Below are 134,682 nucleotides of genomic sequence, written 5' to 3' on the forward strand. Positions count from 1 at the left end.
TTTAAAAACAACTGGAAATACCATTAATTATTAGGGTGTTTTTTGTTTATTTTTTGAGACTAATCATATGATTGACTTCACATGTTCCCCATATTGGTGAATGTGGAAGTAATGTTGGAAATATATAGGGGAGTTCTTTTGTTTTGGTTTATTTTTAATTTGTTGTGTATCAAAATTTTTATGTAAAATACTTGAAAAACATTTAACAGTTCTTTATTTTGTCTTTGAATATTTTAGAGTAGTACGTGGTCATTATACTGTCAGTGTAGGGATGGATAAAGAAAGTTAATTTCTCTTCCCTTTTTCTATTTTCAGCCCATGTGTTCATTTTTTTTTTACAAATTAATGTGTATTCTTTCATATGTGCATATAGGATTGAGGGGCGTGTGTGTATGTGTATTAAAAATGGGCAATGCTATTGCATCAAACTCTGCAACAGGACTTTTTTTTTCTACTTAAAATCATGGATATTATTTACAGATTAATACATATATTTCTAAATGATTTTTAAACTAAATGTGTATTGTTTCATAGTACAGATGTACTTTATTTAGTCATTTCCCTGTTGATAGGAGTTTAAATTGTTGCTAGTTTTGCTCTTTTTTTTTTTTTGCTGTAAAAATGCTGCATTAAATGCATTTGAACCTGTAACCTTGTGGACTGAAACTTTTATTTCTGTAGGCTACTTCTAAGTGGGTTTCTTGGCCAAAGGGTGAATTGGATTTTTTTTAAAAAGATTTAAAAATATATACTAATTTCTTCCCTAAAATGTGGCAATTCAGACTCCTCCCACAAGCAAAGTGTATGAAAGTGTCTACTTTCACATCTCTACCTGCACATTTCAAAACTGGTCATTTATATGTCTGTATAATTTTATTTGGAAAGGAGTCTGATTCTGTATATGAAGACCATGCAGTTCTATTTTTGGCATGATGATTATATTTGATATGCATTTAGTAACCATTTAGATCTATATGTATTGGACTAGAAAAACATCCATAATTTTTTTCTTTTTTTTTTTTAATCCTCACCCGAGGACATTTTTCCATTTTTTGTTCAGATAGAGTGGGAGGGAGGGAGGGAGGGGGGGAGAGAGAGAGAGAGAGAGAGAAACACCGACGTGAAAGGGACACATCGAGTGGTTACCACCCGCATGACCCAACCAGGGCCAGGGACAAAGTGCAACCGAGGTACAACCGAGGTACATGCCCTTAGTGGGAACTTGAACCCGGTCTCTCTGGACCACAGGCCAGCGCTCTAACCGCTGAGCCAAACTGACCAGGGCCATAATTTTCTTTAAGTGGGAAAAAAAGGCACGTTGAAGCGTTTTATGCAATCAAACTCCATTTAAAAATTTTTTCTCGCCCTGGCCGGTTTGGCTCAGCAGTTAGAACATTGGCCTGCGGTACAGAGAGACCCGGGTTCGGTTCCCGCTAAGGGCACGTACCTCGGTTGCAGTTTGTCCCCGGCCCTGGTTGGTCGTGCGGGTGGCAACCACTCGATGTGTCCCTTCACATCGATGTTTCTCTCTCTCTCTCTTCCTCTCTCTCCCTCCCGCTCTGTCTGAACAAAAAATGCAAAAAAAAAAAAAAAAAAAATTTTTTTCTCACCTTAACAGTGGTATGTTTCATGTTCAAGAGTTGAGGTTGCAAAATCCTGTTACAGCAGTATTAAGCATAGTTAGTATTTAAAACAGGCCACACAACAGTTGTTGGTATTTATGCATTTAGTATACATTTCTCTTGACAGCCAGAAAATTTAAAGCCAAAGTTTACATCCACTGATAGTAAAACTGTTACCCTAATTTTTTAGTATAATTATCCTCTATCTTTCTCTAATTTTGAGCTTTTGATTTATTTTATCAGCCTACATATGTATATAACTTTAATAAGCTACCTTAAAGAAAATCGGGTCCTTTGGAATTGCCTGGGTTCAATTCAAGTTCCATCTCTGCCATTTACTAACTTTGTAACACTGGCCAAGTGTGAATTTCTCCAAACTTGTATTTATTCAGTTTTTATGTGGACATAATAATGATTTTGCAGAGTTGTGAGAATTAACTAAGAATTATGTAAGATAATCAATATAGGGGAAATTGTAGATCATCACATGGTTTACTCTCAACAAGTATTATTTTCTTTCAGAAACTTTTTTTGTAAGTAGATATGAATTATTATTTCAAGTATTATCATTTATCCATACCTATAAGTCTTGATTACAGTGCATCCTCTGAATGTAGTCATTTAATACTTGTTATTCAGAATATTAAATTAGAACCAACTGAGTGAACTGAGAAAGATTTGTGTCCCAATCTATTACTATAGAGTTTCATAGATGTACTCACAGGTACATCTCATAACTGTGGAGAAGGGATGATGTTGTTGTGGTTAGACACAATAGTCAAAACAATCTATGTTTAACATAGACTTGACCAATTAGCTGTGTGACCTGGGCATGTTACTTGCCTGTTCATTCTTTCCTCATCTGCAAAATGAGGATATTAGTCATTATTTTATAAGGGCAGTAGTAAGAATTAAATGGGATGGCATGTAAAGTATTTAGCACATTCCCTGGCGCATATATATATATATATATATATATATTTTTATCCTCACCCGAGGACATTTTTCCATTTTTTGTTCAGATAGAGCGGGAGGGAGAGAGAGGGAGAGAGAGAGAGAGAGAGAGAGAAACATCGACGTGAAGGGACACATCGAATGGCTGCCACCCGCACGACCAACCAGGGCCGGGGACAAACTGCAACCGAGGTACGTGCCCTTAGCGGGAACTGAACCCGGGTCTCTCTGTACCGCAGGCCGATGCTCCAACCGCTGAGCCAACCCGGCCAGGGCCCATGGCATATATTAAGTGCCCAGTAAGTGTTAACCATAACAGTTGTGTTTGTTATTAGTTTACAAGTTGTTCATATATTTAATGATGCCTGAATGTAGTACTCTTTTTTTCCTTAAAGAAATCAAAGGCATTAAAGGCAATCTTATATGCATGTGAACTTTATTCAAACGCTTTTTGTAAAACCTGGAAGAAAGTGCATTTTAATCATACCAGTTGTGCATAAGTTACAGAATATTACCAAGGTTTTTTAATTAGTGGAGATTGTAGTGTTGAGAGGTCAGACTCATGTTTTCAGAGCATTTGAACTAGATTACCATTTCTTACACCTTTTTTTTTTTTAACTTTTGATTAAGTGAAGCAAAGGCACCCCTTAAGTAATAAGGAAAAAATTTTATTCCCCTTTCCAAAAACCTACTTGCTAATTAAAATAAGGTGATTCTCATCGTATCACCTTAACAGTGGTATGTTTCATGTTCAGGAAATGAGGTTGGGAAATTCCTGGTTAAAGCACAATTAAATAGTTAGTATGCAATATATAGATCATATATCATAGAAATGTACACTTGAAACCTATATAATCTTATTAACCAATGTCGCCCCAATAAATATAATAAAAGAAAAATAAAAGAAGCCACTTGAATATAGTTCTGTCACAAATATATAATTTTGAGTAAATGTTATCAGTAAACTATAGGAGTATATTTATTTATTTATTTATTTTTTATAATTTTTTATTAATTTATTTTTGTTACAGATGTTTCTCCTTTTTTCCCCATTGACACACTGCTCCCCATCCCCCCCACCCCATACCTGGCTTTGTTGTTCATGTCCATCGGTTATGCGTACATGCATATAAGTTCTGTGGTTTATCTCTTCCCTCCCCCCACCACCTCCTCCTTCTGAGGGTTGTCAGTCTGTACCCCACTTCCACATCTCTGGGTCTCCCAATTCCTCAGACTGTTATGTACATTATATTTCACAAATAAGTGAGATCATGTGATATTTGTCTTTCTCTGTTTGGCTTGTTTCGCTTAGCATAATACTCTCTAGGTCCCTCCATGTCGTCTCAAAGGTTAAGAGATCTTTCTTCTTACAGCTGCATAGTACTCCATTGTGTATATGTACCACAACTTTTTTATCCATTCATCTACTGATGAACACTTTGGCTGTTTCCAGATCTTAGCTGTTGTAAATAGTGCTGCTATAAAAATGGGGATACATATATTATTTCTGATTGGTGTTTCAGGCTTCTTAGGGTATATTCCTAGAAGTGGGATCACTGGGTCAAATGGCAGTTCCATTTTTAATTTTTTGAGGTAACACCATAGTGTTTTCCATAGTGGCTGCACCAGTCTGCATTCCCACCAGCAGTGTACTAGAGTCCCCTTTTGTCCACACCCTCGCCAACACTTGTTGTTTGATGATTTGTTGATGGTGCATTCTGACAGGTGTGAGGTGATACCTCATTGTTGTTTGAATTTGCATCTCTCTGATGATTTGTGATGTTGAACATTTCTTCATGTCTCCTGGCCATACATTTCTTTGTATGTCCTGTTTGGAGAGGTGTCTATTTAGCTCCTCTGCCCTTTTTTAATTGGGTTCATTGCCTTCCTTTTGTTGAGTTGTATGAGCACTCTATATATATTGGAAATTAACTCCTTATCTGCTATATCATTGGCAATTATGCTCTCCCATACAGTGGGTTGCCTTTCCATTTTGATGATTGTATCTTTTGCTGTGCAGAAGCTTTTTAGTTTGATGTAGTCCCATGTGTTCATTTTCTCCTTTGTTTCTGTTGCCTTAGGGGATGTATCAGTGAAAATTCTGGTGCGTATGATATCTGAAATTTTGTTGCCTATAGTTTCTTCTAGGATTTTTATGGATTCATGGGTCACGTTTAAGTCTTTTATCTATTTTGAGTTTATTTTTGTGCATGGTGTAAGTTGATGGTCTAGTTTCATTTTTTTTGCATGTAGCTGTCCAATTTTCCCAACACCATTTATTAAAGAGGCTATCTTTACTCCACTGTATGCTCTTGCCACCTTTGTCAAATATTAATTGAACATATTGCCTTGGGTCCATTTCTGGGTTCTCTGTTCTGTTCCACTGGTCTATATGCCTGTTTTTGTGCCAGTACCAGGCTGTTTTGATTACAGTGGCTTTGTAGTATAACCTGAAATCTGGTAATGTGATCCCTCCAACTTTGTCCGTCTTTTTCAAGATTGCTGTGGCTATTTGAGGTCTTTTTTGGTTCCATATGAACTTTTGAAGTATTTGTTCTAGTTTTGTGAAGTATGTCATTGGTATTTTGATGGGGATTGCATTGAATCTATAGATTGCTTTGGGTAGTGTGGACATTTTAATGATGTTAATTCTTCCAATCCATGAACAAGGTATGTGCTTCCACTTTATATATCTTCCTCTATTTCTCTTTTCAATGACCTGTAGTTTTCTGCGAATAGGTCCTTTATTTCTTTGGTTAAGTTTATTCCTAGGTATCTTAATTTTTTTGTTGCAATGGTAAATGGGATTGTTTTCTTAGTTTCTCCTTCTGTGAGTTCATCATTGATGTGTAAGAATGCCATCGATTTCTTGACGTTAATTTTGTATCCTGCTACTTTGCCAAATTCATTTATTAAGTCTAGTAGATTTTTTATGGAGTCTTTAGGGTTTTCTGTGTATAATATCATGTCATCTGCAAATAATGACAGTTTCACTTCCTCCTCTTCAATTTGGATTCCTTTTATTTTTTCTTCATGTCTGATTGCTGTGGCTAAGACTTCCAGTATTATGTTAAATAAGAGTGTCAAGAGTGGTCATCCCTGTCTTGTTCCTGTTCTTAAGGGAAATTGTTTTAGTTTTTGCCCATTGAGTATGATGTTGGCTGTAGGTCTTTCATATATGGCCTTTATTATGTTGAGATATGATCCCTCTGTTCCCATATTGCTGAGCGTTTTTATCAGAAATGGGTGCTGGATATTGTCGAATGCTTTTTCAGCATCTAGTGATATGATCATGTAGTTTTTATTCTTCATTTTGTTCATGTGGTGTATCACGTTTATTGATTTGCGAATATTGTACCAGCCTTGCATCCCTGGGATGAGTCCCAGTTGGTCAGGGTTCAAAATTTTATTTGATGTATTGCTGGATCCAATTTGTATAGAAGTATATTTAAACCTAGCTAGTATCTTACCTTAGAGTAAGAAAGGGAGGATCAACCTGTTTGTTATATTCAAGGCTGCAGTGCTAGATATTTTCTGCCTTCCTTATCTACTGAAATTAGTAAATTTGAGTAGTTTTTCTTTAGCTCTGCTTTTAGAGTTTTTATTTGTAATTTTTAAGAAACTTAAAGTAGGAAATTGTATGGTGAAGTAGAGACAGGTCACTGGTATTTGACCTGAAATACTGATTACTGTCTTTTATGTGGAAATAGTGGATAGCAATTAATGCTTGGTCATTTTTAAATATATTTTCAAAATTAGTCATCTGAGTAGATATTTAATGAATGCTGTGTGATAATTAGCAAGTATATAAATTAGTATGACTAGAATTGGGTTGTAATTTCATGATTAGCCTTTAGAGCATTTCAAGTACTAATGGATATTATTAGAGGCCATAGCATCATAAAATGGAAGGAAGCAAAGTATGTACAGCTACAACTTTCAGTAAGAACAGGGAAAATAAATAGGAAAGTCAGAAGGGGAAGAACATGAGAGAAACAGTAATTTAAAGGTTACTAAATTCTTGTTTTTGCCCAAGTTTGGGGAAAGAAGAGTTAAAAATTAATTAGAAGAAAAGAGTCTGGGAGGAGTGCTAGTTAAGACGTTATAACTACTTTAAGTATTACTTTAATTGTGAGAGTTTTTTTTTTTTTTCTTATATTTGGAATCTGATTCAGAGATCTAGTGAATAATTCAGATCACTTTTTGCCTCAGGACCAAGTTCATTTTTAAATGTTTTTTTTTTTAATCCTCACCCGAGGACATTTTTTCACTTTTTGTTCAGATAGAGTAGGTGGGGCGGGGGTGGAGAGAAACATTGACATGTAAGGGACACATCGAGTAGTTGCCACCCGCACAACCCAACCAGGGCCGGGGACAAACTGCAACCGAGGTACGTGCCCTTAGCGGGAACTGAACCCATGTCTCTCTGGACCACAGGCCAATGCTCTAACCACTGAGCAACCGGCCAGGGCCATTTTTAAATCTTTTGATTCCCCAATGTCTAGAAAAAGGGAATTAGAGTGATGACTAGAAAATAAAACCCTTTCCTGAAAGGGAGTTTTCTGTGATGTCAAAGACTGATTATAAATGTGTTTCAAGTCAAGTTGGAATGGATAACAGGGTATCCACTCCTCTTGAATGTAATTCATACAACTAAGAAAGGAGGCTATATTGTGTGAAATGATTGTCCAGTAATTTGTAATTTCTCCTTCCTTGATAACAATAATTCACTTATTTTACATATGTACTTTTTCTATGGGTTATATTTTATTAGTTATATGGAAATTTTATTTGAAATATGATACATAGGAAGGTGTTAATTTCAGTAAATGAATTATTCCATTCATACCAAGTCTATAGCTTGTATAATGTGACAGTTGGCCAAAACAGTAAAAAAAAAAACACAAAAAAAAACATTTAAAAAAATTACTGGAAATCAAAATTTTTTTAATGAAAATTAAATCATATATATATAAAGAATTTTTGTCTTTGCTTAAACTGAAAACTGGTTTGAGAATAATTATATTGGAAGTTATTACCAGAATTAGAATTCACCTCTTCTCTAGCACCTAGCAATGTCTGATAAGGCATTCATTTGAAAAAAATTGGAGAGTTGTTTAAGTTATTAAAAGTAGGAGAGAAATTAGAATTCTTTAGGTTAAATCTATCTGAAGTTAAGGAGTAGGCTGTGATCTTTTGAAATATATTCTAATACATAAACTTTCAAGTTTTACAATCACAGGTAGTATTTTATGCCATTATTTCTCTCAGCTGCTAAAGTAGTACACATAGCAGACATTTGATATATTGTAAATCTTCAAATCCTACGTTTGTTTGAACCATATGAAATTACCATTGAATGACTTAAAAATTTTTTTTGTTTATTGTTTTTAAAGAGAGAGGAAAGGAGAGGGAGAGAGAGACAGAAACATCGATGAGAGAGAACATCAATTGGCCATCTCCTGCATGCCCCCCACTGGGGATTGGGCCCACAGCCTGGGCATATGCCCTGACCGCTAATTGAACCAGTGACCTCTTAGTGCATGGGCCAATGCGCAACCACTGAGTCACACCAGCCAGGCCATTGATTGACTTTAAACAACATTACGAGAATAAGAGTTTCATGTGGTTCTCTTTAAATCTGGCATTAATTTGGTTTGAAAATAATTATTGTTCTTTCTTTGGATGCTATGCTAATCATTGACTTAAGTGGAATAAAAAAGTTACATTGTGTTTGTAAGCTACTAGTTTCTTTTGCAAACACTTTCTATTGTTAAAATCAGTTTTGAACAAGTAGGCTATCAGGTCTTCACTTGACCAGTTTATAGGGATGGTACCTTAAGTGGGGAAGACTATTTATAATGACGTTTAACTCAAATTTATAAAGATTTCCTTGTTTAACATTTTCCAGAGTAATATTTGTTATTGTATATTTCTTAATATGAAATGTTGGAGTTGTTTTGATATAAATGGTTTCTTACATTTCCGTGGATAATACATGAGAATGTTAAAGCAGTGTTCATTCATGAAAATTTGTGCATTTGATCAATTTGGGAAATGCAGTTTTATTCCAGCTTAACTGTAACCAGCATTTTGTTTATAATCACTCTACTTTATTTTATATACCTTTAAAGGATAGGAGTTATCAGCTTGGATAACTTGTGTACATTTTTCTACTGAAGTAACATAGTTTTCTTTGTTTTTAGTGCCACCATGGCAACTGCACCATACAACTACTCTTACATCTTTAAATATATTATTATTGGTAAGTTCATTTCCCATACATTCTTGTTTTCCAAAGAAGGTTAATATAAAAAATACTTACATACTAATATTTGACATACCACTCCAGAAGAAGTGGATAATTATCTCAGTGCAAAATTAAAGCTCCTTTGAGAAGATTAGTTTTGCATTAACAATATACCTTTCACGCTGTGACTCTGAATACTTTTATAGAACAATGTGGGGTACCTTTGAAGTGATGTTGGTTGTTCTTAAGGGCTTCCTGAAAACTTGTTAATACTGGGAATGAAATTAATTTCCTAGGAGTGCTGATACATTACAAAAATATCATGAAAGCCCTCAGCCTCTGGATTCCAAAAATTGATAGAAATGCTGGATTCAGAATAATTACGTAATATACATAAAATATAATATTGGTAGTTTTTTCCTTAAGTTGCAAGATTTTACTCAAATTAAAAGACAATGCAGTTTATCCAAGTATAGTTGTAAGAGCACAAATGAAAAGTACATATACTTCTCAGTTAATTCTTCACATGAGAACAGTTTAGTTTAATATTGAGCTTATGTGACTATATTATAATGCTTCCTTCACCAAAGGTTAAATTACTGTAGTACAGAGATGACACTGTTCTGTTAATGATTTTCATGTAGTGTACATTCTTTTCATTTGTGGAATTATGCAAAAATAAAATATGAGATAAGATCTAGTGAATCAGGCTTCTAATACTTATTTCTGCTTGTTATATGCTGCTGCCCTATTTGTCACTCCTAGGAGTCTTTTGTTTTTATGTATGGTTAAGGGAAAAAACAATATAAAACTTTGAAACAGCTCAAAGTAAAAAACACGATTACAGCAATTTCTCTGTTGAAAAAGCACTTTGCAACTGGTGGCTATTAACATAATTTATAATCAAATTCTATTACTGCTGAAAGTTGGGAATAGTGAATTTATACATCACAGTGAAAACTGACCTGTAGTATCTTTTGAACTCATTATAAATTAGGGAAATACAGCTTTTCTAAGTGTCCCAGAAATTTGTGATATTGTAAGGGATATTGCAGTCATTGCATATAATTATAAGAGTGTGAAATTGAGAAATGTAATTGTCACTGAAAACTTTTTTTTTTTTAATAGGGGACATGGGTGTAGGAAAATCTTGCTTGCTTCATCAATTTACAGAAAAAAAATGTAAGTTTAAAATATAAGGTAAACTATTAGTAAATTTTTTATTGTCACTTTCCTATTTTTTTTTAAAGTGTCATTTTCAGTGTACTCTGTGCATTTAAACATAACCTTTCCCTATATATGCACTTCTGTGTTTAGGGAGTGATTCTGTTTTTAAATAGGTGCAGATAAAATGAAATATACCCACATATGCAGTGTTGATTTTTGTATGTCATATATAATTTGATTCACTTTAGATTTTTTGATGGTAAAACTTTTAAAAATGTATACTGTGATGTCATATTTAAATCTTTTTATTTTCTGACTTTGTATTATGGAAATTATCTCGTTAGGGGAAATTTGCTGCATGTATCATTTGTTAACTCTATAATAATGGATTGGAAATATTTAAAATGCAATCCCATCTGCATTCATGACTTAAGATTCAAAGTACAACTCTGTCTTGGGTGGTAGAGGAAGGGGCCATTTTATTTTATGCAGCTGATAGGCTAATACAGTTGAAATTGTTTCCATGTAGTTGAAAATTATTTCTATGGCTTTTTTTTTTTAGCTTAATATAATATTTTATGAAGTGTCCAGTGGTCTGTGTGTACTTGTATCAGAGAATAGTGGGTTTAGGTTTCCAGTGGCCTAACTATAAGGAAAGGACTAATACATTTGTTCTGTTGGAATAGGCATATATAACTTGCCAGTATATTGCTATAAATATATGTTAAATGTGATGATTTTCTTTAAGGTATTGATAGCATTTTCAGGATAAAAATTTGGTTGACTAATAGCTCTTGATTAATTTGTTGCATGTAAGGATTGTCAAAGGATAAAGAGTGTAACATTGGTATTAGTGGAGAGTTTATTACAATCTTATTTTTAATTAGCAGATTATTTTAGTTCAGGGGTCAGCAAACGAGCTTTTAGGCCAAATTTAGTCGCTGTTTTTGTACAGTTCTGCTGGAGCACAGTTAGTGCCCATTTTATGCATTGTTTATGGCTGCTTTTGTGTTTCAGCAACAGAGTTGAATAGTTGTGACAGACCTTTTGGCCTTCAGACTTAAAGTATTATTTGGTCCTTTACAGAAGTTTGCTGACCACTGTTCTGTGACTTCTTACTTCTGGGCTTTTTTTTTTTTTTTTAATGTGCTAGCTTTAGTCTGTTTTATAACCTATAAGCATTACTAAGTCGTTTGATTATCCAGTGGACCCTGCCACTGGCCTTCATTTGCAGCTTTTTTGAAGTTGGAATATTATATATATTTCTTTTTCTCCCTAACAGTTATGGCTGATTGTCCTCACACAATTGGTGTTGAATTTGGTACAAGAATAATTGAAGTTAGTGGCCAAAAAATCAAACTGCAGATATGGGATACAGCAGGACAGGAGAGGTTTAGGGCTGTTACACGAAGCTACTACAGAGGAGCTGCAGGAGCGCTTATGGTGTATGATATCACTAGGTAAGAGATTAATAATTTTTTAACTTTCCCACTAGAAAAAAATCTACTTTAGGCAATATGGTTTTTATTATTATTATTATTGATTTAAGCATTCCTTAGTTTGTAATTGTAAATGTGCTTATTTGGGTTTCATGATTTCTTCTCTAAATTGCTGCGTAAGACTTGACATAACGTGTTGATTTCCTTTTCTGAAAGTGGGTATGACTGAAGAAAAACTTTAGGAGATGCTGGTGGAGCTGACAGAAGAATACTTCTGAAAAGCAGCATCATTTGAATTATTTGAGGTGAAATAATATTTTATACCAGACTTTGTACTTTTCGCTTCAGTAGAAAGCAAGCAAGTCTTGAGGAATTACTCTATTCAGTCTCTAGTGTTCAAGTGTACACCTTTCAAAATAAGGCCAATCAAGAAATTTAGTTTTGCTAATCCAACATAGTAGATTATAAAAAGTTCTTAATGCTTGCATCTGAAGGTGTTTGAGTATTTAATTAAATTCTTTTTTGTCCTAAAATGGACTGAAGTGGTTTAAAGTACTTTAGGCGGTGAGATTAAATTTATTGCAACTCGATTATTTCTGGAAACTCAAAGCACTTTATACAAAGTAACAAAACTGGACCATAAATGTTTGACTTTGCAAAACATGGAAAAGTGTGCCACTTCATTAAACTCTGTTGTTTGTCTACTGTAAGTTGGAAAATGAACTGGATCACCTTTCACATTAATGCAAAGTGTCAGTCTACTAAAGCATTGTGACTCTGACTTTTGTGCAGGGTAGAAACGAGTGAGTGGGACCAAGTAATAGACTTTCAAGCATATTTCCCTTTGGGAAATGCTTTATGCTATTCCCTAGAATTGGATTATTTCGGGGTTGAAACAGAGTGAAACAGTCTTAATGCTCTTCATATAGCCAGGCAGTGATCAGTAAATAGTTTTATGGGAAGACTACTTAAAAATCTGGCCATCTGTATAGGACATCTTTTTATGAGTGATGCATTCCCGAAAACGTCACATTATTAAAAACTCCATGAATTAATAAAATATAAATATGGTGAATGTGTGCTTATAGTATAGTATAGAGTTGTAGTTTGTTTTTCCTTTTTGGTGTGTCTTTTTCTTCTTCCCAGCTTTATTGACATATAAGTAATACAACTTTGTATAAGTTTAAAGTATACAGTGTGATGATTAAACATATCTTTTAGCCCTGGCCAGTTTTATTCAGTGGTTAGAGCAGCGGTTCTCAACCCGTGGGTCGCGACCCCTTTGGGGGTCGAACGACCCTTTCACAGGGGTCGCCTAAGACCACCGGAAAACACATATTTCCGATGGTGATTCATAACAGTAGCAAAATTACAGTTATGAAGTAGCAACGAAAATAATTTTATGGTTGGGGGTCACCACATGAGAAACTGTATTAAAGGGTCACGGCATTAGGAAGGTTGAGAACCACTGGGTTAGAATACCGGCCCTTAGACCGAAGGGTCTCGGGTTCGATTTCAAGGGCACATACCTGGGTTGCAGGTTTGATTCCCTGCTTTGGTCTGGGTGCATACAGGATCCTGTGCATCTCTCTCACGTCAGTGTTTCTCTTTCTTTCCCTCTCTCCACCCCACTTCCCTCCTTTCCACTTTTTCTAAAAAAAAAAATCAGTGGAAGAAATATCCTCAGGTGAGGAATAACAACAACAACAAAAAAACATATCTTTTAAACATAGTAAATACTTTGGGTAAAATGCATCTCTGTTTAAGTTATCAGAAGTACTTCTGCTGTAAACAACCCTAATGTCCATCAAATGATGAATGGATAGATCAACAAATGTGGTATATGCATACAATGGAATAAAATTCAACCATTAAAAGGAAAGAAACATTGATACATGCTATATAGTGGCTGAACCTAGAAAACATTTTGCTAAGTGAAAGAAGCCAGAAACGAAAGGCCACATGTATGATTCCATTTGTATGAAATAACCGGAATAGGCCAATGCATAAAGACAAAGTGATTTGCCAGGGGATGGGGAATGAGTGCTAATGGATATGGGGTTTCTTTTTTTTGGTGATGAAAATGTTCTAGAATTAGAACATTGCATAGTTTTGTGGATATTCTTAAAACCACTGCATTATATGCATTAAAAAGTTGAGCTTTATATAAGTATGTTTGTTGTATCCCAATAAAACTGTTTACTGGTAAAAAGTACTTTAGGCTTTAGATAGGTGTTGTCTTGACTCAATGATAGTGACATTAATGTTGCAACCATGACACTGCCCCCCACCACCACCATTTTTTTCTATTAATCCTTGACATTTTGAAAACTTAAAAGTCCCTGTTTTAATAATGCTTTTTATTCTTGGTATTAACTCTGATTGTTACAGGGTATTTTCTTAAATTGACAGCATAGCTTATCATGGCAGTTTGTTTGGCTCTATCAATTGTTTGATATATTTAACATCCATGACAAAATTAGGGATATTTTAGCACTTCTTTTGGTTTTGTTTTTGGTTATTTTTTTAGCTCTAGTACCACCAGGTAATGAATAATTGGATAATACTGTATTTGTAGATTTGAAATTATGATGGTGAATTTTAAATATGTTTTTGTTGAATTTTTAGAGAGAGAGGAAGGGGGAAAAAGGTAGAAACATTGATGTGAGAGAGATTCATCGATCGGCTGCCTCTTGCACACCTTCTACTGGGGATCGAGCCCACAACCCGGGCATGTGCTTTGACCAGGAATCGAACCGGGAACCTCTCAGTCCACGGCACCTCTCAGTCCATGGGACAGTGCTCAATCCACTGAGCCATACCTGCCGGGCATGATGGTGAATTTTAAATTAATGAAACAGTTAGCAGAATTTATGGTACATGTAGACGATATTGTTTTCATGATCTTGACAACACAAAGGATGTGTTGATTTTTCTGTTTACTAAAGTGGTGCGAGTTTATAATTCATTCTTGCTGCCAGCTTTGACATTTTAAAATTCATCAAAATTGTATAAATAGTTTGGGATTGTGTTATTTAAGGTTTTACGCACAAAGTAAGATATATTTGTTGTGTAAAAGCAAAATATGCTGATACTACTAATACTGAGCAGTGATAAGGCTTGTACTTTTTATTTTATTTATTTATTTTTTAATCCTCATCCAAGGACATTTTTTTCCATGTTTTGTTCAGATAGAGTGGGAGGGAGAGAGAGGAAGAGAGAAACAGCGACATGAAAGGGACACATCGAGTGGCTGCTACCCGCATGACCAACCAGGGCCGGGGACAAACTGCTACTGAGGTACATGCCCTTAGCGGGAACCGAACCCGGGTCTCTCTGGACCACAGGCCGATGCTCTAACCGCTGAGCCAGACCGGCCAGGGCAGGCTTGTGCTTTTTAAAAATTATATTTGAGCCCTGGCCAGTTTGGCTCAGCAGTAGAGCGTCGGCACGGGTCAGTTGTGGGTTCGATTCCGGCCAAGGTCATGTACCTTGGTTGCGGTTCATCCCTGGCCCTGGTCGGGGTCATGTGGGAGGCAGCCAGTCCCTCTCATGTTGATGTTTCTTTCTCTCTCCCATTCTCTCTCTCCTACTCTGAAGATAAATAGAAAAATATCCTCAGGTGAGGATTAAAAATATATATATTTGAACATTGTTTACCTAAAAATTTTTAAACACTGGGAAAAGTTATTTTGATTTATGTGACTTTTTTTGACATTAAGTGTTAATTTGTGTATATGATATGGAACAGTAAAAAGAATCTGAGTAAGGAGTTCTTTTCAGTTCCCACTAGGAAAGAATTAAATATTTGGAATATTGAGTCTCATGTGAGCACTGGCAACTGGAGTTTATGGAATATACTCTTCACAAGGCTAAACTTGAAACACTTTGAGGACCCAATGTGTATCAAGGTCCTAGGCCTGGCTCTGAATTTAAACCTTTGTGGGCTTCTGTTTCCTCACGTGTTAAATAAGTAAGATGGATTAATGTTCTGTGAATCTGTACAAATCAAAAACATTTTTAGCTTTCAAAATTTTTATTTTGACCCCTTTGGTAGTGTCTGATTATTTACTCTGTATAATATTGTAAATTATTTGGGTTTGTTTGCTTCTTCAAAGCCTTCTTGGCTAGTGCAAATGAGCCTATGAGTTTTTAAATTCTTGCTTGGATAAAGTGGAGAAATAGGGCAGTTTAAATCCCAAAATGACTTAGCTGCTGATAAATAAGAGCACAAAGTCAGGATAAACTCACTCTCTCATATCTGGGGGCTTGAATTTCTAGTCACATGTATTCAGTGCCCTTTTAAAGCCAGTTTTTATGCTGTTATAATTAGCTTTCTCTTTAAGGAAAGGCGGATTTTAACTTTTTTTTTTCGATTACAGTTGACATACAATATATTAGTTTCAGGTGTACAACACAGTGATTAGAAATCATTTATATAATTTACAAAGTGATCATCTCGATAATGTCAAGTACCCATCTGACACCATACAGTTATTACAATATTATGTCTGTGTTTCCCATGCTGTATTTTATATACCGTGAATGTTTTTGTAGTTGGCAGTTTGTACATCTAATTCCTTCCCGGGAAAGGTGAATTTTATGCCAGCATATTGTAGGTAGCATGACTGTCTTTGGTTTCTAATTTGAAAAATTTAAAGACAAATGCAAAATATGTGTTTGCATTCCACAACTGTTTTCTTTAGGGTAACAGTCTAGTCAAAGCAAAAATACTTTTTTAGGATCTGTTGATTAAAATCTGTATTTTAAATATTTATTGAAGTCTCTTTTTTTCCTACTAAAATGGCAATTGTATGCAGCAGTCACAAATGTAAATTTTAATTTTTGCAGAAGAAGTACATATAACCACTTAAGCAGCTGGTTGACAGATGCAAGGAATCTCACCAATCCAAATACTGTAAGTTAAAGATATCTGTTACACAGAAAATTTAAGATCTAAGCTAACCCCAAAAGAAAAGCCATTTGCTAGTGGGAATTTTGTATGTGGGTAGTAAGAATGAGAATCTTTATTTTATTCTTAACGTAATTGAAGAAAACATTTTTTCAGTACTAATTACCCCAGGTGTCACACTTTATACTTGGTTTTTATTCATGATTGATGTTAGAAAAAAAGAAAGTTATGAATGGGTGGTGATCTCATGTCAAGTGAAGACTATGAAATCTGAAACTATCACTTTAAAAGGGATCTGCATTAGTTTAATAAAATATTACCATTGGAGGAAACTGGGCAAAGTGTATAAAGGATCTCTCAGCATTATTTTTTACAACTACATGTGAATTTACAATAAAAATTTCAATGAAAAATAAAGGGTTCTGTGTGCTTAAAACCAGATTGAGAAGATACTAAGATTTTTAAAGGCCAGCCACCATGCTAGATTCTGCAGTATACAAAGATAAATGGGTCCTTGACCCACAAAATGTTATAGTCTAGTAGGGAGGTTACCTTTGGGGATACAAATAACCATGCTGAAAAGCAGAGTGAAATACAAGTTAGAATAGAGTGACTGGTGGGGGCCCAGGATGAGCAGTGCCGCCTAGAGTAACCAGCCTTACAGAGGAGGTGGGGTGTTTGAGCTGCGACTTCAGGGGTGAGTAAGGTTTCAGTATTCCAGGGACAAGTGAGGAAAGGCACTATGAGCTTCTCAAGAATAAGGTCTGTGTCTCACTTAGCTTTGTACTCCAGTACCTAATAGAGGCCTGGTTCAGTAAATGTGTAATCGGTGCTAACATTGGCATTTATTAGGGAAGAGCAATTTAATTGAGTCAGTTAATATGGTTTGCCTATTATGACGGACACTGTGCCTAGAACTTTAATATCTATTGTCACATTAAACCCACTGTAAGTATATATACAAACCTATAGGTTGATTTAAGAATGCTCACTTTTGTTATACTACTCAACTATACTTTGCTTAAGGTTTACATTTGGGTCAAAAGTTTATTGGACACCAGTTTTTGGAAGTGGGAGGGCTGTACTTGCACATGAAAAAAAGTTAATGATGGAAATCCCTTTTAATTGAAACCATCTATTCCTACAGTATCCATATCTGGAGTAGCACATATGTTGGGAAGGGGAAGGGAGGATTTACTAGTTGGTGTCAACTAAACATATAGGCAGAGATAGTTCATCCGTAATCCCCCCTCCCCCTCCCCGCCCAATAAAAACCCTATTTCCCAAGGCTGCATCTTTTTTAAATAAGTTTTCAGAGTTGCTTTTAACTTTGGCCTAACTTCACTTGTATGTAAAATGATTCCAAAGTGGATATAGTTGTGTGATATTTTGCCTTAGATTGGAACTCACTGCATATGTGTCTCCAGCTGCCCCCCCCCCCCCCCCCCCCCCCCCACGGATACATAGACATTTGTTATTGGTTGCTACAAACTTAGTTCTGCCTAGGGATAGTGTCGGGTAGAACAGTATTTGTCTGAAGATAGTTTGGGTGTTCTACCTGGGTTCTGATATCCTCTGACCTTTGACAAATCTCTTTGTCTTATTTGAGCCTTACTTTCTTTATCTGTAGCCTGGAGTTGAATTAGTAGTTTTTAAACTTTTTGAGGGTCCCACAAACTTTCTCTTTAGGGACTATCCTTGTTTACAGTATTTTGTGCTTAATTTCAAGTGCATTCACAGATCCCCTGGAGTTTGTCTGGATCTTTAATAATCTTTTTCAGATAAATCATAGTCTTTGGCCTGGATCAGGTGTGCCTCATGGGCTGTTTTGTTTTTGAATGGCTTGCAAGCTAAGAATGTTTACACTTTTAAACAGTTAAAAAAAAGAAAGAAAGAAAAAGCAAGGAAACATATACAAAGAAACCATAACATGGGGCTCAGAAACCTGAAATATATCCTCTCTGCCCTTTACAGAAAGTTTGTGAACCCCTGGACTAGAAGATTGCTGAGATCCCTGTTAATACTAATAGCTTCATGATTCTGTAGTCCTGTCTGCTAGATAATTGCTAGTACTTGTTTTCCATTTTAGGCCCACGTGTTTTTTTTTTCTATCAAGATTTTTGGATTTCAGAATTTTTATGGTTGATTTAAGTGGTTGCTTTTGTTTTAAGATGTCTTTCTTTTGGTCACACACTAGGTAATAATTCTCATAGGAAATAAAGCAGATTTGGAGGCACAGAGAGATGTTACATATGAAGAAGCCAAACAGTTTGCTGAAGAAAACGGTGGGTTTCTTATAAGACTTTTAATGGCTGTTTGGGAAGTCACACTTAGGAGAATTTCTAAAGATTTTAATCCTGCATATTATTTGACAATTAATTTTAAATGCAAACTGCTCAAATTTTAAGGATGAGGAAATAGCAAAATGTGTTTGAGAATTTGTGTGTGTGGGGGGGGGGTACAGTTGTTCCTTCCATCTCACACTCATTCTTGCATAAAATATTGAAATTTGATGGGAAACTTTTATTCAGATGTTGCTAAAGAGAAGGCCCTTGTGAGGTCATTTGAAATGTCCTAATCATAGTCTGAATTTTATTTTTAGGTTTATTGTTCCTTGAAGCAAGTGCAAAAACGTAAGTATGGCTAAATTAGGTCATTTTCAATTACATTCAAATTTCTCAGAATAGAACCATATATATGAAACTGCATGTATATACATATACAGTTGACCCTTGAACAACATGGGTGTGAGCTGCGTGGATCCAGTCATATGAGGAGTTTTTAAATTGATCCGCATAAGTCATTTGGCCCACAGAGTTGAAACCCACCTTATCAAAGGGTCAACTCCATTACTGGGAATTCACATGTTCGGAGCAGATTTTTGACTACAGGGAAGGTCCGTCGGTGCCCTTAATCCCTGAGTTGTTCAAGGGTCTCCTGTACATAAAATGTATACTGTGTAAGTGCATAATGAGGAAAAGGAAGCAACCCTTTGCTTCCTATTTGACATTTCAAAATAATATTTTTTGTTACTTTACCTAAAAGATTATACCTTGATTATGCCCACTGCTAATCTATGTTAATAAATGAAATTGTGTAAACACATCAAGTGTTTGACTTTCACAACTGAGGTTGAGTTTGGCATTGTGGACTCAATCAAGCTTGGTCAACCTGTTTAATACTTCGGATCATGGTAAAAAGCATGACTTAAGGAAATAGTGTCTAAGAGTAATTATAGATGCATAATGAACATTTTCTCATTGTTATCCCACGTCCATTATTGAACCTCAGGACTGTCATCATAGTTCATTTATTAAGCCAAAAATTCCTTGCATTGGTAAGAAGCTAGCTCTTTTTGTTCACCTGCACTGTTAGTCCTAAGAGAATTGAGCTGAAGTGTGAACATGGCTAAGCATGAACATGTCACCATTACATGATAAAAAACAGTACAGTTCATGTTTGGCTAATCAGACTATTCAGATCTGGGAATCATGTTTGCTCTTTGGAGATTTCATTTCTGTTTGGAATATTCTGTTACTACAGAAATGGCCTATCTTAACTGCTGTATATTAATACATTAGCATTTTAATGGATAGAACACATACAGTTATCCAAATAGGGTTCGTAGAAACAGCTCAGTTTTGTGTTTATATGCTTTCCACAGAAAATATTTTCCCATGTTGTTCTCTTAGCTCAGTCTTCTGGTAATCTCTTATTAGATGACAGTGGCTAAGTTGAAGACATCATGGCAGTTGACTAAAGGTTAGCAAAAGGTCAGTGTATAATGTCTTATCTTTTGTAGAAGACTATGGTTCTCGAATAAAGTTGTCAATCGTCTCTTAGGGGAGAGAATGTAGAAGATGCTTTCCTTGAGGCTGCCAAGAAAATCTATCAGAACATCCAGGATGGAAGCCTGGATCTGAATGCTGCCGAGTCTGGTGTACAGCACAAACCTTCAGCCCCGCAGGGAGGCCGGCTAACCAGTGAACCCCAACCCCAGAGAGAAGGCTGTGGCTGCTAGTGACCTCTTTGCTGTGGCTCTCATTTGACCTTTCACCTCTGTCTGTTGGAAGCAGTACTTTTTACTGCCTCATTGTCTTCTGTACATCTTACTGGGTTTAATTAAAAAAAAAAGAAAGAAAAAAGAAAAAAACTCTGTTGTAAAAACAGTTTAACACAATACTAAACTGCTAAACAACTAGATGTAATCAGGTTATCAAAGGCAAGTAGAGTAATCTCTCCTGCATGGTAAATCTAGATTCCCCCTGCCCCCCCACTCCCCGCCTTGATTGTCCTCGTGATAGGTATGTCACCAATACATGATTTAAACTGAGCACCGACGCTGGACTTCATGATTTTTACCCCTCCCTCTTTTCGGCAAGGCTTTGTCTCACTGTACGGTTTAATTTGATATCTGAAGCCTTTCTCCCCATATCTTTAACTGTTCAAGTATGTCTGTTGTAACCAAGAAGTTTATTGCTATGAAATGGCTTCTGAAGATAGTAAAGGGGGTTCTGTAACTGCTTTTGTTTTTGTCAGATAAATTCCCTGTTGTGTGGGTGGCATTTTTCTTAAGGTTTGCTTCTGTCTTAGCCTTGCACAGGGAAACTGTCCATTTATCTTCTCTCTTGTGCTTAATTAATAGCTTTATCTTTTTTTACATCATTTTATCCTTTTCTCTTTAGCAGAAAGTAAATATGTATAAAATTTGAAGGAACTGAACTAACAATACATTCTGTGTATATTATTTTAATGAAGAAAATAAATTGATTACTGGCATTGGAACAGTATAAAATACCAGTTTGTACAGTAAGACCTATATGTGACCATGTTACTCCCTTCCATTTTACACAAGGAAATAGACACAACTGCAGTTCACAAGTAATACTGGCTCCACCCTTTGGTGCTGGCAATTTGGGGACATTATGCTGTAAAGAGCTCCTAGCGTGAGAGGATTAACACTAGCAGATTCTGTTCATCTTTGCACTGTGGCTTACCTGCTGATTTTCTTAACTGTTCTTGTGCAATTGATAATGTGCTAACCTGCTTTTCTCTTTTTGTAAACGTTTTGCATTACAGGCTGCATTTCTTGCCTTACTGTATAGAAAAAGAAAAAAGGCTGGGTTTATTATTGCACATTTTAAGCTTTTATACCTTTATCTTCTTGGAATGGCAAGATTCTGAACCAGACAGCCAGAACCATAGGTCTGCTGTTAAGGGATTTTAAATTGTGCATTTTTAACACTACAGTAAAATAATTCAAGATATCCCTTGTATTCTTAGTATGAGGCACTATTTTTGGTCATAATGCCATAAATTGTTTTGTAAAAGAGAAAGTGTTTCTAACAGTGTTTCAATGTTTGTGCTGATACAAAGTAAGTTATTACTTTGCCTGCGATGGTTTGGCCACTAAAAATACAGTATTGCAAGGGAAACAATCATTTCTTTAGACAACAAACATATTTTACGAAGTTTGCTACTTCTGTTGATTGATTTCTGAGTTTATGGTTCAGGCTGGGAATTCAGAAGTTATTGAAGTATAAGATAGGTAAACTTGAGTATATTATATAAAATGCACTCAGCTCAACTGCTGTGTTTAAAATACACATTTTTAATCCCTCTTTACAGACACTAAAGTAAAAAAATATATACCTTTCTGGGTTGTAAACATGTGGTAGTACCAGAGTATTGTATAGTCAATGTTAAATAAAAGCCAAAACTGGAATGTGCAGAAAATAGGATTTGGTTAATTTGTGGACTCATTTTTATTTTTGACTTGAACTTTTTTAAAAAGAAGATTCCTGAAGTAGATTGGTATATTCTGTTAAAGACTTACAGTGATCCATTTTGCTCACACTGTTGCACCACAAGGGACTCACCCAGGGACCATGACCTGCCGGTGTGTGTATATATTTACAAAGATAAAACAAACAAACCACCCATTGGGGGGATATATGGTAGCAATCACAAACTAAAGACTGGGGCTTGTTTAGGTGCAATACCCTGATTTCCAAAGTTAATTACAGTGGGTCTTATTGTTTTTGTGACAGGATCTATTCAGACTGCTGTACTCTTCATTTGATGTAACAAAATGCTATTAATCTAAATATTTGTAAATAAAGTACCTGTATCTAGATTAAATTAAAATCGTTTGTATTATTTTCTGAACTATAATAGGATTTAATATTTTCTTCAGGTAAGCAATTATTTGACATAAGTTGTCAGTTTTTGCAGAATTATCCTTCCTTGTTGATAGAGAAGTCTACATACATAGCACATAAATCCACATCATTCAGTAATTGAGTTTTTATCCTTGTATTTGGATCACACTTGCAGTGTTTTCAGTTAACCTTTTTCAGTGTGAGATCACTTTTGGTGCCTGATGGTGTTCTCCCTTGACTGTACTCGGGGCGATTCTGTCATGTGCATGTGTAATCCCCTATAATAAATGTGGGTGCTCAAAAATAGAGGAGCAAATTGTCATACTTTAACATTTGTGTGCCAGACACAGCAAGTGCACTTTGGAGAGAATGTGAAATTCTTTTAATTTTTAATCCATGGGAGTTTACTAGCGTGGTCACCTGCTTCTCTGGGTTACTCATTGCCCTTGAGCCTATGAGGAGGCCCTCCTGATTAGTAATTGGTGCTTTAGTACCCTTTATGCATTAGGCATTCCCCATGTTCAAGTATTTTCCATGGATAATAAAGTGTTCGATGCAATAACTTTGATTTTTTTTTTTTTTTTTTAGTTAATGATGTTCACATAAAACTAGTCAGAGGTAGTCAAGATTCTTAGGGAAAAACGTCTTTGGAACCAGGTATTTGGCTTCATACACAAATTACCTCACTTCTTGGAGAACTCTTTTGCCTACATATCCATTGTTTTAAGTATGATTTTTTTTTTTTTTTTTTGTGGTTGTGTGGTTCATTTCATTACCCTTAAACAGAAGACCTAATGATTCCTTTCCATTCCTGTTTGGGAATATAGAAAGGGTACGCGTGGCAGTTTAGAAAGATTTTACCCTCACATTCAGTATATGGATAGAACAATAAAATGTGTCCCTGAAGGACCTGGCCGGTTTGCTCAGTGGTTAGAGCGTCAGCCTGCAGTCCAGAGAGACCTAGGTTCGGTTCCCGCTAAGGGCGTGTACCTCGGTTGCAGTTTGGCCCCAGCCCTGGATGGATCGTGTGGGTGGCAGGCACTCCATGTGTCCCTTTTCATGTCAGTGTTTCTCTCCTTATTCCTCTCTCCCCCTCCCACTCTATCTGTACAAAAAATGGAAAAATGTCCTCGGGTGAGGATAAAAAAAAAGTGTCCCTGAAGGATTTCAGTAACTGAATAGGCCTGGGTTTTAAGCATTTTGCTAAGACACGAGAAAATTGAACAGAAGAATATAAATACAAAAGACATTACCAAGTCAATTCTTGTTTTGGAATTAGATGCCTTCTAGAACCCTATGTACTAGTAAATTTTGTCATTTTCATTGTAACTATATTTTTATTCCATATCTTAATGGTCCAATTGTAGCCAAACAACTTTTTAGGAATACAAACCTCAGTAAGTGGTGAAAAATTAACTGCACTGCTATTCTGTATGGTAATACGGCATACTACATGTTTTGGGTCAGAAGCCGTCTAGGTGCCTAGAAAAGATTCCTTGGGGAATATTTAAAAACCTAATCTAGTACATGTAGTTTCATACTTCACCTGTCCCGTGGGAATAATTCTGTTGCCACATATTTGTGACAAGAGTTGCTATTCTTATTTTCAGAGAAATAATATATTCACAGACCATGGGAGTTGAGCCATTAGTTACAGTAATTCAAAAAATTTAAAGTCTGAACACAATTTAATCTACACTGGTCATAGTCTCTACTTTTCTACCAAAGAATAGTTTTGGTTGAAGAAAAGCCCCTGAAATGTAGTAGTTTTATAGTAGGTATTTCCAAAGATGAAACATTCTTTGATAGGTACAACATACTTCAACCTCTAGGCAAAAGATAGAAAACCATTTGAAAGATTGTTATTTCTTAGAATTAAGGTAATATGGCAGCTTTATTGTAGATCTATGAAATGTAAAGTCAGACGACAGCCCCAAATTTATTTTACCTTTTATTTTCATATGAAAATAGATTTTAAGCAAAACCCAAAAATAACTTGACACTGAGTGAAGAAGAGCCTAAGTATATTTTTTCCTTGTAGCTACAGATTTTAACAGTTTTTAGATTCAAATTTGCAGTTACAGTCAGCATTGGTTTTATAACAGCACATTTCCAAGATACAAAATAAAAATGCTGAAATTGTACAACTATTCCCATATGTACATGAGATTTATAAAAACCCTGGCCTTAATGGTTCAAGTGACATAAGCTACAGTGGAGTTTCAGCATCTGAATTCACTGGATCTTGAAAAAAACCAAGTGGCATTCCAACTATGAAGTTAGTGAGGTAGTAGAGAAGGTCTTTCCTCATACTTATGCAAGATTATTCCTCATCTGGCTGAGCCATTTCTTTCCTACAGCAAGACAAAGTAAGAAAGGATGAATTCTTGCGATAGTAAAAACAGGTCTTAAATAATTAGGAGAACTAAGTGATACCATAATGGCTAATAGGTAAAATGCATACTTGAGTACCTCTTCAGAAAAGATGTTTTAAGATGAAAGTTAAAAGGTTACTTTTCTTGCCCTGGCCGGTTTGGCTCAGCAGTTAGAGCGTCGGCCTGTGGTCCGGAGAGCCCTGGTTCGGTTCCCGCTAAGGGCATGTACCTCGGTTGCAGTTTGTCCCCGGGTCGTGTGGGTGGCAACCACTCAATGTGTCGTGTCCCCTTCACGTCGATGTTTCTCTCTCCTTCCCACTCTATCTGAACAAAATACCAAAAAATGTCCTCGGGTGAGGATTAAAAAAAAAGGTTACTTTTCTTAAGATTATGATAAGCTAGAATTCAGGATCTTCCACATGAAAGTGCTGGTTAAAAGAACTATTTAACAGGTACCCTGTGAGCAGGAAGCTGGGAATGGCATCAATGTCGGTAACTCTCTCGTGATTTTGACAGACCTTGTAGAACTTGTTGGAAGGAGCTCTGTAAAGAAGGGAGATAAAATATTAGGCTCAGAAGGTACTCCCTAACTCTACTGTATTATCCAGAGAGCCCTGGATTACTACCCCTGACTCCAAAATAATTCTACCCATTGTGCCTCTAACCCTTCTGTTCTCCTGAATTTAGCACCTGAACTCTTCTGGCTGCCACCATGAGTTGATAACTGAACCTGGCCCCCAACTCTTATGCACTCATCTCCCACTACTGGGGGCTGTGTTGCCTCCAAAGCCACCCGACACCCTCTTCCTAAGGCATTTCCCGAGGCCCATGATGGTTTGGGCCTGTACCTGCCTTGGGTCCAACCACAGAAGGTTTTAATGTAAACATATTTAAATCTTGGCTCTGCTGCTAATGAGCTTGTGCCTATGCGACAGGCAATTTTCCTCGAATGTTCCTTGTGGCTCTCCCATGCCATATACTGCTCTGTGCTGAAGACAGATTAGCCCCTAAATCCTGGTTTTGTCTTTTGCTGTGATCTTGACATCATTTTTCATTTTATACAATTTCCTTATCTGTATAAAAGGATAATCCTACCTCCTAGGATATAAAGACTAAATGAGAAAATATATGTAAAGTGTTTAGTGCATTTACAAAGTAGGCACTCAAAAATGGTAGCTATTACCTGTCTCTGACAATAGTACTGTGTTACTATTTACCACTCCATAAGTATATTTCATGTGTCTCCTAAATGATTAACCATATCTAAGTCACACAGAAAACCTTTGTGAAATTCAGGGCTTTTTTAATAGACCCGGGGTTAAGTGGTCTGTGTTCAAACTTTTGCTGAGGAATAATAGTAGGCACAGTCAGTCACCCTTCCCCAGGACACAGGGGGACAGACAGACTAAACTAGGGCTCAAACTGGCCTCACAGGCCTAAACTCTTTATATGACCCAGGAAAGAATAAGGAAATCCAGAGGTGGGGGACATACTAGCAGAATTAAGTACATCCCTGACAGGTCATCCAGTCTCCAGGTCTGTCTATTTCCTAAGACCTCAGTTAATTCCAGTTTGCCTAGGGATCATGAAAAAAACAACAAAAAACACAAGTCTTTTTTAGGTAAGTTTCCCAGAGATTGGAAGGTGGCATTGTTTTCCTTCAGAGTCCCCTCTAGATCATGTACCCTGAAGCTCTCGGGTACTTGCCAACTATAGATCAGACCCCTCGTGAAGAGCTCCCTTTTACCTGGCTTGGTCCAAGCTGACAGTCCTCTGCGAGGGAAGACTCCAGCTGAGACACACTGGGCGACGACATGGAATCTGCAGAGGTGCTGGTGACCAGTTCCCCTAACGCATCGACTTGTCTCTTCAAGCTGTGTAAAGTGCCCTCTGTCTGCTGCTTCCCTTTGATTAACACTTCTGCTTGCTTGGACATACAGCGTCGAAGTTGGGCCTGAAAGTATTAAGGTGAAATTTAGGGTTTTATACAGAAGAAATGTACCAAAACTTAGTAGCTTCCTCACATTTAACATTTGACAGGCAAATGTGACTCTCATAAAGTAGGAATGCCTGCTGAAAATGCTCTTGTCCTAAGAAAAAAGTCTGGAGGTGCACACTGCTCTCATTGTGGGTAAACTCATACCATTCTATGTTGTCACTAACTGGGCCTTGTACTCCGTCTCTTCTCTCCACTGTAACGACACTGAGGATTCCTGCATCCCCAGCCTCCCCATTAAATTATTGCTCATCTCTCTCTTCCTTTTCTGCCCAGACTCAGATGTCTTCTACCCGATGTCTTCATGTGTCTCTCACAATGCAGTTAATCCTCAACCCCAGACTACTTTCTGGCTTTCCCAGTGCTGTACCTTTGAAATGATTCTCTCCAAGTCTACAGCAGCACTGTCCAACAGAACTTTCTGTGATGAAGGGAATGTTCTCTGTCTGTGTTGTCTAATACAGTAGCCACTAGTCACATGTGGCTATTGAGAGCTTGAAGTGTGGCAACTGAAGAACTGAATTTTTAACCTGACTCAATTATAAGTAATTTACATATAAAGAGCCACATGTGGCTGAAGGCTGTTGGAGGTCAAAGGCCTCCACTCAATATACAAAGAGCTCCCTCTCAACCCATGCTATATATACATCTCTGTTCTCCCAAGGTGCATTCTGTCCTCTCTTGTTCCACCTCACTATCATTTTTCAACTCTTAATCCCAAATCTTTAGGTCAACACTGACCACTAAGTCCTAGACTCCTATTTTCAGCTGCCCACAGATAGACATGCTTCCCTGGATGACTCACAAGGCCTTGAAACTCAACATGTACTGAGCCAGACAACTTATCTGACACCCAAGCTAACTTTTCCAGTATTCCCAGTCTTTCCCCCAACCACTGGCATGTGAGCTCCTTATTGCTTAGCATTGTATCTCTAATTCCTGTTCCAAATGCTTAGGTCCTATTAGTTGAAGAATGCTGGACTTAACACCAGAATTCATGGTTTTCAATACTGACCCTGCCGTTTACTGTGTGATGCCAACTTCCCTGAGCTCAGGCCATGTGATCTATGACACTGCTGTGAGGGCTGCAGTGGAGCCGGTGTGACAGCAGTGTGTGAGTGCGAGCACCCTCCCACCCCTCGCATGCCAAGTAACTCATGCTACATGTATGTGCTGTAAAGGGCAACCTTGAGTCGATCTTCACGGTGACGCAGTTTCTCTCGAAGTGCTTCTCCACGCCAGTGTTCATCCTTTTTCAGAGGGAATAGCAAACATCAGTCACCACACACCACTGCCAGTAACCAACCAGCCTTTCCCTCCCCCACCTCCCCACCCTCTAGTCTGTTTTTCAGTTAGTCCAGGGGAAGTGGGAACCAAATTATCCTTGTACAAAGTCCAGAGAATAGCAAGATAAACCCTTACCATTATGTGAACCTGGGAAAAATTAGGTTTTTCTTCCAAAGGTGATGGTCTCTCACTCATGGTGAATGGAAAGTTCTCTTTCAAGCTTTCCAACCCTCCGACTAGGTTTTCGTTCCTTTCCAACATAGCTTCCAGATCTGCTGGCAGTTCTGGAAGAAACTGGTTGAGACTCTTCAGGCTGGTTCTGATTTCGTCTTTAACCTCAGATTTAAGTGCCCTCATTGCTTCACTGATTTCCATTTGTCTTCTCTCCAAATCGTTTTGGTTGGCCATCTAAAGAGTGAGCGTCAAACACCAGTGGTAATGTTTAATGTGTCATGTATGTAAAGATCTACGAATGTAAAAAACTTGTGATTTTTCAACTACTTGAGTATCTATGACCTACCAACTAAATGATTTTACTGGCATTTTGGGTGGAGCAACTTCCTGTTGGAAAAGCATGGGCAGTGTTCCTTGACAGTACCTTACTCTGTAGAAGTCAGTCTCTCTGGAGTTAGACGGAGCTGGATGTCACTCTCATTGCCGATAAACATTACCATATGAGTTAGGGCAAGTTAGCTAATTTCTGAACCTGTTATGTCATTTATACATTAAGATAATAATACCTTGAATTTAAAAATGTAAGAACTAGGTGCAAATTTATATGAACTACCTTAGTGGTAACCAATAAATGGCAACTACAAGAATTAAATCCCAAAGGACAAGAGGGCCATTTACTGAAACAGGCCATAAGTGATCTAGATTATAAACGTCAATGCTGAAAGGGGCCTTAGAAATGATCTGGTCAAACGCTTTCATTTTACAGGTGAAGAATCTGGTGGTTTGCGCAGTTAGAGGTTTCCTCAGGTGTTACAGACTGTGTTGAATACCTGAGATGACCCTATGTGCTCTCCCCAGAAAGAGCTGAGTGAAGGTAATATAGTCGTGCTCACTGCTAACTGCCCTTCCAAGTTAGCAACCGCTTGGGGCCTTTAAAGAAAATATTTTTTTTCTTAAAACAAACGGAGTGTGTGGAGGTGGGTTTGGAGACACAGATGAAACCGAATGGCCATAGCAGCCCGACTAGAGGGTTCTGGGAGGCCCAGATGCTGACACTGGCTAAGGGACACCAGGGCCATGTAGGAGGAGACTCTCCAGCCTCAGTGTGAACTACTCTCACACCCATTGCAGGGATCACAGGCTCCCCTGGAGTTACTCTCTCTTGCCCGGGGGTTTGGCTCTTACAGATTCATTTCTGATAAAATCTAACATTTCAACAAACTTCTTTGGGATATGATAAAATTTTATGCTGAAGAACTTCATTTTTTTCTCAAAATGAACACAAAAAGCTTGCCGAATTTAAGGGAATTTTAAAAACATTTTGGACAAATATGTTTTTCATGTGGAAGGAAGTACATTTCTAAATTTTAAGACTAGAAAAACAAATCTGACTTAACAGACATTCTTACAGGCAGCTTTTCACAATTTCCACAAAGAAACACTCCTCTTAACGAGCTATTTGAGAAGTGAGGTCTGAGGGCACCAGTAGTGAGCCTGCCTCCCAAGGCCTCCCCGCCCCCCATGTCCCAGGCCCAGCCAGGCCTCCTGGGTGCATGCACCTGTTTCTTGAGCTCCGTGTATTCTTGCTGCATCTGGTTGAGCTCCTTCATCAGGCGCCTAGCCCGTTCGTGGTTGTCCTGGGCCACCTGCTCGATTGTTGCCATTTCCTTCTGCATGTAGCTGTTCTCCTGCTTTTGCTCCTAGCACAGGAGGAAAATGACCTTGTGGTCCAGCATATGGAGATGTCGTTGCTGGCTTACACACTCTCTAGCTCTGCAACTTCATCTCCCATCTGGGCCACAGCTTCTCTAGCTGTAAAATGGGGGTAATTCCACCTGTCTTCTTTAGTAGCTGTGGTAGAGCTAGGAATACATACACACTCAGTCTGTTAGCCCAAAGTCTGAATCCTAGATCTGCAACATTACTTTTGGCAATAAGTTACTTTCCCCTTCTGAGGCTCCATTAATTGTCTGCAAAACCATCATCATAGGGTTCCAGTTAAAATCTAGATATCTGCCTATTATCTTTACAATCATGTTACCCTATCACTAATTGTAAGAAAATTTACCACCTTTTGGGAAACACAATTTAAAGTTCCATTCACACTACGAAGTTTCATTAATTCCTTCAGAGTGTTAGATAAACCCATTCCTGTGACAGTCCCTGTTGCTGCCCCTTTGCCTCCACCCATTATAAACTGTTTTGAATCATCTGAGTATCACCTCCCAAATTTTATTTCAGAGATAAAAGCATGCTAGATTGGGCTTCCTGGTTTGGGGATGATGATCGAATAAAGCTAATGTTGACAGAAAGGGGAGGATGAGAAAAGTCTGAGTGCTGACTGCCACTGTGTAACGTCCAGATGCCTTCCTCCCCAACTCCCTGCCCCCGCCAGCGGAGCATCTGCAGCGGCTGCCAGCGGAGTGCTCTGCGCTTCGTGCCGACATGTCTGTTCACAGGACAACTTTCCAGCCAGGGCTGCAGCCCACACTCAGACATGATGTACATCAGCTTCAAGAACAAATTATACAGAAATACGCCAAAACAACAGTTGGGTTGATAGGTAATCTATTTTCTCCAGTTGAAGCAGTGTTTTAGTTTAAACATTTAAATGCATCTTTCCTCCTAAACTGCCAGGCGCCAGGTACTCACAAAGAGATTTTTCTCCAGCTGGCTCCGCTGGACCTTAAGCGCTTCCTTCAGGCTGAGAACCTGTTTCTCGGATTTCTTTCTTTCCGTCAAGAACTGGTTCCGCAGGAGGCTGAAGTCCGCCCTCATAGAGTCTGTCTCTTTCTGGAGAGCCAGCAGCTCATTTGACTTTTCCATTAATTGCTGCTCCCGTTCTGAAAGCTGTTGTTCTGAAAAGAGCATTTTTAGTACGTTCGCCAGAGGCCCTGGGCTGGCTGTGAGCACACTTTCCTTGCGCATGGCAGATTGCATAATGACAGGCCACCCACTCCTCAGTCACTAATCTTCCAAGTCCCTACTGACCCACAGCAGAGACCCAGAAAAAGGCCCAGATAAGGGTGCCTCTTGACATAATTGGTCCTGGAGGGCCTGATTCCAAAGTGACAGACAGCTACCGTCCCATTTTTGAGTAGCTGTCCTGAGGTGCAGGGAACATGGAACGGACTGCTGACGTGTTTTTTATAAACCTTGATTTTAATAAAGGGAAATACACCAGTACTTCTTCCTTCACAGGAGGCAATGCAGTGCAAAGAACACGGGACTTGGAGCAGTATGAGCCCTATTTCATAGGGAACCTACCTCCTCGTGTTCAATGGGAATCATGTATGCAAATACCTAGTACATAATGAAACTCAATAAATAATGCTTATAAATAATAGCGACATCTAAAACAATTTTTTCTGATCACCCTCTTTAGAGTAACACCCTATCCAGGTTTACTTTTTACACCTCAGGCACGGTCTCTCTCTTTTTTTAAGTTTTTGGCCAGGTTTCATTTTCAGAATGAAATGGTTGGGTCTGGTTGCATCAAGTGTTCTCGGGGTGCCATGGCCAGCACTCAGTTGGTTGGACCATCGTCCAGTGCACCAAAAGGTTGAGGAGGGTTCAGCCCCAGTCAGGGGAGGCAACTGATCACTGTTTCTCTCTCACATTGCTGTTTTTCTCTCTCTCTCCCCCTTCCTCTCTCTTTAAAATCAATAAAAACATATCCTCGGGTGAGGATTAGGAAAAGGAGTTTTCAGGGAAAAAGAAATAATCATCTTTTCAGATCCTCAAGTCCACTGAGGTCACTCAGGCAAGGGAAGAGGAGACATTTTCTGATCATTATTAAACCCTGCAGAAAAAATAATTTATTAATGTTAGAGCAATTGTTTACCCTGGATTCCCATATCAACTTCATTTATATATGGTTTAAGTAAAAATAAATAGACCCAAAGGCAAATACCTGTATTTTGGTATTTGTCAAATTTGACAGAAATTGGTCATTGTCAACTTTGGATAGAAGAACAGTTACTATTGTTTTCCCCACTGGCTGAGACGGAATGGGCCACTGCTCCCAACGCTCAGAAATGCTGTATTCATAGAAAGCCTGCAGAGCGCCTTTGGCTCGTCTTTGCCTTACTGCCCCACTTTCGTGGGACAGCATTCTCCAAGAAGACGATATGGTACAGCAAAAAGGCTTAACAGTCAGTCTCAAACGCCATTCTCCTGCAGGGCTAGGAGGATCGAATGTCTACCGTGCTTCCCACTGTGCTTCTCCTGCTTCCTTTCTGGGCTATGCTTGGGGCCTGGGTCTCCTGTACACACCTCCCAAGACTGCGGAAGAGCTGCCATGCCCCGCCCCCTCCGCCATGATACCAAGAATACATACGGGTTTGGGAGAGTGTCTTCTCCAGGGCCTCGCCCCACCTCTCCTCTTCCTGCAGCGTCCTCACACGCTCTTCTGTCACCAGCAGCTCTGTGAGCGCCTGGTCCAGTTGGCTCTTCTGGTCTGTTAACTCCTTTTCCAGCTGCTGCTGCTGCTCCTTCAGTGTCACTTTACTGGCTTCTAATTTTTTTTCTTCACTTTCTCTCTCTTTCTGGAGTCTTTCAAACATCTTAATAAAGAACAACCTTAGTCAGTCATACAATAACCAGTAGTGTCCCAGATGAGGGAAGCTTCATGGACACTACATAGATTCCAGTACAATAGAAAGTAGGAAACAGCCCACGGTGACAGAGTGAGTCCCCTTGACAGCGGTGATTAAGCAGGGACCAGAAAACAATTTGGTCAGAATGTGAGAGGGGGATTCCAGCAGCAAATGACATGTGGCCATCAAGATTCTTTATAGGACCAGTGTTCTAAGGCCTTAATGGTCCAAAACACTAATATCAAGAGAGGGTTGGTTACAATATCCCCTGGTTACACAGGCCAGTTAAGGGAAACCAGCCCCATGGGGGATACTTCTTAGCAGGTTTCTGCCAGTGGGAAAAAAGCTCACGAGTGACAAAGTTTCCTGTTATGTGAATCATAAATGTGTAGTACCATTTCTTGCTGGGCTAGTTTGGCTTTGTTTTCTTCTATCTCATTCTGGAGCACTTGAAGCTGTTGTTGTTTCATCTCCTCTTCTTTTTGGCAGTCTTCGAACTTCTTTATCCACTCACTGATGCCCTTCTGGAGGCTGGTCTGCTCACTGAGCAGTGCATCCTTACGCTTGGTGGTATGGAACAGGTCCTTTACGTGAAAGAAAACATCGAAACTACTAACAAAGCCATCTTTACTACAGGTGGCTACTGCCACTCCAGCATCCGCAAAGTCTGACAAAGTGAGACAAAATAAAAGTTCTATATCCTTTATTATCTCAACAAACTTATATAAAGGTACCCAGAACTCAATCATTGGCTTTCCTCTTATTAGTACCTAAAAAATTAAGATGACAGAAGATGTCAGAACCTCAGCAAGAGATTCAGCTCCTCTGAGCTTCAGTTATATTGTCACTGAGGTAGGAATAAACAATACAACCCTCACAGGCTTCCTAAGGAGATTAAGAAAAACTGTAAATAAGGTTAATTATTATTATTGAAAATAAACCTAAAGTCATGGTTTTGTTATCATTTGAAATACAGAGGTTAAATAAACTCAGAAAACAATAAATAATTCTTTCTTCAAATGAAGCATGTTTGAAAAAATTTCCATATTTCTAACACACAAAAATATTCATGAGAACCCATTTAAGACTTTAAAAGATAGAATACTTTGACTTTACATTTTATACATCTTAGAAACAAGAATCTTAGAAGTATAAGGAAGAGAATTTAGATGTCTAATCAAACCCCTAATTTACAAAGTGGAAACTGAGGCCCAGCACTTGCTTGAGGTTCTCTGAAACTCAAATTACCACACTATTCTCATCGGACAACAATGAATTAACTTTTAAAAAGATCATCAGGCCGGGCTGGTGTGGCTCAGTGGTTGAGTGTTGACCCATGCACCGAGAGGTCCATGGTTCAATTCCCAGTCAGGGCACATGCTCAGGTTGTGGGCCTGATCTCCAGTGGGGTGTGTAGGAGGCAGCCAATCGATGTTCTCTCTCATTGATGTTTCTATCTCTCTCTCCCTCTCCCTTCCTCTCTCCCTAAAATCAGTAAAGAAAAAAATATTTTAAAAAAGATCATCAGAAATATAAGGGTTAAGAATCCACTCTATTCAATATCTGACAAGACAGGGGCCCAGATCTGGCAGTTACTCTGCAGCTCCAAGAGTGATCAATTCTAAGCCCAACCTCTGGAGGCTTTATCTGTGCCACAGAGAAGAGATGGCCCATCTGGTCCCTGAAGCCTCTTCCACAGGGGCTGCTGAGGGGTTGGGCTCTCGTCTAGCTGCCACCTTATTTATTAACTTTGAGTAAAACGTTGTTTGAATCAAGAGTTCTGGGGCTAAAATAAATTAGAAAATCACTGCTCTGCATCAGAATTTTTATATATGATGTTTGTGTTATATTATTGGCCCTACTGGACCTGCTGATGTGCAAAGGAACTAGCCTATTTGACTGCTATTTCAACCAACTGTCTGCATGCCTTCAGGGTACCACTAGACGATTATATGTTAGGCTTACCTCTTTTGTTAAGTTCAAACGGTCTTGAACATCAGCTAGTTCTTCCTGAAGTGAGTTTAGTGCTTCTCGTTTTTCTACAGAAATAACATTTATATAAAATAAGAAATACGTATGCATTTTCCAGATTCTCATTAGCTCCCCCCCAAAAGTGGAGTGGAAGTGAATTTAAACTTATTTCTGCTAAATGTATGACTATGCCACACTATATATTTAAAGGCTGAGAGAGAGGTACATGTACAACACAGACCTGGACTTGGAGCCCAGGTTTCAAAAGACTTCCATTTTCAAATCCTAACAAAAATTTTTTTACAGATAATACCTAGTGCTGATGCAGTGCATAATTCATAATCAGGTATCTACAACACTGCTGGTAGAAATGTAAATTTGGTACAACCTTTCAGGAAGACAATTTGGGAATAAATTTTATATATATATTGGTTCTGTGTAAGGAGTTTGAGCAAGTCACTTACCTTAAGCAAGTGACAAGGAAACTAAAGTTCCCTCATTTGTAAATGGGTAAAACAATAGTTTTTATCTCATAAAAATGTTATAATAATTAAATGAGAAAATGCATATAAAATACTTGCATCATGTCTAAGACATAGTAAGTAATCAATAAGTATATTATTAGCTAGAATTACCTAGTAACTTCTCCTAAATAATCATAAATAATTATAAAGATTTGGTAATATTTGCATCTTTGTTTTTCTTTTTAAAACTATACAAACACACACACACATCCCTAGGAAAAATCTGGAAAGACATTCACCAAACTGTTAACAGTAACTATCTTTGAGGGGTGAGGTCAACAGTAATTTTTATTTCATCTTTTTGCTGTTTATAATTGTTCTTTAAGGAACAAAAATTAGTTTTCAACAGCTGTGAGATATTCATATATAGGTATTTCACCCACTTTAGTATATTCACAGTTGTATAGACATCACCACAATCTAAATTTAGAACATTTTTGTCATTTCTAAAAAATCCCCTGCCCATTAGCGCGAGTTATTTCTATAATAAGAAAATCAAACAACTAAAAGAAGAACCTAACAAAAGGCGGAAGCCCCTGCTGTGCTGCCTCATACCTCGGAGCTGCTGCTGCATGGCTGCCATGTCTTTATGCAGGGAGAGCTTATCTCGGTTTAATCGATCTAGCTCCTGCTGCAGTTTTCTGACACCCAATTCCAGCTTTTCCAAGTTCGATTGCTCCACTTGGCTATTTTCTTCTGTAGCTGCTAAAACCCTACCATCCAAGTAGAGAACAGACAGGCTGTCAAATATAAAATGTTCAAGCACATACAATAGACCACTGAGAAACAGTGTTACACTCTCACAATGTAGTTATGGAATGTAAAATCTTAAAATAAGGCTCTTCAACTCATTTTCAAAAGAAACCTTCTTTTCAGTTTTCCAAATAGGAGATTTTTTAAAAAGTAACTTACTGAATTGAAGTTTAATAAAAACTTCGCTTAGGGATAAAAACATTACTAGCACTAAGAATTCCAAAAATCTGAATGGTTAAAATGGTTTTCTAACTTCTGATAGGTGTAAAAGCAAGAAACACAACTGTTTGTATAATCGGATTTGTCCATAAACGAACATGCATGAGCATGCATTCTCTTACATAACTGACTCATACAGTATTCTTGCTTTTGTCTGGCTTTTTTCACTGAGAATAATTACTCTGAGATTCAGCCCTGTTGTTGTATCAACTCCATCCCTTTTTATTGCTGAGTAATATTTTAGAGTATGGATATAGTATAATTTGTCTATCTATTCACCAGCTAGTGGACATTTAAGTTGCTTCCAGCTTTTGGTTTTGCAAATAGAAGCTGCTATGAATGTTAGTGTATAGTCTTTGTATGGACATGTGCTTTCATGTCGCATGAGTAAATACCCAGGGGTGCAAATGTTAGATCTTCTGGTAGGTATATGTTTTGAATTTTTAAGTAACGGCCAAACTCTTTTCCAAAGTGATCTAACATTTTACACTCCCACCAATCATGTGTGAAAGTTCCTCGCTAACATTCAGTATGGTCAGTCTTTAGTTTCAGCCACAGTAATAAGTGTGTGATGGTAGGTACCTCATTGTGGTTGTAATTGCATTTTCCTACTGGTCAGTGATGCTACACATCTTTTTATGTGCTTATTTGCCACCCATGTATCTTCTTAAGTGAAATCTCTTCAAATCTTTTACCCATTTGAAAAAAAATTGTTTGTTTTCTTATTATTGAGTTTTGAGAGTTTTTAAATATATATATATACACAAACTCTGGGTACAAGTCATTTATAAGCTATGTGGTTATAATGATTTTTCTCCTGGCTGTGACATGTCTTTTCGTTATCTTAACAGTGTCTTTTGAGGAGCAGAAATTTTAAGTTTTGATGAAGTCCAATTTTATTAATTTATTATTTTATGGATGCTTTTGGTGTCACAGCTAAAAAAATTGCCTAAGTCAAAGTCACAAAGACTGCTTTCCTAGGAGTTTTATACTTAGGTTTCACATTCTGAGTTAGTTTTTATATGTGTGAGGTATGGCTTGAGTTTCCTTTTTTGGGGGGTGGGGTTTAAATATGCAATTGTTTCAGTAACATTTTTTGAAAAGACCATCTTTTGCCCTGGCTGGTTTTGCCCAGTGGTTAGAGCGTTGGCCTGCGGTCCAGAGAGACCCAGGTTCGGTTCCTGCTAAGGGCACGTACCTTGGTTGCAGTTTGTCCCCGGCCCTGGTTGAGTTGTGTGGGTGGCAGCCACTCGATGTGTCCCTTTCACATCGATGTTTCTCTTTCTCTCTCTCCCTCCTACTCTATCTGAACAAAAAATGAAAAAATGTCCTCGGGTGAGGATAAAAAAAAGAAGACCATCTTTTCTCTACTGGAAAAGATGTCTTTGCATCTTTGTCAAAATCAGCTGTTCACATATTTATGAGTTTACTTTTGGACTTTCTATTCTGTTCCTCTGATGTATTTGTCTATCTTTATACCAATACCGCAGTGTTTTGATTACCATAGCTGTATATTTATTGTCTTGAAATCAGGTAATGTTAGCCCTAAACTTTTGTTCTTCTTTTTCAAAGTTGTTTTGGTGTCATAGCTAAAAAGTTATAGACTTTATTCCAGGTTGTTTCATATGAATTTTAGAAACAGACTGTCAATTTCTATTTTAAAAGCCTAATGAGATTTTGATTGTGATTGTTTTTAATCTATTAATCTATTTGGGAAAACTGAATCGTAACAATGTTTGTTGTCTTCCTACCTACAAACAAACACAACAGGTTATTTAAGAAAATGCTTTGGGGGTAAAATGTAAAAGGAAATTTACCAAAAAAATGCTATTGGTGAATTTCATTGGGATACTGAGTTTGTGAAGTACTTTTTTTTTCCCTTTCTCTATTTGACAAATTTTTTAATCCTCACCCAAGGATCTTTTTCTATTGATTTTTCAGATAGAGTGGAAGGAAGGGAGAGAGAAAGAGAGAAAAACATCAATGTGAGAAAGACACATCGATTGGTTGCCTCCCACATGATGTCAACCAGGGCTGAGGATTGAACCTACAACCTACCAGGTGCATGCCTTTGACTGGGAATTGAATCCGAGACCCTTTGGTCCTTGGGCTGACACTCTAACCACTGAGCAAAACTGGCCAGGGCTATTTTCCAAATTTTTTAATAGAGTGTTTATAATGTTTTAGCTTTCAAGAAGTGATCTTACAAACTTATTTGTTCCCACTCTCACCGTTTGGTTTGTGCCAACTTTTTTTCCCAGCTGTCACATTTCTCTTCAAGATCTTGCTTTTCTTTGCACAAAGACTCAACACATGATTGTAACGCCCGGGTCTCAGCAGTAATTCGCTCTATTTCCCGTCTGTCCCTCTCGAGGAGCTGCTTCTGCCACTCTATTTCCCCTTTCTGTCGCAGGGCTGCCTGCTGCAAATTCTCTAACTCCAGTTTCTCCTAAATCAGATAAAGGATGACTCAAATATGCTAAAAAACAAAGACTGCAGTTTATTATGGGTAAAACAGCTTCGTTTATTACCTCCAGCACTTCAACCTGAGTCTTCTCTAACTCAGACATTTTTTGGTCATGTTGTAGCTTCAAACCTTGTAGCTCATTGTTTTCAAGGTGCAACATGTCCAGAATATTCTTTAGTTCTAATAGAAACAAAACATGATACATGCCAATAAATGAACTTGGAAACATTCATAAAATGAAACAGAAAAATATGCTATTGATTGACACAAGAAACAACAGATAAAAAATATTTGTTGTGCTGAATTAATGGAGTTAATTATATATATATATATATATATATATATATATATATATATATATATATATATTTTATAAAAAAAAATATATATATATATATATATTTTTTTTTTATCCTCACCCGAGGACATTTTTTGTTCAGATAGAGAGGGAGGGAGAGAGAGGAAGAGAGAGAGAGAGAAACATCGACGTGAAGGGACACATCGAGTGGCTGCCACCCGCACGACCAACCAGGGCCGGGGACAAACTGCAACCGAGGTACGTGCCCTTAGCGGGAACCGAACCCGGGTCTCTCGGGACCGCAGGCCGACGCTCTAACTGCTGAGCCAAACCGGCCAGGGCAATTATTTATATTTTTAATGAAAAAAGCCTTTAAAAGTATTGCTAAACATTACTTTTAACAAAACATTTTAATAAAAACATTTAACAAAGATCTAGTTCTAAAGGCATTTATACAACTTAAAAGAATTTTAGGTCAAATAGGAAAAACTTTAAAATATGTAAGTTGAGATCTATATAACTTTTTGTCCTTTGACATATAGATTTGTAAACAGTAACTCTTTTTATGATTATAAGAATATTTGCTAACTGTAGAAAATTTGAAAAAAAAAAAAAAGAAAAGAAAAAAACAAAACCCATCATTATCCCACCATCTACTGCAATAACATTTGATGCATTTCCTTCCAGAGAGTGTGCACATCCCCCCCACACATATATATTTTTAAAAATCAACCTACACTAGACTCTGTATTTAGTTTTTAATCAACATTTTCACTCTCCTCACCAGAATTTTTGCATATCACTATATTTTTAAAATATGGCTTTTAAATTAAATTGGCCATTTGTTTCCAAATTTTGTCATAAATTTTGCTGTAAGTAAACAAGTCAGGCAGCTTAATTTGTGAAACAAGAAAATGAAAATATATTTCTGTAATGTGCATAATTGCTTGCCTTCTCTAGATAACTAGAAATGGGCTAAGTGGTTCAACAGGTGTGAATTGTAAGTCTTGAAACACTGGGATAGTGTTCTGATTTATACTTTGATCAACAGCCTTCAAGTAAATACTCTGCTTTCACCACATCCGCTCAGCAATGAATATGATTATTTTGCTTTTAAATAAACTTTACCAATTTTAATAGCAGAAGATAAAATATTCCATTTATAATCTGTAAGGTTAAACTTTAAAATAAGTTTATTTGACAATTTGTTTTTTTTCCCCTGTGACTGGAATATAGACATTTCCAACCTCACACGTTATATGATTGTTTTCCTTTAAACTTACCAGTTTTATGTTTAGACATTTGCCCTAAAACTACCTGAAGATTTTCTTCTTCTTTTTCAATTTCCTGCTTTATAAGAGTAAGTTGAGTTTTTTTTTCACTAATTTGGACATTCAGTTCTCCTTTTTGAAAACTCAGTTCTTCCAAAAGAGATTTTACTTCCTGTGCAAAGGAAAAAGAAAAAACTCACTCACCTCCCCACTTCATAAAATTATGAATGGAAACTACTTTCAATTTTTTTTCTTAATTTTAGAGAGAAAGGAAGGGAGAGGGAGAGAGAGATAGAAACATCAATAAGAGAGTCTATCGATTGGCCCCCTCTTGCATGCCCCCCACTGGGGATCAGGCCCACAACCTGAGCATCTGCCCTGACCGGGGAATTGAACTGGCAACTTCTTGGTGCATGGGTCGACATTCAACCACTGAGCCACACCGGCCAAGCAAATGGAAACTACTTTAATATCAGTTTTGTTATTAACTGTCTCATTTTATAGAAATTCTAATTTGGAAACAAGCTAATTTTTGCCTTTTATGTCAAGAACAGCATTGTATTTTACACTAACATATTTCTGTAAAAGAGAAGTAAGAAAGTAACATACTATCTTCATTTAAAATGCATATGTAATATTCCCTACGTGTAAGGCAATGTGTTATAGAGAAAAAAAGGCTGATTCAGATATCTCTCCTGCCCTCCAGGGGCTTCGTGCCTTTTGGGGAAGTAAGGCTGGGAACATAAACATGATCAGGAAAGGCTAAGATGCCCTAGGGAACATGCAGAGTGCCACTACACTCAGAAGAGAAACTCCTTCCAGGGTGAAGGAAAAGTCAGGGAAGTGGCATGAACCTGGACCATGAAAAATGGGTAGGATCTGGACAGACTCAGAAAGAGAATTCATGGAAAAGGAATGGTATGGGGAAGGCACAGAGGCAGAAGACCTTGAACACGAGCAGAAAACATTATTGGGGGGGGCTATGCGTGACTGCCGCAACATGGCTATAACACACCACCACGGTGTGTTATAGGAGTCAAGATTCAGAAATTTATATTTGCATTTGGGAGGGAGCCAATAGAAATATCTCAAAATAAACCTATGGCACTGTCACAATTTCTTCAAATAAATTCTCTAACCCTTTGTATATATACACACTGGAACACTATGCAGCTGAAGAAAGAAAGCTCTCATATCCTTTGAGACGACGGACCTGTAGAGTATTCTGCTAAGTGAAATAAGCCAATCAGAGAAAGACAAATACCACATGATCTCACTTATTTGTGGAATATAATGAACAAAAAAAAGCTGATCAACAAAACAGACCCAGAGACATAGAAATGAGTACCGTTCAGACTGACAAACTTCGGAGGAGGGGGTCAGGGGGGAGGGATGAGATAAACCAAAGAACTTATATGCATGTATGCATAACCAATGGACATAGATAACAATGTTTGGGGGGGGGGGGTCGGGATCAGGAGAAGGGTGTATGGGGAGAAAAAGGAGAAACATGTAACTAGAATAAATTAATTAATTAAAAAAAAAAAAACTATATGCTATACTATCCCAGGACTCTTAAGAAAATCCCCTGGAAAACATACCCTAATGTGACTGCACTTCTCAGCTACTTCGGTTTCACCCAGTCTCAGTGCTTCCTGGAGGTCAGCTTTGGCCTGGACCATGCTTTCTTGGAGTAGATGCAGCTCCTCCTTTTTATGCCCTAACTGCCTGTCCAAGATGGCCATCTCTTGCTGCTGCGCTGTCACCTGCATTAAAGAAAAGTGAAAATACATAGTTTGACAGAGCCCACACAGCCTTCACTGCTGAGGTAGAGACTATCTGGTCCAGCTAAAGGTTGTGGGAGGAGTTAGGAGCTAACCTACTTCTAATTATCCTCACTGCAAGAGTCAGAAAGACCAGGCTGGGGGTACAGGCATGAAATGCCTAACAAAGACCTTGAGCTCACCTATGTAAAATCACTCAAATCAAAAATTTGTTTATTTTGTAAATTTAACAATTACTTACAATTTTAAAAAACATATTTGTTTACAGAAAGAGGAAAAAATGCAAACATGCAAAAGCGAGAAAATGGAAAATCCTTATAATGCCCCCCTTATCAGTTGACCACATTTCCACTTTGGTATAGACTGAAAATACAAACATAAATAAGTGTTCACAAACACATTTAACATAAACAATCAGAGTATATCCTATTCTGAGACTCACTTCTTTTACTCAATAATATATTTTACTGAGTTGGGATTAAAATTTGGGTTGGACTCTACTCTTAACCACTAGGATCTATAGCTTCATTTATGCTTTGAACTTTATTTTGCATTTTCCAGTCTTTTCTACAATCAAATGTGTATTAGTTTTTATAATCATCACACAAATGTAGGTTTCAAAGCAAAATGAACTGTTTTTCCTAGGTGTCTGTTGCCATACCTGACTTTTCAGCTTCTCCAGCTCTGCCCTCTTGGCCTGCAGGAGGGTCTCCGACTCTTTAAGGACCTGCAGGTGGTGATCCTCATTGTGTTCTGCGGTCTCAATGTCTTTTTGCAGTTTCTGCAGCCTAGAAAGCACACAGTAATAGAGCACATCCAAATGGAGACTGAATCCCAACCTGATTTCCAGCAAAAGCCCCTTGAAGAACCTACAGAGGCCATGGTACTTACTCTTCGGTCAGTTTTTCTTTCTTCTTATTTAGACACTGGAAATCTGAGTCTTTTACTGCAACAACTTGGTTTATTTCTTTCAAGATTTCTTCTTGTTCAATTTTGTGCTGCTCCAAATCCTTTGTGTCAGCCTGGATCAATCTAAAACATCACTTTATTACCCCAAGGCCCCTTAGACTTAACATGCATTATTTATCATAATGCAATTATTATCCTCTGAGAACTAAACTTTTCATTCACCTCACCGAATATATCAATGGCTGAGGGATTCCACCTACCTGAGCTGCTGGTCAGCTTTAACAAGGTTGATAGCAGTTTCCTGAGCTCTCCTTTCTAATTCTTCAGCATCTTTCTCAGTTTGCAAAAACTTTCTCTTGGCATCAGAAAACTTTTCAACAGCATTTTTTGTCTAGAAAAGAAATTGTCATTAAAGCAATTCAGTTACGGTCTTCTCTCACAGCTATTGATAGTGGAAATTGGTAAAACAAGGCAATACAGAAATACTTTTTAAAATGTTCATTCACTTTGTTCAATTTTCAGAAAAGAATTCAGAAGAACTACCACACAGAAATGGTCATTGTATATTGAAATAATATAAGAGAACAAATAATAGATTCAACAAGTGATAATGTATCAACACATAGAATACTGTGCAGCCTTTAAAACAGGATGACAATGTCACAACATTGAAGAATGTTAATATTATGCTGACTGAAAAAGATAAATTTAAAATGGTACAAGCCTGTAAGAGCAACTATGTAAAACTATATCTGTGTCAACAGAGACAGAAAGACTATGCAAAAATAAAAACAATCATTTGAGGGTGGTGAGACTGGATAATGTTATGTAAGAAATAATCTGTAATATTATTGCATGTTATTTTTTTCAATTAAAAATATCTACTTTGACCTGGCCGGTTTGGCTCAGCGGTTAGAGCGTTGGCCTGCGGTCCAGTCCCGAGAGACCCAGGCTCGGTTCCCGCTAAGGGCACGTACCTCGGTTACAGTTTGTCCCCGGCCCTGGTTGGGTCGTGCAGGTGGCAGCCACTTGATGTGTCCCTTTCACGTCGATGTTTCTCTCTCTCTCTTTCTCTCTCTCTCTTCCTCTCTCTCCCTCCCACTCTACCTGAACAAAAAAATGGAAAAATGTCCTCGGGTGAGGATAAAAAAAAACCTACCCTGCTCAGGTCAGTGTTGCTCAGTGGTTAGGGCATCAGCCTGTGGACCAAAGGGTCTCAGGTTCAATTCCTAGTCAAGAGCATGCACCTACTTGCAGGTTCAATCCCCCAACCTGGTCCGGGCATGTGTGGGAGGCAACCAGTTGATGTGTCTCTTTCACATCAATGTTTCTCCCCTCCCCCACCCTACCTTCCACTCTCTCTAAAAATCAATGGAAGAAAATATCCTAGGATGAGGATTAAAAAAGAAAAATCTACCCAATTAAGTGGAAATGAAGTAATTTTACTAATATTCCCTCCACATAGAGATTCTGGTCTACCTATTATCATGTTAAGTAAAACCTCATTAATCTGAAGATGATTTAATTATGGCTGAGAAACACAAATATTAAATACTTTTGAAGTATTTCAAAATATTCCTATACAAGATTTGGCATAAGCAGTATTTTAAAAATCAACTTGGTTTCTCTTTCTTTCTAAAATAAAAAACTTTAAACAATGTCATCAAAGGTCCCAAAACAGAGTTTGGTTTGCACTTGGTTGAGCAGTGTGACTCACCTTCAGCCAAAAAACTCAAGTTTTGTAGTTGTATTAAATCAGAGGTGTCTGTATGTTAAACTGGTCTATTAAATATCCTGTATGAGTGTAAACGGGTTGACAAGCTCCTAAAGAGCTCACTTCTTTCCATACATGGCTGGTTTCTGTCAGTTTCATCAGCAAAGCAATGGACAAAACTCACTAGCACTCCAGAATGCAACATTTCCAAGTAGTTTTTTGTCTCCTTCTATGTCAGGTTTTAACTTACCTGGCACATTCCTTACAAACTGTAGCAGTTTCTCCCTTCCTCTTCCTCCTTAGCAAGCTGCCTCCCTGAGTCATTTTGGGAGGATGAAGGGAGAGATTAGCCTCTGCCTACTACTGTTATCATCAATTTCCTTTTATTTATCAGTGATAAAATTTTTCTCTCGTCCTGCTCACACTTATTTTCTCTCACAGTAATCGAACGTGATAGAAGAAGGAATTGATCATTTGAAAAGAGATGAGGAGCCCTGGCCAGTTTGGCTCAGCGGTTGGAGCGTTGGCCTGGGACCAGAGAGTTCCAGGTTCGGTTCCCGCTAGGGGCACATACCAAAAATAAACAAATAAATAAAGGAACCTGCTGTGAGTTTTTTTTTTTTAAAAAAGAACGAAAGAAAAGAGATGAGCTGCCCTGGCCGGTTTGGCTCAGTGGTTAGAGCGTCAGCCTGCGGTCCACAGAGACCCGGGTTCGGTTCCCGCTAAGGGCATGTACCTTGGCTGCAGTTTGTCCCCGGCCCTGGTTGGGTCGTGTGGGTGGCGGCCACTCGATGTGTCCCTTTCACATCGATGTTTCTGTCTCTTCCTCTCTCTCCTTCCCACTCTGAGTAAAAAATGGAAAAATGTCCTCGGGTGAGGATAAAAAATAAATAAATAAATAAATAAATAAATAAATAACTTTAAAAAAAAAGAACAAAAGAAAAGAGATGAGGATATTTTTCCATTCTTATTAAAACAATCACTCAAAGAATTTCTTTAATTAATCCTTCATTTCAGCTCTTGGGTAATAGTTTCTATTTTTTAAATAAATCAATTTTTTAAATAACAATATAAAAGTAGTAGTTCTTGAGGCTGCTCCATGTGGATATGGGACTTTTATCCTGGAATTCTCATCAAACTAAAAAAAGCTCTCTTGGTGAGGCAGAACTTTAACTGTGTGGTGCTGGGCAAGTTACCAGCCTCTCTGAGTTACATCTGTGAACTGTGCTAACAATCATCTTACAGGGTCGCCAGGAAGGTAAAATGAGATGGTATTTATAAAATAGCAAATATGTGGTATAAAGTAGCTCCTTTTCCTCCCTAACTTCCTTCTGTATTGTAGTACCAAGAATATTGTCTCAGATCAAAAAATATTTTATTTTATACCCTTATTAATTTAGAGAACAAAGTAAGACTAGGAGTCCCTGTAAGGTCTATTGTTGCTTTATAATATAGGATTGAGCCCCGGCTGATGTGGCTCAATGATCAGAACGTCGGCCTGAGCACCAAAGGGTTGTGGGTCCAATTCCCGGTCAAGGGCACATACCTGGATTGCAGGTTCAATCCCTGGCCTCGGTCATGGTGCATACGAGAGGCAACCAATCAATGTGTCTCTCTCATCTTTCTCTGTTTCTCTCTGTCTCTCTCTTCCCTTCTCTCCCTTCCACTCTCTCTAAAAATCAAAGGAAAAAATATCCTCTGGTGAGGATTAACAACAACAACAACAACAAGAATATAAGACTGATCTATTTAAAAAAGACTGATATCTAAGTCAAATAAAAGTCTCACATAGATAAGGAAGTGGTGTGTGTTAGGACCTAATGACTTTAGGAGCTTTAAATATACTACTTCATTTAATTAATACTAAATAGCCTAGGGATTCTTGGCCGGAGTTTATGGATGAAGAAAGCAAAGCTCAGAGACTTAAGTGACTTGCCCAAATTCTCATAGCTCCTTAACTAGCAAAATCCAGCCTGGAACACGGCTGTCTGACCTGGACAACTGTACTCTTACATTTTCTTTCTAATCCTTTATGCTGACAACAGTAAGCGGTCTCACCCCAAACCACAACTAGACATACTTTCTCTTCTGTGCATGCAAGTTCACTCTCAGCTTCCGCCAGCAGTCGGTCAGCTTCCCTGAGCTCTGCTCGACGTTTCAGAAGGGTCTTCTCAATGCACTCGATTTCATCTACAATATCTTCATGGTGTTTGAGTGACTTTTCCATTTCTAGTTCATTCATAAAACTCTCCACATTGCCATCAATGAAGTCTCTAAAAATATCACATATATGCACATTCAGAAATTTAAAAAAAAATTTCTTTATTGATTTTAGAGAGAGAAGAGAGAGATAGAAACATTGATAAGAGAAAACATCAACTGGCTGCCTCCCATATGCCCCCCACTGGGGATCTGGCCCACAACCTGGGCATGTGCCCTGACCAGGAACCGAACCGGTGACCTCTTGGTGCATGGGCTGATGCTCAACCACTGAGTCACACTGGCCGGTTGCACATTCAGAGATTTCAAATGTTACAATATAGACACGTGTAGGCTGAACCAATGTTGATATTTCTATTCTTCTGTGGTATAAAAATAAAACAAACCACTACAACAATAATCATTCCCTTAAAACTATCCTTCAAGGCCCAGCTCACCAGCTGCCCCAAAGACTACCTAACTGTGTCTGTTCTGCTACAGTAAACTTATGGTGACAATATCTGACAAATCAAAAAGCATGACACAGGGTTCAGTAACTTAAGGCCATCACATCAAAATTACTTGACAGAAAGACAAAAGTAAATTCATCAACATATTAACAGATTCTCTTTAAATGAAGACATAGAGAAGATTTTTACTTTTTCCTTTGAACATTTCTGTGTTATCAAATTCCCCAAAATGATCATTTAAATGACACTTTTCGCCTGGCTGGTGTGGCTCAGTGGATTGCGCGTCATTCCACGGACTGAAAGATCCCAGTTCAATTCCTGGTCAGGACACATGTCCAGTTGCAAGCTTGATCCCCAGTAGGGGGCATATAGGAGACAGCTGATTGATGTTTCTCTCTCACATCAATGTTTCTATCTCTCTCCCTTCCCCTCTCTCTAAAAAAAAAAATCAATAAAACATATTTAAAATAATAATAATAAATAAATTACTTTTATATCTGGGAAAAGAAGAGGTTATCCCACTGCCCTGCCATCCTCCTCAAACCCCACCCCACACATATACACCTAAAAAATAACAGATGTAACCATCCCCAAATCCTCAAACATCTAGACCTAAGGCTCTTGCTTTTCCCTGCCAGATCTATTAAAAGTCAGAGGCCATCTCTCACTCACCTCTGTGTCCTTCACAGGTCCACCCCCCAACCCTGGTGCTTGGGCCAATCTGGCTTAAATGACAAAAACTGGCCCTGGCCAGTTTGGCTCAGAGGTTAGAGCATCGGCCGTCGGACCAGAGAGTCCCAGGTTCAGTTTCCGGTAAGGGCATGTACCTCAGTTGCAGTTTGTCCCTGGCACAGCTGGAGTCGGGTGGGTGGCAACCAATTGATGTGTCTCTCTCACATCAATGTTTCTCTCTCTCGCTTCCCCCCTCTCTCCCTCCCACTCTATCTGAAGATGAAGGCAAAAATGTCCTTGGGTGAGGATAAAAAAAAAAAGACAAAAACTGGGGAACTATCATAATCCATGGACTATTACAGAAGATGAGCTTCTACATAAGTGACCCTACGCCATATACTGCATTCATTCACAGACCCTACGCCAGGTGCTGCGGCACAGAGAGGGAGGCCCAGCTACTGCCCTCTTGAGCTCCTTAAAACATGGTGTGAACGGTACTATGCCCAAGGCTGCCAACCCCAAATTGTGAGCCTGAGAAAGACTGTGTAAAAGGGAACCCCTGCCCTTCATCTTGGAAGACAGGTTGGAGTTAGGCAGGGGTGTAAAGAAGCAAAGGACGGTACATGTAACAGTGGGAGGCAGAAGAAAACATGGTGCTTGGGGAAACCACAGCAAAATAAGCAGAGCCTGAACAAACTCTGTGTGCAGCAGAGCAGGAGAAAAAAGGCAGGGAGGGTTCAGATCTTGGCAGGTGAGGTATATTCTGATGGGACTGGAAAACAAAAAGGAGAGTGGCACAGTGAGATTTGTAGCCAAGTCAATGGGTAGAAGGAAAGAGACAACAGAGAAAGCCAGTATGGAAGCTACTGCAATGCCCTAGGATGAGAGTGATTAAAGGCCAGTGCAGTGGAGATGAAAGAAGGGGTCCAGTTTCAGAGTTCTTTGAGTAGAGTCAGTAGGACTTGGAGACTAGCTGGATACCTGGTAGAGTGAGGGAAAGGGAGATGTTGACGACATCTGGCATGTTTTTAGCCAGGGTAACTGAGGAGGGGAAATGGTTTTGCCATTTTCCAAGAGGGACTACAAGAAGAGCCAATTTGGATTACTGGCTAAGATAATTGAGGCTTACACTGTCTGATATAGTAATCACCATGTGGATAGTAAATTAATTTAAATTCTGTTCTTTAGTTCCATTAGCCACATTTCAAGTACTCAATAGCCACATGTAGCTTGTGGCTACTGCTTTGGACACTACAGAAGTAGAACATTTTCAAGATCATAAAAAGTTCTATTGGATAACACTGATTTAGATTATCTTAATAAACAATTATTACAATCATATAAATTATCAAAGTAAAATTACAATAATTACTTTCGCTGTTGATGCTTCTGGATGGTTCTATGTAATTCTTCTACTTCATGCTGTAAGTCCTTCTTCTCTTGCAAAAGACTATCAATATTATGATGCAGTTCTTCCATTTCCTTCTCAGACTGCTGCTTAGATACTCTCATCCATGGTTCCCATTTCTTTGATTTTAAATTCTGTATTATGTCTTCTAATCTAGAAACTTCACTCTCCTGAACAAAGAAAAAAAATGCAATACTGAAACATTACATGATATTTTCCCTCTTTCCTCCCGAAAGCTGCAATTAACTGTAGTAAAAGTAGTATGTTTGATTTGAAAATGGTGGTAGTTATTAAGGCTTCAGTATAAAAGGAAAAATTAAGACAACTTTTTCACACACCATAGATGAAATGAGTGGATTAATAAAGCTTTTAACTTTTCCATCAGTCCAACTATGGTTGATAAACTTTCACTAAGTACCTCTTGTGGACAATCTCTGCCTCCAGAGTTCAGCATCTAGCAGAAAAGGCACACAGAGAGGTCTCTCCCTCCACTAGGCACATAGGAGGGAAGCTTTGTAAGAGGCTGACCAGAGGAAAAGGTGTTCTGCCTGGGTTTTGAAGAATAAATGAGCCCTGGCCGGTTTGGCTCAGCGGTTAGAGTGTCCGCCTGCGGTCCGGAGAGACCCGGGTTCGGTTCCCGCTAAGGGCATGTACTTCGGTTGCAGTTTGTCCCCGGCCCTGGTTGGTCGTGTGGGTGGCAGCCGCTCGAAGTGTCCCTTTCACATCGATGTTTCCCTCTCTCTCTCTTCCTCTCTCTCCCTCCCACTCTGTCTGTACAAAAATTGGAAAAATGTCCTCGAATGAGGATAAAAAAAAAAAAATAAAATAAATGAAATGGGAAAGACCTAAGCTGAGGAAATAACATGTGCAAGTATAGGGAGGTATAAAAATGCACCTGGGAGCCCTGGCTCAGTTGGTTGGGCATCAACCCATGCACCAGTTCAATTCCCAATCAGGGCACATGCCCAATTGTGGCTCAATCCCTGGTAGGGGGTATGCAAGAGGCAGCTGATTAATGTTTCTCTCTCTTTCTCCCTCTCCCTTCCTCTCTCTCTAAAAATCAATAAACTATTCTTTTTTAAAAAAAAAAAAAAAGTATATCTGGAAAACTATAGAACCAGCTGGGTACTACTGGGGGGTAAAAGAACCAGTTTAAGAGATTATCAAATGCTGAACCAACAGAATTGCTATAAATCAATGTGCATTTAAAAACTGCAAGACAATGTGAATGACTATCATTTTTAACCACACGAATACACACAGTCCCTCTGAAACTGGTCTGATCTATGAAAATGGGACTGGCGGCAGTCACCCAGGTATCCTAGTCCTTTACCTTCTTCTCAATCTGCTAAGAAAAGGAAAAAATAAAGAGCTCCAGTCTTGAGTTTGAAGGAGGAGCTTGTAAAATACCTTTTGTTTTTTTTAGAACCAAAAAGTTATAAGGTAAACTAGTAATTAGAAAATCTTGGAATCTAAACTAAGAAAAGAATATAAAATACAGTAAAAACTTATACATGGTCAAGTCAACCACAGTGCTTACAAATAAATGTTGTGCAGTCATACTGTTTAAAAACATTTGTAGCCCCAGCTGGTTTAGCTCAGCGGTTAGAGCATTGGCCTGCGGTCCAGAGAGACCAGGGTTCGGTTCCCACTAAGGGCATGTACCTCGGTTGCAGTTTGCGTCTGGTCCTGGTTGGGTCGTGTGGGTGGCAACCACTCGATGTGTCCCTTTCACATTGATGTTTCTCTCTCTCTTCTTCCCACTCTATCTGAACAAAATATCAAAAAGTGTCCTCGAGCGAGGATAAAAAAATAAAAATAAAAATAAAAATAAAAACATTTGTAAAACCATGGGGGAAAATGCTTATAACATTAAGTGGGAAAAACAGATACAATTTACTGTGTACAATAAGAAAAATACTATGAAAATAAATAATAATCAATAAATCTCACCGTCCAGAGATAATCCCCATCAAAACCTTGCTGTGTACATGTGTGTATACACAGCACATACATGAGGATGCATATATGCACATATAAACATATGCATGTGTACAAGTACAGACACTAGTATATGAATATACTGACACGCATACACATTAATATAGCACTCATCAGTAGAAAAAATTATATAAGCTTTCTAAAAATGATTACTTTCTGGACTAAAAGCATTTTGGTATAAAATGGCTAAACCAGGTTTGTAGACTAGTCTGGTACCCTAACTTCTGTCCAGCATTTTAGTAAGAGAATGGATGCTCAGTTCAAACATCAGCCTTACAAATACACTTTGGGAATATAATCCATTCATAAATAGGCCAATTTATTAAGTATATAACCTTATTCAGTCTCCCATGGAAGCAGTGTGGATAGGGGATCTTGTCTTTCCACTTACTAAGTTATGGTGTTCCGGGACGTTGCAATGCAGCACACCCATAGGGATGAGGGGGATGGAGAAGTTGGGGGGTGGAGGTCCACAAACAATGGGGACTCCAGCAGGAGGCGGGCCATAAACAACAGTGCCAGGGGTGAGAGGCTGGCTATGGTTGGGCAAGGGAGGAGGTGGTGCATACAGGGCCAAGCCCTGCGGCACAGGAGAACCATCTGGAAATACGGTGTACATCATGTATCCAGGAGGAGGCACAAATGGGTGGTCCTCTGGGTCATCCGACTCACTCTCTTCCAGGCTCTCTCCTCCACTGTCTGCATCTTGAAAGAAATAAACAGAAGTGTTTTATCCCCTGTGGCTTATTAGGTAAACAATTTAGCAGAAAACATTAGCATTTAGGCCAGATACCAGAAATGTGAGAATAAAATTCTATTAAAAAGGTCAAAAGCAATTTTGAAAAGCAGATCAGCCCTGGCCAGTTTGACTCAGTGGTTGGAGCGTCAGCCTGCGGTACGGAGAGACCCGGGTTCAGTTTCCGCTAAGGCACGTACCTCGGTTGCAGTTTGTCCCTGGCCCTGGTTGGGTCATGTGGGTGGCAGCCACTAGATGTGTCCCTTTCACATTGATGTTTCTCTCTCTCTTCCTCTCTCTCCCTCCTACTCTATCTGAACAAAAAAAAAAGGAAAAATGTCCTCAGGTGAGGGTAAAAAAAAAGAAAAGCAGATCAAAACAGGGATTCAAATTATTTTCAATGGCTGATACTTGGGTTTTTCTTATGCCTATCTGTTGGTTTGAGGTTTTATTCTATCTTCATTCATTCATTCATTCAGTAACCATATAGGTGCCTGCTTCATGCGACATAAAGACCAGCAGAGATGTGCTGTGATATCCCACAGCTCTCAGCATTTACCACTATCACAATGCACAGCAGTCTCTAAGGCAGCGGTTCTCAACCTGTGGGTTACAACCCCTATGGGGGTCGAACGACCCTTTTACAGGGGTCACCTAAGACGTAACAGTAGCAAAATTACAGTTATGAAGTAGCAACAAAAATAATTTTATGGTTGGGGGTCACTACAACATGAGGAACTGTATTAAAGGGTCGCAGCATTAGGAAGGTTGAGAACCACTGCTCTGGTTTACTTACTATCTTATCTCCCCTACAAACAGGAATGATGTTTATCACTGATGAGAGAGGACCTAGCACACAGCAGGCACTCAATAAACAGGTCCTGAATGAACAAATTCTCAGAAGATCGTATACCCATTTTAAAGATGTACAGTATCAGAGTAGCTAAATAATTTGCCTAGGATCACACAGCTACTTATTGAAAGACCTAGGATTTACCCCAGGTCTCTTTCCCACAGAACTTTAGAAGACAGACCTCTAACACTTCATTTTAATCAAGTAAATTAATGCCATGATTTAAGGATATAAGCTGCCACACCCCAGGAGCACAGGCAAAGCGGTAGCTCAGTCTGCTTGGGTGAGGCAGGGTAGAGGAAGGCTCCACAAAAGGAGTGGTATTTGAGGACCTAGATGAGTAGAAATAGGTTTGGAAGAGGAAGGAAGAAAAAGGACATTCCAAACAGAGGGCTTAAAGCATGGAGGTCTGAGGAGCATGGCATGCTGTATCTTAGGAAGCTGGGCATGGGTGATGTGTGGGAGAGTGATGGGAAGTGAGACAAAGGACAAGAGGTCCAAGATCAAGTCACAGAGGGCCCTGCAGAGAAAGCTAAGGAGTTTGGACTGTGACTTATGGATTTCAGGGAACCAATAAATGGTTATTAAACAGGCAACAGAAATACAACTACCTTATGTGACTTAACTTACCTCTATTTAAAAATGATTTATGTAACCCACTCCTGATGGGAGAATAAACCCAGTATCCCGAGGCAGGTGGAGGTCCGCTGCCTTCCTTCCCAGGATGTGGTTTTCTAACAGGAGTTGAGGCGGCATACTTTAGGCCAACACCAGAGTCCTTGGTGGCCTGGGAACTATGGCTGGAAACCTAAAATAAATGACAATAGAGCACACTATTACAAATAAAAAGCTGATTGAGAGCTAAATTGAGAGCAAAACTGACATGTAGCAAAGTTGAGGGGAAAAAACATTTTTTTCATACATCACAATTCTCACTTTTCACAGACAGAAGGGAGATATGATCACATGGTTAGTAAAATGGCTGGGTGTCAACTTCTCTATTCCAGTACTTACCTTTCCTGGTTGTTTCTTCTCTTTTACCTTGTCCTTGATGGCCCAGCAACTGAGGCAAAGGACACTAGTGAACTTTCAATTAATTAATAGTGGGGATATTAATTCCCCGCTGCCCTGGGAGCTTGGCATGGCTTTAAAGTGCTCCTCTCACCCTGGCCGGTTTGGCTCAGCAGTTGGAGCATCAGCCTGCGGTCCACAGAGACCCGGGTTCGGTTCCCGCTAAGGGCATGTACCTTGGCTGCAGTTTGTCCCCGGCCCTGGTTGGGTCGTGTGGGTGGCGGCCACTCGATGTGTCCCTTTCACATCGATGTTTCTCTCTCTTCCTCTCTCTCCTTCCCGCTCTATCTGAGTAAAAAATGGAAAAATGTCCTCGGGTGAAAATAAAAAATAAAATAAAATAAAATAAAGTGCTCCTCTCCCTCTAAGGCAGGAATGGGGAACCTTTTATCTGCCAAGGGCCAACTGGATTTTATAACATCATTCTCGGGCCTCACAAAATTATCAACTTAAAAAATTAGCCTGCTATATTTGGTCAGGCTAATTTGGTGAGGTGTGTGATGTTAGCTGGTATTGATTTTGCCGGCCTTATATGGCCTGCGGGCTGGACGTTCCCCACCCCTGCTCTAAGGAGAACAGTCTATCCAGTCATGGGTTTATCCTCTAAACCCTCACCCACAATGCTTCCACCTCCAGCCCAGGTTGTGCCAAGGGTGATGTCTTCCTTTAGATTTCTGGGAGAATCTCAGATTCTGCTCTTCAGGGTTCTGATTAAGTCTACATAGCACAAGGATCCTAGCATGTCAGAGCTGCTTCTCCCTGAATGTTGCTTGTCAGCTGAATCTGGCAAGACGTCACGCAGCCACTCTGCTTTGGATGAGTGCTCCTTACAGTCCTCTCCTCACTCCCCACATTCAGGCCCCAAGCTCTGACCATTTTGTCTTCTGAACATCCCTTGATGCCACCTCTTCTGCTCCAGCTCCACTGCTCTAGCTCTGGCCTCTTCTATCCTTCACCTGAATGTGTTCAAACAGCCTCGCACAGAGTTCAGCCACCACTGGTCTAGCCTCCATACTCAGCCCAATTATTCTTCCTAAACTACATATTAGGATCATACTATATACAACCTCAGTTTCCCAAGGCCTACATAATTAAGTGCAAAGGATTTTTGAGGCCCTTTTAAGAATATCAGGACCCCAATCTACTTTTCCAGCTTCTCCTTTCACCGTTCCCATTCAACCCTCTAGCCCCACAGGCTACTTGCCATAGCTAAACCAGTTCTCTTCTTCCACAAAAGGTGTCCCTCCTTCCTAAAAGCCCAACCCTTGATGGTTGCTAAGTGTTGACTTCACAACCCTGCTTGTGAAGCCTTCCTTCCTGAACTCCCCACAAAATGAATCCTTAACACCTCTGTGTAGCTAGAGCACACAGATCAAGTCTGCTGTCACCTGCATGCCACTGGTTTGTAATTACATTGGTGTGCCTGTCTTTCCTGCCAGACCATAGCTCTTTGAGAGCAGGGGCTATATCATTCATCATGGTACCCCACCATTGCCTAGCACTAAATTTCAATAACCACTGAATAATGTTGGTTAAAATGAAATTAAATCCAGGTGCCTATTTTTCTGTCTGAGTGTCTGTACAATTCTATATCCATTTTTCAACAGGCTTTCTGTGCTCAAGTCATCTTATCCCTTACAGGATCCCTTCAGGGACCCCACAATATACCACCTAAGCATGAAAGCGCAATTGCTACATTCCTTGGGAAGGCCCTATTTTCATCTCAAATATTAAAAAAACTTAAGAACCTCAATGCATGGCTTAGCCTAGATAAGTGTTCTTGACACCTGTTCACAAATTTGGGGAAGGGAACACTGTCACACTTCTTTCAAGAAAATTCAGTATATACTCCCAGCACCACAGAGTTCCTACTTTTGATGATGATGGTGCTGGCATAAAGTACCAGTAGCCTCGTCTTTTGAAAGGATCTGCCATGCTGCTGATGTAATCGTTCTGATTAGAAACTTCACGTCGAAGTTCAGCAATTTCTTCCAAAACGTTTTCAAAGCTTCCTTTATCTGTAAAGGAAAGTCATTCTATAAAGTTGGCTATGATCATCTACTTTCTTTCTCTCTCAAAATACAAAAGTGCCATCTAAGAGTCGATGGCATTTATCAATTCCTCAAAGCTGACTTTCAGCCTGCCCTTTGATGAGAGTTTGCTGTAACATTTAAAGAGGACAGACATAGCCTTCTGTTGTTCACTTAAAAGTAAGCCAGAGAAAGAAAATAAACAAATTTGTAAACATTATTATTTTTTAAATACAAAATAAATCTCGTCTCTTTGTAATAAAATTCCATAATACTTAACTTACGTAAAATGTATTTTTTAATTCTTTGCTTTTATTTATTAAGCCAATTACCGCAGCTATGTAAATCAAGCATGAAACTGATCTGTAACAGTTAAATAAATCTACTAAAGGTCAAAAACAAACAGAATGCTTTGATTTTAGAACTCAATTCCACTACCAAAGCCCAATATTTTACCAGCCCCAGTGAGGTCTAATAAGTTCCGCAGCCTTGCAATCTCTGTCCTTTGTCTCTCCATGGTCTCATTCAGCTTCTCGATTCCCAGCGCCTGTGAGTCCGTTCCTCTGGTGCCCACATCTGCTTTCTCCATCTCAATGCGAACCTATTGAGAGATGACATACATAAAGTTCCCAACGAATATTCTTTCCCAGATGCACTTATCCTTGCCACATGATTGTAATTCTAGAATTTTTACTTATACTTTACCAATGAGGAAACCACATCACTTATAATTAAACTGTACTGTCCCTGGCACACAGTAGAAAATAAAGCAGATTGACTAACTGACTAGTAATTGCACTTCAAAATCCTTAGAGATGTCACCTCCAGTGATCAGTCTTTTAGGAACTGATAAGGGCCCAATCAGGAGGAGGTCTCAGGGTGCCAGCACTGACCTGCTCCTCTTTATCCCTGAGAAGATTCTGCAGGAGTTCGATCTCTGCTTCTGCTCTGGTTAGATCCCTGGCCGCTTGCGCTGCCTGTCTGCTGAACCTCTCCGCTTCTTGCAACTCCTGTTGGGACAGAGGTATGAGAAAGGCACCATGACTGTCACAGGTTGTCTTCTTCATTCCTTTCTTCCTCCCAGATTGATTCCTCTGCTTTCATCAGATTGCCTGCCTGGTTACCCCACATACATATGATGCCAAGTCCCACTTTCTCCTGTGCTGTTCCCATCACCTGGCAGCCTACTCCACCCCTCTATGGGGCGCAGTGAGCAAGGTGCTACATCAGAAAGAACAAGGGCTGATTTTTTTCCTTACTGTTCTATAGTCTTCCATGGCTAGTGACTATCTGGACTCTCATCATTAGTTTCTCTCCTATGATCTACTGTCTTCATCTCATTAGCATTTGCATCCTATAAAAACTGTAACAGACATTATCTCAGTCAGGAGTCATAACAGCCCAGCCCTATGAGGTAACATATTAATCATCTGACTGCACAAGATGAAAAGTCTGAGATTAAGAAGGATTACATGTTGAGCCTTTAGGACCTTTGTTTGAGTGTATATTGACAGCTACCTCCCTAAGCAGATCCCTACACTTTGAGGTAGGGATGATATGTTTCATTTGATGGTTCCTTTCAGGACTCAATAGAGTGAAGAACCCGCCTCAGGGCTATGATGGGAGAAATACAATCTTCAGGTCTGAAGGGAAATGAACAACTTTATAATAGTTTAGAAAATAGCCATAGTCTTTAAGAAGATCAATAATACAAGCTGTTATGTTTTTGACAGCAGCAGCACTGGTGGAAACTTGTTCTGTACATGTGGACTCACCTCTGCTCGCTCCTGGTTAATTTTCATAACAGTTCCATGAAGGGACTTAAGCTGGTCTTTAGCAATAGTGAGCTCAGCCGTGGCTAGCTTGTCAGAGGCGGCCACAGCTTTCTTTAGTTTCTTTAATTCTTTATCTAAACCAAGAAACTGCTCCTGAGATTTGGCATCTTCATATTTCTTCTAAAATAAAAGAAACACTAATTAAACATATGAATGATTGGGTCTCAATGAATTAATATGTAAGGTCCCATGAAGGCCGTGACTGTTCACTGCTACACGCCCCATGCCTAGAACAATACCTGGTACACAGTAGATGCTCCATAAATATTCACTAAGCGAATGGATAAATAAAACCATCTCAAAACTGTATGATGAACTAAGAATGAAATAAGTCTTCGCTTTTTTTTTTTTTCTTCAGGCAGAGTGGGAGAGAGAGAGAGAAACATCGACGTGAAAGGGACACATCGAGTGGCTGCCACCCACACGACCAACCAGGGCCGGGGACAAACTGCAACCGAGGCACGTGCCCTTAGCGGGAACTGAACCCGGGTCTCTCGGGACCGCAGGCTGACGCTCTAACCGCTGAGCCAAACTGGCCAGGGCGAAATAAGTCTTCTTAGTCAAGAATCTTAGTGATCATAAATTCATTCATTCAACGGAAAAACACCTCTTGGAATCATCACCAAGTGATGAACCAGCTGCATGGAATCGCTAAGTCAGGCAGTAGGCATATAGTGGCAAACAAAACAGACTTGGCTGCTGCCCTCAAGGAGCTTAGGGAAGATATATTAAACAAATACATGTACAAATGTACAACTAAAATTGTGATTAGTGCTATCAAGGGACAGAACAGAATACTGTTTGAGAGAACAGCAGGGGAGACCTAGATTGGCGGGAAGGTAGCAGTCAGGAAGAATAGTGGAAGAGGAAATGGCAAGTGCGAAGGCCAGGAGGAAAGACAGAACTTGGCATTTTTGATGAGCTGAAACAGAGTAGTGAGAAAACAGAAGCTACTAGAGAGGAGGAGAGACCTGGATGGAACTGACAAGAGTTAATTCATATTTCTGAAAGAACATGTTGGCTGCTCTATGGAGCAGGGTTATGAGCGGAAGTGGGAGACCTGTGACGTGGTCAAAGCAGTTGTCCAGAAGAGAGACGATGGCTGGATGAGGGTGGTGGCATTGGAGAAGAACAAAGTACATATATTCCAGATATATTCTGGAGGCAGGCTCAGTAAGACTTGAGGACTGATGGGCTCTCATTCACTGAGGCAAGTCATTCACTGAGGCTGGGAGAGGAGACAGGGTAGGTGTGAGGAGTGAGAAGACATGGAAACAATAGAGCATGGGAAAACAAGCTTACTGGAGAAAAGGATCAAGTTTCCCATTTGAGGCTGGTGACTAAGAGTTTATAGTGATACCATTATGCCTAGAAGGGTGACTTTTTCCTTCAGGGATACTTAGCATGTCTGCAAGGCCAAAGAAAGCAAATAGCTGCCGTTTTGTCAGGGACAGCAAACAGGAGAAAAGGGTAAGGGATTTGAGGATATTTGCAAAAATGGCTATAGTGGTAGACTATGGAATCTAAGTTGGACAAGGAGGAAAGTAAAGATAGGAAGGCTTAAAAAGAGAAAAGGTGGGGCTAATGCACTGAAATTCTCAAGAAGGTTGAAAACTTTTCAGCATGGTGTGCTGGTAAGATAAGAGATGATGATCAGAGTGTGATGCTTTAGTTTGTGATTTCAAAGGTGGTGGATATAATATGGACAAGGTCTAGGATCTGACAATGGGAGTAGATGGTTAGGTGGAATTGACAAGTTCAAAGAGAGGCAGGGTATTAGAAAGAAAGATGAGGAGTTTAGAAGTAATTTCACAGATGTGTCCAATTGGACAAGGGATTCTGAAGGAGGCAAATTCATCCCAATAGCATTTAAGTATCACCTAGCCAGCTCTAAAATCACTCCTTACAGTCTCAATTCTCTTGTTTGCATCTATCATGGCACCCTCCTCTCAGGCCTTTGATTCGATGACATGCATCTAGGTGTCTCTTAGTCAGGTTCACCTCTGGGCCAGCAATGCAACCAGAGGCGACTGTGGATGACACCCCTTCTCAGCTGGCCTGATGGCTGGGGGCAGGGCCAAGCAGAGTGGCTCACTTTCCTAGTCTTCCCACCTTCTTCTCTAACTCTTGGAGTTGGGCCAGAATTCTCTCCTTCTCTTCATCTGCTTCCTGAAGTTGGAGATCTGTAACGCCTTGGATTTCCTCCATACTTTTGAGGTTTTCTTGCAAATAGTGAATTTCATTCTCTAACTGCTGGATCCTTGCTGCATGTTGCCTCTTATCCAAATTAATCTGTGAGAAAATAGGAGTTTCAAAGATGATTTTTAAGCAAAATAAAAACTTTTTAGAGAATTATATTTTATTTTACACAACAGTGTGACAAAATTTTATACTCAGAGTTACTGGGGATGGTTTTCTCTTGAATATTGTCTAGGATTCATTTTAATGTTTATCTCATTAAAATAATTACATTAAGAAAAATCTGATTCTGGCACCATATGATACTCCAGCAATGGGGCACTATTTACCTGTGTGTTAAGTAACATCTCCCTGGCTTCCAGGACAAGGAAAACACAGTGTCACAAAGAAGCCTGACTTTGGTATCATTAGCCACATTCAGGGTTGACTTTTAGTCATACCCAGCTTGACTTGTTATAACTGAAAATAACAACATTTATATTGTATATAATGAGAAAGGGACCACAGTAATTTGTTGAAAAACATGAATATTTGCCAAACACTTCCCTCCAGCTGCCTCTTGCCCTTTTCTTACTCTTGCTTCAAGGGCTCTCTCACAGGCCTGTCTGAACTCTTCTTGTCCATTTGCCAGTTTCTCTTGTTGCAGAGCCATTTCTTCGTGGAGTTTTCTCTCTCTCACTTCTGCTTCCTCTCTTTCCCACTGGGAGCATGCAAGGATTTCACTGAATTGTTTCTGCAAATCAGCAAGACTTTTCCCTAAGACATCTGAAGGACTATGGATTCTGGTAAGGGGGGAAAAAAGATGGTACAAATATAACTTTTATTTTGATGCTAGATGCCGGGTACAAACATGCTGGTAACATTGGTGCAGGAGTAAGAGGAGTTGTGTGGGACTGGTGTCAATCCATAGCAACTTACTGAGCATCTCCTAAGTGCAAACCATTGTTTTATCAAATGACTCTTAGTCACTCTGAAAACTCAGGCTAACGTTTGCTCAAAGAATAAAGTCAGTTTCATTTGATATTTCTTTTCTATTTAAAATGCATAATGTCTCTACTTCCTAATCACATGCAATGGACTTTCTAGAAAGTTACTGTTCAAACCTTTGTTTTTTAAATTAAATAATACCAAAAAGTATAAAAGATTTAAAATGTAAAGAAACTCAGTGACAGACCATTTGCATTAAGCAATCTTGTGTCTCAACCATGGAAATATGATAAACGGAAACCTTGCAAAAGAACTCAGTCATTTTACAGTACTTGGAAAGGTAAGTTCATCACTGACCCTCACAACTCAGCCCACTGTACACTTCGTGGTCTTGATTTTCCATTACCTCATTTCCCCAGCTCCCGATTTCAGTCTTCTCCGTAGCTCATCCACACGAGCTGCCACTTCTTCTGGACGAATCAAACCATCAACCACATGGTTAAGGTGATTCTGGAAATCTTTAAGTTGCTGTTTTAGCAGGTTATTGTCATCCTATAAAGGAAGATAAAATGAGGAGGTAAATGTTAGCAAAACAAAATTAAAAATAGACCCACATAAACATTAACAGCCTATATTACTTGTCATATGGTAATTTTGTTCAACACCCTTTACTAATTTTTTAAACCCTTTTCACTTGGACTGACAATATCTGCTACTGACCAATCTAAAGTCACAAAAGGCACAACCAGGCATTATGATGTGATGCAAAAAGAAGTTCCTATGAATGCTACTTATGAATATCTTCTTGCCAAAAACTAAATTTGAATCTTAATAAACCTCTATATGTGATATAATCAATACCATGGGAAGTAAACAGCAAAATCTAGAATATGGAAAACTCTACAGGACAAAGACATAGTTTTCTTTAACATATAACTAAGAACCGAAAGAGGAAATCTATAGACTACAAGACTTGAGAATCAGGTCAACCAACATAATGTGTGTACCTTATTTGGATCCCAATTCCCACAAAACACTTTTAAAAAAATGTACGAGGGACTTCCGGTCAAGATGGCGGTGTGGGTGAACGCGGTATCGCGTCCTCCCACAACCACATCAAAGTTACAACTAAACTACAGACCAACCATCATTCAAAACTGCCTGAAATCAAGCTGAATGAAAGTCCTACAACTACGGAATTAAAGCAGCAGCCACATCGAGACTGGTAAGAGGGGCGGAGGCGCGGGGCTGGTCCCACGCCCACGTGTGGCGGATAAAAATCAGGAGGACACCTCTGCTGGGAAGGTCCTCCCTGAGGACTGAGGGGTCCCTGTCCCACACCAGGCACCCTGATCAGGGTTCCAGTGCCAGGAAGAGAAGTCCCCATAACTTCCGGCTGGAAAAACCAGCAGGCTGAGGGAGGCTGAGGTGGCTGGAGCCCCAGGCAGCCTCTTAAAGGGCCCATGCATGGACTTACTCAGACTTTCACCCTCCAGGCTCCAGTGTGGGGGATGCAGCTTGAAAGGCACCAGAGAAATACAGAGGAAGAACTGAATTGTTTGGCATTGGAGTAAGGGCTGGAGAGGCAGTTTTCTCCTGGACAGATGTGCTGTCAGAGGCCTTTGTTCCTTTGGTGAGCCCTTCCCTAGGGCAGCAGACAGCCGCCATATCTGGGACTCCAGCAACTTGGCTCACACTGTATGCCCTGCCCTGGTGATTCCCTGAGGCCCTGCCCCACCCAACTTTCAGGCCCACCCAAGCTGTTTCCAGTTGCTTTACCATAGGATTGGCTTGTCTTGGATCCTGCTTCAAGTTTTCTTAAATTATTTCAAACAAGCAGCACCTGGTCGCAGCTAGCCCCATACCTCTCATTAAGTAATACACAGAAACAAACACAGGGAGGCAGCCAAAATGAGGAGACAAAGAAACAGGTCCCAAATGAAAGAACAGAAAAAAACTCCAGGAAAAGAATTAAGCGAAATAGAGATAAGCAACCTAACAGATGCAGAGTTCAAAACACTGCTTATAAGGATGCTCAATGAATTTAGTGAGAACCTCAGTGAACTTAGTGAGGGCCTCAAGAGCATAAACAAGGACTAGTCAGAAATTAAGGATGCACAGTCAGAAATGAAGGAGGCACTAACTGAAATAAAGAATAATTTACACAGTTTCAATAGTAAAGTAGGTAAAGCCAAGAAGCAAACCATCGATTTGGAATATAAGCAAGCAAAAAACACCCAATCAGAACAGCAAAAAGAAAAAAGAATTTAAAAAAATGAGGATAGTGTAAGGAGCTTCTGGGACAACTTCAAGCGTGCCAACATTTGCATCTTGGGAGTGCCAGAAGAAGAGAGAGAACAAGAAATCGAACACCTATTTGAAACAATAATGGCAGAAAACTTCCCTAACTTGGTGAAGGAAACAGACATACAAGTCCAGAAAGCACAGAGAGTCCCAAACAAGATGAACCCCAAGAGGCCCACACCAAGGCACATCATCATCAAAATGCAAAAGGTTTAAGACAAAGAGAGAATTTTAAAAGCAGCAAGAGAAAAGCAGTTAGTTACCTACAAGGGAGTTCCCATTAAGACTGTCAGCTGATTTCTCAAAAGAAACTTTGCAGGCCAGAGAGAGTGGCAAGAAATATTCAGAGTGATGAGAAGCAAGAACCTACAACCAAGATTACTCTATCCTGCAAAGCTGTCATTTAGAATTGATGGACAGATAAAGAGTTTCCCAGACAAGGAAAAACTAAAGGAGTTCATCATCACCAAACTACTATTATATGAAATGCTGAAGGGTCTTCTTTTTTTTTTTATCCTTACCCGAGGACATTTTTCGATATTTTGTTCAGATAGAGTGGGAGGGGGAGAGAGAGAGAGAAACATCGACATGAAAGAAACACATCGAGTGGCTGCCACCCACACAAGCCAACCAGGGCCGGGGACAAACTTCAACCGAGGCACATGCCCCTAGCGGAAACCGAACCCGGGTCTCTCCGGACCACAGGCCGACGCTCTAACCGCTCAGCCAGACTGGCCAAGGGCGCTGAAGGGTCTTCTTGAAGAAAAAGATAAAAAATATGAACAAATAAAATGGCAATGAATACATATCTATCGACAATTGAATTTACAAACAAAATGAACAAGCAGAGCAGAAACATTTTCATAGATATAGAGAACATTTTGTTGGTTGCCAGATGGGAGGGGGGTTGGGGGAATGGGTGAAAAAGTTGAAGGGATTAAGAAGTACAAATTGGTTGTTAGACTGACAAACCTCAAAGGGAAGGGGGGTTGGGGGGTGGGAAGAAATAAACCAAAGAACTTACATGCATATATGCATAACCAATGGACACAGACAACAGTGTGGGGAAAGGCAGGAGGGAGGCGGGAGTGGGGAGGAGGGGGTCAATAGAGGAAACATGAGGAACATCTGTAATACATTCAACATTAAAGATAAGTTAAAAATTTTAAAAATGTATGAGATAATTTGAATACTAATAAGGTATTCGATGATATTAGGAAATTACTATAATTTTAGGTATAACAATGGTATCTGTGTTTATGATTTTTTAAAGCCCTTATTTTTTAGAGATCCATAAAACAGTACAGTATTTACAGATAAAATGTTTTGGATTTATTTCAAAATAATTCAGTGTGTGAATAGGTGTGAGTGGCAGTGTGGAGGGCATTATAAATGAAATAAGATTGGCCATTATTGCTGAAATGGTTGGTGTACACATGAGGATTAATTTTAGTATTCTATTTTTGTATATGCTTGAGAATTTCCATAATTCAGAGTTTAAAAAACAAAAACACTTTTGCATAATACTCAGATCCATCTGTCAATCAACTGAAAAATGGAACATCTAATACTGAAGATCTTTAATAGCTTCTCATTTCCTGAGGAAGTATGTGTTATAAGCCAGCATATTTTCACTACCAACAAACTAAAAAACATATGTAGACCTCAGAATTAAATTCAGACAATGGTTCTTTAAGTAAAATGAAACTGCTAATATTTCCCTAAATTGTAAAGAAAATTAATTCTGTATCCTAAGCTACTAACTATAATTCCCTGAATACTTATCTGAATGATTAATTTATTTCAAACTCAGTGTAACCCTGGGCACTAAAATAGAGAATTTAGACTTGCAATGAATGTGTTAAGTGCCTGTCCAACCTAGAGTCATCTTATCTGTAAACTGTTCCTGCTCAATGTCTTGAGGTGGCCACATTTATTATACTACTATCTAATCCTGGCCCAGGTGATCCAGTATAGCAAATCTGTATAAGAGCTGGATATGTAAAAATATGTCAGCTCAGGGGTAGAATCCATGTTGGACTGAATACAATGTCCGGCGAGATAGAGAAAGACATTTAAGTGGGCCATGAAGCCTTTGAAAGGTTGACAGAGCAGCTCTGGTTCCTGGCAAACTGTCTCCTTTCTTGAGGTAGATTTAGTAGGTTTTAATTCACTGCAACTAAATGATTTCTGACAAAGACAAAGGAGTGAGTTTAACTTGAATTTGTAGTAGGTCAGTAGGCTAAATAACCAGAAGACTGAGTTCGAAGGTAGTCTCATAGTATGGGCCAGCCTTCTTGAAAGTGACTTCAGTTTCTACTTTGGAGAAAGCCCCTGAAGGATAGATGTGTCCTTTTCTTTAAGAGATGTGTACTGAACTGCAATAAAGATGTATGAGACTTCCCTTATAATATCCCAGAGCAAAGCCCTGGCTGGTTTGGCTCAGAGGTGGAGCCTCAGCCCGTGGACCAATGAGTCCCGGGTTCGATTCCAGCCAAGGGCACGTGCCTCGGTTGCGGTTCACCCCCCATCCTGGTCAGGGTCGCACGAGAGGCAGCCCATCGATGTGTCCCTCTCATATCGATGTTTCTCTCTCCCTCTCTCTCTCTCTCTCATTGTCCCTCCCTCCCACTGTATATGAAGATAAACAGAAAAATATCCTCATACAGTCATAAGACTATTCTGTTTTTGTAATTATATAAAATTTTCCATAGTAAAAATAATAATCCAATGAACACCCAACACACACACAAACTCACACAAAAATGGAAAACATGTACATCTTTTATTATATTTGCTTCAGAAGTTGAATTGATCGTAAAGATTAAATTCTAGGATTTTAAATTTCCTTAAACTCTGAGGAAAAAATATTCAAGGCACTGGAGAAAGAGAGAGACTTTGGGTGAGCTTAGTCTCACTCGTCGCAAACCTCACTGCAAGACTTTCTGGAAGCTTTTCTCGAACCAGAGCAACTCTGCCCCTTTACTTCTGGTGAAGTGTAACAGCTGCCACCCCAGTCAGCCAAGCGGCCCCTGACCTCAGAGATTTGGAAACTCTGTATTGACCTAGGTACTTGTTTGTTCAGACATCTCTCCTCTTTGACAGAGTTTAAATATCTGGAAAACCCTGTCCACCTGCTTCTCCTGCAGTTGGTCACATTATTGTGACAATAGCTATAAAAATATCTGGCCAAAGAAAACTTCCACCAATGTAAAATTACTGCATTGTAATAGCATCTTTTCTGAGACAGGGATTATAAAAACTTTATAGTTAAGATGTTCTACTGCAGCCCACTCTGGTTAAATTTCTGGATAGATATTTCAGTGGAAAGAGAAGGAGGCACTCCGATAACTTCAGGTCAGTCTGACGACAAATCTGCTTCTAGGAGAAATGCAAGGTGTTGCTTTCGCCCATGAGTTTACACAGTATTCTCTGTTTACTGCCTCCATCTCTTTGTACCATCATAACAACACTAAGAATATACATATTAATAATTTTAAAACAATGGACTCACAAGGGGAGAGAGGCTCTGGCACTGTCCCACTCAAAATTTCTTTTTTCTAACAATTGAAGTTGCTTACTTACAACCTGTTAGAGCAGGTTGTCAAGTTGCTGACTAAAGATGTCAATATTTTGAGTGTCCCAGATTAAGAATATATTCTGAATCAACAAGTTTCTACCTGCAGCTGTTTAAGTTGCTTGCGGAGCTCACTATTTTCTTGGTCCTTTTCTTCTGAGAACTGGGCTTTTCCGAGGGCATTCTTGAGGGCTTGCTTCTCCTTCTCAAGTTCTGCTTGAAGGGCTAATTGTTCTAACTATTGCCATAGACATAATGATATGAAAACACAAAATAGCAATAATTTATTATCTAAAAAGGCAAAAAGAAATTTACATACACACGCAGTCCTAGCTATGGTTTTATAACAACTCAATTTTATGTCTGTACTCCCAAATTTAAAGGTCCAAGGTAATTTTTTTCACATGCCTCCTTAAACTATTAATTCATAAAGGAGAGTAAGTATCAAAATCAGCTCAGTCCAGCACTGGTCAACGTTACTCAGTGGTTAGAGCATTGGCCCACAGACTGAAGGGTTGAGGGTTCGATTCCTGGTCAAGGGTACATACCTGGGTTGCAGGTTTGATCCCCAGACCCGGTTGGGGTGCATGCAGAAGGCAACCAATCGATGTTTCTCTCTCTCTCTCCTTCCCCTCCCTTACACTCTCTCTAAAAATCAATGGAAAAAATATACTCAGGTGAGTATTAACAACAACAAAATATCAGCTCAGCCCAGATACATCAAATCAGAATCTCTGCGGGTGGGCCCCAGTATCTTCCTTCAAAAGCTCGGTGAGTGACCCAACAATTACTGCTCTCCTTTCCCATAAACCAATATTTCTCATACTGTAGTCCTCAAGTACCTGCATCAAAATCACTTGGTATGCCTGTTAAAATAGTCAGGGCACATACAAGAATCAACCAATGAATGTATAAACAAGTGGGACAACAAATTGATGTTTCTCTCTCTCTAAAAAAAAAATGCGTAAACCTAGATTCATCTCAGACTTGATGGACCAGAATATCTCAGATGGGGTCCAGGAATCTGCATTTAACTAACTTCACAAGTGATTTCATATCAATAAAGTGTACTAATAGAGACCTGTAGATCAAAGAGAGATCTGTTATGCTCCATACCATCAATGTGTGGTTTGAAGACCAGTCCTGGCAGTCCTAATGCCAAGAAAGGGAGTGTCCCCTTCAATACCAAGTGAATTTGTGAAAAGGTCAGGGTGTCATATTTTTGTCAAGACATATGAGGAAAACAAATAAAGAATAATGGAAGTACAAAGGACAATGAATTTCAAACTACGAGCTGTTTAACAACTTTTGAAAAATTGATCAGAAGGCAGATATCATCTAGAAATTTTATTTACTAATATTTAAAAATATGTATTTTCTGATATTTTAATTATTTTCCCCAATGTTCTATTTTCTGCATATCACCAAAGTTTTTTTACCCAAAGTTATTATCAATTGTAGTTTTGTAAAACTTGGTACTATTGAAAAATATAATCCTGACAACTGGCAAATGGTCATTTGATATCTGATAAGTCAAGGAATACAAAGTAATCACTGTAATAAGGCAGATCTATTTTTATTTCCTTTTCTAATCATCGTAGTGCTATTTTACATGAATTCCTGGGATTCAAACTATCTTATTTTATTTCACTTTCATCCAATAAGAACATACTGACTCTCCTTGTGTTCCAATCACTAAGAAAACCAAAACAGACACACAATCTGGGCATTCATGATGCTCTGAGTCTAGTAGGCAAGATGGACAATGTAAACAAATGATCACCAGACACATGATAAAATGTCTTGATTAAGCACAAGGTTACTGAAAAATCAAAACAGACTCCTTGACCTGGCCAGTTTGGCTCAGCAGTTAGAGCATTGGCCTGCAGTCCAGAGAGACCCGGGTTCGGTTCCCGCTAAGGGCATGTACCTCGGTTGCAGTTTGTCCCCAGCCCTGGTTGGGTCGTGCAGGTGGCAACCACTCGATGTGTCTCTTTCACGTCGATGCTTCTCTCTTTCTCTCCCTCCTACTCTATCTGAACAAAATATGGAAAAATATCCTCAGGTGAGGATTAAAAATAAAAAATAAAGAAAAACAAACTCCTAACCCAGATTTTTAGCAGGCAGATGGGGAAGGTCAGGGTGAACCCCCTGGAGGAAGATGCAGCCCATTTGATTAATTGCTAAACAAAACTGTATTTTTTTTTTTATCCTCACCTGAGGACATTTTTTGCATTTATCTTCAGACAGAGCAGGAGGGAGAGAGGGGGGAAGAGAGAGAAACATCAATGAGAGAGAGAGACACATTGACTGGTTGCTACCCAAACAACCCCAACCGGGGCCAGGGACAAACTGCAACCAAGGTATATGCCCTTAGCGGGAACTGAACCCGGGACTCTCTGGTCCGCAGGCCAAGGCTCTAACTGCTGAGCCAAACCGGCCAGGGCAACAAAACTGTATTTTTAATCTGATAAAGAATATACTATAACTGGACTCTGTTGGCCTCTCTGCCTTTATCTCTCACCCTCTTTCCCTACTCATCTCCTTGCTTCTGGGATACTGGGGCATACTTTCAACACTTTAAATGTACTATGCTATTTCTCTTTGACTCTATGCCTATAATACTTAACCTTTTTACCCCTTACCACTTTCACCCCATTCCCTATGCATGGTCAAATCCTACTCATCCTTCAAGTCCTGGCTGCAACACCATTTCTGTAGGGTAGTCTTCTGTGACCACCCTTCCCCCTATCCCTTTCTTTCTCCCACACTTGTTTCACCTAGTGGACTGTCAGCTTCACATAGACTGACCATGTCTATGCTGTTCTCTGCAACATTTATAGCACCTGGGCCTCAACAGCCAATTAATAAGTATTTACTAGATGAGTAACTACTTGTCTTGTTTGCAAATATAATTTAAATGAGTGGATATTTCATCCAACCAAAGTATGAAGTAGCAAAATAAAATTTAACATCAACTTAAAAGGGGTCTCTTAAAGCTGTTCTGAAAAAGACTAGAACTTACTGAATACCAACTGCTAGGTGATTTCATGCCCATTACCTCCCTTATCCTCATCACAACACATTTTACAGAGGAGGAGGCATTTATTAGAGACTCAGAGTCATGAAGTGATTTATACTTGTTCACAAAGGGGTTTTGAACTTGGAATGTCAGACTCTAAAAATGTGCTCTTCCCATCACTCCACATACATTATATTAAAAAGTGTTCAATCTTACATTACATTAAAGGAAGACTGAGATGTTAAAGCCACAGGCTACTTGGTTTCTACATGGCTTTATGCTCTAACTTACCTGGCTGAGCCTTGTTAGTTTTTCCAAGTCTTCCTTAAGCTGGTTGGCTTCAGCGTCACGTATTTTCAGCTGAGCCTCTAGCTCAGCCTCATAGGCACTGAGATCTCCCTGGGTCTGCTGCAGCGATGCATTCACCTCCTGCTGCTCCTGGAGGGCGCTTTCTAGCTCTGCAAGCTCCTGGAAGGATTCAGGGTATGTTTAACTACAAAATCATCACTGTGCTGCTTAAGCATCTGCAAATCATTATAAGTAACTTGAGCACAGTAAATCAAATGCTGTCCAGCCTGGCACAGAAAGTGTTCATTAGCAATATCATGAAACCACAGGCTGTGCATATCCAGGCTGGAAAGCAAAACCCTGACTAAATGTAATCAGAAAAATCAGTAAGCTACCAACATGTTTCCCAAAGTGTGATACTTTAAATGTGCCTGAACAGGTAAGAAGAAAAAGAGAGGAGAATAAAATGTAAAACCTATTTTCTATCAGACACTGGAATAAATGTTTTCACATTCATTATTTCATTTCATCTTCATAATCACTGTGTAAGACAAGATATTATTCCTATTTCAAAAATGAGGAACTGGAGAATGAACACCTAAGTAAATGGCATAGGGCTGTGTACTAAAAAAGGATACAGTCAGAATATGAACTGAGATCTTTGACTCCAAAGACCACTCTCTTTCTGTTAAACCACAGTATGTTCAGTTATTAGAAGAACAAAATGGGATGAGCACTCTCTAATATCAAGGATGACAGAGTAACTTAAATATTTAAGTGCAAACAAGAATACAAGTACATACTGATTAGCATACCTCAGTTCTGAGTCATTTTAGCCCATCTGTTTTTTATAATTAAACATTACAGCTTGCATCTATTTATTTGGGATCTTAAGGAATCAGATTCTGGATTAAAGAGGAAGATCCTACAATGAGAGCTTCTATAGAAAAGTTTCTCAATGGGTGGTCCACCAAAGACCACCAGAAATCTGAATCATTTAGGTTGCCTGTTCAAAATGCAGATTCCATATATAATCAACAAAGGATTAGTATCCATAACATATAAATAATTTCTATAAATTCTATAAAAAAGACAAACAATCCAATAGAAAAATGGACAAAGAATATAAATAGGGAATTCACTGAAGAGGAACACTGAATGGCAAATAAAGAAATAAAACATGCTCAACCTCTCCAGTAATCAGGGAAATGAAGTTAAAAGAAAATACTATTTTATAGAGAGCATAGAAGAAGAAGTCAAACACACAATGAAGAAACAATCCAACAAATCCATAATGCAGGACAATCTATGGGACTACCACCTGGACTCTACACACACACAAGCTATAAAAGACATTCTTGAAACAAAAGGGGAAATTTGAATATGATTAACATATTAGATGACCTTGTGGAATTATTGTTAATTTTCCTAGGTGTAATAATGGTATCATAGTAATGTAGGGGAAAAAATGTCTTTATTTTTAATAGATGTTTGCTGAAAGGATGTTGTCATAATACCTGCAATTTTCAAATGACTTAACCAAAAAACAAAAATCAACCAAACACAGCAAAATATCTGTTGAATCTAGGAGAGCACATAGATGTTCAGTAAACTATTCTTTCAATTTTCCTGTAAGTGTAAAAGTTTCCACATTTTTAAAAAATTCCATTTCAAACTTAGCAGATTAGCAAACACCAAGTCTGACAAAATGTTGAATTTTCTGAATTTGAGCATTATTCTGTGTTTATGTTAGAAAAGTCTTTGTTCTTGGGGAACACATGCTGAAATATTTAGAATCTAAGGAGTAAGATGTCTACAACTCATTTCAAATAGTTAGGAAAACATTTTATATAAAATGTAAAGATTATATATATGAGAGAGATAAAGCAAATGTGGCAAAATATTAATTGGTAACTCTGAATGAAAGGTATAGTGAGGTATTCTTGCAACTATTCTATAAGTTGGAAATTATTTCAAAATAAAAGCTTAAAAAATAAAATAAAGGTCAGACAACACTAAGATGTTCACAAGGATATGGTATAATGGTAGCCCTCACATTGCTGGTGGAAGTAGAAATTGATAGAATCACTATGGACAATAATTTGATATCTTGTGGAGCTGAAGAGGCAGAGAGTCTGACTCACAGTTCCACTCTGAACACAGTTCTCATACTCAAGATGTACACAAGAATGTTACTTTTGACACTGTTTTTTGTTTGCTTTAATCCTCACTAAAGGATTTTTTATTTTATTTTTTTAGAAAAGAGTGGAAGGGAGAGAGGGAGAGGAAGGGGGAGAGAGAGAGAGAGAGAGAGAGAGAAACATCCAGGTGAGAGAGACACATCGATTGGTTGTCTCCTACATGTGACCCAACAGGGCGAGAATTGAACCTGCAACCCAGGTATGTGCCTTTGACCAGGAATCAAACCCGAGATTCTTTGGTTCATGGGCCAACACTCTAACCACTGAACCACACCAGCCAGGCTCAACATTGCTTATAATAGCAAAAGACTGAAAATCACCTAGATGTCCCCCAAGAAGAGTATGAATAAGCAATAAATTAGTAATATGTACATACAATGAGATGTTACATACATCAATAAAAATAGAGCTACATGATTCAATATGTGTAATTATCCAAAACAAATATGAGAGAAGAAAGGAAGTAGCTAAAGAATATGTATACAATCATACCTTTTATATAAATCTTAAAACTATGCAAAAAATACTATTTATTGCCCTGGCTGGTTTGGCTCAGTGGTTAGAGCGTCGGCCTGCGGTCTAGAGAGACCTGGGTTCGGTTCCCGCTAAGGGCGCATACCTCAGTTGCAGTTTGTCCCCAGCCCTGGTTGGTCGTGTGGGTGGCAGCCATTCCATGTGTCCCTTTCATGTCGATGTTTCTCTCTCTCTTTCTCTCTCTCCCTCCTACTCTATCTGAACAAAAATGGGAAAATGTCCTCGGGTGAGGATAAAAGAAAAAAATACTATATATTGCTTCAAATGGATACATATATAATAAGGATAGATGCAGGGAAATAATGGCCATAATCAGGATTTTGTTACCTATGGAAGGAAGTACACAGAGGGTTTAACTATATCTGCAATGCTTTATTTCTTAAATTGAGTTCTGAGTATATAGTGTTAAATACTAATTTTGATATTTTTATAGGCCTGTGAAATTTCATAACATTATATTTTATTCATATTTCCAGAGTCAGCCCTACTGAGGATGAGGTTTGGGAACCTGGGTTTTCATTCATGATAAAAGTTTGCCAAAGAACTAAAACAGAGAAAGTGCAATCTGCTAATAGCAACAAATCAGGTACGAAGGGTACAACACTGTGTCTATATCTTATCTATAATGTTAAAATTATGGTTTTTTATTTTTTATTTTTTTCTTACCTGAGGACATTTTTTGATATTTTGTTCAGATAGAGTGGGAGGGAGAGAGAGAGAGAAACATTGACGTGAAAGCAGGGCCAGGGACAAACTGCAACCGAGGTACATGCCCCTTAGCGGGAACCGAACCCAGTTCTCTCCAGACTGCAGGCCAATGCTCTAACTGCTGAGCCAAACTGGCCAGGGCAATAATGTTAAAATTATGAAATAAAGACAACAAGAATAAGAAAAAGTGTACTAAATTTTGGGACACAAATAATAAAATATGAACATTTAATATCACATTTTTAATAGCTACAATTTCATAGTTTTTAAAGTTATTTGATAATATCTTTCAGGAACAGAAATTCAGCTAAAATAATCTTCCATTCTTAATAAAGGAAAAAGATTAATTCCAAGTGTATCACAACTAAAGGAAAAAACAAGACTAAATAGCTACTAATACTTTTTGCCACTTATAATTACACTGTTGCTAACTTGCTTAGCTTACTTAATTTGGACATCTTCTATTTCTGAGGCTAGGGGAAACAGGCAACAAAAAAACAAATCATACCTTCCTCATGTTTTCTGCATCTATGGCAACTATTTCCAGTTGGTCCCTCTCCTGCTCAACCTTGGTCAGTCTCTGCAGCAACGTCTCTTTCTCATCCTGTAGTTTTCTGCACTCATTCTCAGCCTGAGTTGCCTGGCCTTTGACAGTACCCAGGTATTCTTGCAACCCACTGATGACACCTTCTAAATCCTTCTTCAGGGCTTCATTTGCAGCTATCTGGCCTAAGACCAAATAAGGGAAGGTAAATAATGCATATAAGAAAATGCTTTCAATATATATAAATAATACTGCAGTTAGTCTCCTTCATTATTTGTTACCAGGTGAGAATAAAAGTCTAAACTTTCTATTATTTCCTACTACCTTATTTTTCTTTTTCAAGATATGATAGTTCCGCCCTATAACCCATAGTATAGGAGTATTAAGCAGATATATAATAAATTTAGTATATTCAGTGGACATTGCTTATAAAATGTTTAATTCTTGCTGTAAAAAGTTTAAAATAGTAATTTCCAAATAAAATGAAAAATGTACACAAAACTGAGTTCTTGTTCCTTGATACACAAAACAAAACCACTCAACAAACAAGACTAATCTAAGACTGGGAACATAAACATAACCTGAAGACAAAAAAAAAACCACCACCATACAGTAGATATCTACTACGTGCTAGGCACTTTATGCACACTATCTCATTTAATCTTCCTAACAACCGATTGAGATAGAAATAACTTGTCCCAGGTCACATAGCTGATAATGGCAAAACAGGGACTGGGATCTTATGCCGAGCAAAGGCTTTCACCATTACAACCTTTCATCCTCCCCTTTCACTATTATGACAATGTCACAATTTAAATTTACATTGCAAAAGTAGATCCTGAAAGTCCATCTACACTCTCCTTATAACTAGACACTAAATGCCCTGATGGCAATGGCCTCTTTGCTCCTGAAAGGATTTTATGCCTTAGAAGAAGACAGTCACATGCCAGAGTTTATCATGTTTATGTACCCGACTTCTGGACTATTGACTGTAATGACCTGACTCACTAGGACATCAACACAACAAAGTTAAATTTAAAAACTTTAATTTTATTATACACATTTGGGTACTGTACCAATATTTCCCTATCAAATGCTAGTGTTAACAGCTGAAGCATATTCAGCTAATATCTGGATTAATTCTTGCCTGGGTACCATTTGTTTTTATTAATACTAAACTGATTTACCCTTAAATCAACTTAAATTCTCACCTTCAGTAAGCTGTTGTTCAAGGTCCTTAATCTCTTCAGTTTCTTTAGCAATTCTAGACAGTATCTCATCCAAACGGCTTTCAAGTTGTTTGTACTGCTTGTTCATAATGTCAAGCTGTTGTTCTTTACCCCTTTTCTGAGCCTTCACATGGCACTGAATTAAAAAACAAAAACTCTTTTAAAATAAATAATCCTTAATATTTCTAAAGGAAGACTGGAAAATAAAATGTAACAATTTGCATCTATTGTGTGTCAGGCCCTGTGTTGTTTTCACACGAGTAGTTTTCATTAAACCTCATGATGATTTGATGTGGGAACCACCTCCATTTTACAGATGAGTAAATTGTGTATAAAGAGGTTAAGTGATTTTTCCAAGCGCACAGCTAGTAGGTAATGTAACCAAGTTTGGAGTTTGTGGAACTGCATTAAAATGTCTCTTTAAAAGTTTCCAAAAAGTTGATTATATATACATATAGAAAAAGGATATATTCCAAATATTAACAAGGATCATATCTGAGTGGAAAGATTACAGGAGACTTTTTTCTTTTCTTTTATATTTAAAAAAAAAAATCTTTATAACAAACAAGTGATATTTTTTAATAAAAAAATTATATGTACCTTTAAGCCCTGGCCGGTTTGGCTCAGTGGTTAGAGTGTCGGCCTGCGGTCCCGAGAGACCCAGGTTCGGTTCCCACTAAGGGCATGTACCTCGGTTGCAGTTTGTCCCCGGCCCTGGTTGGTCGTGCGGGTGGCAGCCACTCGATGTGTCCCTTTCACATCGATGTTTCTCTCTCTCTTCCTCTCTCCCCCTCCCACTCTACCTGAACAAAAAATAGAAAAATGTCCTCAGGTGAGGATAAAAAAAAAAGAAAATTATATGTACCTTTAAAAAGATTTCTTACAAGATAATAGAGACATGAAAAGAATACACCTGAAATTCAAATTTATTTTCAATTCCTTATACAACAAAACATTTTGTTTTTAGGTTCAACAAACTGGGAGTTCAGAGGGACCTCAGAGACCATTTAGCCCAGTGATTCTCAAGATGGAGGGCCAGCCCTATAAAGGCATACTCCTCTAGCAACTACATATGCATGCCCCTGGTGGAAAACAGCTTTCAAACCCACACACCCTCTCACATGGTGACAGGCATAGCTTTAGAGAGCTACTGGTAACTGAAAAGACTGAATTATATTTCTCAGGTGTGCTGGGGGGGTAACAAAAAAAACTGATCAGAGAGTAGTATAACTCTTCCTTTTACACATGAGAAAACTGAATCTCAGATTCATCAAATGACTTTCCCAGGTCACTTGGAGACTGTTCATATGGAGACAAAATAATTCCCCAGAGAATCTTTGCCCTCTCACTCACACCCTCACAGGCTCTAGTTTGCCCCACCCTCCCACCCCCATCAGTGGAAATGAACAATAAATCAAGTTATCAGGAGGAAGAACTACATTACAGTCCAAACAACAAATTCCAAGACTCAATTGATTATAAAAGAACATTTTTCAATTTTAGAAGTCTGCTGCCTCCAAAGACTTCTTTCTTAGAACAAATGAATGGCTGCTTGCTCAGATGGTTTTAAGTTTACTACTGGTAAAACTTGATAGGATTTTCAAAACTCTTCTTCTCCCTACATTTCCAAAATATCCATCTGAAATCTTTCTGGAAAGGTAACTGCAGGTACAGGTTACATTCTAAGTAAACTTAGAATTTTTATGGCTGAAGGAAGAATAATAATTTTTTAAAAGCCTGCTCTCATATCTCTATCAATAAATCTTTAAAAATTTTTCACTGAAATCTCTTTGCATGCAGGACAAAAAAATTGGTTCAATATGCCCATGATATGCATTAAACACATGGGAGCAAAAGTAGATTCCGCGATTTTCAGTACCGGAGCTCACAAAAGAATTATTGTAAAAACAGGAACTTACATCTGACTCCTCCTCCTTTTAAGCCCTTTGCAGAGAGACAAAACGATCCTACCTTAACTTAGAATTTGTCCTGCTAAAACTGAGCCGTTGAGAACAAGGAAACTGTGGGCGGAACGTTTTCTAATGTCTTCAAATTTCTGTGCACTTCCCTCTCTGACAGCCACATTTTTGTAAGCGCCTCCAAGCCTCTGTAAACCCCCCGCTCTTCAAACCACATTCCTGGCAGAGAGTAAGCAGCAGCTCAGCTGGTCCAATCACGAGCAGCCTCCGTCAGCCTCACAACACAGGAAGCTCCCGAGGGCCAATCACACACACCCTTTGCAAAAGATTACTACCGGCTAAATCTCCACAGAGAACAGTTACCCTCTGCTTCCACAGGGCATTGCCTTATAGGGAAGAGAGATATAAATCCTCCTTTATTGTTTGCTCCTGTGATATATGTACTTCTAGCTATGACCATTTTTAATAACTTAAAGGGAATTTGATTTTTAAATATCTTTTCCTTTTGAAACCTAGTTAAATAAATGCTTATGTTTATTGAAAACTTGACTTAGGCTCAGCTTTGAGCTAATTTTAAAAATAATTACTCTCCTTAGACCTTTAATTCCTTTGTGGGGAGAGGGTCAATGTAGCAGCATAAGCATGGGCTCTACCTCCTTATAAAAGGGTGAGTTTGGGAAATCATTAATTTTCCTAAATCACATACTCACCTTCTGCAAACTGAAAAAAAAGTCACTAATCTCCTAGGGATGCTGTAATAAAGTTCCTCACCAGTATATGCAAAAATTCAATACTATGCAAGACATTGTTGTCATTTAATATATTTGCTTTCCATCATATCTCAGAGTCATATACTGCTTTCTAATCTCTCAAGCTTTTACTTTTAAATTATATTTGCGAATCAGAAAGATACCTCATCTAATTAGATAATAAAAGTTAATTGAATAAAAGTCTATCTACATCTGTAAAAAATAAGCAGGGATCCCACTCTTCATTCTTTCCCTTTTGCTAAAATGTTCATATTGTAGCCTAAAATGGGGTGCCTAACACTAGCCAATAAGGTGACTGTGCAAATTAGAAAAAGATGCACCCTAATGAACAAATTTAAAAAAGACATCTTCTGGTGCTCACACTAAGGCTATAACCTTAAGAACTAACCCTTAGTAGTTGTTGTTTTGTTTTGTTTTGCTTTGTTAATCCTCACCCGAGGATATTTTCTATTGATTTTTAGAGAAAGAGTGGAAGGGATGGGAGAGAGAGAAACATTGATGTGAGAGACACATCGATTGGTTGCCTCCTGCATGGCCAGGGATCAAACCTGCAACCCAGGTACATGCCCCTGACAGGGAATCAAGCCTGTGACCCCTAGGTCCAGTGCTCTGACTAATGAGCCAAACAAGCCAGGGCTAACCTTCAATAGTTTTAACAATACCAAAAAGGAATCTTAAATCTGGTTTGTATGTTTCACCCCCACTAACACAGATTGCTTTTGGCTACCTTCAAAACTTGGATGCTATTCCTACTTCTCATTTAACTCTCCCAATACGTAATTCTTTCCATAAATACAGTGAACATTAGACTCCCTGTCTGTCAGGAATATCACAGTCATTTGTTGAAAGCAAACATACAATCTAGGTTCTAATTAGACTCACAGATCACAGAACTGGAAGAGGCAGCAAAGAAAGCTTTGGAAAGTGCCTACAAGCAGGTTCCTTCCTATGTTCCTTGATGCAAGCATGCATAAACATAGTGCTGGCCCCTAGGGATACAGTTCCTGTCCTCAGGGGCCTCACATGGGGTGGCAGACTTCTGACCAAATAAATGCAATAAAGTAAGATATTATCGACCATACTATACACATTACTTAAAATCTCTAATTTTTGATATACCAAAAATTATTTAAAATAATCAAGACTACTTTTGGTTTCAATTTAAAATTTTTTTTCTTTATTGATTTTAGAGAAAGAGGAAGAGAGACAGAGAGACAGAAACATCAACGAGAGAGAGAACATCAATTGGCCACCTCCTGCATGCCCCACACTGGGGATTTGCTCACAAGGTGAGCATGTGCCCTGACCAGGAATTGAACTGGGGACCTCTTGGTGCATGGGTCGGTGCTTAACCACTGAGCCACACCGGCCAGGCTGGTTTCAATTTTAATGCTAAGTATTAGGCTTTTGTTAGAAAACTCCTTAAATCTATGATGATAAGGTCACCCTTTGTTAACATTAGCTGGTCTGCAAAAAATATCTATGATATTTTACTAAAATGTTTAAAGAATAATTAAAAACTGCCCTGGCCAGTTTGGCTCAGCGGTAGAGCATCGGCCTGCGGTCCAGAGAGACCCGGGTTCAGTTCCTGCTAAGGGCATGTACCTCGGTTGCAGTTTGTCCCTGGCCCTGGTTGGGTCGTGCGGGTGGCAACCACTCGATGTGTCCCTTTCAAGTCGATGTTTCTCTCTCTCTCTCTCTCCCCCTCCCCACTCTATCTGAACAAAAATGGAAAAATGTCCTCGGGTGAGGATAAAAATAAATAAATAAAAAATTAAGAATAATTAAAAACTTGTCAAATACTTAAAGCAATTATAGTGTATTGTCCTTACCATGTTAAATTCTATGATTTCTCTTGACCCAGAGATCTTAAAGTTCTATAAAATTAACCTTTATTCCAAGTATACCATTAAAGTACACAGAAAATGTTTTCACTTCTATTGTACAGATATTGGCTAAAATATAAGCCATTAGTAAGACTTCTCAGGGTAGAGACAAAAAGAGACAAGAACCTAACTCCATCATCCAGTCACCTGGCCACATTTTAGGAAGACCTATTCTAGAGCAGCAGTTCTCAACCTTTGGGGGTCGAAAGACCCTTTCACAGGGTCGCCTAAGACCACCGGAAAACACATATTTCCGATGGCGATTCATAACAGTAGCAAAATTACAGTTATGAAGTAGCAACAAATTTTATGGTTGGGGGTCACCACAACACGAGGAACTGTATTAAAAGGTCTCAGCATTAGGAAGGTTGAGAACCACTGCTCTAGAGAAATGTTTCCTTTTTTAAGGACAAAACAAAACAATATGACACAAAAAATAGCTTTAGTGGAATACTTGCATAAAGGTTGTTAAAGACGGGGTAGAAAAAGGATTCTAAACCCACTTCTGTTCTTCTATCTCATCACCTAGCTCTTAAGAAAGAAGAAAATAAGGCAAAGAGAGAGAAAGGGTAAGAGGTTTAGAGAGCACTTTGAAATAGGTTTCTTGATTTGAAATATAAGGAAAGTCAACTACTTAAGATAAGTATACCATGCGTCTCTCATTCTACTGAAAGCTACCTTCTTCAAACCCTAAGTTGTTGTTTTAAACACACAGATGTTTATATATAAGTATGTGTATGTATGTGTATATACACACGTATATGTACATACACACACACGTGTGTATATATACAACACACATTATATACCCACACATATGTAAATATATATTATTCAAATTTGTGCATCAAACTAAAAAAAGAAGTTCAGAAAAGATTCTGTGGCTAAAAATGATGAGACATAATATGTAGATAAAACGATATTCTAGTCCCCATAGAACAAGCTGAAATCTCTTCATTTACTTACATGTTTTGGGTCTTTAGAATCCAAGCTATCCATGACTATTTGCAGGTCCTTGATCTCCTTCTGCTTTTCAGCAATTTCTTGCCTTTGCTTTTCCATCTGCATTTCTAGATCCAAAGCGTCTTGGCGTAATTTATTTAGAAGTTGTATCCTACCACTCAACTGCTTGAAAAGAAGGTCTTTCTCTGCTTCTGAAATCTAATCCCCCACACCCCAACAATTAACAGGACAGCAACACTGATTTACAAATTTAAAGAAAACAACTTTTTACAATTTATTCTATGCTCTATCAGGTGTTTTTTTTTTATAACAATAAAATGTAGGAGTTATCTAGGCATTTCATTCACATCCTATACTTTTATACTTATTATATATAGAACATCTTACTTTATAAAAGTTTATGAAAAGTAATAATAGCAGGTAAAAATAGAAGTGTCACTCTAGTATAAGTAAATTGAAAATTATTAATAACCACATTAATGGTAGCTGACTTTATACATTGCATTGTACTTACCCTTGTTATTAGCATATCAAGCAAATTAATAGTGTAATGAAAAATTTAGATTTATATTTACTCATTTAAAATAACTACTTTTCCAAGCACATTTTGTTTAAAAATTATGTCCATTATTTACACCTATCAATCTAGCTATATAAAACTTTGGCCAGTACTATTATAAAACATTCTTATTTAATTATTAAAATCATTCTTGTTAGCTCCCTCTACCTCAACTCCCACTTTCAATCTATTTTTAAGAACTATCAATCAGTTCTACTGCCAAATTTTACCTAGAATCAGTCTGCTTTCTCTCCATCACCTTCCTAGTCCAAGTCATTACCATCTCTTGACTGTATAAATAGCCTCCTAACAGATGCATACATCTCCATTCTTTCCACCTCCTTCATTCCACTCTCTGGCAATAGCTAGAGAGCTCTTATAAAAATACAAATAGGATCAGCCACTCAACTATCTAAAGTCCTTCAAAGGTTTCCCATTACATTCAGAATAAAATTCAAAACCCCTTAAAATGGCCTATGAAGCCTGGCATGATCTTTAACCTCATCTTCCACTATACTCTCCCTCACTCTGCAGAGGAATCTTTAATGTGAAGTTCTTTGCACATACTGTTACCTCTGCCTGGAATACCTTTCTCCTAACTCTGCCTCACTGGCTCCCTCTCATCCTTTGGTTCTCAGCCTAAATGTCACCTCTTCAGAGAGGCCTTTGAGAGACCCCACAATTTGAATTATATCCTTTTTATAGCCTCTCCTAATTTTCTAATTTTTTCTCTACAACACTTGTGCTAACTATATAGCTTTTTTACTTGTTTATTGCCTATTTCCTATCCATAAGAAAGGAACACATATCTCATTTACTCAGGGCCCAGTCAGCACCTGCTATATGTAAGCTTCCAATAAACCTGAATCAATTTCTAGTACTATATAATCTGAAAGTAACAATAGAAAATATCTTTAAAAAGAATCAATAATTATATTTAACAAAATGTACATTTTTTCAAAATGTAAATTACATTTTTGTTCTATCTACGAAGGTATGAATGCAGTTACTATCAAATTCTGAAATACTGATTTTTAAAAGTTGCAAATAACTATAACCTTTTACACACTTAAAAACTAAAATGTCAAATACTCCCATTTTTAAATTTTCTCCCTATGCAATTACATCATGAGTTTGAGCTGCTTACTGCTGCTTCATGACACATTTTGTAATTTCTAAGAGTATATCACTTCCATCTTTTTGTACAGCATATTTTATATAATTTACATTTCTGCTGCTTGTTTGATAATGTTCATGGTGTAGTGAAGATGTCTTCTGGCTCTTGATCTAGATCCCAGGATCTTAAAGGGAGGGAGTGCTTAATTAAATTAGGAAATATATCAGGAAGAAACTTCCCTGGGTAATGTAGGTGCTTTCATAGTAACAGACCAAAAACATCTTTTTACATAAATAGTAAGTAATTTATTTTTATACATTTTATAAAATGCTAATAGAATGTCATTATGATTGGAAGGAAAATGTAATTGGAAATGCTAAAACTGTATCTGAATCTGAATTCTGTTATTCTGTTATTAGGCAGCACTAACTGAAGAATTGTTTTACATGGTTATGAAGGGAGAAAACATTTTTTTTTTGCATTTTCTCTTAGCATTGCTGCTTTGCTTTTACATACTTTTTTAAGCTGTATAGCTTCTTCCAGTTGTTTAAATTCTTCAGTAGCTCTTAAAATTTGTTGTTCTGCCTTTTCTATTTCATCATGCAGTTCTGACAGTCGAGTTTGTGCTGCAAATTTAAAACCATGTACACAGACACACAAAAGAAAAATCTTGAATTTTCAAATTTCAACCAGATTTTTTCTTCACAACAACCTCCCCACTCCAGTTAAATTCTAGATTACAGATTAAATTATAGATCACGGGAATAAAAAAGTAATTTTTATGATGGTTTTCCTCTCTATTAATCTCTAGAATAGTTTCATGATATGCTAAACAACTATAATTGATCCTTTACAAAATTCTTAACATAAAAGGGGCTTTACATGACAATCCCAACACTAAAGAACTCTTGAGAAAATAAGGATTTTATTGGTAAATATGCACTTACATATCCTAAATTATAATTAGTCTCAAGATATTTTAAAAAACTGGTTAGAGGGACTCAATATTAAGAAATTCACTACTGAATAGTCTTTCTCAGATAAAGTGATTTCATATCAATTACTTTGTACCTCAAATTTCCAATTTCTTTCTCTCCCTCCCTTCCTCCTATAAAACGATCAGCCCCTTGAAGCTAATCTGCACAAATATCTGATTTACTTTTGCTTTCCCCTCTGGAGCCAGGCATAAATATGTAGACATGGACAACTCAGTCTCTTTTCTTCCCTCTCCAAGTCAACTTTTACTGGCCTTCCGTGTTTCCCATTTAGCTACCAACCAATGGAAGATGAACTGCTAATCTGATTGGTGATAGCTCCACAATGGGCCATGATTATTAGTGGGATGCATGAACTCAGGTCTGCTTTTTCCTTCTTTCATATCCATGCAGCTGAGTGGGTAAGTGGATTCCAAGTTTGTCATTGGCAGGGTCTCTAAGTGCCCTCTTAGATTGACTTTTTCTTCCTCGTGACTTGCCAGGAGGTGGTAATCCCTTGAATTAGATGTTTTGGGGATGGGGGAAAAGAAGGTTGAGGAGGTGGAGTGCCAGACAGGGTGGGAAGAGTCAAAGGCCAGTCTCAGGCTCAAGCCTAGTCAAAGGCCAGTCTCAGGCTCAAGCCTAAGGTCAGTGCACTGATCCAGCTTATCCAAGGCACTGTTTTAGGTTTTGGCTACATGCACAGTAATAATGTGGTACTTCACTTGCTTCAAGTTATTACTAATTATGATTTTGAATGTATAGCCCCAATGGTGAGAAGGATCTGTTGGTAGGAGCAGATTAAAGCATTCTTGTTTTCCCTGGATATGTTGTCATCAAATTACTGTCAAAAACCCATTTTCTACCATAACAGAAATAACTAAAAACATAATCTGCTCAATGAATCACTACTTTTATTTTAGATCTTTCATGTAAACAATTTAATAAATGCCTTTAGCATCTTTTAAGTAAAAGATGTTAAGTACATGTTCAACAGTCTTATGTTTTTAACGGATTTAAAATAACTTTTTAAAACCTGCACTTATTTTTCTTTCTTTGTCTTCCAGTTGTATGTCCAGCGGCATATGGGCTCTCAAGTTCTTCTGCTCATTTGTAGGTTGTTCCCCTTCTTCTGGCTCCATCTTCTTGATCTTTATTGGCTGAGCTTTATCAATAATGTAACTCTCTCTGGTAAACATATTTCTCTTGTATCTGGATTTGCCAATATAAGGGCTTTCGTCAGGGGTTTTATCAATTTCAACAAACTAAAAGCAAAATAAATTAATAGATGTATGGTTTAATAAGTAACTTATCAGCAGTCAAGTGACATTACTCATTTTAATAGTACAGAACATACCACAGAACAGCCTAAATGTTAATCCTACCTGCCTAGAAGTTTAAAAACCTATCATTCTTGTATTCTTAATATACCAAAAAAAAGAATTAGAGCAAAAACTGGTCTCAAAGGATTTCTCCTATTCCTGAAGTGAGTTTGGATTGTTTGATTAAAGAACTGCCTACAGTTATGTGATTTTTAGGAGTATTTTATATTTCAGATTAGTAATCTAGGTATTTTATCTTGGTTTCTTGGCTAATATATAAGTAAAATCTCAGTTTAATAAATTTTAATAATTGCATTTTAACTAAATAATATATTGGTTGGAATAACTGGGTCTTAGAAGTTAAGCAGTTTCTCTTTTACAGTAACATTTATGGCATTTATATACATAATGGTTGACTAATACTGGACACAGTGCTTATTGAACAAACAATGTACAGAATTGATTCTTCCATGGTTGCTGAAGCAGGCAAAGCACTTTTTCTGGGACTTTAGATTTAGGGGAGATGATCAGTCACACTCTCAAGTGAGGTAACTGAGAGTTAGAAAGCTGCTTTGGATTATGGATATGGCTGCAGGTAAAGATCCATCTGGGCTTTTTAACTCTTTTGGATACTAACTTGCAGAGCCAAATAATTCTCATATTCAACCAAAATACATTTACTCTGCTGATGCCTCATAACAAAAATGTGGAGTGGTTATTGATAAAATTCCTTGAAAGTCTCCACCACCTGCCCTTCCCTGCCCCACTAAAAGCTTGCTTTAACTTGGATTACTAAAATATTAAAATAACTCACCTCTGATGGATAATAATTTAGTGGCTCAAATTTAGCATCAATTTTATAAAAGGCCAATTCCTGTTCCAGTTCATACTGTTTCTGACACGCTCGCGTTAGTTCCATGGTCTTCTGTTTTAGCTATTGGCCCAATTTGATATGAGACAACATATAGCGTCAGTAAGTTAGTATAAGGTACAATGGTATGGGGCAAGTTCTAATCATAATTAATAATTAGACTGTTTTAAACCCCACAGCAAATAGCATAACATTCAGAGCATCTTATCATACTTCTAAAGTATTATAAAGAATTAAATACAAAATTATCATTTCATAAGAGATCACATAAAAGACCTTTGAAGTTTATATGCTATTTCAGGACACAATGAATGGAGATTTAAAAAATAATTTAAATTTGCTTTATCCAAACATGAAAATAACTCTGTATCAATTAGTTTTAAGTAACTAGTCTACTAAGTACTTGCTTCCTGATTTCTCAATAAGTAGCAATAATTTATTTAACTCACCCCACAATTTTAATGATAGCTTCAAATCATGGATGGAAATTATATATATATTTTTTAATCCTCATCCAAGGGTATTTTTACATTTATCTTCAGACAGAGTGGGAGGGAGGGAGGGAGGGAGGAAGAGAGAGAGAGAGAGAGAGAGAGAGAGAGAGAGAGAGAGAGAGATAGATACCGATGTGAGAGAGACACATTGACTGGTTGCCACCTACACAACTCCAACCAGGGCCAGGAATGAACCATAACCGAGGTACGTGCCCTTGGCTGGAATTGAACCCGGAACTCTTTGATCCGCAGGCCGATGCCCTAACCGCTGAGCAAAACCGGCCAGGGCAGAAATGATATTTAATATCAACTATAAAGGAATCAGGAAGAGGAATGAGAAGGATGAAAATAAGAATTTGTTTTTAATTGTTGTACTGTTGTTGCTGTAGTATTTTGGCAAATGGCAACTCAGTTTTAAGTGTCAGAATATTATTCTTTGTAACAGAGGATAAAGAATGTGAATAAGATCAATCAGATCCAAATGTGTAATAGTAAATATTTAATAAAATAATTCTATAATTACAATGTTTTAGTTATAAATTAACTATAATTAAGAAGTTGAGTCTCAGATTGGTGAATGACTTGTCAAAGTTACATATTAGATTAGTAGCAGAGGCTAAATATGTTATGAACTATCAGTACCAGACCCTTTTCTATTACACCAATCCTTTGAGTTCATTTCAAAGGTCCACTAAGTGATTTTCACACACCCCTTTTTTTTTTGCCAGTGTCTGATAATAAACACCAGACCAAAAAAACCATGCAGAAAAAACTCTATTAATATAAAAATGCAAGCTCAAGAGAAGAAAAATAAACAAACATAAATATTTTACAAGGCCCAGGAAATCAAAGTCATGCATGATTTAGCTTACAGTCACCTCCTGATTATCCATCAAAGGTTAAGTAATGCTAACCTGGATAAGAGGTAATCTTGATCGAGTACAAACTGTGTGCCAGACACTGTACTAAGCATTTACCTGTGCTATCTCACTGAATCTTCACAACTATCTTATGAGATAATAAAAGCAGCACAGAGAGGTTAAACAACTTGCCCAGTTGCACAGCTAGCTGTGGAAGAGGTAGAGTTCAATTCCATGTCTCCTGATTTCAAACCTAACACTGTATTCCCTATATTGTCTCCAATGTTCTGCTGCAGGGTGTCCAGCACATTACCTACACTGACGCTCTTTCAGTGACTGCTCATAAGTCACCAAGTCTCAAGGAAGCAACTCACAACCAACAGTGTCAACTAATCTTGGACTTCTCTCCCAAAGATCCATTGGCAGGAGAGTCAAACAAAGGCAAATATGACCATGGAGAATGCATGGACTGGTCTCTGCAGACAAATATACTCTGTGCATCTCAAAGCACCTTTGTGTCTTTTATAGCATTAGGGTTAGCATACAGTAAACATTCAATAAATGTCCACTGAGGAAGTACATAAATGAGAGTAAATTAGGAGTCAAAGAACCTGAGAAGTAGGCTAGTTATAGTATTAGCTGTGGATAATCAAGAGCTGACTGAAGTTAACATATTTACCAATAAGAAAAATGATACAAATTCTTTCCCCCAACATTCAAATTCACTCTCCTATACGTATATCCATTAAAACAAATTATACATACATACACAAGCACATTTCTTGGACAGGCAAGCCAGTTTCAAAACTTAAAATGTATATAAGCATATTAATACAAGTTATCATGCAAACCATAAAAAACATAGTGCACAATTCAGTCCTGAAGGAGCTACCTTTAAGGAAGAATAAAGAATCGGCAGAAAAGTGTCTGCAAGAAACCAAGACAAGGGCTAAAAGAAGAAAGAAGCAAACAGAAACCATCACCTGGAGAAATCTAGAGTGAAGCTATAATAATATAAGTTGCTGTTTACTGACAACTTACCTTAAACATATATTGTTATTAGTACTGTTCTTATATAGACACATTTTATTATCATTCTATGAGTTACAGATTTACCACCTTCCATTACTTAGGTCAATTCATTTTAAATTATTTTCACATTCATACCTCATTAAGTCCTCACAACTCTTAGAGACTGACGGGACAGGTAAGTCATCCTTATTTTATTATTATTATTTTTTTAATCCTCATCTGAGGATATTTTTCCATTGATTTTTTTTTTTTTTTTTTTTTAGATAGAGTGGGAATGAGAGAGGGAAGGAGGAGAGAGAGAGAGAGTTAGAAACATCGATGTGAGAGAGACATCAACTGGTTGCCTCCCGAACAACCCCAACCAGGGCCAGGGATCGAACCCGCAACTGAGGCACATGCCATTGACTGGAAATCAAACCCATGACTCTGGTTAGAGGGCCTATGCTCTAACCACTGAACCAAACTGGCCAGGGCAGTCATCCTCATTTTAAAAATAAGGAAACTAAAGAACAGGATTTAAATAACTTTCAAAAAGACAAAGAGCAATATTAACATTAAAGATAATCAAAGTTAATATTTGTTAGTGGCAGGAGAGGGAACTATTATAGTTTAATGGCCACCAGCAGTTTTACTTCAACGTTACTGCATTTCTTTTATAGGTTGACCTATTACAACAGGAATTACTTTATGAAACTAGAAAACACTATATAACTGTAGATGGTATTATCACCAGATATTCTACATAAGAGAATGGAAAATGTTTTTCAAATGCAGGCTCTTATTCTTTAGAATAAAACCCAGAATTCTTTTTTTAAATAGAAGAGTCCTTTGGAATAATAAAAGAACAGGCAAGACAATATAAATGTAATGAAAAACATAGATAATACAAAATAGTTAATAAATACATATGCAATCCTCGACTCTCCAACAACTAAAGAAATGTAAAATTAAAGCAAGGAGATTCTATTTTTTTCCCTATATTCAAGTTCAAAATAATGTAGTGATTTGTACTAAGGAATTACTTGTATCAATGCATAAGATATATAAATATATATAAAGATTTTCTCTGTAGTATCATTTCTAATAACAACAAAGTAGAAGCAACCTAAATATTCGTCAATAGTAGTAGGCTACATAAATTATGGAGGGTCCGCATAATGGAACACAATATAGACTTTGAAAAGAATAAGAAAGATTTATGGATGTTATATATATGTATGTGTGCTGTTACATGTATATTCTTTTTAAACTTGGAGAGCTGTCCATGATACACTGTTTAGTAAAATATAAGATGTAGAATTAAAAAACATATAGTAAGATTTTTTTCAAATCACAAAAATATTCAAAAGTATACATTTAATTACATATGCATTATATAATTACATGTATGTTGAATAAGCATAGAAAACAAAAAGGATATATATATTAACATCCAGGTAATGGGGTAGGGGAAGAGTGAGACCTTCATTTTCTACTGTATACCTTTGTGTCGTCAGAATTTGTTAGAATAAACATACTTACTTTGTATATAAATGTGTTTTTAAATAGTTGATGATAAAAATAACATGACACAAAGAAAAGCACAATCTATCTTCTAAAACAGTTACAGAAAAACAAATCAACAGAAACCGTTGACAATTGACAAAACATTTATTCACAGCACAAATATATCAGCAACATATAAACAAATAAAAGAGAAAAGTAGATAAATATAATAACCAATAATTTGGGCATAGTGCAAAGTAAAAACATACAACATTTTGCCAAGGTTTTCAATGGGTTGATTAACATGCATCAGAGAGTCAGCATACAGAAATTTTAAGTTCTTTTATCTTAATAAAAGATGGATCCTATATTACAAAAGAGATTGATAACTCAGGGAAAATGTTCAAATGCCCACAAGTAGCAAGTGATACCACTCTAAGTACTGGGGTTTTTGTTTTCCTTTTGTATTTTAAACACAAATGTTAAGTGATGGCATAAAGAGTTCACTGCTAAAATAAAACTGATTGTCACATAAGTCTCCAAAGATTAAATTGCTCATCAATCCACTCTATTATGAAATGGAGAGCAACAGAAGTATGTGTAATATAAAACTATTAATAATCACCAAATTGTTATCATCATATATAATATGCCTTCAGAATATAGCTGACATATTTGAAAACTACCTTAAATTAAGAGGCATATGAAGGAACCCATGTATGTTCTGAATATTTGACTAACAGAGCTAGGGAAGCTGCTCTTATCATCATGTCCCCTGGTGTAAGTTACCTTTTTTCGAGCAAAGAGGAGCTCAAGAAGGAGGTAGTTAAGTATTTGAATTTCATGTAAGTATTTCCCTCTCTACAGAGAGGGAACATTATTTTTCTTACTAGAAAATGTAAGTGCTTAAGCAGAATTCTTGTCAACAAATTAAGCCAGAATGCCGATCTTGAAAGGGAAATGCAAAAAAAAAAAAAAAAGATAAACTGTATCTAAGATTCCATATTTATAAGAGAAGTTTAATTCTCTAAGTTATACCTAGATCAGAAAAAGAATTGTCAAAAGAAAAAAAACGTACCAATAGCTATTTTTTCCCTCAAGGTCAAGTAGCAACCTAATAATTTTACAGTCAGATTCTCTGAGTTGAAAAGGCCTTTTAAGATCATTTAGTCCATCTCTCTGTCTCATGTTTTTATCTTTTCTCCAAACCTTGAGCATATGCCTATTTCAGTGACAGCAAACACATTCCAGAGTTATCACATTTTATCTCAGGACAGCTATTAACAATTTCTTCTTTATTACTAAATGAAAAATTGTTTTCCTATATTTTCTACTTAAAAAAATATATTTTTCTTTATTGATTTCAGAGACAGAGGAAGAGGGAGAGTGACAGAAACATCGATGAGAGAGAACATCAATTGGCCGCCTCCTGCATGCCCACACTGGGGACCCCACCCACAACCTGGGCATGTGCCCTGACTAGGAATCAAACCGGTGACTTCTTGGTGCATGGGTCGACACTCAACCACTGAGCCACACTGGCCGGGCTATTTTCTACTTCTTAATTTTACCTCTTGGGACCTTAGTCAACAAGTCTAAGTCCCTCTGCCTCAAAATGGTCCTTTAACTATCTGAAGGCAGTTATAGCTACTGGGTCTCCTCTTTCCCAGCAGGGATATTCCCAGTTGTTTTGGTCATTCCTCATAGGACATGGTCTCACAACCTTTAAAACCTCTGTGTCAGGTACCTTCTGATCATACACTATCTATTCTGTTTAAATCTCTTTTAAAATATATTTTCTTTTTATTTCAACTATAAAGCCAAATTTTGTAAAATTTAAACATTACAGATATACATAAATGGCAATTTGAAAGTCTATAATTCCACTCCTCAGAAATAACTACTGTCAAGAGTTTGGTACATATATATTCTACCATTTTTCCCTATACATACTGATATTATTATATACTATCTTTATATATAGGATCATCCTTGATATAGTGTTTTATAGCTTGCTTTTCACATAGCAGTATGTGTTAGATATCTTTCCATATCAGGACACACAGCTCTACCTCATTTTAGCATTTAACAAGATTATTCTACCATACAGATATCCACTGAGAGACAATTTAGTTATTCTCCATATTTTGCTAATATAAACAATATTCTAGGGCATTTCCTTGTATATATACATGTGTATATGCATATTTATGTATGTATGCAAATATACAATATCTTTACAATACATTCTTGCTACCATTTCTATAGAACATCTTATTGGAAATATAGATTATATAATATTATAACAATTACATAATAATGAATATAATATATAAACACTATATATATTTCCAATATATAGGACTTACAGTATATCCATTTAAATTGAGATAATTTCACCAAATTGCCTTCTAAACATTTTTGCCAATGTAAAGGCTCATTGACAATGTTGCTAAAAAAAAATACACACATCTCTGGGCAGTCAGACCAACTCCTCACAGTGTGAGGCTTCATTTCCCCGCTTTGTTCTAGGTACATACTTTACATAATGCAGTCCAAGATAGCATTTGTCTTTTGGGAAGCCATATCATATAGTGCCCAATCAACTCAACTCGTAAAATCTTTTAAACTTATTTCTGTTAAACCACATCTTCCCCATTCTATAGTCAGGAAGTTGTGTTTTTAGACCCAAGGACAAAGAATTCTCTATTTCAAGAGAATATATATAGTCAAAGCAATGTAAAATAGAAAACTTACCAATTCATTTTTCGTGTTTAGGTTACTCTCTAGCTCCTCACAGCTCTGTTTTTGTAACATGGCCTCCTGTTTTAATGATTTGTTCAATTTATCTTGATTTTTCATTTCCTCCAGGAACTTTGTTTGTTTGCTCTTAAGCTCTTCGGTTTCCACTATCTTCTTTTCCAGGTCTCTTTCCAGTCTTTCTATTTCTTCTGCCAATACAAATTGAATAGTTTATTGAACATTATATTTCCTAGTTGAAGAATAGTAAGAATACTACTTAAGTAACAGCAAAAGAACTCTTGAAACAGTACAAATACATTTCTACTTTTAAAATTATTCACTATGAGCCCTAGCTGATGTGGCTGAGTTGGTTGCAGCATAGTTCCATACACTAAAAGGTGAAGGGTTTGATTCCCAGTCAGGGCACATACCCGGGTTCCGGGTTCAGTCGTGGGTCAGGTACATACAGGAGGCAACTGATTGGTGTTTCTCTTTCATATCAATGTTTCTCTTTAAAAATCAATTAAAAAATTATTCATTGTGAATAACTTTTAGGGGGGTGGAGGGAGACTATTTTGAACTAGAAAATGATTTATATTAAAAGGTAAGAAATAATGCCCTGGCCAGTTTGGCTCAGTGGCTAGAGCATCACCCTAAAGACCAGAAGCTCTCGGGTTTAATTCCTGGTCAAGGGCACATATCTGGGTTGCAAGTTCGATTCCCAGCCCTGGTCAGAGTCGTTCGGGAGGCAATCAATCAATGTGTCTCTCTCACATGGATCTCTCTCTCTCTCTCTCTCTCTCTCTTCCTCCCTCCTTTCCACTTTAAGAAAATCAATGAAAAAAGATCCTCAGGTGAGGATTAACAAAAAAAAACAAAAAAAAAAAAAACGTAAGAAGTCATCATTTGAACATCAGTGCTAAAAGATAACATTTTTCTTCCAACACGCTAATTAAATTTTAATTCAAATAGTGTGTTGAGAAATGAGGTTTATTCCCAGGTCTCCTGTAAAAAATACATGAAATATTTTATATTAGTAATTACACATTAAAGAATATTGTGAGCATGTTTGCAAAATACTATTCTATCTTAATTCTTCAAAGGCTTCCTATTATGCTTAGGATAACCTAAGCCTACATGAAAAACTAACAAGGCTCTTCATAATTTCATCCCAAACTCCCTCTCCAGCCTCATTTGCAAGCACACCTCACTGCAGCCCTGCTGAAATTATTCTAATTCTTCAGATTTGTGATTCCTCTTCTCTCATCTGCAAGCTTTTAGTCACAACTTCTGCTTGGAACTGTCTTTCTCTACCTACTACTGGCCTATTTTGCATCTTACAGGTCTTAGTTATAAAAATATTTTGATTCTAGGAATATATCCTAAGAAGCCTGAAACACTAATCAGAAAGAATATATGTACTCCTATGTTCATAGCAGCACTATTTACAATTGCTAAGATCTGGAAACAGCCCAAGTGTCCAACAATAGATGAGTGGATAAAAAAGCTGTGGTACATATATACAACGGAATACTATGTAGCTGTAAGAAAGAAAGATCTCTTATTCTTTGAGACAACATGGAAGGACCTCGAGAGTATTAAGCTAAGTGAAATAAGCCAATCAGAGAAGGACAAATACGACCTGTTCTCACTTATTTGTGGAATATAATGAACGGGGGGGAGCTGATGAATGAGGTGGACCCAGAGACATAGAAAGGAGTATGGTTCAGACTGACAAACCTCAGAGTATGGAGTTTCAGGGGATGGATGAGATGAACCAAAGAACTTATATGCATGTACGCATAACAGTGCTGGAGGGGGCAGAATGGGGAGGAGGGGGTCTAGGGGAAACATCTGTTAACAAAAATAAGTTAATAAAAATCGGGGAAAATAAATAAATAATAAAACAATCTAATTCATAGCAAAAAATTAAAAAATAAAATTACTGTGATCTCCTCTAAAAAAATTAAATAAATAAAAATATTCTGAGCCAGGCCAGCGTGGCTCAGTGGTTGAATGCCAACCCATACACCAGGAGGCTGCTGGTTCAATTCCCAGTCAGGGCACATGCCCGGGTTGTGGGCCCGGTCCCCAGGAGGGGGACATGCACAGGGCAGCCAATCGATATTCTCTCTCATCGATGTTTCTATCTCTCTCTCTCTCTCTCCCTTGCTCTCTCTCTAAAATCAATAAAGAAATATATTAAAAAATGTTTTTTTTGAAAAGTCTGCCCTGACTCTCTCCTCTCCTCGGGTTAGATACTTCTCAGGGATGCTCTCACACCAGCCTGCACCTGCTGTAAAACTGTAAAATGTGATCAAATAGCTTGGCTGTCTGCCTTCCCCACTAAAACTTTGTGAAAGTAAAAATTGCATCTATGTGGCTCACCAATGAATTCAAAGAGCTCAGCACATTAAAGATTCCTTATTAAAAGTCAGTCATAAATAAATCATAAGTAATTTAAAAATTTTCCCCAAGAGTATATTTATATGATGACTTTCCTTTGCATCATTTATATTTTCTAAGGATTCTAACACATAAACTTCAGGGTAATAAATATTGAGTTGGGGGAATCCCAAACTAATAAAAATTTATATTTCTCAAGTATTGGATCAAACCATTATAAAACTGTAATTTTTGTAAGTCAAAGTAGACTAATATCAATTTCAAATGGCTGAACATACAGGCTCATTTCCTAACATTCTAAAATGGACATTTCATACCTTCCTCTTTCTCTACAAACCCACCATACTTCTATTTTCTTTCTCAGTTGATGACCTCATAGTTTATGACAAAACAGATCCCACTAGTGGAAACTTCATTTTCACACCACCAAAGCAACAAAACTATCCACACCTGCACACATCTTCTCTCCCTTCCGATGGAGAAAGTATCCTGTCTCTCTTATTAAAAGGCAGTCTGGCCCTGGCAGGTTTGGCTCAGCGGTTAGAGCATCAGCCCTTAGACTAAAGGGTCTCAGGTTCGATTCCCAGGCAAGGGCACATACCTTGGGTTGCAGGTTTGACCCCTGGCCCTGGTCAGAGTCATGTGGGAGGCAATCAATCGATGTGTCTCTCTCACATCAATGCTCCTCTCCCCCTCTCTCACCATCTCTCCCTTTCACTCTATGTAAAAATCAATGGAAAAATATCCTTGGGTGAGGATTAACAACAATAAGAAAAATAAAAAGAGACTTTCTTCTTTTTCTCGGATCTCATCTTCTTGTCTTTCTCCAAGGCCAAAAGAATTGAGCTATGATTTGTCTCTCACTCTGCTCTTGCTTTGGTTCTTTGATTACTAACTTTGAGGTGTAGAGCACTGGTTTCTGCCTATTTCCTGGTCCGGAAGCTATTGGTGAATATTTTTTAACTTTTAATTTTTCATTTATTAAGTATTAGGGGAGAGAAATTGTGACAGGAAATGTACAATCTTAACCCAAATGTCTCCCTCACATTCATCCTTCCATCTATAATCGAGCATTTGTCCTAACCACGACTTAATTGCTCTTGTCAAAATTATCCTATGTTGCCAATCTTATGCACTTCTCTGTGCTCAACTTACTTCTTCATGTCTCAGCAACATTCAACATAGCCGACCACTTCCCTCTCTTGAAACCTTCTTTTCTGGGCTTTTGCAACTCACTATTTCCTGGTTTTCTCCTACCTTGCTGGCCTCTCTTTCTGAGTTTCCTTAGCTGGCTCCCCTTCTTGCTTATCCCAAGCTGTGCCTGAGTGAGCTAATTGATTCTGGTGGAATTAAATTATCATTTTTATGCTCATATCTCCCAAATTTATACCTCTAGTACATGTCTCTTTGAAGTCCAGACTAACATTTCCAACTCTTCATGGTTGTCTCACAGACATGCAAACTCAGCATTCTAAGTTCTCCCATTTTTATATATGATATCACCATCCAAGCACTTACTCAAGCCTGGGAATTTCCAATCCATTAGAAAATTCTGCTGAACCTCCAAAAACTGATCCATCAATACCATACCCACCATCTAAATAAAGGCCATCAACATTTCTATCCTAGATTTCTGCCACAGCCTCCTCACATGTCCCTTTAGCTCCATTTTGCTCTGCTTCAAATCATTCTCCATCTGTATAAGAAATAATCTTAATATATAAACTGGTTCATGTCCCATTCCTGCTTGAAAACTGTCAATGGCTTTCTTCTGCATCTGGAAGAGAATACAACCCCAACGACTTGTGCTCCCCATTTCTCCAAACTTTTTCATGAGCTGTCCTTCCAGTCATACTGATCTTTTTTCAGTTCCCCAACTCACCAGGGTCTATCCAACCTCAAAGTATAAGTTGTTCCCTTTCCCTCTCCATTCTTGCCTTTGCCATTAGCTTAAATGTCACTTCCTCAGAGAGCCTTTCCTTTACACCATACTTTCTCAAAAAGAGGGTTCTCCTCTGCTACTTTATCAGGGTTTACTTGGGTTTTTTGTCTGTCTTTTCCACTAAAATGCAAGCTGACAAAGGCCAGTACCATATGTCTTGTTCATCATTGTGTCCTTAGTACCAGATACAGTGCCTGGCTCACAGTATGTGCTCAATGATAATTTGTTCAATTAATTGATTTATGGTGCCATTTTCCACGCAAATTTTAACATTACAAAGTTTATAATATATTTTTCTGAATAACTTCTAAATTATTCCTCTCCCGCCCCAATTTTTTTTTTAAATGTTACTTTACCTAAACTGAATCTGTCAAAAGCTTCTTGTCTGTCTTGAGTGGTTACTGGCTGACCTTCCAAACTTTCCAGTGAACGGAGGTGAAAAATGGTAAACTGAAGGTAATGAGGAAGGGTCACAACTGGATTTTCAACTAGGATCAGAGAAGTCAAATCTTGAAGTGGTTTCAACTTGCTTACATCTTGAAGCTAAAATGACATATAACATTAATGGTATAATTTAAAAATCATAAGCATACCTAAAGGAAGTAATATAGAAAATTGCTATTAACATGGCAAGAAACCTATTCATGGAAAGGAAACCCATTATCCAAAAGTAGTGTGTGAGGGGAGGAATAAAAAGGGAGTATTTGAATATCTGTAGTGTGTCAGTGCATTTCTATATACCATTTCATTTGTGACTCTTCACAACCTATGAGATAAGCAAGCATCATCTTAATATTACAGACAGAAACTGAAGAAACTGAAGTTCTAAGTAGTTAGGTGACTTGTCCAAAGTTCAAAGATTATGTGGATAAAACAGGATTTGAATTTAAATCTGTAATTCTAAACCTATCTTTTCATTATATTGATTGAACAAATTGAAAAAATTCTGGTAGATCATCAGTTAACAGCTGTAATTGATAAAAGAAATAAAGATATGTGGAGATACAGTTTTGAAATGAGGTTTTAATGTTTATCCAAAGAGGGATCTTAAATGGTTGAGAAACTACTATTAACAGCTAGTACAAATAAATCTCACCCAAGTGAATGTGTATCACTCTCACTGATACCAATGTCAAATATAAACTGGGATAAGAAAGTGATACAAAATTAGAAATAATCATAAATATTTATCGAATGATCTTGTTAACATCAGCTGCTATTGAGTGCTACCTAAAACTATTTGAGGAATATTTGTAGCAAACTTTAGATTCATGGCTAACTCTTCCCATCACACCATAAGCTCCAAAAGCTCCAAGGTGATGCTGTGCAACATGGCATAGGGCTTGGGCTCTGAGGCTCTTGGGTCATCACAGTGAAATGGTAGAGAGTCACTTTATCAGATCTTTAAAAAGGTGAAATAAGAAAGCATAGACATTGTTAACTGTACAGCATTAAACAGTGTTATTTTTTATTACTGGCTTCCACTGGTGAAGATTTAAGGGATATAACCTTAGAATTATTGTTTTAAAGTATTTTCACATCTATCATTTCATCTGAGCCCAGAACACCCCTGTACAGGAAGCAGGGTAGAAATTGTTTTCTCCAACTTAGTGAGTTTTAGAGAGATGAAAGAATTCTCTAAGGTCACAGAAAGCAAGTCTAGACACATATTAAAAGGCACATCTTTTATTTTATATTTTACGACATGTCCTCTAAATTACAGTATCATTGTCCCCATTTTAATAAGGATTTAAATATATTGTTTTTACTTAGTAATGTTTATTGAACATCTAACTGCATAAATAGCAAATAAAATCATAAATTATACTCCAGAGAAAAATATACATTATCATCAGATTACGTGAACCATAATAAAGCTGCTCTACTATAAAAAACGAGTGATTAACCTTCTAACACTATTATTGAGATTACTTCCTAAATTTGAAAAAAAGAAATCTGTTCTAGGCGTTCCGTGGCCTGAATTCTGGTACAAGGTGTGTGACTTTAAGTCAAGAGACTTAACCTTTCTGCAACTTTAGTTAAAAATGGAAATAAAACTATGGTACTTAACTCATAATCTTTTTTAAAATAATCCCTGCACTGTCTCCTTAACAAGAGTGTTTTGAGGCGCAAATAAAATGATAGATCTGAAAATGCTAAAAGGTCAACTCTCAGTCACCACTGAACTATGTAAAACCAGGACTGCCTATATTTAATTACCCTAGAGAATCCCAGGCTATGTCTGAATTAAATGTTTCATCAAAAAACCACTGACCTTAAAAGAAGAGACCCCATTTTTAAAAAAATTTAGATTTTAATCTATTTTTTCAACAAGTCCAAAAAATTGGAAAACATTCTTGCTACTCTGAATAACTTACCGATGATATCTTGTTGCCTTTCAGATTGAGGACTCGCAAAGATTTTAACTTCTTCCCTAACCATGCTGGAATATGTTCAATTTCATTTCCTGCAAGGTTCAGCTTTTGCAGATTATACATGTGTTCTATGCCTTCAATTTTGCTGGAAACCAACAGGTAAAATCAAACTTAGTAAGTAGCATGACAGAGTCCCTTCACTGTATTTTTAAAATTAACAGCTTTAGTTTTATGTGGGATTATTTTCACAATTATAATTTATCAACCCTTTTCAGAAATGAGAACCCAAAAAAGCAGCTAAAAACAAATTTACCACAACAGCTTTGATAAGCTCTTCATTACTGTTGCCAGGAATCCTACCTATCTTACTGTCAAACTTTATGATCCCATAGAAAAGAAGAGTCTGTCTGTGGCATTCTTAATAACCACTGTAAAGAGTACTAGTGGACAGCCAGGATAAAGCTGGAAAATTCAACAGCACACAGGGCTGTGTGTTACAGCCCTGCACAAGAGATGTCCTTAATTATTTCCTTAAGTCATTACCAAAAGATTAGCTATGCAAGCAGGATAGGGCTGCCATTTTGAGCTGATGGACTCCCCAGAATAATACTGTATTTATAAGTATAAGTATTTTATTGAGAATATTTAAATTAACAAAATATTTATCACCCATACTGATGAATTATGACTGATGAAATATTTTCCCAAGTTAATTCTGATTTAATTGTCAATTTCATTACTTGTTGAGAAGGAAATTATACTGGGCAAAAATTTCCAAGCTTCTTTATTTTCATTTTATTTTGTTGAAATTTTTATCAGGATCAATTATTATTATTATTTTTTTATCCTCACCAAGGACATTTTTCTATTTTTTGTTCAGATAGAGTGGGAGGGAGAGAGAGAGAGAAACATCGACGTGAAAGGGACACATCGAGTGGCTGCCACCCGCATGACCAACCAGGGCCGGGGACAAACCGCAACCGAGGTATGTGCCCCTAGCAGGAACCGAACCCAGGTATCTCCGGACCGCAGGCCGATGCTCCAACGGCTGAACCAAACCGGCCAGGGCAGGATCAATTACTTTTTTATACAAATTTTATATTAAGGATTCTATTCATTAATCAGTTATTCTCCCGTTTATTTTTGCCATGTTAGAGCTTTTGCCACTGTTATTTGTTTTGTTGGCCACTATATATTCAGTCTGATGTGGGGGTAAAGTATACTTATGCAAAGATATTTGTATCATTTGCCCTTACTGTGTATTCTGTTATCTCTAATATCACCATTTGTTCATCCATTCTATAACAAGTTTTTTTATTTTTTGTTTTGTTTTTTTTGTTAATCCTTACCCCGAGGATATTTTTCCATTGATTTTTAGATAGAGTGGAAGGAAGGGGAGGGAGAAAGACAGAGAGAAACATCAATGTGAAGAGACACATCGATTGGTTCCTCCACACGACCCCAATCAAGGCCGGGGATCAAACCTGAAACCAAGTATGGGCCCTTAACCGGGAATCAAACCCAAGACTCCTAGGCCGCAGGTCAACAGACACTCTAACCACTGAGCCAGACTGGCCGGGCTATAACAAGTTTTTATGTGCAGTTTCAGCCAGTCAATTTTATTATGCTTATATCTCACAGTAATACATATTATGAAATGGAAACAAGGTTGAGAATATATTTCTTATATCAATAAGCAAAGAACATCAGGATAAACACGCAGAAGGAAAACGAGTTAAAATATCCTTAGGACCAAAATGACAGGGTTAAAACATATTGTTTCATGTCAACTTTCTTAACGTAACAGGCAGTGAATCAAAGACTCTATCTGGGATAACTTCCTGTTAAAAATGGAATTAAGATAAAATTTGGTACTCAAAATATGTATCTCCTTTGATAACGCTAGATTTAATAATGCCAAAACTTGAAGGCAGTTATCATCTGTGAAGGGCCAGATTATCAATGAATTAAGGATCAAAGTGCCTGCTGTTTCAAAGGTTTCTTTCAGTAACGTGGGCAACATTAATCTACCTCTTTAACAAAAACAATGACCCCACAATGCTACCTAAAGAAGTATTTACTTACCAGATCTTGTTATATGATAAGTTGAGTTCACGTAATTTTAACAGCTTATCCAACTTCTCAATCTTCCCTATTAGATTATGGCTGAGATTCAGTACTTCAAGTTTAACACATTTTTCCAAATTTTCGATATACTAATTGAAAGCAAATGAATAAATACTTTATACAACAGATGCCCTGACATATAAACACAGCATGCAAGTACATGTATCAGAGGCTGTTTTGATTAGTCATAGGAGAATAATAAATCCTTACTGCTCTCCTGGACAAGCCCTTAGAGAGGCTCTCCTTGACCAGGAGTAGCAGCTCTCCTCAATCCACCAAATTCTCCAAGTGGAAAACACTTCCTATATATTAAGAAGTGCAAGACTATCCAAAAAGAATTACCCCACCTCAACTTTTCCTTCACCTCAACTTTTCCATGCTTCTCCCTCCCTCCTCTCCTTCTGTCTTCAAAGTTTGACAAGGTACTTAGGCTCTTGCATAACCTTTCCCATCCTCTCCCCATACTGTTGCATCTTCAATCTCTTTCTCTCTCCTGGATCTTCCCCTCAAGTTTAAAAACATTATTCAACAGATATTCATTACGCACTTATCACCAGGCAATGGAGATAAACCAGTGAACTAGATAAATGCCCTGCTGCAGAAGCCTATGTTCAACATGCTCAATCTCTTTTATATAAAACAAATGACCTTACACTGAACTTGTATCCCTATCAAGGCATCATTTTATCTCTCTTATTTGCCACCATGTTCTCACAAGAATTATGTACATTTGTTCATTCTGCCTTCCATTCACTCTTACTCTTTTGGTAAGGCAATATATCTTCTGCCCTTACTATGTATTCTGTTATCTCCAATATCACCATTCATTCATCCCTTCCACAAATATTTATGAATATTTATTTTCTAGGAGCTGTTCTGGTATTGGAAATATGGTGGTGAATAAGGAACACAAGGTTTTTGTTTTCATTTACAGAGAAAGTCAATAAACAAATGAAGAAATAAACAAAATTTTCGGAGAGTGAAGCAAATGAACAAGAAAAGATAACATCATGTGCCCTGGCCGGTTTTGCTCAGTGGTTAGAACATCAGCCCGTGAACCCAAGAGTCTCAGGTTCCATTCCAGTCAAGGGCATGTACCTTGGTTGCAGTTCGTCTCCGGCACCGGATGGGGTTGTGCGGGAGGCAATCGATGTGTCTCTCTCACATCGATGTTTCTCTCTCTCTTCCTCCCTCCCTCTCTCCCACTCTAACTGAAGACAGATAAAAAAATATCCTTGGGTGAGAATAAAAAAAAAATTAAAGAAAGATAACATGATGTGACAGAATACAAGGCATTAAGAGGACAGACACTGTTGTGTTTGTTACAGCGTTAATGCCTGGCACATAATGGGTACTAACTAAATATTGGTTGACTGAAAGAATAAGACAGAATGACTGAGGAGAAGGTTAATAGTGACTAGGTGATGAGAGAAGGCCTCACAGAGGAAGTACACTGAGTTGAGACCTTAATAACAAGAAGCCATCTTGGGGCAGAGAAAAAAATGCAAAGCTCTGAAAGAATGATCTTGGTGGATTTGAGAAATAGAAGGGCGGGCTTTTTAATTACCAAATCCAAGTGACTTCTAAGTTTTCATCTGATTAGACTGTCCTGTGACATTTGATATCATCCTTTCCTGCCTTCAGTTCTCGTTCATTTGGCCTCATCATACTCTTGGATCTTCACCTGTACAAATAGCTCCTTCAGGTTTCTTTGCTGGGTCTGTCTCTCCCCTGGTCTCTCTGGTTCTCCTTCACTGTGTCTCCTCTTAATCCTAGGCATTCTTCACACTAAGCTCTAAATTTCCAGAGATCAGTTAAGCTTATTTACCTCTCTATCTACTCTCAGCCTAAAATAATGCCTGACATAATAACCATATAGTAAAGATTTACTAATTTGATATTTCATTTTTACAACTTTTAAACTGCACCATTTATTCTTTTTCCTTTTTAACTTCACAAGTAAGACACATTCTAATAAAAATTTTAGACAAAACAAAAAAAGCTCCTCAGGTAACACATATAGAAAAAAATAATTTAAAAAATATATTTTGAAACCTTACTATATAGAAAATGTTTTAGATTTTTTTTTTCATTAAATATGCTGTGGACATAGTCCCACAATAATACATAGAGCTCTAACTAATTTTTAAAGAAACTTGATAGTATTCCATAGTTTATTATTGCATAGAAACATCAATGAAAAAGAACATTGACTGGGCCACCTCCTACATGCCCCCTACTGGAGATTTGGCCCACAACCTGGGCATGTGCCCTGACTAGGAATCAAACTGGCAACCTCTTGGTGCATGGGTCAATGCTCAACCAGTGAGCCACACCGGCTGGGCCTAAGTTTATATTTTTTTAATTAAAAAATTAAGTTGTCTATTACAATGTATTCGTGTTGTATAGTTTAGGAATAAAGTAGTAAACACTCTAGAGAAGAGATCAGCAAACTTTTTCTGCAAAAAGCCAAACAGTAAATGTCTTTGGCTTTGTGGGTCACAGAGTCTCTGTGATAACTACTTACCTCTGTTATTGTAGTATAAAAACAACATGCAAACAAATGAGTGTTCCAATAAAACTCTGGTTACAAAAATAGGCAGCAAGCCTGATTTGGCACACTGTAGTCTGCCAATCCTTTTTCTAGAGTCAGTAATGTATAAAATAATAGGTACTTAAGAATTTGAAGATGTCATATACTTCTGATGTAGAAATTTCACTGGAAACAATAAAAGGTCTACTACAAATTAGCCGACATTAGGATGAAATGTTACTGTAAATCTAATATAATCTTTTTATTTCAGTTTTAAAGCACGGAAATATAAAAAATAATGCCTGTATTCAGAAATCTTAGTAACTTACCCTAAATTTCTTGCCACCATCTTTAGAAAGTGAAAGGTTCAGAGATTTTACCAAAGCCAAATTATCCTGTTTAGTAAGTTTTTTAATAAGGGTCTCTGTAATATATCGGACTCCTGCATGTGAATCAGGTTCTGAAATTACAGAAACAGATCATATTCAGCAGGAAAAAAGACATGAATACTCTGAAAAACAAATGATTTTGATTTTAAATAACAAAAAAAAATGTTTAGGCCATGCAAATGTAAAAACAGTTGGCACGTTCTAATTGCAATGCTTTAATAATATTTCACTTTATACAGCATTTCATAATAATGACAATAACAGTTATACCCTATAAATAGTGTGGAACAAAAGTAGGTTTACAGTAATAATAATACAAGAATAAACTGTTTCGCATACTCACAACTGTAAACCTACTTTTGCCTCATTCTGTATTAGCTGTATGCCAAGCTTTATGCTAAATGCTTTACATTTAAAATTTTTAATTTATGTAACAAATATCCGAGATAGAAACTACTATTCCCATTTATTTAAAAAAATTATAATAATTTCTTCAAAGCCTTGCAGCTAGTAATATACAAACCCAGGATTTGAATCTAGGCAGATGAATCCAAAACTTACACTTGTAATCATTTGCAGCACTGAAGTTTTTAGCAATTTAAAAGATAAACTGGCACTATTTAGTTGTTTGCTTTTTACAATGCCAATCTAAAGTGCAAGAATTCTTCAATTCTTCAATTTTAATCCTCACCTGAGGACATGTTCATTGATTTTTAGAGAGAGGAAAAGGAGGGGGGTGGATAGAGAAAGAAACAGACAGACATTAATGTGAGAGACAACTGTCAATTGGCTGCCTCCTGCACACACCCTGACTGGGGCCGGGGATCAAACCCACAACCTAGGTATGTGCTCTGACTGGAACTTGAACCTGAAACCTTTCAGTGCATGGGACATCACTCTAACCAAATTGAGTCACACCAGGCAGGGCAAATAAACACTTAAATTCTTTAAAATCCTCTTTTCCTATTTTTTTATAATGGTAAGAAACTCCAATGTGTTTCTCTTTTAAATAGAGAAGATCACATCATATTTTATAGAGATAAAGTACTAACTTGATGGATAGCATATGCTGTCCTAAGACCTTTCTGGGTATTGCCATCAGAGTTTATTAAAGCCATGTTACAGTTTATAAAGCAGCCATAAAAAAAAAAAAAATTGCCTCTTGGTCCTTTCTTTATTAGTCAGAAAAATATTAATCCAGGGTTCAACTCCATGCTGTGAGCCAAAGACTTCCTATGATTATTTATAATGGGTTAATGTTACATTTATTTTGGTTCAAAATAAAATATTTTTTTCTTTAATTTGGCTGTTCTAAGAAAGAAAATGACTAATATTCTAAATATCAATCAAATTAGAAATAATAATGTACCAACTGACTGCAAGGGTATAGTCTAAACTCAATGCTAATAATGTTTATTAGTAAAAGCTGATCACATATTCAGGCCTGATGGTTCACATATAAAGTTTGATGGTTCTGATTTAGTGACTTAGCAAAGAAATTACAGTTTTCTTTCACATATAATCACATTAAACAGATTCTTAGAAAAAAGAATTTATTTTTTAAAATAGATTCCCAGACTAACAGAATACTTTAAAAAATAAAGCCCGGCTGGTGTGGCTCAGTGGTTGAGCGTCGACCCATGCACCAAGAGGTCACCGGTTGGATTACTGTTGCCCAGGTTGTAGGCCAAATCCCCGGGGGGGGGGGGGGCATGCAGGAGGCAGCCCAATCGATGTTCTTTTTCATCAATGTTGTTTCTCATTGACGTTTCTATCTCTCTCTCCCTCTCCCTTCCTCTCTCTCTAAAATCAATAAAGAATAATTATTTAAAAGAAAGAGGGCTCGTCACAAGCAAAAACATTGCCTATCCCCTCAATACTAGACTGTAGTCAATAAATATTTGCAAAAAAATAAAATATAGCCCTGGCCGGTTTGGCTCAGCGGTTAGAGCGCCGGCCTGCAGTCCTGAGAGACCCGGGTTCAGTTCCCGCTAAGGGCGCGTACCTCGGTTGCAGTTTGTCCCCGGCCCTGGTCGGTTGTGTGGGTGGCAGCCACTCGATGTGTTCCTTTCACATCGATGTTTCTCTCTCTCTCTCTGTTCCTCTCTCTCCCTCCCACTCTACCTGAACAAAAAATAAAAATAAAACAAATAAATAAATAAAATATAAACAATGGAATACACACACACACTCACTCTTATGTGGAAACCAGTCCATTCACAAATAAGCAGTTTGCCAATAAGCAACTAGGATAGCCCAAGGGTAGATAACATTTTTGTACTGGATTTAGGCACTCCATTCTGAAGTGAACAGATTTGCCCTCCCCTAAGGAAAGGATGATGATAAATTTGACAGATGAGCTTTAAGGCACTCTCTCACCATAGGAAATAAAGCCTTCTCTTTCTGAAAATTCTCCTCTCCTAACCCTTTCAGACATCTTCACTCTCACCCAGAAGCCTCTATCCTCCACTGTCCTTACACAATGTCTGTCAATAAAAACAGCAGGTCAAGCCCTGGCCAGTTTGGCTCAGCTGTTAGAGCGTAGTCCCGTGGACCAGAGAGTCCTGGGTTCGGTTTCTGCTAAGGGCTCGTACCTCGGTTGCAGTTTGTCCCCGGCCCTGGTTGGGGCCGTATGGGTGGCAACCAGTCGATGTGTCTCTCTCACATCTATGTTTCTCTCCCTCCCACTCTATCTGAAGATAAATGCAAAAATGTCCTCGGGTAATGATAAAAATAAATCAATAAATCAATCAATAAATAAAAACAACAGGTCAAGTTAGTAACAGGATATGTATTACACAGGACCAAAAATGTTAAGTTCATTATTTTCCATCTCTACTTAAGAGTATATGGTCAAATTCTTAGATTAGAAAGTGATACCTCTGCAGTCTTGGTAGTCCAAATGTATACTGTTTTCATCTGCAATCCCAACTTGCTTACACCACTGTTCTCCAGAATGAAAAGGCAGAGTCTCGGATCCGCCTAAAGGTGAAAGTGACCTAGATCTCATATTGGACATGAGAGATGATGATGGCATCTTTGATTTGGAAAGTTTTTGCTGAGAACCTTTCCTCATTGCAAGAAGAAAGCCAAGTGTCCACCAAAACCTGTAAAAGTTTTCAGTATATTTAACAAGGTTAATGTTTTAGAGCTATAAAAACAAATTAATCTAGTTTTAGAATTTTCAAGACTACAAAGTTATAAATTCAGAAGCTATAGATGCTAGGACCCACACTACTCCAAGCTGACAAGAGCAGACACTATTTCAAACATTGCTGATCACCCTGACAGAGGGAAAAGAGACCTCCATAGGGTCTTGGATTGACACATGCTCCAGCCAGAGTCTTACCTGACATTTCTGTTCTCAATTTATTGGTCAGAACTAGTCACAATGCTCCTTCTACCCACAAGGCATACTAGTATATAGAAAATATCTGGCAACCAGCAATATTTAATACTAATGAGTACTCTTTCCTTCCTGAAATAGTTTCTTCCTCTGGCTTTTGGAATACCACACTTTCCTGGTATCATCCTGCGTCCCTGATCACTCTTTGGCGTCCTTTGCTGTCTTATACTCCTCTATTCAATTTTTAAATGTCAGGGTCTTAAAGGCTTTTCTAATCTCTCTCTCTACTCACATTTTAAACAATCTAATACACACCCATGGCCCTCAATGCCAACCGTATGTATACTGATGTTTCTATCTCCAATGCAACTTTTCTCTGAGTTCCAGACTCCTATTCCTAACTGTCTACTTGACACCTCACTGGCATCCTAAAGTCAACACGTCCAAACTGAATTTATCATTTCCCTATTTCGCCTTCATTTTCCTCCCATCCTGTTCCTCCTCCAGTGTTCCCTAAATAGTGAACAATGTTCATGGGAATAAACCAGAACATTTAATACAACAGTATCACTGTACTCATGATCTAGTTTGAAAGGAGCCAAAGCCTGCTATATTTTTTTAAAGTGATTATTTCACAGTACAGTACAATACTGGACAATATGGCCAACTGCCTTGTTCTGGTAGTCCAGTTCACTTTAAACTGCAAACTTATTTGTGGTCTTTACTTTCTCTTTCATTTTTTCATATTAAACTATCCAGATAAGTCAGAAATGCTTCCCTTTAATTCACTGTTATTTATGCCATAGCCACAAGGTTTTTGGTCCTGATTTCACAAGTGTGGTAAACAATTTTTACATCTTATATCACAGCATTCTGCGGTAATATTAATGACTCAGTGTTAAGCTGTACTGGCATTCTCTTTATAAATAACAATAATACACTCAAATGTGAAGAGCTAAGAGGCATGTGTTTTAAAGTAAATTTTTATTTATTCCTGCATTAACTGTATTTATCATAAGAGCAACAAATTAAAAAAAAATAAAAGAGTGGAGGGACAAGGCCATTTCCCACTTCTATATATCTTTATCCCATAGCATGATAGAAAATTATAAAATTAAAATAATCATGTATACTACATGCTAAAAAAATATATACTTTATTATTATTATTATTATTTTTAGTTTCTTGGCTAAAAAAAGTACATCTTATATTTTTATGCAACGTAATTATTTTGTATTCTGCATCTTAATCTTCTCTCTTAATTCTTAAAATTCTGAACTATCCTGAATTCCTCTCATAACATCTTAATGACCAAGACCCTTTGGGCCTCACTAGACTATCAAGAAGTCCTTTGTTACCTCTCCTGATTAGAAAACTCTGCCTTATTCACTTATAGAGTCTTTTTAAAAATTAGAATGGATTCCAGAATTCTAGATCAACTCCTTCCTTTTATGAATTGTAATATGAAAGATTAAGTGATGGTTCCAAAATCACAGTGCATTCCCAGATCCCCTCCCTGGGTTGCCATAGCTCCTGTAAAGCCTGGACATTGAAACAATAACTATGTATTACAATCTCATAGAATAGCTAACTCACTGAACTGGGCTTAGGGATTTACTGTTTTTGAAAATGGCTAGCATTATTTCAGGGACTACCACCTGCAGATAGTAAATCTTGAACTGTAATTTTAAGGGAGAGATGGGGATGTTGTTTTGCCCTAGTATGTAGTTTGCAATAACATAAAGGCCAAGCAAGAGAACAGAGAAGACAGAGCTGAGAGGTAGGGCTAGAGTGTATGAACAGGCAGGACAAAAATAAAACCAAAGTCCAGAGCTAGAGACACATATTGAAGGCCCTCAAGGTGGTCTACAGAGCAAGAGAAATGGAATGATGTGATGACAAGGCACCGAAATACTACCCATCCTGTCACTCTAAGACTCCGATACTTGCCTGATCTAACAATCCCATCCTTTGCAGCTTGGTAGAGAGCACACCTCAGCCTCTATCCAACCTTTCCTAACATTCCATCTTTTCTCTGATCTTCTCTAAACGAGGCAGACCTCAATAATCCCCAAACCTTCCCAGTCCGCTCTAATATGCTGATATCCATCCCCATTTCTTAATTTCCACATCCCTCTCCACTACCACCATTAACCCTTTAATCACATCTCAGTAGTTTCCCTACAAATCTACTTTATTCCATATCCTTGGACACATAAATATTCTTACTCTTTTAACTTTCTCTAGTCCTGATTCCCATTCCTCTCCAAAGTCTCTAATCTAGCTGCTCTTCTTTCCAAAGGCAATTGTCAACCTCTGCCTCCCATCCTTCATCCCATTCTGAAGGCCAAGTTTTCCCATGAATTCTGTCCCAATTCTCTAACACTGTTTTAGTTTCCTCCATTTCTCTATAGCTCTTTCCAGTACCCTGTCTCAACACTTCTATATCCATCCTGATTTCCCAAACTGCTCATCCCAGCAAATATTCTGACACCCTAATCAATTCCAATACTCCAACTTCTAATTATTTCTCCCCTCAAGGAAAATACTCAACCCCCGACCCATTCCTTTTCACCCCAACATAATTATCTAACTGCTTGTTTTTCCCTTTTAACACACTGATCTGTGTCCCTCTCCATCCTATTAACATCCTAAATTCTCTTCTCACATCTCTCTCCATTCTACTCTGGTACCCTAAGACCCAAGCTTCCCACAACTTCCCGTTAATTTCTTTATTCAGTCATCCAATTTTATTGAGCAACTTTTTGCTCCAAGAACTGTGCTAAGTTCTAATAACACAGAGCTGAGAAGGCAGGGTTTCTACACTCAAGATGCACAGCAGGACCCTATCTCCCTATTATACATGGTGTCTGCACAAAGTGGTCTCCTTATAACACCTTACAATTAGAATTGAATGACTGTTGTGAAACGACTTGATTATTGCTTGTTGTTTCTTCTTCCATAGTTTAAACTATAAGACAGCAGGGACTCTATTTGTCTAGTGTTTGGTGCACAATAAATATTTGTTGCATGAAGAAAGGACTATTCTAAGGACTCTAAAGACACTACCAAATTTAAATCCTTGCAGATATTATATAAGATCAGAATTATTAACCGCATGTACAAGTAGCAGTGTAGCATTAAGAACTAAGAACGTGGATTCTGGAACTAAACAGCCGAGTTCAAATTCCTTACTGTGTGAAACTGGGTAAATTACTTAACCTCTCTAATCCTTGGTTTCATCACTTTTAAAATGGAGATGGTAACCTCATACAAGTTATTTTAAATTCTCAGTTAATCCATGCCAAGGATCTAGAATTGAATCTGACATATGCCGTACACTCAAAAGCAATGAGCAATTATTTCTACAAATGAGAAAACATGCTCAGGAAGATTAAGGAACACGCCCAAGGTCACAGGGCGGTTAAGTAACACCGACGGAGACAGAATCGCGACTTGAAACCAAGTTTCTACTTCAAAACTCAGCCCTCCCTTAACCCTCTTTTCCACATTTCTTCCTCACATCCTAATCTTCCTCTCCCCAGGTACTTGTGCTGTAGTTCGCCTGCTACCATGACAGCGGGCAGGATACCCAAACCATCCCTTGTCCCGGTCATCCGGCAGCCCCGACCCCACCCTCCCCCTCTCGGCGCCGCACGTTCGGGTCCTCGGTCCCCAATCACCCTGAAGCCCCAATTCTGACCTCCTCCTCCCTCCTCGTCCAAACCTCCCGCCTTCATCCTCCTCCCCACGCCCGTTCCGGGCCCTCCCCTCTTCCCATCCAATCCCATTTCCCAAGCACACGCCCCCGCCCCGAATCCATCCCGAGCTGGTCCAGGCCTCCCGCCGCTGTCGCCGGCCCCCACCCTTCCGTCTGGACGACACAGAACAGCTGCGACGAGCCCTGGCACTCACTGCGGAGAAGCAGAGCCGAGCGGGCCCGCGGGAAGAAGCCGGGCGGTGGCACGCCCGTCGCTCCCTTTCAGGTGCCCGGCGGCGCGGCGGCCATTTTGTTGTGTTGTGCCGGTTGCCGTGGGGCAGAGCGCGCGGCGTGGGCGGGGCCTGTTGAGGCCACGCCCTCCCTCCTCGTGCCGTTAGGGGTGGGGCGGGGCTTCCTGCCGCCAGTTCGGTCTTGGCGGCGGGCGCGCGAGGTTTTTCGGCAGTGCGGAACCTGAGGGGGAGGCCTGGTTTCCTGCTGCAGCCGCCGAAACTGCAGCCGCCTCACGCCCGGGCTCGGAAATGCGCCGGAGGACGACCGAGGGGACCTCCGTAGCGCTGTCGCCACGTTCGCGCACTTCCGATGCCGGCCGTCGGGTCTAGAGCTTGCGTGCTCAGCCGCACGCTTCTCCTTGCACGACCTTTTCTGAAGCGAATTCTCTTCTTCGGGGACCAGCAGGCCAGGGGTGGATGAACCGCCGAGCGAACGCCGCTTGGGCTCTAGCCGTCGCCGGGTTAAGAGAGCGCCACCAGCCTGGGAATCCGGGCTGCGAATAGTCCTGGGGGCGCTGTGGAGAAGATCCCTCTGGTTGGTGACAACAAAGCAACAGCAAGAAGCATTTGAGGGAACTTTGGTCGGAGCTTGCCTAAAAGTGCTTATTTCACCCTATAACCAACAGATAGTGTAAGAGAATTTAGGAGATACTGTGCTGGGTGCCACGGGAGTAGTGGATTTAAAAACAAAAAAACAAAAACGTTCATCACCAAGAGCACCTGCCTCCACCCCAGCCTTTCATTTTTCAAGCTTGTACCCGGGACCACGTCACCCTCAGAGGCGGCACCAGCTCCAGAAATCTCCAATACAGCCCCTACCGCCCTCTCCCCATAATGCTCAAATCTTAACAGCCTGCCTGCTCAGAAGGTCCCCGTCCCGGCACAGTTTGTTTTTTTGTTTTTTTTATCCTCACCCGAGGATATTTTTCCATTTTTTGTACAGATAGAGTGGGAGAGAGAGAGGAAGAGAGAGAGAGAGAAACATCGACGTGAAGGGACACATCGAGTGGCTGCCACCCACACGACCAACCAGGGCCAACCAGGGCCGGGGACAAACTGCAACCGAAGTACGTGCCCTTAGCGGGAACCGAACCCGTGTCTCTCCGGACCGCAGGCCGACGCTCTAACCGCTGAGCCAAACCGGCCAGGGCCCGGCACAGTTTTCATCCTGACCTCCAATCCCTTGTTCTTACCGTTTTCTCACTGTCCGTTTCTTTCGTCATTATAGGGTTTAAGGTCCATCTTTGTAATACTAGTTTAGAAATCCCCTCTCTCCGTACCTCAGTTTCCTCATCTGTGAAGTGGGGTAATCATACCCACTTTCTGCAGTTTTCCTGATAAGTAAAAAAAGTTCATGGCCTGTGAAAGAACTCAGAACAGTTCCTGCCCCTTGGACAGTACTTAGTATGTTTTAGTTACTTCATTATTAAGCAAACGTTTCCCAGCTGTGATGCCTCACCCAAGGCCTGAAAGAGAAAAAGAATTTAGTCAAGGAGCAGGGGAGTGGAGAAGAATTTGCTTAGCAAAGGGAACACTTGTGCGAGAGCTGGGCGACGAACTGGACAGAAAGTAGATCAGTATGGCAGCCAGAAATCCGGGATGAGGAAGCGAAAGCTGGAAGAGGAGCCTGATTTATAAAACACATTAGGCACTTGTAATTTTTCCTAAAGGCAGAGGTGGATTCAGGAATGGGAGATTCAGGTGACTTCCAACAGAGCCATCATTCCCATTCACAGTTATGTGAATGGTGATCCCCTCTCCATTGATAGTTATGCAACACAGAAGGAAGCCCTTGGAATTGTAGAAAAGCCAAAATTTCTGTCATTTCACATTTTAAATTAAAAGGAAGATGTATGCATTTTTAAAATCGAAGTTCAGATGATACTTACTAAATTTTTGGAATATGTACATTATTGACTTTCAGTTCTATTATTTTTATTTGTTTGTTTTGACACTCATTTCTTTTTCTCTTTTCCACCAGAGAGTTGGATTTATTATGTAACCTCACTGCTACGCCCCTGAAAGTCTGTAATGATATTCAGGTGGGATCCATTACCAAAAGTCATGGTATGTTGGTGTCATTCATTATCGTTATTACAGGTAGCCATCAAAAATATACACAAAATCCAGCCCTGGCTGGTTTGGCTCCGGTTAGAGCGTCAGCCGGTGGTCCAGAGAGACCTGGCTTCGGTTCCCGCTAAGGGCACATACCCCAGTTGCAGTTTGTCCCCGGCCCTGTTTGGGGTTGTGCGGGAGGCATCCATTCGATGTGTCCCTTTCACTGCGAAGTTTCTCTCTCTCACTTCCTCTCTCTCCTTCCAACTCTATCTGAACAAAAATGGAAAAATGTCCTCGAGTGAGGATAAAAAAATAAAATAAATATACACAAAATCCAGAGGATGGTGCAAAACACTTAATTTTCCTTAGATAGTCTCTCAGTCCATATCCATTTAACCTGGATGGGTACTCTCCAGTCCCTTATTTGCCAGTCCCTTCATTGAGACACACTACCTTCTGCTGCATTTAGGATGGTGATGGCCTTGCATAGACCTCAGTGGTTAGAGAGTTGGCCCGAGGACTAAAGAGTGGCAGGTTCAATTCTAATCAAGGGCACACCTCAGTTGTAGTTCGGTCCCCAGCCATGGTCGGTGTCCTTCCGGAGGCAGCCAATCCATGTGTCTCATGTTGATGTTTCTCTCTCTCTTTCTTTCTCCCCCCCCCCCCCCCCACTTTATCTGAAGATAAATGGGAAAATATCCTTGGGTGAGGATTTAAAAAAAGAGAGAGGTTCAGAGGGGAAACCAATCTGTAGCTAATTTGAATATTAACTTCCTGTCTTAGTATGCTAAAAGAGTGAAGATAGGAAAAGAGTGAGGGCAACTCTCATTTCAAAACATATATATATATATATATACCCAGTAATAGAAAGAAGTTGTTACTCTTCTGAGTTGCATTTACAATATAAATATTAACCATGGCTGAGTGACCTAGCTACCCTCCTGTTCTTTTTTCCAAATGATAACAAAACTATTCTGTTTGTTTTAACTTGCCTCATGAGGTTTCTCAATCCAGAGTAATCATTTTGCAGATTTGCTTTAGAGGAGAATCAAACTTGTTTGTCAGGCAGGGATGTTTGAGATGAATCTTGGAGAATAGGTAGCATTTTCACAAATAGAAGTAATGGCTTAACTATAGATTTTAAAAGGGGAAACTGGATAGTTTATTATGGCTAGACCCTAGTGGGCTTGAATGAAAATGTTCTTTTGAACTCTGAATTATTTCCAGAAGCAGACCAAATGACACACACCACACCACACCCCACCTCCCCGACTCCTACAGTGACTTGATGGTGGAGCTAAACCTGGATCCATGGTCTTTTGACTTCCACACACATGTTGTTTTCAGTACAGAAATAATGGTTCCAGATGCTCTGGACCAACAGATTGGTCTTAAGTTCATTGTGCTCAGAGTTGCAGTATATTAAAAATGAAGATGTAATCTAGAAATCCAGGAGTTAAAATCCCAGTCCCAGTCTGGAATTGTCATATATTTAGCAACAGTTTATTTTTCAGAATTCCACTTAGAGCCATTTTCTTGGGGAACCTCTCATGGGCCCTGAGCCCAAGGTCTGATATAACTATTACTTTCTGATTATTTATCTCAAGTTTATCATTACACACTCATAATCATGCTTTTTTCATAAGCATGCATTTCCTCATATGTCTCTTGGCCATTTGTATGTTCTGTTTGGAAAGGTCCTCTGCCCATTTTTTAATTGGGTTCTTTGTCTTCCTTTTGTTGGGTTGTATGAGTATATGTTTTGGAAATTAATCCCTTATCTATCATATCAATGGCAATTATGCTCTCTCATATAATGGGTTCCCTTTCCATTTTGATGGTTGTTTCTTTTGCTGTGTGGAAGCTTTTTAGTTTGATGTAGTCCCATGTATTCATTTTTTCCTTTGTTTCTCTTGCTTTAGGCATTCTATCAGTGAAAATTCTGCTGTGTGTGATGTCTGAAATTTTGTTGCCTACGTTTTCTTCTAGGATTTTTATGGATTCACGAGTCACATTTAAGTCTTTTATCCATTTGGAGTTTATTCTTGTGTATGGGGTGTGAGTTGGTGGTCTAGTTTCATTTTTTTGCATGTTGCTGTTCAATTTTGCCAACACTGTTTACTCCACTGTGTGCTCTTGTCACCTTTGTCAAATACGAATTGAGCATAATGTCTTGGGTCCATTTCCGGTTTCTCTGTTCTGTTCCATTGATCTATATGTCTGTTCTTGTGTCATTAACAGGCTGTTTTGATTACAATAGCTTTGTAGTATAACCTGATATCTGGTATTGTGATCCTTCCTACTTTGTTCTTTTTTTCAAGATTGCTGTGACTATTCGGGGTGATTTTTGGTTCCAAATGAACTTTTGAAGTATTTGTTCTAGTTCTGTGAAATGTGTCGTTGGTATTTTAATGGGGATTGCATTGAATCTATAGATCGCTTTGGGTAGTATGGACATTTTAATGATGTTAATTCTTCCAATTCATGAACAAGGTATATGCTCCCACTTTTGATATATCTTTCTCTATGTTTTTTCAATGCCCTGTAGTTTTCTGCAAGTAGGTTCTTCTTTGGTTCATTTTATTCCTAGGTATCTTAATTTTTTTGCCGCAGTGGTAAACAGGATTATTTTTTAGTGTCTTTTTCTGTGAGTTCATTATTGGTGTATAAGAATGCCATTGATTTCTTGATGTTAATTTTGTATTTTGCTACTTTGCCAAATTCGATGATTAAATCTAGTAAATTTTTGATGGAGTCTTTAGGGTTTTCTATGTGCAATATCATGTCATCGGCAAATGATGACAAATTCACTTCCTCCTTTCCAGTTTGGATCCCATTTATGTTTTCTTCATGTCTAATTGCTATGGCTAAGACTTCCAGTACTATGTTAAATAAGAGTGGCAAAAGTGGGCATCCCTGTCTTGTTCCTGTTCTTAAGGGAAGTACTTTTATTTTTTGCCCATTGAGTATGGTGTTGGGGCTGTAGGTTTTTAAAAAATGGCCTTTATTCTGTCAAGATATGATCCCTCTATTCCCACATTGCTGAGCATTTTTATCAGAAATGGGTGCTGGATTTTGTCGAATGTTTTTTCAGCCTCTATTGATATGAGCATATGGTTTTTATCTTTCGTTTTGTTTATGTGGTGTATCACATTTATTAATTTGTGAATATTGTACCAGCCTTGCATCCCTGGGATGACCCCCACTTGGTCATGGTGAATAATTTTTTTAACGTATTGCTGGAGCTGATTTGCTAATATTTTGTTAAGGATTTTGGCATCAGGGATATTGGCCTGTAGTTTTCTTTTTTTGTAGTGTCTTTATCTGGTTTTGGAATTAGAATTATGCTGGCCTCATAAAACGAGTTTGGAAGTCTTCGTTCTTCTTGAATTTTTGGAATAGTTTAAGGAGAATGAGTATTCTTTGAATGTTCGGTAAAACTCCCTGGTGAAGCCATCCAGGCCTGGGCTTTTGTTTGCTGGGAGAGTCTTGATTACATCTTCAATTTCCTTAGTTGTTATTGGTCTGTTCAACTTTTCTATCTCTTCCCAGTTCAGTTTTGGGATACTATGTGTTTCTAGAAATTTGTCCATTTCACCTGCATTGTCCAATTTTTTGGCATATAATTGTTCACAGTATTTGTTAATGATCCTTTGTATTTCTGTGGTATCAGTTGTTACTTCTCTTTTGTTTCTGATTTTGTTTATTTGGATCTTCTCTCTTTGTTTCTTGGTGAGTATAGCTAAGGGTCCACCAATTTTGTTTATCTTCTCAAAGAACATGCTCTTTGTTTCATTGATCTTTTGAATTTTTTGTTTTGTTTTTAAGTCTCTATGTCCTTTATTTCTGCTCTCATCTTTGCTATTTCTTTCCTTCTACTTCCTCTGGGTTTTTCTTTTTGTTTGTTTTTTTAGTTCTTTAAGTTGTGAGGTTAGATAGTCAATTAGACATTTTTCTTGTTTCCTGAAGTAGGTCTATAGTGCTATGAACTTCCCTCTCAGGACTGCTTTCACTGCATCCCATAGATTTTGTGTTGTGTATTTATTTTCATTGGTTTCCAGGAAGTTTTTAATTTATTCCTTGATCTCCTTGGTAACCCATTCATTGTTTAACAACATGCTATTTAGCCTTCATGTATTTAAATATTTTTGCATGTTTTTATTTTAATTTATTTCTAGTTTCATGCCATTGTGATCTGAGAAGATGTCTGATATGATTTCAGTCTTCTTGAACTTGTAGAGACTTAGTTTGTGTCCTAACATGTGGTCTATCCCATGTGCACTTGATAAGAATGTGAATTCTGCAGTTTCTGGGTGTAATTCTTTGTAGATATCTATTAAATCCATTTGATCTAGTGCATCATTTAGAGTCTCTGTATCCTTGTTAATTTTTTGTTTAGAGGCTCTATCCAGTGATGTAGGTAGGGTATTGAAGTCCCTTGCTATGATTGTATTGCTGTCGATTTCTCCTTTGAAGTCCTCCAGAAGTTTTAAAATATATTTTGGTGCTCCTATATTGGGTGCATATATGTTTACCAAGGTTATATGTTCCTGTTGGATAGAACTTTTCAATATTATGTAGTGGCCTTCTTTGTCTCTAGTTATGGCCTTCCTTTTGAAGTCTATTTTATTAGATATGTATTGCTACCCCAGCTCTTTTTTCCTTTCTGTTTACGTGGAAGATTTTTTTCCATCCCTTCGCTTTCAGCCTCTGTGAGTCTTTGGTTGTGAGGTGAGTCTCTTGTAAACAACATATATATGAGTCATGCTTTCTTATCCAATCAGCTATTCTTGGTCTTTTTTTTTTATCCTCACCGGAGGACATTTTTTCGTTTTTTGTTCAGATAGAGTGGGAGGGAGAGAGAGGAAGAGAGAAAGAGAGAGAGAGAGAGAGAAACATCGACATGAAAGGGACACATCGAGTGGTTGCCACCCACACAATCCAACCAGGGCCGGGGACAAACTGCAACCGAGGTACATGCCCTTAGTGGGAACCGAATCCGGGTCTCTCTGGACCGCAGGCTGATGCTCTAACCACTGAGCCAAACCAGCCATGGCTACTCTTTGTTTTTTGATTGGAGCCTTTATTCCATTTACATTTAAGGTTATTATTGATGTGTACTTATTGCCATTTTTTTGTGTGTGGTTATATTTTTCTTCCTATTTCTTCTACTAATTACAGCAGTCCTTTTAACGTTTCTTACAGTGCTGGTTTGGTGCTAATATATTCCCTTAGCCCTTTTTAGTCTGGGAAGCTCTATATTTGCCCTTCTATTTTGAATGATAGCCTTGGTGGATAGAGTAGTCTTGGATTCAGATCCTTGTTTTTTAATACCTTCATTACTTTATGCCATTCCCTTCCAGCCTGTAGTGTTTCTGTTGAGAAGTTAGCTGATAGCTTTATGGGGGTTTCTTTGTAGGTAACCTGGTCCTTATCTCTTGCTGCCTTTTGGATTCTCTCTTTGTCTTTAATTTTTGTCATTTTAATTATGTGTCTTGCTGTGGGCCTGTTTGGGTTCTTCTTACTTGGGGCTCCCTGTGCTTCTTGTACTTGTATGCCTTTTTCCTTCACCAAGTTAGGGAAGATTTCTGTCACTATTTCTTTAAATATATTCTCTAACCCTTGCTCATTTTCTTCTTCTTCAGGAACTCCTATGATGCAGATGTTGTTATGTTTCATATTGTCCCACAGTTCTCTTAGGCTATCTTCCTGTTTTTTAATTGTTTTTTTTTGGTTCTCTGATTGGGTGATTTTTTTCCTACCCTGTCTTCTAAGTCACTGATTCAATCCTTGGTCTCCTCTACTCTGCTGGTTATTCCTTTCAATGTGTTCTTTATTTCTGCTATGTCATTCTTCATTTCTAATTGGTTGGTTTTCAATGCTTCTATATCTTTACTCATGCTGTTGAGCTTCCTCATGATTATTACTCTGAACTCTCCCTCTGATATCTTGCTCAGTTCCCTTTCATTTATTTCATCTTCTGTCGAATTATCTTTTTTCATTTAGGATTTGTTTTTTTGTTTCACCATTTTGGCTGTTTCAGTGGGTTTTGGAGCCTGCCAAGTTTTCCCTGTGGGTGTTGGTGTTCTGCTGTTTGTGGCTCCCTCAACTGGGTTTGGATGAATGTGGAAGGACCCATGTTGAACACCACTCTCAAGTCTTACTTTTCTGGATAGATTGGCAAACCCAGGAAAGATTCAGTTATCCTCTAGATTTTTGCCTGGAGGCTGTTGGTCTCTGTTAGTTGATAAGCTTTGGTTTGTAGCCCTCAACTGAATATAATCATGCTTTTTAAGTTAATATCTCTCTCACTAATAATATCTAACACTTACCAAAAATGTATCCAGGGGGTCAGATTCTGTCCTAAGCTTTTCATAAGAATTAATTCATCTAATTCTCACAACTTTATGAGGTAGGTATTTTATTTATTTCCCCTTTACAGGTGGGGAAACTGAGGCACAAAGCAAGTAATTTGCTCAAGGTCAAGCAGCTGGAGGCAAGTTGATTGACAGCATTTATTCAACCCATATTTATCAGCACTGACTAAAATGGCAGGCACTGAGATGAAGATAAGAAGTGACTGCTGAAGCAAAAAAGCTACGGAAAAATTCCCAAACACAGATGTGACCCCCTAACATTGTTATCAATGTATAAATTTCTTTTTTGCTACAACTGAGTATCATTTTATAATAGCAAGGTCTGCTTGAGCAAACATGGCCTGACACCCTGATTTCTGTTGGCTGGCCACTGGTACTTGCTTTTACGTTGAATATCTTCTTAGAAGACTGCTCATCTCTGGCCACTGATCACCAAAGAAAAGTTCCCCATTTCTACATGCTGGCAGAAAAAAATCACTTCATTTTTTTTTAAGATCAAAGTCTTAAAATGAAATATTTACATATATTTTTATGAGTTCTGCCTTTATTAAAATAAAATACTCTATATTGCCCAAAATAATAAATTTTGGTAGTTCTGCTATAATTCAACATCATGTTTCTAAGCATTCAATCCTCAATATTCATGAATATTGAATGCGAATGATGAAAACATCTTGTATCAGAGAGTGATAACTAACCTAACATTCATTCTTTCTTCTTTTTTATCAAAACCTGGATTTTAGCTGGCCACATTGTCCAGTTTCCCTTGAAGTTGGGTACAGCCAAGTGCCAAGTCTCCCCAGGAAATGTAACTATTATGGGAATTCCAGGAAAGCTGCTCAAAGAGAATTGACTCAGCAGGGAGGGACCCTTTTTTGCCCTCTTTTTAGAAGTTCTCAACACAGAAACAATAGTTGGAGCTCTGGCAGCCATATTGGACCATGAGGTAACACAAGATATTGGTATGGTGGAACAAAAAAATAATGGTCCCTGCCTCTGATGACATGTGGAGCTGCCATTCCAGCCTTGGACTTCTTTTATGTGAGAAAGAAAGAAATGTTGATCTCATTTTAGCAAAAGTATTTTTTTTTTTTTTTTTAGTCCTCACCCGAGGACTTTTTTTTTTTTTTTGATATTTTGTTCAGATAGAGTGGGAGGGAGAGAGAGAAAGAGAAACATCGATGTGAAAGGGACACATCGAGTGGTTGCCACCCACACGACCCAACCAGGGCCGGGAACAAACTGCAACCGAGGTACATGCCCTTAGCGGGAACCGAACCCGGGTCTCTCCGGACTGCAGGCTGACGCTCTAACCGCTGAGCCAAACTGGCCAGGGCTCATTTTAGCAAAAGTATTTTGATTGTGTGTTATACACAGCAAAACCTAATTAATTCCAGTTAATATAAACTCATGTTCCTTTCCTCGCCCTGCCAAGTTCCCCCATAATAATGCTCATCACAGTTTGGTGTGACTGCTTATTTGATGTTCTATCCTCAACACTAGACTGTAAGTTCCTGTCTATTTCCCCATTGCTGCCCCAGCCACTAGCTCAGTGTCTGGCACATTTTAGGTACTCAAACATTTGTTGAATGAATGACAGCAGAAGCACTTGAATCTCAAATCACCTCTTTTCCCCTTCCATCTTCCTTTATATATCATCCCAACTGCCAAACTTCTCCATCTGATTAAACCATCCTTTATTTGTCTTCATACCTGATGACAATCCAACCATCTCTCTACCTCATCCCAAGCACCCCACCCTCCACCATTCCTATTCCTCTCTACCACCTTTCTCATTCCTAAGCCAGGTAAACCAGATGCACCCTGCCAATTTCACAAGGGTTGAGGACCTGATTCCTAAGAGGGAGAGCTAGGATGCTAATGTGGGCCTTTTCTCTGAGCATACTTGAAGCTAGATCCCACATGGCAACTAAGGCTATGGTTTTAAGGGCCCTGAAGGAGTTCTTTTAGGCATCCATGTCTAAATCAGAACCATACAACTCTCAAGACACCCCTTAGTTATGACCTGGGCCAGGGTTTGGTACCAGCGGCCCCCTCTCACATGGCAAAATTTACCCTCTGCCTTGTTGGAATTCCTGTGGTCTCAGCCTCAGAGTTTATTCCCAGGACCTGGTACAGTAACTGCTCAGATGAGGAAACCTGCCCAGGCAAGTGAAGAGGCCACCTGCAGTGTCCATATCCAGCTGCTTTGCTTCCTCCCTTGAGCGAGGAGGAGAAAAAAAGGCTTTGAGAGCCCTTATACTCATTCCTATCAGATGGCATTCATAATCTCCCCCAAGTTTGGTTTTCCTAAGGAAAAAAAAAACACTGAGTTCCCAAAATTGATTCTGTGTGGTCTGGACACAGGATATTATTAAGATACTGAGTCTGATCTATGAAATGTGGCATCTAGCTCTGGCCAGTTTGCTCAGTGGTTAGAGCATCAGCTCGTGGACCAGAGAGTCCCGGTTTCGGTTCCCACTAAGGGCATGTGCCTCGGTTGCGGTTCGTCCCCGGTCCCGGTTGGAGTTGCGTGGGCGGCAACCAGTTGATGTATCTCTCTCACGTCTATATTCCCTTCTCTCTCTCTCTTCCTCCCTCTCTCCCACTGTGTCTGAAAATAAATTCAAAAAAAATGTCCTTGGGTGAGGATGAAAACATTTTTTTAAAAGTATGTGGCATCTACAGGGTATCCCCCAAAAATGTATACAGGGTGTCTGTAGATTCTATTCCATTTTAAAAATGAAATGTATTTTAATAAACACTGGCTTTATAATTACACTTTTTTATGTATACATTTTTTCTGGGGACACCCTATATTTCTTCTTCCTTGTATTAGGTATACCTTAATTTTAATTCTAATCTTATTTATTTATTTTTAAATCCTCACTTGAGGATAGTTCTTCCATTGATTTTTAGAAAGAGTGGAAGGGAGGGTGGGGGGGGGGAGAGAGAGAGAGAGAGGAAACATCAATGTGAGAGGCATATTGATTAGTTGCCTCCCACACTAATCTCAACCAGGGCCGGGGATTGAACCTGCAACCCAGGTACATGCCTTTGACTGAGAATTGAACCCCTGACCCTCTGGTCCACGTGCTGATGCTCTAACCATTGTGCAACACCAGCCAGGCCTCTTAATTCTAATCTCTGAACTCATGTCTCTTCCCTGATCTGGTAAACCTAATACCCTAGGTTTGTTTGTTTTTTTTTTTCCTTTTCAGGTTTTAAAAATAAATGTAGTAAAATGTACATAACACAGTGTGTATCATTTTAACCAATCATAAGTGTACAACTCAGTGGCATTAAATACACTCAGTGTTCTGTAACCATCAACACCATTTATACCCACAACTTTTTCATCATCTGCAGCAAAATCTTGCTACCCATTAAACAATTACTCCCTTCCTGCTCTGTTTCATGACCAGGGACCCTGCCTCCAACTTGGCTGTCTCCTGGCTTGAGCCTTGTAGCTAGGTCCCACCTTTTTGCCAGTAGACCTCCTTGATGGGCTTTTGAGGAATGCATCCCAGGATGGCCTTACCTATTGTAATATCACTTTGCCAGACCCTTCATACTGGCTGCCACTCTGGTATTGTCCCTTTTTGGAGGTACCCTATAGACAAGAGGTGGGGAATATCTGGCCCACAGGCCATAAAGGCCTTCGAAATCAATACCAACTAACATCATACACCTCACCAAAGAGAAGCAGTTCCAGCCATCACATTAGGGGTGAGGTAATTAAATGTTTGACCAAATATAGCAGACTTATTTTTAAGTTGATAATTTTGTATAGCCCGTGAATGCTATTATAAATATCCAAATGGCCCTTGGCAGAAAAAAAGGTTCCTCACCCCTGCTATAGACACTGGCTGCCAAAATGAATGCTTTCTTAGCACCTACAGATTAGAACATTGTCCTACCCTTGAGAATTGCTCTACTTTTACATCATAATTCCTGCCAGTTTGTAAGTTTGTGGAAAGTTACTGAGCTGTTCTGTTCTTTTGACAACCATCTCCTTCCCAAGCACTTCTACCTCCTCATCATTTCTTCTCAGATAATAATCTCTTTTCCCCTTCCCATTCTCCAAGGCCTTGGTCCTATATCTTTAGGAACTTATCTAACCATCCCAGAGCCAAGGTCAGCAGTTTGATGTTGCCTATTAGATCACCTTTTATTATTAGTATTATTTTTAAATGTTCTTTATTGATTTTAGAGAGAAAGGAAGAGAGAGAGAGAGAGAGGTCACCTTTTAAAAGTTTCTCATCTTGACATTCTTTGATCACTCTGCCAATGACTTGCCCTATGTTATTTGAGGAGACTCCATGAGATACAATTAGAGACTTGCCTTTGGAGTCAGATATGAGTTCACTCCTGGCTTAGCTACTCCAGAGCTAGCTTTGTGGGCATGCGACAGGGTGTGCACAGGGCCCAGTGCTCAGAAGGGCCCCACACTTCATTTAATGCTCTGTTGTTGCTGTCTTGAAATTAATACAGCAAAGTCTGATGGGACAATGGAGCATGGATGTGAACAGAGGAGATATGTGCAATATATATGTCCACTATTCCTTGCCACCCCAGTCACATAGAGCATTCATAATACCCCATGAACACAGAATTCCAGTGGACCCACAATGTGTGGAAGTTTAGTGAGACACAAAGTGAGTACAAAGTGTGTCATGTCTATGACTGAGCAAGCACGGGACTCACAGCCCTTAGAGGTCACATTTTCCATTGGAACTAAAATATGTTTTGAATGCAGAAAGAAGGTAATAGCATTCCAAGAAACACAAATGATTGAGGAATCTCATCGTATGTGTGTGTGTGTATTTATCTTCAGATAGAGCAGGAGGGAGAGAAAGAGGAAGAGAGAGAGAGAAACATCGATGTGAGAGAGACACATTGACTGGTTGCCACCCACATGACCCCAACCGGGGCGGGGGACAAACTGCAACCAAGGTACGTGCCTTTAGCAGACACTAAACCCGGGACTCTCTGGTTCACAGTCCAACGCTCTAACCACTGAGCAACCGGCCAGGGCCTCCTCATATTTTTTTTTTTTTGCTCGAGTTATGTCCCTATATTAGCCAACATCTTACACTAAAGATGATAACAGAGAAGGAAAAGGAACAATGGAATAACCCATCATTCCTTTTCCTTTCGGGCTTTCTTTATTCATCAGTAAGCAAAGGTAGAGAGTATTAATAGAATAAACACAAATCAAGAAGTAGAATAAAACACTTGGGTTAGTTTTGTGCAGTGTTTCCACTGTTCTGCTTAGAACGGAATATATATGCATGCATGAGCTATGAAGTACAATTTGTGTAATTTTGGTGATTGCACATATGAATTAAATGCTCTAATATTTGCACTTAAATATATTGCACAATATAAAGATGAATGGTAAAATTTATGACAATAATTTAAAATTTAAAATTTTATTTATTTAGAATGACATTCAATAGCAAAAAAAAAAAAAAAAACACTGAAAGTTGAGGGAGAGACCATAGAAACAAAACAAAGTCTTTATATTTTAATTCCTTTAACAACATTTTTTTTTCTTGCTTCTTGAATAAGTAGATCCACATTTTCATCTTGCACTGGGAGCCTCAAATGTAGCCCTGGCTACTTTCTTGATGATTGTGGCCTTTTTCCTTCCTTCCTTCTTTCCTTCCTTCCTTCCTTCCTTCCTTCCTTTCTTCCTTCCTTCCTCCTTCTTCCCTTCCTCCTTCTTTCCATCCATTCTTTGTTACTTTCTTCCTTCTTTTTCATCCTTTCTGATCATCAGCTTCTATGTCTATACAATGTAATAATGCCAAATCATGCCAACCAATATCAAGTGGCCTCTGTTGCAGGGTAATTCTTTCATTCATTTGTTATTTTTTTTCTATCTAATTTCCATAAAGATATCCATGTGGGGTGGCATGTCCTGTGGATAAATAAGGGAAAAGTATACAAAGTTGAAGGGGCTGACTAAGCTTTTGAGAAATTTAGCAGTGATTTTGTCAAAAAAAAAAAAAAATCCACTGAAAGATTTTCACATTTGGCTTTTTTTCCCTATTGATGAAGACTTTTTCATGTTTTCAGGTAGAAGGAAAGAGTTGATAAAGTAGGAAAGACAAAATGCTAGAAAGAAGAAGCATAAGAACTTTTTACATGTTTATATGATTTTCAGTGCTCAGGGATGTCACATTTTACCTTTCTGTGAAAGAGGCAAGGCAGATGTTGTCATGTCCAGGAAATAAAGAAGCTAATTCTCAGAAGAGACATAAAAGAAGAACTCAGGGTTCACCATGAAAAGGCAGCACCAATTATTCTAGCCTGCTTTGGAGTGCTGTTAAGTTACCAGCAGCAGGTGGCGCTTTCAAGCAGGCTTCTCAGCCTGTACTTTAAGAACAAGTACACTCGTAAATTTAAAAATGTGTATTAATGACTGAAGACCAAGTGCCTGTTAGTGGAGGAGTAAATGCAAGGAACTTTCCATGAGAGTTGCATCTTTAGAGAAACAGCTATTCTAGTTAACTGTTGCTATGTAAAAAAAATCACCCCTAAACATAGTGGGCTAAAATAACAAACATTAATTTATCTTCACAGTTTTTATGGGCAGGAATACAGGAGGGACTTAGCTGGGTTATTTTGGCTTGGGTTCTCATGAGTTTTCAGTCAGGATGTTAGTGGGCCTGGCCATTGTGGCTCAGTGGATTGAGAATCGTCCCATGCACTGAGAGGTCACAGTTTGATTCCTGGTGAGGGCACACACCTGTGTTTCAGGCTTGATCCCCAGTAGGAGGCATGCAGGAAGCAGCCGATCAATGGATCTCTCACATCAATGTTTCTCTCTCTCTCACTCTCCCTTCCTTTTTCTCTAAAAATAAATTAAAAAATATTTTTTTAAAAAATAAAAAGAGTCCAGCTGGTGTGGCTCAGTGGTTGAGTGTCAACCATGCACCAAGAGGTCACTGGTTCAATTCCTGGTCAGGACACACGTCCAGGTTGTGGGCCTGATCCCCAGTTGGGGGCATGCAGGAGGCAGCCAGTCGATGTTCTTTCTCATTGATGTTTCTGTCTCTCCCTCTCACTTCCTCTCTCTCTAAAATCAATAAAGGGAAAAAAATTTTTTAAAGAAAAAGATGTTAGTGGGGCTGTGGTCACCTAAAGGCGTGACTGGGGCTGGAGGGTTTACCTCTCCAGTGGTGGCTTGTTCACAAGCTCTGGGCAGGAGGTCTCAGAGGCTTTTCCACATAGACCTCTCCCTAGGCTTCTTGAATGTCTTTACTATATAGTGACTGGTTTCCCTCAGGCAACCTAAGAGAGAGCAAGGTAGGAATGGCAATGTCTTGTATGACCTAACCTCAGAAGTCACACACCTTTGCATTTGCTTTATGCTGTTGATCAAATGGACCAACATTGATAGAGCATAGGAGGCGATCATAAAAAAACATGGATACCAAGGAGGTCAGGACATTGAGGTCCATATTGGAGACAGGCTACCACATGTAGCCACAGGATCAGTGGATGTGTGTGGATGAGTAGGAGGTATTAGAATTACATAAGAGAACTCATGTTGAACTAGAAGTAAGATTGTCTGAAAAAGTGTAGGAGAGTGGAGCCAAAGAGGGTGTTAATGAGCTTAGCTTGATCTGTTAGAGAGTGTAGTATACAGAAAGAACAGCTTCAGTGAAATTATAAAAGTGAGAGATAAAGGAAGAGTGGACATCTTCTTTCATTTTTGTCACTTTGTTTTCTCTGAAGAAAATGTGCTTAACTGCATCCCATCATGAATACTTGATTTTCTCTTGTGGTCTTAATATTTTCCACTTCCTTCACACCTATTCCATTACTGATTTAGTAATCTGAAGTGGCCTTTGGGGACATACTATTCCAACTCACTACTCTGGTGACTTACAAAAATAGTTTGAGCCCTGGCCAGTTTGGCTCAGTGGTTAGAGTGTCAGCCTGCGGTCCAGGGAGACCCGGGTTCGATTCCCGCTAAGGGCAAGTACCTCGGTTACAGTTTGTCCCCGGCCCTGGTTGGTTGTGCGGGTGGCAGCCACTCGGTGTGTCCCTTTCACATTGATGTTTCTCTCTCTCCTTCTCTCTTCCTCTCTCTCCCTCCCACTCTATCTGAACAAAAAAAATAGAAAAATGTCTTCGGGTGAGGATAAAAAAAAGAATAGTTTGAGCAACAACTTTCTTTTTTTTTCTTTTTTTTAATCCTCACCGAGGATACCTTTTTTCCATTTATTTCAGCTACAGTGGGAGGGAGGGAGGGGGAGAGAGAGAGAGAGACAGAGAGAGAGAGAGAGAGAGAGAGAGAGAGATATCAATTGGCTGCCTCTCACACCACCCTGACCAGGGTTGGGGACCAAACTGCAACCGAGGTAACCAAACTGCCCTTGACTGAAATTGAACCCGAGACTCTTCAGTCCATGGGCCAACACTCTAACCGCTGAGCCAAATTGGCCAGGGCAACAGCTTTCTTCTTTATCATTCTTCAGTTACCATTTGGGACTTTAAAATACGAATCTATCTATCCTTGGATCTGAACCACAGTGTTCTCTGGCTCCTTCCTTTAGCCTTTTCAGATAATTGCCTCAATCTGTCACTTGCCTGTTGTCACTTTAGCCAATCTTATCCCAGCATCTGTGAGGAAGAGAGAATCAGACATAAGTCAGACTAAATTCTTCACTTATGTCACACTCATTCCCATCTTGTACCTTCGAATCTTTGCCTAGAATGCACAATAGTATATAAACAAGAGTCAAAATATGTGGACCAGGCTATAAGGTCTCCAAGAGTTTTAAAATAGAGAATCAACTACAGACAAAATAGCTAGAGTGTCAAAGGGAAGGTAAGACTACAGCCTGGTTTGGTATCTCTCCCTCTTTTTCCTACTGATTCCAACATAAGTCCCCATCTCTGCAATTTACTAGATATGTTCCTTGAGAGAAATTGCTATATTTCTCTGAGCCTCAGTTTCTTCCTGTCACATAAGGATAATAACACCCTTCAGAGTGGTTGTGAAGATTAGAAACAATTTATGAAAGTTAATTATTGCAATAACTGATACATGTTAGGAGCTAACAATTGTGTTGTCATTATTTGGATAAACTCTGCAAAAGTTGAGAAAATGTCCTCTATGTCTGAGTTTGTATAGCATCTGTTAAAATGAATTAAAGTTTGAGATAGTGAATTAACATTTATGTCTTTCTTCTCAGTTACTACACAAAGTAAGAAAATACTTCAACAACATCTTGCATAACAGTCAGAGTGAGGAGGAACTTCATGAGCAAAGACCTTTTACAGCTTATGAGATAAAGAGGTAGAGTACACATAATCTACTAACAGCAATCGAAGTCATAAATGAGTGAAAAGCATTTAATGCCCTCTAAAATGGATCTAGTCTGTGGGAACCTTTTTGTGCTCCTTTGCTCACTAACAATGTTAGGCTCTCAGGATATAGCAATTAGATGAACTCTTAACAGGTCAGTCATCTACTCTTAGACTTTTAATTGACAACCAAAACAAAAAACAAAAGAAGTGGAGGCCAAATTCTGCTGGGCTCAACAATAAAGACATTCTACCATTCTGCCCTGGCCAGGTGGTTCAGTTGGTTGGAGCATTGTCCCATACACCAAAAGGTTGTGGGTTCAATTTCTGGTCAGGGCACATACCTAGGTTGCAGGTTCAATCCCAGTTGGGGCACATATGGGAGGCAACTGATTGATGTTTCTCTCTCTCTCATCGATGTCTCTCTCTCCTTTCCTCTCTCTAAAAAATCAATAAACATATCCTCCTGGGGTGAGAATTAAAAAAACGAACAAAAAAAGACATTCTTCCACTGAGAGAGTCATGAGACTGTTAGTGTTGTTTTCTGCTTGGTTGTGGTCAGAGGGTAAAACTATATTAAATACAGATTGCTATGATTCAATGCACATATTAAAAATAAAGAGTAGCCCTGGCCAGTTTGGCTTAGCAGTTAGAGCATCGACCTGTGGTCCAGAGAGGCCCGGGTTTGGTTCCCACTAAGGGCATGTACCTCGGTTGCAGTTTGTCCCCGGCCCTGGTTGGTTGTGCGGGTGACAGCCACTCGATGTGTCCCTTTCACATCGATGTTTCTCTCTCTCTCTTTCTTCCTCTCTTTCCCTCCCACTCTATCTGAACAAAAAGAATGGAAAAATGTCCTCGGGTGAGGATAAAAAAATAAAATAAAAATAAAAATAAAGAGTAGCCCTGGCCAGTTTGGCTCAGTGGTTGAGTGTCAGCCCATGGACCAGAGTCTCCAGTTTGATTCCCGGTCAAGGGCATGTACCTTAGTTGCAGGTTTGATCCCCAGCTCTGGTTGGGGTCATGTGGGAGGTAATCAACTGATGTGTCTCTCTCACTTCAATGTCTCTCTCTACCCCTCCACCCCACCCTTCCACTCTATCTGAAAGTCAATGGAAAAATATCACTGGGTAAGGATTTAAAAAAACAAATAACAATAAAATAAAGAAAGAAAGAGTAGACTGCCCTAGCTGGTGTGGCTCAATGAGTTGTGCATTGTCCAGTGTACCTAAAGGTTGCTGGTTCAATTCCTGGTCAGGGCACATGCTCTGGTTATGGGCTGGATGGGGATGTGCAGGAGGCAGCTGATCAACATTTTGTTCTCACATCGATGTTTCTCCCTCCTTCCCTTTCCGTTCCTCTCTCTCTAAAATTCCATTAAAATATTTTTAGAAAACAAAAATAAAGAATATATGATTATGAATATGTCTTAAACCAGTAATAATAATAATAAACATTTTCAGATTCATGCTATTTCAAGTTCAAGTTCAGGGCCCAAGACTTTATACATGGTTCATTTCATTCTCCCATCAGTTCAATGAGGCATTTTATTATTTATTTTATATCATTTTTTTATCCTCACCCGAGGACATTTTTCCATTTTTTGTTCAGATAGAGTGGAAGGGAGAGAGAGGAAGAGAGAGAGAGAAACATCGACATGAAAGGGACACATCGAGTAGCTGCCACCTGCACAACCAACCAGGGCTGGGGACAAACTACAACCGAGGTATGCACCCTTAGCGAGAACCAAACCTCGGGTCTCCCTGGACCACAGGCTGACACTCTAACCACTGAGCCAAACCGGCATCTTATTATTTGATTTAATAGATGGTGAAAGTGAGGTTCTAAGGTTTCATTAAGTTGCCCAAGATTACATAGCTAGTTAGATAGAGCCAGAATCTGAATTCAAGCTTGCCTCACTCCAAATCATACTTTTTAAAAAATGAAATATTTCAAACTTTAGAAAAGTACAGTGACTGACCTATCAAATACCAGTATATCTACCACTTAACTTTATTGAATTATTTGTAAGATAGTGCTATACTGACTTCTGATATTCCTTTAAAACAAAAAGCAATGGATAGAGTGGAAGCACTGTATAAACCCCCTTCCTACCCCCAAATTCTGCTACCTTTCCCAGACAAAATTACTATTCTAATTTAGTATTTACTTTTCACCATTATATGTGTATGTAGTTACTCCCAATGTAAATGTCTACAGACAATAACATTGCTCTGCATGTTTTTAAACTTATGTAAATGTTATTATGCTCTTTGTGTCATTCTGCAAGCTGGTTTTATCAGCCAACATTGTATTTCATTGTATGCATATAAGGTAATGTATAAAGTCATTTTTTTGTTATTTAGCTTTCTGCCAAATTATTGCTATTATAAACAATGGTACAGAGAGCATTTCTATACTAGTCTTTTTTAGGCATATGTATAAAAGTTTTTCTGAGTACATACCTAGAATTTTCACTTTTCCATTATCCTCTACCAGGCCTCTGAATTCCCTATGTGATGTTGAGATACCAAGGGTCTTGGATGTGAGATATAGGTACAAGATTGTGAAGAAACAAGGGGCTTTTAGGGGTTTTAGTGTAGCTAGCCCAAGTCACTTGGGAGAGGAATTTTTAAAAAATATTTTATTTATTTATTTTAAATCCTCACCCAAGAATATTTTTTCATTGACTTCCAGATAGAGGAGGAGGAGGAAAGGAGAGAGGAGAGAGAGAGAGAAACATATCACTTAAATGGAAGGGTTGATTAAAGACATTTTTATTTATTTAAAAAATATTTTGTATTGATTTTAGAGGGAGAGGAAGGGAGGAAGAGAGAGAGAGAAACATCGATCGGCTGCCTCCTGCACACCCCCTACCAGGGATCAAGCCTGCAACCCGGGCATGTGCCCTGACCAGGATCGAACCAGCAACCTTTTGGTGTGTGGGATGACACCCAACCGGCCAAGGCCAAAAACACTTTTAGACAGTCAGGTCTCAGAGAAAGTTTTTATGTACTCTTTCTAGAGAAACTATTAGAGGATGTTGTTGACTAAAATGGCAGGGTAAGTCCTGAACATCGACTGGTTGCCTCCCACATGACCTCGACCAGGGCCAGAGACCAAACTGCAACCAAGCTACGTTCACTTGACCGGAATCAAATCCATGACTCTTTGGTCTTCAGGCCGACGCTCTAACCACCAACCCAAACTGGCCAGGGTGGGAGAGGAATTTTAATTTGTAGCTAAAGCAGTGAATCTTGGGCACAAGGTGAAAAGAGATTGGTTTCTCCTTTGGCCTGATCTACTGACAAATTAATTTCAATCTGTACTTGGGGATATTGGTAGAGAGAAGTGACAGGGATGGTCCAAGTGAAACAAGACCACTAGGAAGAGGTTGTTAGTGCTTTAAGTCAATGTTTTTTAAACCATATGTCCAGGGACCCCAGGTTTCCCATTGATCCATCTCAAGGTCCACTTGGGGGTGCATGTTGGGGAGACAGGCAGACAGCAGGACCATCCCACACTGAAACATCTTTATTTTAACTACTTTATACATAGACTTTTGTGTAAGACTTTGTTTCAATAAACTTTTTGTATCTCAATGTCTTTTAAATTTTATATAAATATATAGGAAAACAAGTGACTAATGAGAGATATGTACTTATAAGTTTCCCCAACTAGATATAGTTTGTATCCCAAATTCCCTTTCACATGGTGTTATAGTTCTCTTTCACTGAGTGGGCTGCATTCTGCAGTGCTGGTAGCAGCAACTCATATCTAAACCATGTTTCTGATGTCACACCAAATTGAGGCTATCAATAGATTAATAATAGTAGTAATCATATTTGGCTGACTGTTTATTATCCCAGGAGCACCTTTACGTTGTGGTAACTTTAGAGAATAGCAAGTAATTCAGCTTCTTGTCTGCAGTGAAGAATGGGAACACTGAGACTAGAGAATCAAGTGGGACCCAGATCAGGACTTGTAAACTAAGTGAAGTCATTTGGGCTCAATCCTGAGGACAGACCTAAAGTAGCATTAGCAGGAATGGCCACTAAAGTTTCTGCCGGACCTAACTTCCCCTCTTTTAGAAATGAAGATTTGTATAAAAGCCAAAGACTCCCTAAAGGTCAACATTTTAAAATGTAAAGAAGAATCCATATCTGAGCCATGTTTAAAAGGCAGATTAAAAACTTTAATTAGACACTGTTAAGAATCTGTAAATTATTGAACTTTGGTTCTATTAAAGACCTTTGAGATTCATCATTTTTAAAAAAGTTTTCTACCAGAAAAATCAATATCATTTTTAATATTGACTTTATAATACAACGCAAGAAATTTGTACTTAACATACAAATATTATCTATAATGATTTGAGTGTTCTTTCTCCTAATATCTTTTCCCGAAAATGATGGCAAGAGTACTTTGTTTGTTTTAACTTGACCCATCTTTCACAACCCAGTTTAATCATTTTACAGGCTTTCTTTTGAAACAAATGGGCTAGATAGTCAGACAATAGTGGCATATTTTTACCGTTTTATAACATATGCAAGAGACACCTTTAGGGAAATTTGTATATCAAATTTCCTTTGTGTGCCTTTATCTCCTAATGAATTCAGTACAAAACTATTGGTAAAATAAAACCTTATTAATTTAAAGCAAGGAATGCCAATGTAACCATAAACCATCTGAATTATAGAATAATGTTTAGAGAAATCTGTTTTATTATTTTAAAATAGATACTTGTTATGTACTAAGGTAGAAATGAATGCTAATAAAAGGAAGGTAGTAAATAAAAAGTTTTCTAGTGAACCTAAAACATTATAAAATCTAAAAGATAAAATTGTATTTCATTATAAATTAATTACTAGACTCATTTGTTTTAGGAAGCTTTGTTTTTCTTGAGCTCTTTACTAAGATCCTCACTGAAAGGTTTAGCATGAGTTGTTTTCTTTTAAAGAAAGATATTCTGGCCCTGGCCGGTTTGGCTCAGCGGTTAGAGCATCGGCCTGTGGTCCGGAGAGACCCGGGTTCGGTTCCCGCTAAGGGCACGTACTTCGGTTGCAGTTTGTCCCCGGCCCTGGTTGGTCGTGTGGGTGGCAGCCACTCGATGTGTCCCTTCACGTTGATGTTTCTCTCTCTCTCTCTCCCTTCCTCTCTCTCCCTCC

At 38.4% G+C, this 134,682-nt stretch overlaps 2 protein-coding genes across 6 annotated transcripts; one reads left to right on the forward strand and one right to left on the reverse strand.

Moving 5' to 3' along the window:
• Positions 1-8,769: 8,769 nt before the first annotated feature.
• On the forward strand, positions 8,770-22,491 carry RAB14 (RAB14, member RAS oncogene family). The gene is made up of 7 exons (XM_036261120.1): positions 8,770-8,841; positions 9,955-10,008; positions 11,276-11,453; positions 16,284-16,350; positions 18,542-18,629; positions 18,947-18,977; positions 20,188-22,491. The coding sequence occupies exons 1-7, from the start codon at positions 8,790-8,792 to the stop codon at positions 20,363-20,365; spliced, it is 648 nt and encodes a 215-aa protein (XP_036117013.1). The 5' UTR covers positions 8,770-8,789; the 3' UTR covers positions 20,366-22,491.
• Positions 22,492-24,512: 2,021 nt separating this feature from the next.
• On the reverse strand, positions 24,513-111,771 carry CNTRL (centriolin). Of its 5 annotated transcripts, none has more exons than XM_036261115.1 (44): positions 111,681-111,771; positions 107,300-107,526; positions 104,360-104,490; positions 101,456-101,586; positions 99,374-99,515; positions 97,352-97,538; positions 92,663-92,856; positions 85,978-86,097; positions 84,878-85,106; positions 83,384-83,493; positions 81,195-81,389; positions 75,636-75,789; positions 74,389-74,609; positions 70,441-70,617; positions 67,231-67,365; positions 61,653-61,798; positions 60,894-61,101; positions 60,233-60,412; positions 58,061-58,237; positions 57,179-57,295; positions 56,742-56,886; positions 56,128-56,273; positions 53,815-53,992; positions 51,987-52,300; positions 49,559-49,764; positions 46,926-47,118; positions 43,392-43,522; positions 43,114-43,254; positions 42,884-43,010; positions 42,040-42,204; positions 40,451-40,610; positions 38,934-39,049; positions 38,634-38,851; positions 35,986-36,143; positions 34,901-34,974; positions 33,331-33,519; positions 32,677-32,902; positions 30,990-31,195; positions 29,897-30,037; positions 28,299-28,571; positions 28,064-28,126; positions 26,628-26,834; positions 25,337-25,423; positions 24,518-24,859 (listed from the first exon to the last, which is right to left on the reverse strand). In XM_036261115.1, the coding sequence occupies exons 2-43, from the start codon at positions 107,493-107,495 to the stop codon at positions 25,364-25,366; spliced, it is 6,987 nt and encodes a 2,328-aa protein (XP_036117008.1). In that variant the 5' UTR covers positions 107,496-107,526; positions 111,681-111,771; the 3' UTR covers positions 24,518-24,859; positions 25,337-25,363. The 5 variants fall into 5 exon arrangements, with proteins under 5 accessions (XP_036117012.1, XP_036117011.1, XP_036117009.1 ...); XM_036261114.1 differs by having other exon boundaries at positions 58,061-58,240; XM_036261118.1 differs by lacking the exons at positions 104,360-104,490; positions 107,300-107,526; positions 111,681-111,771 and adding an exon at positions 104,025-104,154 and having other exon boundaries at positions 24,517-24,859; positions 58,061-58,240.
• Positions 111,772-134,682: the final 22,911 nt, after the last annotated feature.

This window comes from Molossus molossus, unplaced genomic scaffold (assembly GCF_014108415.1).
Source record: "Molossus molossus isolate mMolMol1 unplaced genomic scaffold, mMolMol1.p scaffold_m16_p_14, whole genome shotgun sequence".
Classification (NCBI taxonomy): domain Eukaryota; kingdom Metazoa; phylum Chordata; class Mammalia; order Chiroptera; family Molossidae; genus Molossus; species Molossus molossus.

What these genes read in the sequence shown, in the direction of transcription:
- RAB14 (XM_036261120.1), top strand. Translation starts at nt 8,790, where the DNA reads ATGGCAACTGCACCATACAACTACTCTTACATCTTTAAATATATTATT. An exon ending in TCAATTTACAGAAAAAAAAT is followed by an intron (nt 10,009 to 11,275) that starts GTAAGTTTAAAA and finishes TCTCCCTAACAG; the next exon opens with TTATGGCTGATTGTCCTCAC. An exon ending in ACAGTTTGCTGAAGAAAACG is followed by an intron (nt 18,630 to 18,946) that starts GTGGGTTTCTTA and finishes TTTTATTTTTAG; the next exon opens with GTTTATTGTTCCTTGAAGCA.
- CNTRL (XM_036261114.1), bottom strand. Translation starts at nt 107,495, where the DNA reads ATGAGGAAAGGTTCTCAGCAAAAACTTTCCAAATCAAAGATGCCATCA. An exon ending in TAAATCATTTTTAAATAGAG is followed by an intron (nt 52,301 to 53,814) that starts GTAAGTTAAGTC and finishes ATTTCTTTCAAG; the next exon opens with ATGCAGACAGTGGAGGAGAG. An exon ending in ACCGTGAAGATCGACTCAAG is followed by an intron (nt 26,835 to 28,063) that starts GTTGCCCTTTAC and finishes TAATACTTTCAG; the next exon opens with GCCCAACTTCGACGCTGTAT.